Raw genomic sequence first — 144,179 nt, forward strand, 5'->3', positions numbered from 1 at the left:
TATCTCTGTATAGAGGGAGCTCCCCATACTGGTGACTGCAGACACAATCTTATTATGTATCTCTGTATACAGGGAGCTCCCTCTAGTGGTGGCTGCAGACAGAATCTTATCATGTGTCTGTATAGAGGGAGCTCCCTCTAGTGGTGACTGCAGACAGAATCTTATCATGTATCTCTGTATACAGGGAGCTCCCCCTAGTGGTGACTGCAGACAGAATATTATCATGTGTCTGTATAGAGGGAGCTCCCACTAGTGGTGGCTGTAGACAGGATCTTATCATGTATCTCTATATACAGGGAGCTCCCCCTAGTGGTGGCTGCAGACAGAATCTTATCATGTATCTCTGTATACAGGGAGCTCCCCCTAGTGGTAGCTGGAGACAGGATCTTATCATGTATCTCTGTATACAGGGAGCTCCCCCTAGTGGTGGCTGCAGACAGAATCTTATCATGTATGTCTGTATACAGGGAGCCCCCCTAGTGGTGACTGCAGACAGGATCTTATCATGTATCTCTGTATACAGGGAGCTCCCCCTATTGGTCACTGCAGACAGGATCTTATCATGTATCTCTGTATACAGGGAGCTCCCCCTAGTGGTGGCTGTAGACAGGATCTTATCATGTATCTCTGTATACAGGGAGCTCCCCCTAGTGGTAGCTACAGACAGAATCTTATCATGTATCTCTGTATACAGGGATCTCCCCCTAGTGGTGGCTGCAGACAGAATCTTATCATGTGTCTCTGTATACAGGGAGCTCCCCCTAGTGGTAGCTGCAGACAGAATCTTATCATGTGTCTCTGTATACAGGGAGCTCCCCCTAGTGGTGGCTGCAGACAGGATCTTATCATGTATCTCTGTATACAGGGAGCTCCCCCTACTGATGGCTGCAGACAGAATCTTATCATGTATCTCTGTATACAGGGAGCTCCCCCTAGTGGTGGCTGCAGACAGGATCTTATCATGTATCTCTGTATACAGGGAGCTCCCCCTTGTGATGGCTGCATACAGAATCTTATCATGTATCTCTGTATACAGGGATCTCCCCCTAGTGGTGGCTGCAGACAGGATCTTATCATGTATCTCTGTATACAGAGAGCTCCCCCTAGTGGTAGCTGTAGAAAGGATCTTATCATGTATCTCTGTATACAGGGAGCTCCCCCTAGTGGTAGCTGTAGACAGGATCTTATCATGTATCTCTGTATACAGGGAGCTCCCCCTAGTGATAGCTGTAGAAAGGATCTTATCATGTATCTCTGTATACAGGGAGCTCCCCCTAGTGGTAGCTGTAGACAGGATCTTATCATGTATCTCTGTATACAGGGAGCTCCCCCTTGTGGTGGCTGCAGACAGAATCTTATCATGTATCTCTGGATACAGGGAGCTCCCCCTAGTGGTGGCTGCAGACAGAATCTTATCCTGTATCTCTGTATACAGGGAGCTCCCCCTAGTGGTGACTGCAGACAGAATCTCATCATTTATCTCTGTACACAGGAAGCTCCCCCTAGTGATGGCTGCAGAAAGAATCTTATCATGTATCTCTGTATACAGGGAGCTCCCCCTAGTGGTGGCTGCAGACAGAATCTTATCATGTATCTCTGTATACAGGGAGCTCCCCCTAGTGGTGGCTGCAGACAGAATCTCATCATTTATCTCTGTATACAGGAAGCTCCCCCTAGTGATGGCTGCAGACAGAATCTTATCATATATCTCTGTATACAGGGAGCCCCCCTAGTGGTGGCTGTAGACAGGATCTTATCATGTATCTCTGTATACAGGGAGCCCCCCTAGTGGTGGCTGTAGACAGGATCTTATCATGTATCTCTATGTACAGGGAGCTCCCCCTAGTGGTAGCTGTAGACAGGATCTTATCATGTATCTCTGTATAGAGGGAGCCCCCCTAGTGGTGGCTGCAGACAGAATCTTATCATGTATCTCTGTATACAGGGAGCTCCCCCTAGTGGTAGCTGTAGACAGGATCTTATCACGTATCTCTGTATAGAGGGAGCTCCCTCTAGTGGTGACTGCAGACAGAATCTTATCATGTACCTCTGTATACAGGGAGCTCCTCCTAGTGGTGGCTGCAGACAGGATCTTATCATGTATCTCTGTATACAGGGAGCTCCCCCTAGTGGTGGCTGCAGACAGGATCTTATCATGTATCTCTGAATACAGGAAGCTCCCCCTAGTGGTGGCTGCAGACAGAATCTTATCATGTATCTCTGTATACAGGGAGCTCCCCCTAGTGGTGACTGCAGACAGAATCTTATCATGTGTTTCTGTATACAGGGAGCTCCCCCTAGTGATGGCTGCAGACAAAATCTTATCATGTATCTCTGTATACAGGGAGCTCCCCCTAGTGGTAGCTGTAGACAGGATCTTATCATGTATCTCTATATAGAGGGGGCTCCCACTAGTGGTGGCTGCAGACAGGATCTTATCATGTATCTCTGTATACAGGGAGCTCCCCCTAGTGGTGGCTGCAGACAGAATCTTATCATGTATCTCTGTATACAGGGAGCTCCCCCTAGTGGTGGCTGCAGACACAATCTTATTTATCTCTGTATACAGGGAGCTCCCCCTAGTGGTAGCTGTAGACAGGATCTTATCATGTATCTCTGTATAGAGGGAGTTTCCCCTACTGATGGCTGCAGACAGAATCGTATCATGTATCTCTGTATACAGGGAGCTCCCCCTAGTGGTGGCTGCAGACAGAATCTTATCATGTATCTCTGTATAGAGGGAGCTTCCCCTGGTGGTGGCTGTAGACAGAATCTTATGTATCTCTGTATAGAGGGAGCTCCCCCTAGTGATGGCTGCAGACAGAATTGTATCATGTATCTCTGTATACAGGGAGCTCCCCCTAGTGGTGGCTGCAGACAGAATCTTATCATGTATCTCTGTATAGAGGGAGCTCCTTCTAGTGGTGGATGTAGACCGAATCTTATCATGTATCTCTGTATAGAGGGAGCTCCCCCTAGTGATGGCTGCAGACAGAATCTTATCATGTATCTCTGTATACAGGGAGCTCCCCCTAGTGGTAGCTGTAGACAGGATCTTATCATGTATCTCTGTATACAGGGAGCTCCCCCTAGTGGTAGCTGTAGACAGGATCTTATCATGTATCTCTGTACAGAGGGAGCTCCCCCTAGTGGTGGCTGCAGACACAATCTTATCATTTATCACTGAATACAGGGAGCTCCCCCTAGTGGTAGCTGTAGACCGGATCTTATCATGTATCTCTGTATACAGGGAGCTCCCCCAAGTGGTAGCTGTAGACAGGATCTTATCATGCATCTCTGTATAGAGGGAGCTCCCCCTAGTGGTGGCTGCAAACAGAATCGTATCATGTATCTCTGTATACAGAGAGCTCCCCCTAGTGGTGACTGCAGACAGAATCTTATCATGTGCCTCTGTATACAGGGAGCTCCCCCTAGTGGAGGCTGCAGACAGAATCTTATCATGCATCTCTGTATAGAGGGAGCTCCCCCTAGTGGTGACTGCAGACAGAATCTTATCATGTGTCTCTGTATACAGGGAGCTCCCCCTAGTGGTAGCTGTAGACAGGATCTTATCATGTATCTCTGTATAGAGGGAGCTCCCTCTAGTGGTGACTGCAGACAGAATCTTATCATGTATCTCTGTATACAGGGAGCTCCCCCTAGTGGTGACTGCAGACAGAATCTTAACATGTGTCTTTGTATACAGGGAGCTCCCCCTAGTGGTAGCTGTAGACAGGATCTTATCATGTATCTCTGTATAGAGGGAGCTCCCTCTAGTGGTGACTGCAGACAGAATCTTATCATGTATCTGTGTATACAGGGAGCTTCCCCTAGTGGTTGTTGCAGACAGGATCTTATCATGTATCTCTGTATACAGGGAGCGCCCCCTAGTGGTGGCTGCAAACAGGATCTTATCATGTATCTCTGTATACAGGGAGCTCCCCCTAGTGGTGGCTGCAGACAGGATCTTATCATGTATCTCTGTATACAGGAAGCTCCCCCTAGTGGTGGCTGCAGACAGAATCTTATCATGTCTCTCTGTATACAGGGAGCTCCCCCTAGTGGTGGCTGCAGACACAAACTTATTTTTCTCTGTATACAGGGAGCTCCCACTAGTGGTATCTGTAGACAGGATCTTATCATGCATCTCTGTATAGAGGGAGCTCCCCCTAGTGGTGGCTGCAGACAGGATCTTATCATGTATCTCTGTATACAGGGAGCTCCCCCTAGTGATGGCTGCAGACAGAATCTTATCATGTATCTCTGTATACAGGGAGCTCCCCCTAGTGGTGGCTGCAGACACAAACTTATTTATCTCTGTATACAGGGAGCTCCCCCTAGAGGTAGCTGTAGACAGGATCTTATCATGTATCTCTGTATACAAGGAGTTCCCCCTAGTGGTGGCTGCAGACAGGATCTTATCAAGTATCTCTGTATACAGGGAGCTCCCTCTAGTGATGGCTGCTGACAGAATCTTATCATGTATCTCTGTATACAGGGAGCTCCCCCTAGTGGTGGCTGCAGACAGAATCTTATCATGTATCTCTGTATAGAGGGAGATCCTCCTAGTGGTGGATGTAGACAGAATCTTATCAAGTATCTCTGTATACAGGGTGCTCCCCCTAGTGATGGCTGCAGACAGAATCTTATCATGTATCTCTGTATACAGGGAGCCCCCCTAGTGGTGGCTGTAAACAGGATCTTATCATGTATCTCTGTATACAGGGAGCTCCCCCTAGTGGAAGCTGTAAAAAGGATCTTATCATGTATCTCTGTATACAGGGAGCTCCATCTAGTGGTAGCTGTAGACAGGATCTTATCATGTATCTCTGTATACAGGGAGCCGCCTAGTGGTGGCTGTAGACAGGATCTTATCATGTATCTCTGTATACAGGGAGTTCCCCCTAGTGGTGGCTGCAGACAGAATCTTATCATGTATCTTTGTATACAGGGAGCTCCCCCTAGTGGTGGCTGCAGACAGAATCTTATCATGTATCTCTGTATAGAGGGAGATCCTCCTAGTGGTGGATGTAGACAGAATCTTATCATGTATCTCTGTATACAGGGTGCTCCCCCTAGTGATGGCTGCAGACAGAATCTTATCATGTATCTCTGTATACAGGGAGCCCCCCTAGTGGTGGCTGTAGAAAGGATCTTATCATGTATCTCTGTATACAGGGAGCTCCCCCTAGTGGTAGCTGTAGACAGGATCTTATCATGTATCTCTGTATACAGGGAGCTCCCCCTTGTGGTGGCTGCAGACAGAATCTTATCATGTATCTCTGGATACAGGGAGCTCCCCCTAATGATGGCTGCAGACAGAATCTTATCATGTATCTCTGTATACAGGGAGCTCCCCTAGTGGTGGCTGTAGACAGGATCTTATCATGTATCTCAGTATACAGGGAGCCCCCCTAGTGGTGGCTGTAGACAGGATCTTATCATGTATCTCTATATACAGGGAGCTCCCCCTAGTGGTAGCTGTAGACAGGATCTTATCATGTATCTCTGTATACAGTGAGCTCCCCCTAGTGGTAGCTGTAGACAGGATCTTATCATGTATCTCTGTATAGAGGGAGCTCCCCCTAGTGGTGGCTGCAGACAGGATCTTATCATGTATCTCTGTATACAGGGAGCTCCCCCTAGTGGTGGCTGCAGACAGAATCTTATCATGTATCTCTGTATACAGGGAGCTCCCCCTAGTGGTCACTGCAGACAGGATCTTATCATGTATCTCTGTGTACAGGGAGCTCCCCCTAGTGGTGGCTGTAGACAGGATCTTATCATGTTTCTCTGTATACAGGTAGCTCCCCCTAGTGGTGGCTGCAGACAGAATCTTATCATGTATCTCTGTATACAGGGAGCTCCCCCTAGTGGTGGCTGCTGACAGAATCTTATCATGTATCTCTGTATAGAGGGAGATCCTCCTAGTGGTGGATGTAGACAGAATCTTATCATGTATCTCTGTATACAGGGTGCTCACCTTAGTGATGGCTGCAGACAGATTCTTATCATGTATCTCTGTATACAGGGAGCCCCCCTAGTGGTGGCTGTAGACAGGATCTTATCATGTATCTCTGTATACAGGGAGCTCCCCCTAGTGGTAGCTGTAGAAAGGATCTTATCATGTATCTCTGTATACAGGGAGCTCCCCCTAGTGGTAGCTGTAGACAGGATCTTATCATGTATCTCTGTATACAGGGAGCTCCCCCTTGTGGTGGCTGCAGACAGAATCTTATCATGTATCTCTGGATACAGGGAGCTCCCCCTAGTGATGGCTGCAGACAGAATCTTATCATGTATCTCTGTATACAGGGAGCCCCCCTAGTGGTGGCTGTAGACAGGATCTTATCATGTATCTCTGTATACAGGGAGTTCCCCCTAGTGGTGGCTGCAGACAGAATCTTATCATGTATCTTTGTATACAGGGAGCTCCCCCTAGTGGTGGCTGCAGACAGAATCTTATCATGTATCTCTGTATAGAGGGAGATCCTCCTAGTGGTGGATGTAGACAGAATCTTATCATGTATCTCTGTATACAGGGTGCTCCCCCTAGTGATGGCTGCAGACAGAATCTTATCATGTATCTCTGTATACAGGGAGCTCCCCCTAGTGGTGGCTGCAGACAGGATCTTATCATGTATCTCTGTATACAGGGAGCTCCCCCTAGTGGTGGCTGTAGACAGGCTCTTATCATGTATCTCTGTATACAGGGAGCTCCCCCGAGTGGTAGCTGTAGAAAGGATCTTATCATGTATCTCTGTATACAGGGAGCTCCCCCTAGTGGTAGCTGTAGACAGGATCTTATCATGTATCTCTGTATACAGGGAGCTCCCCCTTGTGGTGGCTGCAGACAGAATCTTATCATGTATCTCTGTATAGAGGGAGATCCTCCTAGTGGTGGATATAGACAGAATCTTATCATGTATCTCTGTATACAGGGTGCTCCCCCTAGTGTAGGCTGCAGACAGAATCTTATCATGTATCTCTGTATACAGGGAGCCCCCTAGTGGTGGCTGTAGACAGGATCTTATCATGTATCTCTGTATACAGGGAGCTCCCTCTAGTGGTAGCTGTAGAAAGGATCTTATCATGTATCTCTGTATACAGGGAGCTCCCCCTAGTGGTAGCTGAAGACAGGATCTTATCATGTATCTCTGTATACAGGGAGCTCCCCCCAGTGGTAGCTGTAGACAGGATCTTATCACGTATCTCTGTATAGAGGGAGCTCCCTCTAGTGGTGACTGCAGACAGAATCTTATCATGTATCTGTGTATACAGGGAGCTCCCCCTAGTGGTGGCTGCAGACAGGATCTTATCATGTATCTCTGTATACAGGGAGCTCCTCCTAGTGGTGGCTGCAGACAGGATCTTATCATGTATCTCTGTATACAGGGAGCTCCCCCTAGTGGTGGCTGCAGACAGGATCTTATCATGTATCTCTGAATACAGGGAGCTCCCCCTAGTGGTGGCTGCAGACATAATCTTATCATCTATCTCTGTATACAGGGAGCTCCCCCTAGTGGTGACTGCAGACAGAATTTTATCATGTGTTTCTGTATACAGGGAGCTCCCCCTAGTGATGGCTGCAGACAGAATCTTATCATGTATCTCTGTATACAGGGAGCTCCCCCTAGTGGTAGCTGTAGACAGGATCTTATCATGTATCTCTATATAGAGGGAGCTCCCACTAGTGGTGGCTGCAGACAGGATCTTATCATGTATCTCTGTATACAGGGAGCTCCCCCTAGTGGTGGCTGCAGACAGAATCTTATCATGTATCTCTGTATACAGGGAGCTCCCCCTAGTGGTGGCTGCAGACACAATCTTATTTATCTCTGTATACAGGGAGCTCCCCCTAGTGGTAGCTGTAGACAGGATCTTATCATGTATCTCTGTATAGAGGGAGTTTCCCCTAGTGATGGCTGCAGACAGAATTGTATCATGTATCTCTGTATACAGGGAGCTCGCCCTAGTGGTGGCTGCAGACAGAATCTTATCATGTATCTCTGTATAGAGGGAGCTTCCCCTAGTGGTGGCTGTAGACAGAATCTTATGTATCTCTGTATAGAGGGAGCTCCCCCTAGTGATGGCTGCAGACAGAATCGTATCATGTATCTCTGTATACAGGGAGCTCCCCCTAGTGGTGGCTGCAGACAGAATCTTATCATGTATCTCTGTATAGAGGGAGCTCCTTCTAGTGGAGGATGTAGACCGAATCTTATCATGTATCTCTGTATAGAGGGAGCTCCCCCTAGTGATGGCTGCAGACAGAATCTTATCATGTATCTCTGTATACAGGGAGCTCCCCCTAGTGGTAGCTGTAGACAGGATCTTATCATGTATCTCTGTATAGAGGGAGCTCCCTCTAGTGGTGACTGCAGAGAGAATCTTATCATGTATCTGTGTATACAGGGAGCTCCCCCTAGTGGTGGCTGCAGACAGGATCTTATCATGTATCTCTGTATACAGGTAGCTCCTCCTAGTGGTGGCTGCAGACAGGATCTTATCATGTATCTCTGTATACAGGGAGCTCCCCCTAGTGGTGGCTGCAGACAGGATCTTATCATGTATCTCTGAATACAGGGAGCTCCCCCTAGTGGTGGCTGCAGACAGAATCTTATTATGTATCTCTGTATACAGGGAGCTCCCCCTTGTGGTGACTGCAGACAGAATCTTATCATGTGTTTCTGTATACAGGGAGCTCCCCCTAGTGATGGCTGCAGACAGAATCTTATCATGTATCTCTTTATACAGGGAGCTCCCCCTAGTGGTAGCTGTAGACAGGATCTTATCATGTATCTCTATATAGAGGGAGCTCCCACTAGTGGTGGCTGCAGACAGGATCTTATCATGTATCTCTGTATACAGGGAGCTCCCCCTAGTGGTGGCTGCAGACACAATCTTATTTATCTCTGTATACAGGGAGCTCCCCCTAGTGGTAGCTGTAGACAGGATCTTATCATGTATCTCTGTATAGAGAGAGTTTCCCCTAGTGATGGCTGCAGACAGAATCGTATCGTGTATCTCTGTATACAGGGAGCTCCCCCTAGTGGTGGCTGCAGACAGAATCTTATCATGTATCTCTGTATACAGGGAGCTCCCCCTATTGGTCACTGCAGACAGGATCTTATCATGTATCTCTGTATACAGGGAGCTCCCCCTAGTGGTGGCTGTAGACAGGATCTTATCATGTATCTCTGTATAGAGGGAGCTCCCCATACTGGTGACTGCAGACACAATCTTATTATGTATCTCTGTATACAGGGAGCTCCCTCTAGTGGTGGCTGCAGACAGAATCTTATCATGTGTCTGTATAGAGGGAGCTCCCTCTAGTGGTGACTGCAGACAGAATCTTATCATGTATCTCTGTATACAGGGAGCTCCCCCTAGTGGTGACTGCAGACAGAATATTATCATGTGTCTGTATAGAGGGAGCTCCCACTAGTGGTGGCTGTAGACAGGATCTTATCATGTATCTCTATATACAGGGAGCTCCCACTAGTGGTGGCTGCAGACAGAATCTTATCATGTATCTCTGTATACAGGGAGCTCCCCCTAGTGGTAGCTGTAGACAGTATCTTATCATGTATCTCTGTATAAAGGGAGCTCCCCCTAGTGGTAGCTGTAGACAGGATCTTATCATGTATCTCTGTATAGAGGGAGCTCCCCCTAGTGGTGGCTGCAAACAGAATCGTATCATGTATCTCTGTATACAGGGAGCTCCCCCTAGTGGTAGCTACAGACAGAATCTTATCATGTATCTCTGTATACAGGGATCTCCCCCTAGTGGTGGCTGCAGACAGAATATTATCATGTGTCTGTATAGAGGGAGCTCCCACTAGTGGTGGCTGTAGACAGGATCTTATCATGTATCTCTATATACAGGGAGCTCCCCCTAGTGATGGCTACAGACAGAATCTTATCATGTATCTCTGTATACAGGGAGCTCCCCCTAGTGGTAGCTGTAGACAGGATCTTATCATGTATCTCTGTATACAGGGAGCTCCCCCTAGTGGTGGCTGCAGACAGAATCTTATCATGTATCTCTGTATACAGGGAGCCCCCCTAGTGGTGACTGCAGACAGGATCTTATCATGTATCTCTGTATACAAGGAGCTCCCCCTATTGGTCACTGCAGACAGGATCTTACCATGTATCTCTGTATACAGGGAGCTCCCCCTAGTGGTGGCTGTAGACAGGATCTTATCATGTATCTCTGTATAGAGGGAGCTCCCCATACTGGTGACTGCAGACACAATCTTATTATGTATCTCTGTATACAGGGAGCTCCCTCTAGTGGTGGCTGCAGACAGAATCTTATCATGTGTCTGTATAGAGGGAGCTCCCTCTAGTGGTGACTGCAGACAGAATCTTATCATGTATGTCTGTATACAGGGAGCCCCCCTAGTGGTGACTGCAGACAGGATCTTATCATGTATCTCTGTATACAGGGAGCTCCCCCTATTGGTCACTGCAGACAGGATCTTATCATGTATCTCTGTATACAGGGAGCTCCCCCTAGTGGTGGCTGTAGACAGGATCTTATCATGTATCTCTGTATACAGGGAGCTCCCCCTAGTGGTAGCTACAGACAGAATCTTATCATGTATCTCTGTATACAGGGATCTCCCCCTAGTGGTGGCTGCAGACAGAATCTTATCATGTGTCTCTGTATACAGGGAGCTCCCCCTAGTGGTAGCTGCAGACAGAATCTTATCATGTGTCTCTGTATACAGGGAGCTCCCCCTAGTGGTGGCTGCAGACAGGATCTTATCATGTATCTCTGTATACAGGGAGCTCCCCCTACTGATGGCTGCAGACAGAATCTTATCATGTATCTCTGTATACAGGGAGCTCCCCCTAGTGGTGGCTGCAGACAGGATCTTATCATGTATCTCTGTATACAGGGAGCTCCCCCTTGTGATGGCTGCATACAGAATCTTATCATGTATCTCTGTATACAGGGATCTCCCCCTAGTGGTGGCTGCAGACAGGATCTTATCATGTATCTCTGTATACAGAGAGCTCCCCCTAGTGGTAGCTGTAGAAAGGATCTTATCATGTATCTCTGTATACAGGGAGCTCCCCCTAGTGGTAGCTGTAGACAGGATCTTATCATGTATCTCTGTATACAGGGAGCTCCCCCTAGTGATAGCTGTAGAAAGGATCTTATCATGTATCTCTGTATACAGGGAGCTCCCCCTAGTGGTAGCTGTAGACAGGATCTTATCATGTATCTCTGTATACAGGGAGCTCCCCCTTGTGGTGGCTGCAGACAGAATCTTATCATGTATCTCTGGATACAGGGAGCTCCCCCTAGTGGTGGCTGCAGACAGAATCTTATCCTGTATCTCTGTATACAGGGAGCTCCCCCTAGTGGTGACTGCAGACAGAATCTCATCATTTATCTCTGTACACAGGAAGCTCCCCCTAGTGATGGCTGCAGAAAGAATCTTATCATGTATCTCTGTATACAGGGAGCTCCCCCTAGTGGTGGCTGCAGACAGAATCTTATCATGTATCTCTGTATACAGGGAGCTCCCCCTAGTGGTGGCTGCAGACAGAATCTCATCATTTATCTCTGTATACAGGAAGCTCCCCCTAGTGATGGCTGCAGACAGAATCTTATCATATATCTCTGTATACAGGGAGCCCCCCTAGTGGTGGCTGTAGACAGGATCTTATCATGTATCTCTGTATACAGGGAGCCCCCCTAGTGGTGGCTGTAGACAGGATCTTATCATGTATCTCTATGTACAGGGAGCTCCCCCTAGTGGTAGCTGTAGACAGGATCTTATCATGTATCTCTGTATAGAGGGAGCCCCCCTAGTGGTGGCTGCAGACAGAATCTTATCATGTATCTCTGTATACAGGGAGCTCCCCCTAGTGGTAGCTGTAGACAGGATCTTATCACGTATCTCTGTATAGAGGGAGCTCCCTCTAGTGGTGACTGCAGACAGAATCTTATCATGTACCTCTGTATACAGGGAGCTCCTCCTAGTGGTGGCTGCAGACAGGATCTTATCATGTATCTCTGTATACAGGGAGCTCCCCCTAGTGGTGGCTGCAGACAGGATCTTATCATGTATCTCTGAATACAGGAAGCTCCCCCTAGTGGTGGCTGCAGACAGAATCTTATCATGTATCTCTGTATACATGGAGCTCCCCCTAGTGGTGACTGCAGACAGAATCTTATCATGTGTTTCTGTATACAGGGAGCTCCCCCTAGTGATGGCTGCAGACAAAATCTTATCATGTATCTCTGTATACAGGGAGCTCCCCCTAGTGGTAGCTGTAGACAGGATCTTATCATGTATCTCTATATAGAGGGGGCTCCCACTAGTGGTGGCTGCAGACAGGATCTTATCATGTATCTCTGTATACAGGGAGCTCCCCCTAGTGGTGGCTGCAGACAGAATCTTATCATGTATCTCTGTATACAGGGAGCTCCCCCTAGTGGTGGCTGCAGACACAATCTTATTTATCTCTGTATACAGGGAGCTCCCCCTAGTGGTAGCTGTAGACAGGATCTTATCATGTATCTCTGTATAGAGGGAGTTTCCCCTACTGATGGCTGCAGACAGAATCGTATCATGTATCTCTGTATACAGGGAGCTCCCCCTAGTGGTGGCTGCAGACAGAATCTTATCATGTATCTCTGTATAGAGGGAGCTTCCCCTGGTGGTGGCTGTAGACAGAATCTTATGTATCTCTGTATAGAGGGAGCTCCCCCTAGTGATGGCTGCAGACAGAATTGTATCATGTATCTCTGTATACAGGGAGCTCCCCCTAGTGGTGGCTGCAGACAGAATCTTATCATGTATCTCTGTATAGAGGGAGCTCCTTCTAGTGGTGGATGTAGACCGAATCTTATCATGTATCTCTGTATAGAGGGAGCTCCCCCTAGTGATGGCTGCAGACAGAATCTTATCATGTATCTCTGTATACAGGGAGCTCCCCCTAGTGGTAGCTGTAGACAGGATCTTATCATGTATCTCTGTATACAGGGAGCTCCCCCTAGTGGTAGCTGTAGACAGGATCTTATCATGTATCTCTGTACAGAGGGAGCTCCCCCTAGTGGTGGCTGCAGACACAATCTTATCATTTATCACTGAATACAGGGAGCTCCCCCTAGTGGTAGCTGTAGACCGGATCTTATCATGTATCTCTGTATACAGGGAGCTCCCCCAAGTGGTAGCTGTAGACAGGATCTTATCATGCATCTCTGTATAGAGGGAGCTCCCCCTAGTGGTGGCTGCAAACAGAATCGTATCATGTATCTCTGTATACAGAGAGCTCCCCCTAGTGGTGACTGCAGACAGAATCTTATCATGTGCCTCTGTATACAGGGAGCTCCCCCTAGTGGAGGCTGCAGACAGAATCTTATCATGCATCTCTGTATAGAGGGAGCTCCCCCTAGTGGTGACTGCAGACAGAATCTTATCATGTGTCTCTGTATACAGGGAGCTCCCCCTAGTGGTAGCTGTAGACAGGATCTTATCATGTATCTCTGTATAGAGGGAGCTCCCTCTAGTGGTGACTGCAGACAGAATCTTATCATGTATCTCTGTATACAGGGAGCTCCCCCTAGTGGTGACTGCAGACAGAATCTTAACATGTGTCTTTGTATACAGGGAGCTCCCCCTAGTGGTAGCTGTAGACAGGATCTTATCATGTATCTCTGTATAGAGGGAGCTCCCTCTAGTGGTGACTGCAGACAGAATCTTATCATGTATCTGTGTATACAGGGAGCTTCCCCTAGTGGTTGTTGCAGACAGGATCTTATCATGTATCTCTGTATACAGGGAGCGCCCCCTAGTGGTGGCTGCAAACAGGATCTTATCATGTATCTCTGTATACAGGGAGCTCCCCCTAGTGGTGGCTGCAGACAGGATCTTATCATGTATCTCTGTATACAGGAAGCTCCCCCTAGTGGTGGCTGCAGACAGAATCTTATCATGTCTCTCTGTATACAGGGAGCTCCCCCTAGTGGTGGCTGCAGACACAAACTTATTTTTCTCTGTATACAGGGAGCTCCCACTAGTGGTATCTGTAGACAGGATCTTATCATGCATCTCTGTATAGAGGGAGCTCCCCCTAGTGGTGGCTGCAGACAGGATCTTATCATGTATCTCTGTATACAGGGAGCTCCCCCTAGTGATGGCTGCAGACAGAATCTTATCATGTATCTCTGTATACAGGGAGCTCCCCCTAGTGGTGGCTGCAGACACAAACTTATTTATCTCTGTATACAGGGAGCTCCCCCTAGAGGTAGCTGTAGACAGGATCTTATCATGTATCTCTGTATACAAGGAGTTCCCCCTAGTGGTGGCTGCAGACAGGATCTTATCAAGTATCTCTGTATACAGGGAGCTCCCTCTAGTGATGGCTGCTGACAGAATCTTATCATGTATCTCTGTATACAGGGAGCTCCCCCTAGTGGTGGCTGCAGACAGAATCTTATCATGTATCTCTGTATAGAGGGAGATCCTCCTAGTGGTGGATGTAGACAGAATCTTATCAAGTATCTCTGTATACAGGGTGCTCCCCCTAGTGATGGCTGCAGACAGAATCTTATCATGTATCTCTGTATACAGGGAGCCCCCCTAGTGGTGGCTGTAAACAGGATCTTATCATGTATCTCTGTATACAGGGAGCTCCCCCTAGTGGAAGCTGTAAAAAGGATCTTATCATGTATCTCTGTATACAGGGAGCTCCATCTAGTGGTAGCTGTAGACAGGATCTTATCATGTATCTCTGTATACAGGGAGCCGCCTAGTGGTGGCTGTAGACAGGATCTTATCATGTATCTCTGTATACAGGGAGTTCCCCCTAGTGGTGGCTGCAGACAGAATCTTATCATGTATCTTTGTATACAGGGAGCTCCCCCTAGTGGTGGCTGCAGACAGAATCTTATCATGTATCTCTGTATAGAGGGAGATCCTCCTAGTGGTGGATGTAGACAGAATCTTATCATGTATCTCTGTATACAGGGTGCTCCCCCTAGTGATGGCTGCAGACAGAATCTTATCATGTATCTCTGTATACAGGGAGCCCCCCTAGTGGTGGCTGTAGAAAGGATCTTATCATGTATCTCTGTATACAGGGAGCTCCCCCTAGTGGTAGCTGTAGACAGGATCTTATCATGTATCTCTGTATACAGGGAGCTCCCCCTTGTGGTGGCTGCAGACAGAATCTTATCATGTATCTCTGGATACAGGGAGCTCCCCCTAATGATGGCTGCAGACAGAATCTTATCATGTATCTCTGTATACAGGGAGCTCCCCTAGTGGTGGCTGTAGACAGGATCTTATCATGTATCTCAGTATACAGGGAGCCCCCCTAGTGGTGGCTGTAGACAGGATCTTATCATGTATCTCTATATACAGGGAGCTCCCCCTAGTGGTAGCTGTAGACAGGATCTTATCATGTATCTCTGTATACAGTGAGCTCCCCCTAGTGGTAGCTGTAGACAGGATCTTATCATGTATCTCTGTATAGAGGGAGCTCCCCCTAGTGGTGGCTGCAGACAGGATCTTATCATGTATCTCTGTATACAGGGAGCTCCCCCTAGTGGTGGCTGCAGACAGAATCTTATCATGTATCTCTGTATACAGGGAGCTCCCCCTAGTGGTCACTGCAGACAGGATCTTATCATGTATCTCTGTGTACAGGGAGCTCCCCCTAGTGGTGGCTGTAGACAGGATCTTATCATGTTTCTCTGTATACAGGTAGCTCCCCCTAGTGGTGGCTGCAGACAGAATCTTATCATGTATCTCTGTATACAGGGAGCTCCCCCTAGTGGTGGCTGCTGACAGAATCTTATCATGTATCTCTGTATAGAGGGAGATCCTCCTAGTGGTGGATGTAGACAGAATCTTATCATGTATCTCTGTATACAGGGTGCTCACCTTAGTGATGGCTGCAGACAGATTCTTATCATGTATCTCTGTATACAGGGAGCCCCCCTAGTGGTGGCTGTAGACAGGATCTTATCATGTATCTCTGTATACAGGGAGCTCCCCCTAGTGGTAGCTGTAGAAAGGATCTTATCATGTATCTCTGTATACAGGGAGCTCCCCCTAGTGGTAGCTGTAGACAGGATCTTATCATGTATCTCTGTATACAGGGAGCTCCCCCTTGTGGTGGCTGCAGACAGAATCTTATCATGTATCTCTGGATACAGGGAGCTCCCCCTAGTGATGGCTGCAGACAGAATCTTATCATGTATCTCTGTATACAGGGAGCCCCCCTAGTGGTGGCTGTAGACAGGATCTTATCATGTATCTCTGTATACAGGGAGTTCCCCCTAGTGGTGGCTGCAGACAGAATCTTATCATGTATCTTTGTATACAGGGAGCTCCCCCTAGTGGTGGCTGCAGACAGAATCTTATCATGTATCTCTGTATAGAGGGAGATCCTCCTAGTGGTGGATGTAGACAGAATCTTATCATGTATCTCTGTATACAGGGTGCTCCCCCTAGTGATGGCTGCAGACAGAATCTTATCATGTATCTCTGTATACAGGGAGCTCCCCCTAGTGGTGGCTGCAGACAGGATCTTATCATGTATCTCTGTATACAGGGAGCTCCCCCTAGTGGTGGCTGTAGACAGGCTCTTATCATGTATCTCTGTATACAGGGAGCTCCCCCGAGTGGTAGCTGTAGAAAGGATCTTATCATGTATCTCTGTATACAGGGAGCTCCCCCTAGTGGTAGCTGTAGACAGGATCTTATCATGTATCTCTGTATACAGGGAGCTCCCCCTTGTGGTGGCTGCAGACAGAATCTTATCATGTATCTCTGTATAGAGGGAGATCCTCCTAGTGGTGGATATAGACAGAATCTTATCATGTATCTCTGTATACAGGGTGCTCCCCCTAGTGTAGGCTGCAGACAGAATCTTATCATGTATCTCTGTATACAGGGAGCCCCCTAGTGGTGGCTGTAGACAGGATCTTATCATGTATCTCTGTATACAGGGAGCTCCCCCTAGTGGTAGCTGTAGAAAGGATCTTATCATGTATCTCTGTATACAGGGAGCTCCCCCTAGTGGTAGCTGAAGACAGGATCTTATCATGTATCTCTGTATACAGGGAGCTCCCCCCAGTGGTAGCTGTAGACGGGATCTTATCACGTATCTCTGTATAGAGGGAGCTCCCTCTAGTGGTGACTGCAGACAGAATCTTATCATGTATCTGTGTATACAGGGAGCTCCCCCTAGTGGTGGCTGCAGACAGGATCTTATCATGTATCTCTGTATACAGGGAGCTCCTCCTAGTGGTGGCTGCAGACAGGATCTTATCATGTATCTCTGTATACAGGGAGCTCCCCCTAGTGGTGGCTGCAGACAGGATCTTATCATGTATCTCTGAATACAGGGAGCTCCCCCTAGTGGTGGCTGCAGACATAATCTTATCATCTATCTCTGTATACAGGGAGCTCCCCCTAGTGGTGACTGCAGACAGAATTTTATCATGTGTTTCTGTATACAGGGAGCTCCCCCTAGTGATGGCTGCAGACAGAATCTTATCATGTATCTCTGTATACAGGGAGCTCCCCCTAGTGGTAGCTGTAGACAGGATCTTATCATGTATCTCTATATAGAGGGAGCTCCCACTAGTGGTGGCTGCAGACAGGATCTTATCATGTATCTCTGTATACAGGGAGCTCCCCCTAGTGGTGGCTGCAGACAGAATCTTATCATGTATCTCTGTATACAGGGAGCTCCCCCTAGTGGTGGCTGCAGACACAATCTTATTTATCTCTGTATACAGGGAGCTCCCCCTAGTGGTAGCTGTAGACAGGATCTTATCATGTATCTCTGTATAGAGGGAGTTTCCCCTAGTGATGGCTGCAGACAGAATTGTATCATGTATCTCTGTATACAGGGAGCTCGCCCTAGTGGTGGCTGCAGACAGAATCTTATCATGTATCTCTGTATAGAGGGAGCTTCCCCTAGTGGTGGCTGTAGACAGAATCTTATGTATCTCTGTATAGAGGGAGCTCCCCCTAGTGATGGCTGCAGACAGAATCGTATCATGTATCTCTGTATACAGGGAGCTCCCCCTAGTGGTGGCTGCAGACAGAATCTTATCATGTATCTCTGTATAGAGGGAGCTCCTTCTAGTGGAGGATGTAGACCGAATCTTATCATGTATCTCTGTATAGAGGGAGCTCCCCCTAGTGATGGCTGCAGACAGAATCTTATCATGTATCTCTGTATACAGGGAGCTCCCCCTAGTGGTAGCTGTAGACAGGATCTTATCATGTATCTCTGTATAGAGGGAGCTCCCTCTAGTGGTGACTGCAGAGAGAATCTTATCATGTATCTGTGTATACAGGGAGCTCCCCCTAGTGGTGGCTGCAGACAGGATCTTATCATGTATCTCTGTATACAGGTAGCTCCTCCTAGTGGTGGCTGCAGACAGGATCTTATCATGTATCTCTGTATACAGGGAGCTCCCCCTAGTGGTGGCTGCAGACAGGATCTTATCATGTATCTCTGAATACAGGGAGCTCCCCCTAGTGGTGGCTGCAGACAGAATCTTATTATGTATCTCTGTATACAGGGAGCTCCCCCTTGTGGTGACTGCAGACAGAATCTTATCATGTGTTTCTGTATACAGGGAGCTCCCCCTAGTGATGGCTGCAGACAGAATCTTATCATGTATCTCTTTATACAGGGAGCTCCCCCTAGTGGTAGCTGTAGACAGGATCTTATCATGTATCTCTATATAGAGGGAGCTCCCACTAGTGGTGGCTGCAGACAGGATCTTATCATGTATCTCTGTATACAGGGAGCTCCCCCTAGTGGTGGCTGCAGACACAATCTTATTTATCTCTGTATACAGGGAGCTCCCCCTAGTGGTAGCTGTAGACAGGATCTTATCATGTATCTCTGTATAGAGAGAGTTTCCCCTAGTGATGGCTGCAGACAGAATCGTATCGTGTATCTCTGTATACAGGGAGCTCCCCCTAGTGGTGGCTGCAGACAGAATCTTATCATGTATCTCTGTATAGAGGGAGCTTCCCCTAGTTGTGGCTGTAGACAGAATCTTATGTATCTCTGCATAGAGGGAGCTCCCCCTAGTGATGGCTGCAAACAGGATCTTATCATGCATCTCTGTATAGAGGGAGCTCCCCCTAGTGATGGCTGCAGACAGAATTGTATCATGTATCTCTGTATACAGGGAGCTCCCCCTAGTGGTGGCTGCAGACAGAATCTTATCATGTATCTCTGTATAGAGGGAGCTCCTTCTAGTGGTGGATGTAGACCGAATCTTATCATGTATCTCTGTATAGAGGGAGCTCCCCCTAGTGATGGCTGCAGACAGAATCTTATCATGTATCTCTGTATACAGGGAGCTCCCCCTAGTGGTAGCTGTAGACAGAATCTTATCATGTATCTCTGTATACAGGGAGCTCCCCCTAGTGGTAGCTGTAGACAGGATCTTATCATGTATCTCTGTATAGAGGGAGCTCCCCCTAGTGGTGGCTGCAGACACAATCTTATCATTTATCACTGAATACAGGGAGCTCCCCCTAGTGGTAGCTGTAGACCGGATCTTATCATGTATCTCTGTATACAGGGAGCTCCCCCTAGTGGTAGCTGTAGACAGGATCTTATCATGCATCTCTGTATAGAGGGAGCTCCCCCTAGTAGTGGCTGCAAACAGAATCGTATCATGTATCTCTGTATACAGGGAGCTCCCCCTAGTGGTGACTGCAGACAGAATCTTATCATGTGTCTCTGTATACAGGGAGCTCCCCCTAGTGGTGGCTGCAGACAGAATCTTATCATGCATCTCTGTATAGAGGGAGCTCCCCCTAGTGGTGACTGCAGACAGAATCTTATCATGTGTCTCTGTATACAGGGAGCTCCCCCTAGTGGTAGCTGTAGACAGGATCTTATCATGTATCTCTGTATAGAGGGAGCTCCCTCTAGTGGTGACTGCAGACAGAATCTTATCATGTATCTCTGTATACAGGGAGCTCCCCCTTAGTGATGAATGCATACAGAATCTTATCATGTGTCTCTGTATACAGGGTGCTCCCCCTAGTGGTAGCTGTAGACAGGATCTTATCATGTATCTCTGTATAGAGGGAGCTCCCTCTAGTGGTGACTGCAGACAGAATCTTACCATGTATCTGTGTATACAGGGAGCTCCCCCTAGTGGTGGTTGCAGACAGGATCTTATCATGTATCTCTGTATACAGGGAGCTCCCCCTAGTGGTGGCTGCAAACAGGATCTTATCATGTATCTCTGTATCCAGGGAGCTCCCCCTAGTGGTGGCTGCAGACAGGATCTTATCATGTATCTCTGTATACAGGAAGCTCCCCCTAGTGGTGGCTGCAGATAGAATCTTATCATGTCTCTCTGTATACAGGGAGCTACCCCTAGTGGTGGCTGCAGACACAAACTTATTTATCTCTGTATACAGGGAGCTCCCCCTAGTGGTAGCTGTAGACAGGATCTTATCATGCATCTCTGTATAGAGGGAGCTCCCCCTAGTGGTGGCTGCAGACAGGATCTTATCATGTATCTCTGTTTACAGGGAGCTCCCCCTAGTGATGGCTGCAGACAGAATCTAATCAAGTATCTCTGTATACAGGGAGCTCCCCCTAGTGGTGGCTGCAGACACAAACTTATTTATCTCTGTATACAGGGAGCTCCCCCTAGAGGTAGCTGTAGACAGGATCTTATCATGTATCTCTGTATACAAGGAGTTCCCCCTAGTGGTGGCTGCAGACAGGATCTTATCAAGTATCTCTGTATACAGGGAGCTCCCTCTAGTGATGGCTGCTGACAGAATCTTATCATGTATCTCTGTATACAGAGAGCTCCCCCTAGTGGTGGCTGCAGACACGATCTTATCATTTATCTCTGTATACAGGGAGCTCCCCCTAGTGGTAGCTGTAGAAAGGATCTTATCATGTATCTCTGTATACAGGGAGCTCCCTCTAGTGGTAGCTGTAGACAGGATCTTATCATGTATCTCTGTATACAGGGATCTCCCCCTAGTGGTAGTGTAGACAGGATCTTATCATGTATCTCTGTATAGAGGGAGCTCCCCCTAGTGGTGGCTGCAAACAGAATCGTATCATGTATCTCTGTATACAGGGAGATCCCCCTAGTGGTAGCTATAGACAGAATCTTATCATGTATCTCTGTATACAGGGATCTCCCCCTAGTGGTGGCTGCAAACAGAATCGTATCATGTATCTCTGTATACAGGGAGATCCCCCTAGTGGTAGCTGTTGACAGAATCTTATCATGTATCTCTGTATACAGGAAGCTTCCCCTAGTGGAGGCTGCAGACAGAATCTTATCATGTATCTCTGTATACAGGGATCTCCCCCTAGTGGTGGCTGCAGACAGAATCTTATCATGTATCTCTGTATACAGGGATCTCCCCCTAGTGGTAGCTGTAGACAGAATCTTATCATGTATCTCTGTATACAGGGATCTCCCCCTAGTGGTGGCTGCAGACAGAATCTTATCATGTATCTCTGTATACAGGGAGCTCCCTCTAGTGATGGCTGCAGTCAGAATCTTATCATGTATCTCTGTATACAGAGAGCTCCCCCTAGTAGTGGCTGCAGACACAATCTTATCATTTATCTCTGTATACAGGGAGCTCCCCCTAGTGGTAGCTGTAGACAGGATCTGATCATGTATCTCTGTGTACAGGGATCTCCCCCTAGTGGTAGCTGTAGACAGGATCTTATCATGTATCTCTGTATACAGGAACTTCCCCTAGTGGAGGCTGCAGACAGAATCTTATCATGTATCTCTGTATACAGGGATCTCCCCCTTGGGGTAGCTGTAGACAGGATCTTATCATGTATCTCTGTATACAGGTAGCTCCCCCTAGTGGTAGCTGTAGACAGGATCTTATCATGTATCTCTGTATACATGGATCTCCCCCTAGTGGTAGCTGTAGACAGGATCTTATCATGTATCTCTGTATAGAGGGAGCTCCCCCTAGTGGTGGCTGCAAACAGAATCATATCATGTATCTCTGTATAGAGGGAGCTCCCCCTAGTGGTGACTGCAGACAGGATCTTATCATGTCTCTCTGTATACAGGGAGCTCCCCCTAGTGGTAGCTGTAGACAGGATCTTATCATGTATCTCTGTATAGAGGGAGCTCCCCCTAGTGGTGACTGCAGACAGGATCTTATCATGTCTCTCTGTATACAGGGAGCTCCTCCTAGTGGTGGCTGCAGACAGAATATTATCATTTATCTCTGTATAGAGGGAGCTCCCCCTAGTGATGGCTGCAGACAGAATCTTATCATGTATCTCTGTATACAGGGAGCTCTCCCTAGTGGTAGCTGTAGACAGGATCTTAACATGTATCTCTGTATACCGGGAGCTCCCACTAGTGATGGCTGCAGACACAATCTTATCATTTATCTCTGTATACAGGGAGCTCCCCCTAGTGGTAGCTGTAGACAGGATCTTATCATGTATCTCTGTATACAGGGAGCTCCCCCTAGTGGTGGCTGCAGACACAATCTCATCATTTATCTCTGTATACAGGGATCTCCCCCTATTGGTAGCTGTAGACAGGATCTTATCATGTATCTCTGTATAGAGGAAGCTCCCCCTAGTGGTGGCTGCAGACAGAATCTTATCATGTATCTCTGTATACAGTGAGCTCCCCCTAGTGGTGGTTGTAGGCAGAATCTTATCATGAATCTCTGTATACAGGAAGCTCCCCCTAGTGGTGACTGCAGACAGGATCTTATCATGTATCTCTGTATACAGGGAGCTCCCCCTAGTGGTAGCTGTAGACAGAATCTTATCATGTATCTCTGTATACAGGGAGCTCTTCTTAGTGGTGACTGCAGACAGAATCTAATCATGTATCTCTGTATACAGGGAGCTCCTCCTAGTGGTGGCTGCAGACAGGATCTTATCATGTATCTCTGTATACAGGGAGCTCCCCCTAGTGGTGGCTGCAGACAGAATCTTATCATGTATCTCTGTATACAGGGAGCTCCCCCTAGTGGTGACTGCAGACAGAATCTTATCATTCATCTCTGTATACAGGGAGCTCCCCCTAGTGGTGGCTGCAGACAGGATCTTATCATGTATCTCTGTATACAGGGAGCTCCCCCTAGTGGTGGCTGCAGACAGAATCTTATCATGTATCTCTGTATACAGGGAGCTCCCTCTAGTGGTGGCTGCAGACAGGATCTTATCATGTATCTCTGTATACAGAGAGCTCCCCTAGTGTTGGCTGCAGACAGAATCTTATCATGTATCTCTGTATAGAGGGAGCTCCCTCTAGTGGTAGCTGTAGACAGGATCTTATCATGTATCTCTGTATACAGGGAGCTCCCCCTAGTGGTGGCTGTAGACAGAATCTTATCATGTATCTCTGTATATAGGGAGCTCCCCCTAGTGGTAGCTGTAGACAGTATCTTATCATGTATCTCTGTATAAAGGGAGCTCCCCCTAGTGGTAGCTGTAGACAGGATCTTATCATGTATCTCTGTATAGAGGGAGCTCCCCCTAGTGGTGGCTGCAAACAGAATCGTATCATGTATCTCTGTATACAGGGAGCTCCCCGTAGTGGTAGCTGTAGACAGGATCTTATCATGTGTCTCTGTATAGAGGGAGCTTCCCCTAGTGGCGGCTGCAGACACAATTTTATCATTTATCTCTGTATACAGGGAGCTTCCCCTAGTGGCAGCTGTAGACAGAATCTTATCATGTATCTCTGTATAGAGGGAGCTCCCCCTAGTGGTAGCTGTAGACAGGATCTTATCATGTATCTCTGTATACAGGGAGCTCCCCCTAGTGGTAGCTGTAGACAGGATCTTATCATGTATCTCTGTATACAGGGAGCTCCCCCTAGTGGTGGCTGCAGACACAATCTTATCATTTATCTCTGTATACAGGGATCTCCCCCTATTGGTAGCTGTAGACAGGATCTTATCATGTATCTCTGTATAGAGGAAGCTCCCCCTAGTGGTGGCTGCAGACAGAATCTTATCATGTATCTCTGTATACAGTGAGCTCCCCCTAGTGGTGGTTGTAGGCAGAATCTTATCATGAATCTCTGTATACAGGAAGCTCCCCCTAGTGGTGACTGCAGACAGGATCTTATCATGTATCTCTGTATACAGGGAGCTCCCCCTAGTGGTAGCTGTAGACAGAATCTTATCATGTATCTCTGTATACAGTGAGCTCTTCTTAGTGGTGACTGCAGACAGAATCTAATCATGTATCTCTGTATACAGGGAGCTCCTCCTAGTGGTGGCTGCAGACAGGATCTTATCATGTATCTCTGTATACAGGGAGCTCCCCCTAGTGGTGGCTGCAGACAGAATCTTATCATGTATCTCTGTATACAGGGAGCTCCCCCTAGTGGTGACTGCAGACAGAATCTTATCATTCATCTCTGTATACAGGGAGCTCCCCCTAGTGGTGGCTGCAGACAGGATCTTATCATGTATCTCTGTATACAGGGAGCTCCCCCTAGTGGTGGCTGCAGACAGAATCTTATCATGTATCTCTGTATACAGGGAGCTCCCTCTAGTGGTGGCTGCAGACAGGATCTTATCATGTATCTCTGTATACAGAGAGCTCCCCTAGTGTTGGCTGCAGACAGAATCTTATCATGTATCTCTGTATAGAGGGAGCTCCCTCTAGTGGTAGCTGTAGACAGGATCTTATCATGTATCTCTGTATACAGGGAGCTCCCCCTAGTGGTGGCTGTAGACAGAATCTTATCATGTATCTCTGTATATAGGGAGCTCCCCCTAGTGGTAGCTGTAGACAGTATCTTATCATGTATCTCTGTATAAAGGGAGCTCCCCCTAGTGGTAGCTGTAGACAGGATCTTATCATGTATCTCTGTATAGAGGGAGCTCCCCCTAGTGGTGGCTGCAAACAGAATCGTATCATGTATCTCTGTATACAGGGAGCTCCCCGTAGTGGTAGCTGTAGACAGGATCTTATCATGTGTCTCTGTATAGAGGGAGCTTCCCCTAGTGGCGGCTGCAGACACAATTTTATCATTTATCTCTGTATACAGGGAGCTTCCCCTAGTGGCAGCTGTAGACAGAATCTTATCATGTATCTCTGTATAGAGGGAGCTCCCCCTAGTGGTAGCTGTAGACAGGATCTTATCATGTATCTCTGTATACAGGGAGCTCCCCCTAGTGGTGGCTGCAGACAGAATCTTATCATGTATCTCTGTATACAGGGACCTCCCCCTAGTGGTGGCTGCAAACAGAATCGTATCACGTATCTCTATATACAGGGAGCTCCCCCTAGTGGTGGCTGCAGACAGAATATTATCATGTATCTCCGTATGCAGGGAGCTCGCCCTACTGGTGGCTGCAGACAGAATCTTATCATGTATCTTTGTATACAGGGAGCTCCCCCTAGTGGTGGCTGCAGACAGAATCTTATCATGTATCTCTGTATACAGGGAGCTCCCTCTAGTGATGGCTGCAGACAGCATCTTATCATGTATTTATGTATACAGGGAGCTCCCTCTAGTGGTGGCTGCAGACAGCATCTTGTCATGTGTCTCTGTATAAAGGGAACTCCTCCTAGTGGTGGCTGCAGACAGAATCTTATCATGTATCTCTATATACAGGGAGCTCCCCCTAGTGGTGGCTGCAGACTGCAGTGATGGGCAGAGCAATGAAGGGGAGAGCAATGATGGGCAGAGCAGTGATGGGCAGAGCAATGATGGGCAGAGCAGTGAAGGGGAGAGCAATGATGGGCAGAGCAGTGATGGGGAGAGCAATGATGGGCAGAGCAGTGATGGGTAGAGCAATAATGGGCAGAGCAGTGAAGGGGAGAGCAATGATGGGCAGAGCAGTGAAGGTGAGAGCAATGATGGGCAGAGCAGTGAATGGGCAGTGAATGGTTGAGAGCAATGATGGGCAGAGCAATATTGGGCAGAGCAGGGATGGGTAGAGCAATAATGGGCAGAGAAGTGAAGAGGAGAGCAATGATGGGCATAGCAGTGAAGGGGAGAGCAATGATGGGCAGAGCAATAATGGGCAGAGCAATAATGTGCAGAGCAGTGAAGGAGAGAGAAATAATGGGCAGAGCAGTGAAGGGGAGAGCAATGATGGGCAGAGCAGTGATAGGCAGAGCAATGATGGGCGGAGCAGTGATGGGGAGAGCAATAATGGGGAGAGCAGTGATAGGGAGAGCAATGATGGGCAGAGCAGTGATGGGGAGAGCAATAATGGGGAGAGCAGTGATGGGCAGAGCAGTGATTGGCAGAGCAGTGATTGGCAGAGCAATAATGGGGAGAGCAGTGATGGGCAGAGCAGTGATGGGCAGAGCAGTGATGGGCAGAGCAGTGATGGGCAGAGCAATGATGGGCGGAGCAGTAATGGGCAGAGCAATGATGGGTAGAGCAGTGATGGGCAGAGCAGTGATGGGCTGAGCAATGATGGGCAGAGCAATGATGGGCAGAGCAGTGATGGGGAGAGCAATGATGGGCAGAGCAGTGATGGGCAGAGCAGTGATGGGCAATGCAGTGATGTGGAGAGCAATGATGGGCAGAGCAGTGATGGGCACAGCAATGATGGGGAGAGCAGTGATGGGGAGAGCAATGATGGGCAGAGCATGATGGGCAGAGCAGTGATGGGCAGAGCAGTAATGGGCAGAGCAATGATGGACAGAGCAGTGATGGGCAGAGCAGTAATGGGCAGATCAATGATGGGCAGAGCAATGATGGGCAGAGCAGTGATGGGGAGAGCATTAATGGGCAGAGCAGTGATGGGCAGAGCAGTGATAGGGAGAGCAAAGATAGGGAGAGCAATGATGGGCAGAGCAGTGATGGGTAGAGCAATGATGGGGAGAGCAGTGATGGGGAGAGCAATGTTGGGCAGAGCAGTGATGGGGAGAGCAGTGATGAGGTGAGCAGTGATGGGGAGAGCAATGATGGGCAGAGCAGTGATGGGCAGAGCAGTGATGGGGAGAGCAGTGATGAGGTGAGCAGTGATGGGGAGAGCAATGATGGGCAGAGCAGTGATGGGCAGAGCAGTGATGGGGAGAGCAATGATGGGCAGAGCAATGATGGGCAGAGCAGTGATGGGGAGAGCATTAATGGGCAGAGCAGTGATGGGCAGAGCAGTGATAGGGAGAGCAAAGATAGGGAGAGCAATGATGGGCAGAGCAGTGATGGGTAGAGCAATGATGGGGAGAGCAGTGTTGGGGAGAGCAATGATGGGCAGAGCAGTGATGGGGAGAGCAGTGATGAGGTGAGCAGTGATGGGTAGAGCAATGATGGGCAGAGCAGTGATGGGCAGAGCAGTGATGGGGAGAGCAGTGATGAGGTGAGCAGTGATGGGGAGAGCAATGATGGGCAGAGCAGTGATGGGCAGAGCAGTGATGGGGAGAGCAATGATGGGCAGAGCAATGATGGGGAGAGCAATGATGAGCAGAGCAGTGATGGGCAGAGCAATGATGGGGAGAGCAATGATAGGCAGAGCAGTGATGGGCAGAGCAATGTTGGGCACAGCAATGATGAGCAGAACAGTGATGAGGAGAGCAGTGATGGGGAGAGCAATGATGGGGAGATCAATGATGGGGAGAGCAGTGATGGGCAGAGCAATGATGGGCAGAGCAATGATGGGGAGAGCAGTGATGGGCTGAGCAGTGATGGGCAGAGCAGTGATGGGTAGAGCATTGATGAGGAGAGCAATGTTGGGGAGAGCAGTGATAGGGAGAGCAGTGATGGGCAGAGCAATGATGGGGAGAGCATTGATCGATAGAGCAGTGATGGGGAAAGCAATGATGGGCAGAGAAATTATGGGGAGAGCAATGATGAGCAGAGCAGAGATGGGGAGAGCAGTGATGGGGAGAGCAGTGATGGGGAGAGCAACGATGGGGAGAGCAACGATGGGGAGAGCAACGATGGGGAGAGCAACGATGGGGAGAGAAATGATTGGCAGAACAATAATGGGCAGAGCAGTGAAGAGGAGAGCAATGATGGGCAGAGCAATAATGGGCAGAGCAATGATGGGCAGATCAGGGATGGGTAGAGCAATAATGGGCAGAGCAGTGAAGGAGAGAGCAATAATGGGCAGAGCAGTGAAGGGCAGAGCAATGATGGGCAGAGCAGTGATAGGCAGAGCAATGATGGGCAGAGCAGTGATGGGGAGAGCAATAATGGGGAGAGCAATGATGGGCAGAGCAGTGATGGGGAGAGCAATAATAGGGATAGCAGTGATGGGCAGAGCAGTTATGGGCAGAGCAATGATAGGGAGAGCAATGATGGGCAGAGCAGTGATGGGGAGAACAGTGAGGGGCAGATCAGTGATGGCGAGAGCAATGATGGGCAGAGCAGTGTTGGGCAGAGCAATGATGGGCAGAGCAGTGATGGGCAGAGCAGTAATGGGCTGAGCAGTAATGGGCAGAGCAATGATGGGCAGAGCAATGATGGACAGAGCAGTGATGGGCAGAGCAGTGATGGGCAGAGCAGTGATGGGCAATGCAATGATGGGCAGAGCAGTGATGGGCAGAGCAATGATGGGCAGAGCAGTGATGGGCACAGCAATGATGGGGAGAGCAGTGATGGGGCGAGCAATGATGGGCAGAGCAATGAAGGGCAGAGCAGTGATGGGGAGAGCAGTGATGGGGAAAGCAGTAATGGGCAGAGCAGTGATGGGCAGAGCAGTGATAGGGAGAGCAAAGATAGGGAGAGCAATGATGGGCAGAGCAGTGATGGGTAGAGCAATGATGGGGAGTGCAATGATGGGCAGAGTAGTGATGGGGAGAGCAGTGATGGGTAGAGCAGTGATGGGGAGAGCAATGATGGGCAGAGCAGTGATGGGCAGAGCAATGATGGGCAGAGCAATGATGGGCAGAACAGGGATGAGGAGAGCAGTGATGGGGAGAGCAATGATGGGGAGATCAATGATGGGGAGAGCAGTGATGGGCAGAGCAGTGATGGGCAGAGCAGTGATGGGGAGAGCAGTGATTGGCTGAGCAGTGATTGGCAGAGCAGTGATGGGGAGAGCATTGATGAGGAGAGCAATGATAGGGAGAGCAGTGATGGGGAGAGCAGTAATGGGCAGAGCAATGATGGGGAGAGCACAGATGGACAGAGCAATGATGGGCAGAGCATTGATGGACAGAGCAGTGATGGGGAAAGCAATGATGGGCAGAGCAATTATGGGGAGAGCAATGATGAGCAGAGCAGAGATGGGGAGAGCAGTGATGGGCTGAGCAGTGATGGGCAGAGCAGTGATGGGGAGAGCAGTGCTGCGCAGAGCAGTGATGGGGAGAGCAGTGATGGGCAGAGCAGTGATGGGCAGAGCAACGATGGGCAGAGCAACGGTGGGAGAGCAACGGTGGGGAGAGCAACGATGGGGAGAGCAACGATGGGGAGAGCAACGATGGGGAGAGAAATGATGGGCAGAGCAATGATTGCCAGAACAATGATGGGCAGAGCAGTGATGGGGAGAGCATTGATGGGGAGAGAATTGATGGGGAGAGCATTGATGGGGAGAGCAGTGATGGGGAGAGAAGTGATGGGCAGAACAGTGATGGGCTGAGCAGTGATGGGCAGAGCAAACATACGGAGAGCAATGATGGGGAAAGCAATGATGGGGAGGGCAATGATAGGCAGAGCATTGATGGGAAGAGCAGTGATAGGCAGGGGCAGAGCAGTGATGGGCAGAGCAGTGATGGGCAGAGCAATGATGGGCAGAGCAATGATGGGCAGAGCAGTGAAGGGGAGAGCAATGATAGGGAGAGCATTGATGGGCAGAGCAGTGATGGGGAGAGCAGTGATGGGCAGAGCAATGATGGGCAGAGCAATGATGGGGAGAGCAATGATGGGGAGAGCAATGATGAGCAGAGCAGTGATGGCCAGAGCAATGATGGGGAGAGCAATGATGGGGAGAGCAATGATGGGCAGAGCAGTGATGGGCAGAGCAATGATGGGCAGAGCAATGATGGGCAGAGCAGTGATGAGGAGAGCAGTGATGGGGAGAGCAATGATGGGAAGATCAATGATGGGGAGAGCAGTGATGGGCAGAGCAATGATGGGCAGAGCAATGATGGGGAGCGCAATGATGGGGAGAGCAGTGATGGGCTGAGCAGTGATGGGCTGAGCAGTGATGGGGAGAATATTGATGAGGAGAGCAGTGATGGGGAGAGCAGTGATGGGGAGAGCAGTAATGGGCAGAGCAGTGATTGGGGAGAGCAATGATGGGGAGAGCAATGATGGGGAGAGCAATGATGGTCAGAGCGGTGATGGGGAGAGCAGTGCTAGGCAGAGCAGTGATGGGGACAGCAGTGATGGTCAGAGCAGTGATGGGGAGAGCAGTGATGGGGAGAGCAGTGATGGGGAGAGTAGTGATAGGCAGAGCAATGATGGGGAGAGCAATGATGAGCAGAGCAGTGATGGGGAGAGCAGTGATGGGCAGAGCAATGATGGGCAGAGCAATGATGGGGAGCGCAATGATGGGGAGAGCAGTAATGGGCAGAGCAATGATGGGCAGAGCAGTAATGGGCAGAGCAATGATGGGCAGAGCAATGATGGGTAGAGCAGTGATGGGCAGAGCAGTGATGGGCAATACAATGATGGGCAGAGCAAAGATGGGGAGAGCAATGATGGGCAGAGCAGTGATGGGCACAGCAATGATGGGGAGAGCAGTGATGGGGAGAGCAATGATGGGCAGAGCAATGATGGGCAGAGCAGTGATGGGGAGAACAGTGAGGGGCAGATCAGTGATGGCGAGAGCAATGATGGGCTGAGCAGTAATGGGCAGAGCAGTGATGGGCAGAGCAGTAATGGGCAGAGCAATGATGGGCAGTGCAGTGATGGGCACAGCAATGATGGGGAGAGCAGTGATGGGGCGAGCAATGATGGGCAGAGCAATGAAGGGCAGAGCAGTGATGGGGAGAGCAGTAATGGGCAGAACAGTGATGGGCAGAGCAGTGATAAGGAGATCAAAGATAGGGAGAGCAATGATGAGCAGAGCAGTAATGGGTAGAGCAATGATGGGGAGAGCAATGATGGGCAGAGTAGTGATGGGGAGAGCAGTGATGGGGTGAGCAGTGATGGGGAGAGCAATGATGGGCAGAGCAGTGATGGGCAGAGCAATGATGGGCAGAGCAATGATGGGCAGAGCAGTGATGGGGAGAGCAGTGATGGGCAGAGCAATGATGGGCAGAGCAATGGTGGGGAGAGCAATGATGAACAGAGCAGTGATGGGCAGAGCAATGATGGGCAGAGCAATGATGGGCAGAACAGGGATGAGGAGAGCAGTGATGGGCAGAGCAATGATGAGCAGAGCAATGATGGGCAGAGCAATGATGGGGAGAGCAGTGATGGGCTGAGCAGTGATGGGCAGAGCAGTGATGGGGAGAGCATTGATGAGGAGAGCAATGATGGGGAGAGCACTGATGGGGAGAGCAGTGATGGGCAGAGCAAAGATGGGGAGAGCATAGATGGACAGAGCAATGATGGGCAGAGCAGTGATGGGGAAAGCAATGATGGGCAGAGCAATTATGGGGAGAGCAATGATGAGCAGAGCAGAGATGGGGAGAGCAGTGATGGGGAGAGCAGTGATGGGGAGAGCAGTAATGGGCAGAGCAGTGATGGTGAGAGCAGTGATGGTGAGAGCAGTGATGGTGAGAGCAATGATTGGCAGAGCAGTGATGGGGAGAGCAATGATGGGGAGAGCAACGATGGGCAGAGCAATGATTGGCAGAACAATGATGGGCAGAGCAGTGATGGGGAGAGCATTGATGGGTAGAGCATTGATGGGGAGAGCAGTGATGGGGAGAGCAGTGATGGGGAGAGCAATGATGGGGAGAGCAGTTATGGGCAGAACAGTAATGGGCAGAGCAGTGATGGGCAGAGCAGTGATGGGCAGAGCAATCATGCGGAGAGCAATGATGGGCAAAGCAATGATGGGGAGGGCAATTATGGGCAGAGCAGTGATGAGCAGTGATAGGCAGGGGCAGAGTAGTGATGGGCAGAGCAGTAATGGGGAGAGTATTGATGAGGAGAGCAGTGATGGGGAGAACAGTGATGGGGAGAGCAGTGATGGGGAGAGCAGTAATGGGCAGAGCAGTGATTGGGGAGAGCAATGATGGGGAGAGCAATGATGGGGAGAGCAATGATGGTCAGAGCGGTGATGGGGAGAGCAGTGCTGGGCAGAGCAGTGATGGGGACAGCAGTGATGGTCAGAGCAGTGATAGGCAGAGCAGTGATGGAGAGAGCAGTGATGGGGAGAGCAGTGATGGGGAAAGTAGTGATAGGCAGAGCAATGATGGGGAGAGCAATGATGAGCAGAGCAGTGATAAGGAGAGCAGTGATGGGGAGAGCAGTGATGGGGAGAGCAGTGATGGGCAGATCAATGATGGGCAGAGCAATGATGGGGAGCGCAATGATGGGCAGAGCAGTGATGGGGAGAGCATTGATGAGGAGAGCAGTGATGGGGAGAGCAGTGATGGGGAGAGCAGTGATGGGGAGAGCAGTAATGGGCAGAGCAGTGATGGTGAGAGCAGTGATGGTGAGAGCAGTGATGGTGAGAGCAATGATTGGCAGAGCAGTGATGGGGAGAGAAATGATGGTCAGAGCGGTGATGGGGAGAGCAGTGCTGGGCAGAGCAGTGCTGGGCAGAGTAGTGCTGGGCAGAGCAGTGATGAGCAGAGCAGTGATGAGCAGAGCAACGATAGGGAGAGCAACGATGGGGAGAGGAACAATGGGTAGAGTAACGATGGGTAGAGTAACGATGGGCAGAGCAACGATGGGCAGAGCAATGATGGGCAGAGCAATGATGGGGAGAGCAATGATGGGGAGAGCAATGATGGGGAGAGCAATGATGAGCAGAGCAGTGATAAGGAGAGCAGTGATGGGGAGAGCAGTGATGGGGAGAGCAGTGATGGGCAGATCAATGATGGGCAGAGCAATGATGGGGAGCGCAATGATGGGGAGAGCAGTGATGGGCAGAGCAGTGATGGGGAGAGCATTGATGAGGATAGCAGTGATGGGAAGAGCAGTGATGGGGAGAGCAGTGATGGGGAGAGCAGTAATGGGCAGAGCAGTGATGGTGAGAGCAGTGATGGTGAGAGCAGTGATGGTGAGAGCAATGATTGGCAGAGCAGTGATGGGGAGAGCAATGATGGGGAGAGCAACGATGGGCAGAGCAATGATTGGCAGAACAATGATGGGCAGAGCAGTGATGGGGAGAGCATTGATGGGTAGAGCATTGATGGGGAGAGCAGTGATGGGGAGAGCAGTGATGGGGAGAGCAATGATGGGGAGAGCAGTTATGGGCAGAACAGTAATGGGCAGAGCAGTGATGGGCAGAGCAGTGATGGGCAGAGCAATCATGCGGAGAGCAATGATGGGCAAAGCAATGATGGGGAGGGCAATTATGGGCAGAGCAGTGATGAGCAGTGATAGGCAGGGGCAGAGTAGTGATGGGCAGAGCAGTGATGGGGTGAGCAATGAAGGGCAGAGCAATGATGGGCAGAGCAGTGAAGGGGAGAGCAATGATAGGGAGAGCAATGATGGGCAGAGCAGTGATGGGGAGAGCAATGATGGGCAGAGCAGTGATGGGGAGAGCAATGATGGGGAGAGCAATGATGAGCAGAGCAGTGATGGCCAGAGCAATGATGGGGAGAGCAATGATGGGCAGAGCAGTGATGGGCAGAGCAATGATGGGCAGAGCAATGATGGGCAGAGCAGTGATGAGGAGAGCTGTGATGGGGAGAGCAATGATGGGAAGATCAATGATGGGAAGATCAATGATGGGGAGAGCAATGATGGGCAGAGCAATGATGGGGAGCGCAATGATGGGGAGAGCAGTGATGGGCTGAGCAGTAATGGGGAGAGTATTGATGAGGAGAGCAGTGATGGGGAGAACAGTGATGGGGAGAGCAGTGATGGGGAGAGCAGTAATGGGCAGAGCAGTGATTGGGGAGAGCAATGATGGGGAGAGCAATGATGGGGAGAGCAATGATGGTCAGAGCGGTGATGGGGAGAGCAGTGCTGGGCAGAGCAGTGATGGGGACAGCAGTGATGGTCAGAGCAGTGATAGGCAGAGCAGTGATGGAGAGAGCAGTGATGGGAGAGCAGTGATGGGGAAAGTAGTGATAGGCAGAGCAATGATGGGGAGAGCAATGATGAGCAGAGCAGTGATAAGGAGAGCAGTGATGGGGAGAGCAGTGATGGGCAGATCAATGATGGGCAGAGCAATGATGGGGAGCGCAATGATGGGGAGACAAGTGAAGGGCAAAGCAGTGATGGGGAGAGGATTGATGAGGAGAGCAGTGATGGGGAGAGCAATGATGGGCAGAGCAATGATGGGTAGAGCAGTGATGGGGAGAGCAGTAATGGGCAGAGCAGTGATGGTGAGAGCAGTGATGGTGAGAGCAGTGATGGTGAGAGCAATGATTGGCATAGCAATGATGGGGAGAGCAATGATGGTCAGAGCGGTGATGGGGAGAGCAGTGCTGGGCAGAGCAGTGATGGGGACAGCAGTGATGGTCAGAGCAGTGATAGGCAGAGCAGTGATGGAGAGAGCAGTGATGGGGAGAGCAGTGATGGGGAAAGTAGTGATAGGCAGAGCAATGATGGGGAGAGCAATGATGAGCAGAGCAGTGATAAGGAGAGCAGTGATGGGGAGAGCAGTGATGGGGAGAGCAGTGATGGGCAGATCAATGATGGGCAGAGCAATGATGGGGAGCGCAATGATGGGCAGAGCAGTGATGGGGAGAGCATTGATGAGGAGAGCAGTGATGGGGAGAGCAGTGATGGGGAGAGCAGTGATGGGGAGAGCAGTAATGGGCAGAGCAGTGATGGTGAGAGCAGTGATGGTGAGAGCAGTGATGGTGAGAGCAATGATTGGCAGAGCAGTGATGGGGAGAGAAATGATGGTCAGAGCGGTGATGGGGAGAGCAGTGCTGGGCAGAGCAGTGCTGGGCAGAGCAGTGCTGGGCAGAGCAGTGATGAGCAGAGCAGTGATGAGCAGAGCAACGATAGGGAGAGCAACGATGGGGAGAGGAACAATGGGTAGAGTAACGATGGGTAGAGTAACGATGGGCAGAGCAACGATGGGCAGAGCAATGATGGGCAGAGCAATGATGGGGAGAGCAATGATGGGGAGAGCAATGATGAGCAGAGCAGTGATAAGGAGAGCAGTGATGGGGAGAGCAGTGATGGGGAGAGCAGTGATGGGCAGATCAATGATGGGCAGAGCAATGATGGGGAGCGCAATGATGGGGAGAGCAGTGATGGGCAGAGCAGTGATGGGGAGAGCATTGATGAGGATAGCAGTGATGGGGAGAGCAGTGATGGGGAGAGCAGTGATGGGGAGAGCAGTAATGGGCAGAGCAGTGATGGTGAGAGCAGTGATGGTGAGAGCAGTGATGGTGAGAGCAATGATTGGCAGAGCAGTGATGGGGAGAGCAATGATGGTCAGAGCGGTGATGGGGAGAGCAGTGCTGGGCAGAGCAGTGCTGGGCAGAGCAGTGCTGGGCAGAACAGTGATGAGCAGAGCAGTGATGAGCAGAGCAACGATAGGGAGAGCAACGATGGGGAGAGGAACGATGGGTAGAGTAACGATGGGTAGAGTAACGATGGGCAGAGCAACGATGGGCAGAGCAATGATGGGCAGAGCAATGATGGGGAGAGCAGTGATGGGAGAGGAATGATGGGAGAGCAATGATGAGCAGAGCAGTGATGGGCAGAGCAGTGATGGGCAGAGCAATCATGGGGAGAGCAATGAAGGGCAAAGCAATGATGGGGAGAGCAATGATGGGCAGAGCAGTGATGGGAGAGAAATGATGGGCAGAGCAGTGTTGGGTTGAGCAGTGATGGGTAGAGCAATGATGAGCAGAGCAGTGATGGGTAGAGCAAGTAGTGATGATCTAGCATGCTCGTTGCTCGAGACTTACGAGCATGCTTAAGCAAACACATATTATCTTCAGCGTGCTCCGGCGTTAAGTTTTCGTCGCTCCGTGAACATGATTTGCGACTGTTTGACAGCTTTAATACATGTGAGGAATGCTGGAAAAACAGGCATTCCTCACATGTATTAAAGCTGTCAAACAGTCGCAAATCATGTTCATGGAGCGACGAAAAACTGAAGATAATAGGTACTCGCCCAAGCATGCTCGTAAATCTCGAGCAAGGAGCATGATCGATCATCACTACAGAGCAGTGATGGGGAGAGCAGTGATGGGCAGAGCAATGATGGGCAGAGCAATGATGGGGAGAGCAATGATGGGCCGAGCAATGATGGGGAGAGCAATGACAGGCAGAGCAGTGATGGGGAGATCAGTTCTGAGCAGAGCAGTGATAGGGAGAGCAATGATGGGAGAGCAATGATGGGCAGAGCAACAATGGAGAGAGCAACGATGGGCAGAGCAATGATGGGCAAAGCAATGATGGGCAGAGCAGTGATGGAGAGAGCAGTGATGGGAAGAGCAATGATGGGGAAAACAATGATGGGGAGAGCAATGATGGGCAGAGCAATGATGGCCAGAGCAATGATGGGCAGAGCAATGATGTGCAGAGCAATGATGGGGAGAGCCGTGATGGGGAGAGCCGTGATGGCGAGAGCAATGATGGGGATGGTGAGGATGGGGAGAGCAGTGATGAGGGTGGTGGGGATGAGGAGAGCAATGAGGGCCATAGCAATGATGGGGAGAACAATGATGGGGAGAACAATGATGGGCAGATCAGTGAAGAGGAGAGCAATGATGGGGAGAGCAGTGATGAGAAGAGCAGTGATGAGAAGAGCAGTGATGGGGAGAGCAATGATGGGCAGAGCAATGATGGGGACAGTGGGGATGGGGAAAGCAATGATGAGGATGGGGAGAGCAATGATGAGGATGGTGGGTATGGGGAAAGTCATGATGGGGATGGTGTGCATGGGGAGAGCAATGATGGGGCTGGGGAGAGCAATGATGGGGATGGTGGGGATGAGCAATAATGGGGCTGGGGAGATCAATGACGGGGGGTGCTGGGAGAGAGTAATGATGGGGGTGCTGAGAGAGAGCAATGATGGGGTGCTGGGAGAGAGCAATGATGGGGGTCTCACTTTGCTTGTACTGTAAAGCTTTGTATATTTTCGTGTGCGCATAGCCTTACAGTTAATTGTGGAGAGTCACAGAGACTGAATAATTTATACTATTGGCCAATGGAGATTATACCTAATGGAAGGCACAGTGCTGCTTATTACTTTATATTTTGATTATGAAGTGGCTAATAGTATATTAATGGGGGGGTACATATCTGTAGTCAGGGGTGTAGTGGGGGAAAACACATGTATACAGTGGGGGAAATAATTATTTGATCCCTTGCTGTTTTTGTAAGTTTGCCCACTGACAAAGACATGAACAGTCTATAATTTGAAGGGTAGGTTAATTTTAACATTGAGAGATAGAATATCCCCCCCAAAAAAATCAAGAAAATCACATTGTATAAATTAGATAAATTTATTTGCATTTTGCAGAGAGAAATAAGTATTTGATCCCCTACAAACCATTGAAGATGGGTTGTGGCTGAGTCTTCCAGCAAGACAATGACCCAAAACATACAGCTAAGGCAACAAAGGAGTGGCTCAAAAAGAAGCACCGTAAGGTCATGGAGTGGCCTAGCCAGTCTCCAGACCTTAATCCCATAGAAAACTTATGGAGGGAGTTGAAGCTCTGAGTTGCCAAGTGACAGCCTCAAAATCTTAATGATTTAGAGATGATCTGCAAAGAGGAGTGGACCAAAACTCCTCCTGACATGTGCGCAACCCTCATCATCAACTACTAACAACGTCTGACTGCTGTGCTTGCCAAGAAGGGTTTTGCCACCAAGTATTAAGTGTTGTTTGCCAGAGGGAACAAATACTTATTTCTCACTGCAAAATGCAAAAAAAATTATCTAATTTATACAATGTGATTTTCTTGATTCTTTTTTTGGATATTCTATCTCTCAATGTTAAAATTAACCTACCCTTAAAATTATAGACTGTTCATGTCTTTGTCAGTGCGCAAACTTACAAAAACAGCAAGGGATCAAATACTTATTTCCCCCACTGTATATATACAATATATGTGACCTTGTTATTTTCTAGGCTGGAGATCATTGTGATAAGACGAGTCATGGCTGGGAGATGTCGACATGAAGGTCTGACCAGACGGAGAAGAAGCAGCAGAAATCGACTCTTATCAGATGAGACGTCAGCGGTAAGTGCCTGGATGTAAATATTATTCTGTATCTGCACTGTGTGACTTGGAGTGATAATGTTATCTGTAAAATCCCTTAGGCCACATTCTCACATTTGTGTGAAATGTCCGTGTGCTGCCAAATCTTTTTATCGGATGGTCCACGGACTCATACAGTTTCATAGATCCATTCACACATCCATGAAAATCACGTATCTGAGAATGAGATCTGTGAGGGTCAGAGAATGTCCTGTTCTGATACGATTTTGAGGATTAGAATAGGACATGCTCAATGCGTCTGTAAAACAGGGCAGCACACCGACACTGCACACAGATGCAGGAATGTAGCCTTATTATGTATAGCACAGTCCCTTAGTATATAGTGTACTCACTTATTATGTATAGCACAGTCCCTCAGTATATAGTGTACTCACTTATTATGTATAGCACAGTTCCTCAGTATATAGTGTACTCACTTATTATGTATAGCACAGTTCCTCAGTATATAGTGTACACCCTTATTATGTATAGCACAGTCCCTCAGTATATAGTGTACACACTTATTATGTATAGCACAGTCCCTCAGTATATAGTGTACACACTTATTATGTATAGCACAGTCCCTCAGTATATAGTGTACACACTTATTATGTATAGCATAGTCCCTCAGTATATAGTGTACACACTTATTATGTATAGCATAGTCCCTCAGTATATAGTGTACACACTTATTATGTATAGCACAGTCCCTTAGTATATAGTGTACTCACTTATTATGTATAGCACAGTCCCTCAGTATATAGTGTACTCACTTATTATGTATAGCACAGTTCCTCAGTATATAGTGTACTCACTTATTATGTATAGCACAGTTCCTCAGTATATAGTGTACACCCTTATTATGTATAGCACAGTCCCTCAGTATATAGTGTACACACTTATTATGTATAGCACAGTCCCTCAGTATATAGTGTACACACTTATTATGTATAGCACAGTCCCTCAGTATATAGTGTACACACTTATTATGTATAGCATAGTCCCTCAGTATATAGTGTACACACTTATTATGTATAGCATAGTCCCTCAGTATATAGTGTACACACTTATTATGTATAGCACAGTCCCTCAGTATATAGTGTACACACTTATTATGTATAGCATAGTCCCTCAGTATATAGTGTACACACTTATTATGTATAGCACAGTCCCTTAGTATATAGTGTACACACTTATTATGTATAGCATAGTCCCTTAGTATATAGTGTACACACTTATTATGTATAGCACAGTCCCTTAGTATATAGTGTACACACTTATTATGTATAGCATAGTCCCTCAGTATATAGTGTACACACTTATTATGTATAGCACAGTCCCTCAGTATATAGTGTACACACTTATTATGTATAGCACAGTCCCTCAGTATATAGTGTACACACTTATTATGTATAGCATAGTCCCTCAGTATATAGTGTACACACTTATTATGTATAGCACAGTCCCTCAGTATATAGTGTACACACTTATTATGTATAGCACAGTCCCTCAGTATATAGTGTACACACTTATTATGTATAGCATAGTCCCTCAGTATATAGTGTACACACTTATTATGTATAGCATAGTCCCTCAGTATATAGTGTACACACTTATTATGTATAGCACAGTCCCTTAGTATAGAGTGTACACACTTATTATGTATAGCATAGTCCCTCAGTATATAGTGTACACACTTATTATGCATAGCATACTCCCTTAGTATATAGTGTACACACTTAGTATGTATAGCATAGTCCCTCAGTATATAGTGTACACACTTATTATGTATAGCATAGTCCCTCAGTATATAGTGTACACACTTATTATGTATAGCATAGTCCCTCAGTATATAGTGTACACACTTATTATGTATAGCACAGTCCCTCAGTATATAGTGTACACACTTATTATGTATAGCATAGTCCCTCAGTATATAGTGTACACACATATTATGTATAGCACAGTCCCTTAGTATATAGTGTACACACTTATGTATAGCATAGTCCCTCAGTATATAGTGTACACACTTATTATGTATAGCATAGTCCCTCAGTATATAGTGTACACACTTATTATGTATAGCATAGTCCCTCAGTATATAGTGTACACACTTATTATGTATAGCACAGTCCCTCAGTATATAGTGTACACACTTATTATGTATAGCACAGTCCCTTAGTATATAGTGTACACACTTATTATGTATAGCATAGTCCCTCAGTATATAGTGTACACACTTATTATGTATAGCACAGTCCCTCAGTATATAGTGTACACACTTATTATGTATAGCACAGTCCCTCAGTATATAGTGTACACACTTATTATGTATAGCATAGTCCCTCAGTATATAGTGTACACACTTATTATGTATGGCACAGTCCCTCAGTATATAGTGTACACACTTATTATGTATAGCATAGTCCCTCAGTATATAGTGTACACACTTATTATGTATAGCACAGTCCCTTAGTATATAGTGTACACACTTATTATGTATAGCATAGTCCCTCAGTATATAGTGTACACACTTATTATGTATAGCATAGTCCCTCAGTATATAGTGTACACACTTATTATGTATAGCACAGTCCCTCAGTATATAGTGTACACACTTATTATGTATAGCATAGTCCCTCAGTATATAGTGTACACACTTATCATGTATAGCACAGTCCCTCAGTATATAGTGTACACACTTATTATGTATAGCATAGTCCCTCAGTATATAGTGTACACACTTATTATGTATAGCATAGTCCCTTAGTATATAGTGTACACACTTATTATGTATAGCATAGTCCCTCGGTATATAGTGTACACACTTATTATGTATAGCATAGTCCCTTAGTATATAGTGTACACACTTATTATGTATAGCATAGTCCCTTAGTATATAGTGCACACACTTATTATGTATAGCATAGTCCCTCAGTATATAGTGTACACACTTATTATGTATAGCATAGTCCCTCAGTATATAGTGTACACACTTATTATGTATAGCACAGTCCCTTAGTATATAGTGTACACACTTATTATGTATAGCACAGTCCCTCAGTATATAGTGTACACACTTATTATGTATAGCATAGTCCCTCAGTATATAGTGTACACACTTATTATGTATAGCATAGTCCCTCAGTATATAGTGTACACACTTATTATGTATAGCACAGTCCCTCAGTATATAGTGTACACACTTATTATGTATAGCACAGTCCTTCAGTATATAGTGTACACACTTATTATGTATAGCACAGTCCCTCAGTATATAGTGTACACACTTATTATGTATAGCACAGTCCCTCAGTATATTGTGTACACACTTATTATGTATAGCATAGTCCCTCAGTATATAGTGTACACACTTATTATGTATAGCATAGTCCCTCAGTATATAGTGTACACACTTATTATGTATAGCACAGTCCCTTAGTATATAGTGTACACACTTATTATGTATAGCATAGTCCCTCAGTATATAGTGTACACACTTATTATGCATAGCATACTCCCTTAGTATATAGTGTACACACTTATGTATAGCATAGTCCCTCAGTATATAGTGTACACACGTACACACGTATTATGTATAGCATAGTCCCTCAGTATATAGTGTACACACTTATTATGTATAGCACAGTCCCTCAGTATATAGTGTACACACTTATTATGTATAGCATAGTCCCTCAGTATATAGTGTACACACTTATTATGTATAACATAGTCCCTCAGTATATAGTGTACACACTTATTATGTATAGCATAGTCCCTCAGTATATAGTGTACACACTTATTATGTATAGCATAGTCCCTCAGTATATAGTGTACACACTTATTATGCATAGCATACTCCCTTAGTATATAGTGTACACACTTATTATGTATAGCATAGTCCCTCAGTATATAGTGTACACACGTACACACTTATTATGTATAGCATAGTCCCTCAGTATATAGTGTACACACTTATTATGTATAGCACAGTCCCTCAGTATATAGTGTACACACTTATTATGTATAGCATAGTCCCTCAGTATATAGTGTACACACTTATTATGTATAGCATAGTCCCTTAGTATATAGTGTACACACTTATTATGTATAGCATAGTCCCTCAGTATATAGTGTACACACTTATTATGTATAGCATAGTCCCTCAGTATATAGTGTACACACTTATTATCTATAGCACAGTCCCTTAGTATATAGTGTACACACTTATTATGTATAGCACAGTCCCTCAGTATATAGTGTACACACTTATTATGTATAGCATAGTCCCTCAGTATATAGTGTACACACTTATTATGTATAGCATAGTCCCTCAGTATATAGTGTACACACTTATTATGTATAGCACAGTCCCTTAGTATATAGTGTACACACTTATTATGTATAGCATAGTCCCTCAGTATATAGTGTACACACTTATTATGTATAGCATAGTCCCTCAGTATATAGTGTACACACTTATTATGTATAGCATAGTCCCTCAGTATATAGTGTACACACTTATTATGTATAGCACAGTCCCTCAGTATATAGTGTACACACTTATTATGTATAGCACAGTCCCTCAGTATATAGTGTACACACTTATTATGTATAGCATAGTCCCTCAGTATATAGTGTACACACTTATTATGTATAGCACAGTCCCTCAGTATATAGTGTACACACTTATTATGTATAGCACAGTCCCTCAGTATATAGTGTACACACTTATTATGCATAGCATACTCCCTTAGTATATAGCGTACACACTTATTATGTATAGCATAGTCCCTCAGTATATAGTGTACACACTTATTATGTATAGCATAGTCCCTCAGTATATAGTGTACACACTTATTATGTATAGCACAGTCCCTCAGTATATAGTGTACACACTTATTATGTATAGCATAGTCCCTCAGTATATAGTGTACACACTTATTATGTATAGCATAGTCCCTCAGTATATAGTGTACACACTTATTATGTATAGCATAGTCCCTCAGTATATAGTGTACACACTTATTATGTATAGCATAGTCCCTCAGTATATAGTGTACACACTTATTATGTATAGCATAGTCCCTCAGTATATAGTTTACACACTTATTATGTATAGCACAGTCCCTCAGTATATAGTGTGCACACTTATTATGTATAGCACAGTCCCTTAGTATATAGTGTACACACTTATTATGTATAGCATAGTCCCTCAGTATATAGTGTACACACTTATTATGTATAGCACAGTCCCTCAGTATATAGTGTACACACTTATTATGTATAGCATAGTCCCTCAGTATATAGTGTACACACTTATTATGTATAGCACAGTCCCTCAGTATATAGTGTACACACTTATTATGTATAGCACAGTCCCTCAGTATATAGTGTACACACTTATTATGTATAGCATAGTCCCTCAGTATATAGTGTACACACTTATTATGTATAGCACAGTCCCTTAGTATATAGTGTACACACTTATTATGTATAGCATAGTCCCTCAGTATATAGTGTACACACTTATTATGTATAGCATAGTCCCTCAGTATATAGTGTACACACTTATTATGTATAGCATAGTCCCTCAGTATATAGTTTACACACTTATTATGTATAGCACAGTCCCTCAGTATATAGTGTGCACACTTATTATGTATAGCACAGTCCCTTAGTATATAGTGTACACACTTATTATGTATAGCATAGTCCCTCAGTATATAGTGTACACACTTATTATGTATAGCACAGTCCCTCAGTATATAGTGTACACACTTATTATGTATAGCATAGTCCCTCAGTATATAGTGTACACACTTATTATGTATAGCATAGTCCCTTAGTATATAGTGTACACACTTATTATGTATAGCATAGTCCCTCAGTATATAGTGTACACACTTGTTATGTATAGCATAGTCCCTCAGTATATAGTGTACACACTTATTATGTATAGCATAGTCCCTCAGTATATAGTGTACACACTTATTATGTATAGCACAGTCCCTCAGTATATAGTGTACTCACTTATTATGTATAGCACAGTCCCTTAGTATATAGTGTACACACTTATTATGTATAGCGCCGTCCTTAGTTATATAGTTTCCTCTTTTATTATGTATAACACCCTCCCTTATTACGTACCATCCTCTCTAGTTATATATGCTGCCGTCTCTTATTATATAGCTTCCTCTGCTGTTAAGTAGCTGTCCCTTACATAGTGTAGTCTTGTTATTTTTGTCAGTCCCAGCGCCCTCTTTTATTACATAGTCGCCTCTTGTTAGATATATAATGACGGCTGATGGAGCAGCCGGTGACCAGAAGACCAGTCCATCAACTTTCCCATGCTCCATCAGCCGTCATTGCATTATATATCTAACAAGAGAGGAGGGTATGTAATAAAGACAGGGGGCTATAAATAATCCAATATGTTAGGGACGGTTCTGTACATAACAAGAGAGGGCACTGTGTAATAAGGGACGGCCGTATACATAATAAAGGAGGCTATGTAAGAGGCATATATGTGTGTGTGGCTATATATACGTAGCTTTGTCGCCATAAAAGGTGGGTGGCCCAGACACATTTCTTGCACAGGGGCCCCAAGCAGTCAGTGTCCGCCCCTGCAGCTGTTCTATACTGGGCTAGTGCTGTCCTCCTGCCCTCATAGACAGTGCTTCTCTCTGGGTTGCAGTGCTAAGCTTTGTCCAGCAGAGGGAGCTGTGTCACTCAGAATGATCCATCACAAACAGAACTGCTGCTTCTGGTATAAGGGCATTGACCCAAAGATACAGGGAAGGGGCCCCAACATTTTCTCTACCCAGGGGCCCCTTATGCAGGACCTTCTCTTTGGTGTTTCTGGGGATCAAAAAGGGAATCATAAGACCGCTGTAATGGGGCTCCTATAACGCAGGGGCCCATTCCAAGCTGGCCCCTATAGATTGACTAGTGAGGACCTGGTCATGGTTGTGATCTGCAGAGGTGCTGCAATAGTAGCAAACCTGGAGAAAAGTGTAAGGAATGGTTCCAGGATGACTTTTGCATGTGATTTGGTGAGTGCTGGTGTCAGGCGGCTGCTGAAAGGGGCTTTATTTTTATCGTTGCTAATAATGTTTGCAGCCAATCTGAGCCCCTTCTTTGAGGAGCTATAACAGAGCTTTTATGAGAGCACTGTTTACTCCCAGCACACCCTCAGTGATAGGGAACAAATGACGGCATTGAAGTGGCTGCTCCGATGGGAGCTGTAGTAGTGATCGATGATGGCTCCGATAAGAACCATCTGGCAGAAGGGACTTGTATTATTCATGTGGTTGTTATTAGCGGTAATTACAGCTCAGCTCTTTCCCAGATTTAATTAAAGCAAATTATTACATTTCCTCGAAGACTTCATCATGTCGACCCTGAGATCGTAAAATGCGTGGCGATGACAGATTGTTCAATGTTGATCCCCCCCCTGTACACGGAGAGTACAATGCGTGTGGATACAAGGCCTGGGTCGTCACGTAGAATTAGCCTCTCACAGTCCATAAATATATTTCAGTCCTTCAGAAACAGACTAACTGACCTGCGGACCGAAACGTGTCACAGTCACTTGATGGTATGGATGGCTTTATCACCATGACTGTAGTATTGTAAAGTATTGGTGATTTTTTGTGGAGACATATACTTCTGTCACTGCAGCGTGTTTTGATAATTTTCAATAAGACTGAAAAAAGATTAATCTTGGATAGGAACGCGTCAGTGGCTTAGATAGATGTCCCCCCTTAAAATATCAGTATTGGATGGAAATGTCAAATTTTGGAGAATTTTACACCCATAATGTCACTAAAATGCATTTCAAACTTCAGATCTTTGTTTGTTGTTTTTGAAGACCCGAAATGCATCACAGTATATTATGGATATCCAGTCAATGAAACGCGTTTAAATCCAACTTGATTCTTCTATTGGACTGAAAAATATTGAAACCCATCACACTGAATGACGCATTTTTGGCCCAACATGGATCTATATTAAACGTTCTGTGTATTGGATGAAAATGTATGATAATCACTGTAATATACCGTACTTTTCCTGACACACTCAGCAATATATTCCATCACAGTGACGCGTTTTGAGCCTACAAGGATGTTTTTAGTCTGTTTTAAGTGAGTGATATGTGTAAAATTGATTTAAATCACAGTGATTTGAATGAATTGATAACTTTCTTCGAAACTATATCCTCAAGTCACTGACACATTTCAGCCTATTGACGCACTTTGGTCCAACACAGATTTTTTTTTTTAGTCTGTTTATAAAAAATGACATAAAATTCGTCACAGTGAGGGAAATATCTCTCTGTTCAGGCCGTTGAGAAACGTTTCAGTCTGTGTGTGGAATCAACAACCTCTTCATAATGACTGCAGTATATTTCTTCTCATGGAAGCATCAACACAATCCAGTCGATAAAACGCATTTTGGGTCTTTTTTGAAAAAGATTGAGAACATATTACAGTGACTGGAATATATTTTTCCGCATGGAGTCATCAATACACTTTAGTCATGGAAACGCGTTTCACTCCACCCCTTTTTTTTTATCATTCTTTTAAAAGATTGATATGTCACAATGACTACAAGATATGTTTTTTTAACAAAGTCAACTTCCCATCTTTTTTTTTTCTAAGCATTGAAAAACTTCACAGTGACTGAGTATCTTTCCTCACAAGGTCGTCAAAGGAATTAAATCACTGACGCATTTCAATCCAACACAGATTTTCTTTTTAAAACAATGGTATGAAATTCATCATGATCACTGAGAGGATATTTTTCCTCCCACAGTCTTCAGTCTTGATGACCTATTTTGATCCAACATGAATCTTATCTTTTTAGTTTATAAAAAAAAAAGTGAAACGCGTCACAGTGACTGAGTCTGTTTCTCATCAATCCACTGGGATATGCTTTAGTCCAACACGGATGGCGCTTTGTTAAAAAGACTTTGTGCTTAACTGAAACCCTCTGCAGTACCATAAATAATTATTTTCCAGAATTAACGCGTTTCAGTCCAAAAGTAAGTTATTTATTTTTAATTGTTTTGCAAAATACAGCCTGAAACTTGCACTTTTCAAGAGGGATCCTAGGCTCATTGGTTGTATAATTGTGAAAACAAACCTACGTTTAATGTTAGGTATAGACGCGTTTCGCTTACTGACGCTCATCAGCACGAGCAGCAATCCCCCCAGCTCTTCATTTAATCCTCATTATCAGTCCTGTTCTCCGCTGAGCTTCTCCATCTCATATAAATCTTCATCACAATTGGCTTTTTATGGATTTCTCCACGCTTCCGTTTTGTCTTTCTGTCTTCATTTCTCTTCTCACTTAACAACGTCTTCATTACTCTCATTATATCGTACCGATGCGTTTCTCTTACTCCCCCCTCCTCCATCGCCCCCCATTTTTTTTCGTCCTACAGTCGCATTTCATAAATTATACATTGTATAAACACAAAGGTTGGGATTTATTAACACTTTATACCTTTTATACGCTGGCTGATCTTAAAACGAAACGCGTTGGATCAAAATGCTCCCAATTAAATTTTTTAATTTTAATTTTTGCGCTTTTTTTCCCTCCCCTTCTTCCAGGAGCCATAACTTTTTTATTTCTACACCAATATTCCCGTATGAGGGCTTGTTTTTTGCAGGACAAGATGTGGCTTTAAATGACTCCATTCCCTTTTTTCTACATTGTACTGGAAATTGGGAGAATTTCCCTGTACAGGTTGCTGCTCTGTCACCAATCCATGCTTTACACTGCAGCTCTGCTTGTTCCTATTAGCAGATCTGTATAAACTCCTCTTGTATAAAGTCTTTTACAGAACGCTTTAATAATAGTCTTTCTTCTATAACCCCACCCACCCCTTTATCGTTTGCTGCTGCATCGCTCTCCCATGCTTTATTCTGCAGCTCTGCTTGTTCCTATTAGCAGATCTGTATAAACTCCTCTTGTATAAAGTCTTTTACAGATCACTTTAACAATAGTCTTTCTTCTATAACGCCACCCACCCCTTTATCGTTTGCTGCTGCATCACTGTCCCACGCTTTACACTACAGCTCTGTTTGTTCCTATTAGCAGATCTGTATAAACTCCTCTTGTATAAAGTCTTTTACAAATCACTTTAATAATAGTCTTTCTTCTATAACCCCCTCACCCCTTTATCGTTTGCTGCTGCATCACTCTTCCATGCTTTACACTGCAGCTCTGCTTGTTCCTATTAGCAGATCGGCATAAACTCCTCTTGTATAAAGGCTTTTACAGATCACTTTAATAATAGTCTTTCTTTTATAACCCCCTCACCCCTTTATCGTTTGAGGCTGCATCACTCTCCCATGCTTTACACTGCAGCTCTGCTTGTTCCTAGTAGCAGATCTGTAGAAACTCCTCTTGTATAAAGTCTTTTACAGATCGCTTTAATAGTAGTCTTTTCTTCTATAACCCTCTCACCCTTTTATCGTTTGCTGCTGCATCACTCTCCCATGCTTTACACTGCAGCTCTGCTTCTTTGCATTGGCTACTTTGTATAATAAGTCCAAAAACTTCAATTGTATAAAGTATTTCACAGATCCCATTTCATAGTAATCTTTACTTCTTAATCCTTCCCTTGTCTTCTGCTGCTCCGTCACGTCACTCCCCCATGCTTTACTCTGCAGCTCTGTTTGCTCCTGTTAGCAGCTTTGTTTAATCATAGGTCTATAGACTTTTAAAGTCTTTATATAAGAGAAGACCTATGATTAAACAAAGATGCTAACAGGAAGAAGCAGCGCTGCAGAGTAAAGCATGGGGGAGTGACGGAGCAGCAGAACATAAAGGGGGCTATGTAAGTATAGATTATCTTTAAAGGAAGATCCCTTTAAAGATAATCTTTACTTACATAGTCCCCCATATCTTCTGCTGCTTCCTCACTCCCTCATGCTTTACACTGCAGGTTCATCTCCACCGCTTGGTGTCAGTACTTCTAGCATTTCGTTCATGAATATGGGGAAATCAGAAAGGATCAGCTTCTCTTTCTAGTGAGTCTACTCAATGCCGAGTCGTTTAAGAAGAATTATCTGTAAAGAACTTTCCAGGAAAAAAATTATACGGAAAATCAAAGAGACAAGAAAACAATATTGAGCCCCCGGGCGAAGCGCGATCTATGAGGACGACTATTATTAGATGTATGGGGGATGGTAAATGTACATACTGCTGCGGTACAGCGAGAGCGGCGGTAATTAGTCGGGGGACGCACCGTCCAAAGTGACGATCTGCGCCTGACGCTCCTCATGAGAGATGAGCTGCGGCAATGGATTTAAAGGGACAGTCCAGTTAAAAACACTACTGTTACTTTTCCCTGCTCCTAAAAAAGCTGGATAACTCACAAATATGAAATTTGCCATTCAGGGGTCTAGGAAAGCTGGGTGATTCTTTATATGATGGCCATTTAGGTTCCCATAAGGGTTTTCATACAACTTTCCAAGACTTCTGAATGGCAAACCTGTCTTCTTATAGAGTATTATGAGCCCTGTTCCTGATACCAGTCAGATTTACCATTCAGGATGCTAGGAAAGTTGTAAAGTTGTATGATTCTTATTATGTTCACAGATAAATGTCCTATCCATTCAGCTTTCTCAAGCTCCTATATATACAGAGACCTGGGCCCAAGTCCTGTAATTTACCATTCTGGGAACTAGGAAAGCTGGGTGATTGTTAATATAGCACTATTGAATGTCCCATAGAGGTGATTACATTGCTTTTCCAGACTCCTGAATGGTAAACCGGTCTTGTTATACAGGATCACGGGCTTTACTTGACAGAATTACCATATGTGGCTCTAGGAAAGTTGAATTATTCTCACGATGGCCACTATTATAAGCTTTCCCTGACTCCTGAAAGGCGAGGCTGCCTTGTAAATGTCTCCCAGCTCCTGATACCAGGCCGATTTTCCATTCTGGGAGATAGGAAAGCTGAGTTGGGCTTTTATAATTTAGTAATTTCTCAACTTTCCCTGACCCCTGAATGGCAAAGCTGCCTTGTAATTCAGTAACATGAGCCCCTTTCTATTACTAGACATTACTGCCGTTCTGGGATCCAGGAAAGTTGAGTGATATAGGTTATCACGCAGTATCCACATATTCCTGCCTTGCTTTGTAGTGATATACAACCAGCGTTTGCTACTAGGCAGATTTACCATTCAGGGGGCTAAGAAAGCTGGGTGATCTTTAATGTCTCATAGCTTTCCAATACTACTGAATGTCAAAACGGCCTCGTTATACAGCAATATAAACCTAATTACTGGTAGTGGGTGGATTTACCATTCTGGGGGATTGGAAAGTCGGGTTATTCTTTCCTATAGTGGTCAATAATAATAATAACCTTTATTTTTATATAGTGGTCAATACTCAGCTTTCCAAGACCCCTGAATGACAAACCTGCTTTATGATATATCAAATTGCCCGAACTCTTGATATTAGGCAGATTTACCATTCTGGGGGCTTGGAAAGTTGGGTTATTCTTTCCTATAGTGGTCAATAAGTAGCATTCCCAGACCCCTGAATGGCAAACCTGCTTTATGATATATCCATTTGCCCCAACTCCTGATACTAGGCAGATTTACCATTCTGGGGACTTTGAAGGGTGGATTATTCTTAATATAACAACCAACTAATGTCTCATAGGGTTGTCACCCAGCTTTCCCTGAAAGAGCAGGATTCACAGAGGGTAACTTTACTATTACTGGCCCTTTAAACAATGGCAACTGTAGCAAAACGACTCCCAAACAATACCATACATCAAGATCTAATCTAGCCACATCCTCAGATGTTTGGGGTTACTGTCCCTTTAAGAGTGTCACTGTTCCTTTAAGAGCTTTGGTATATCAATAACACTCCCAGCAAGTAAAGCAGAAGTAGTGACACTTCCCTGACTATGATCCTCATCATCCTTGTCACCGGTTGCCCTAATAAACCCACCGACGATGATCAGAGGTGTCAGAACCTCCGGGAAAATATCAGATTGTGTGTGAAACGCGTGGGGTATGGCGGCAGGCGATGGTTTGATGTGATGTGATTGGACGTCTCCTGCGTCGCCTGCAATATGTTACTTTTTAGGATGTTTACATGGACGAGAGGTTGTCTAGAAGCGCAGAGACCTGGCACCCGTGTCCCACCGACGCGTGTCGCACTCTCATGCTTTACAGTCAAACTGAGGACGACTCCAAATGTCATGACCCATCACTCATGGAAGAAGAAGATTGTGAGAGATTAAAGGGAAACTCCAGCCAAAAAAAAGAGAACTTTTAAAAAATGGCGCACTATGGCGGCAATATTACATGGACACCAGGTGGCGCTATACTGCCCTCCCGTTAATCGCTGATCAGTTCTGCAGCTTTCTAATAGACTTTGTGTTTCGGTTTCTTGCTGTCAGTGAACCAGATTATTGCTGTGTAAAGTCAGAGGATGAATACTTCTCACAGCTGACGGTTTGTTACATTTGCATCCAGTCTGTACAATCCTCTCTGGAGTCCAGACTGATACATGTTACCTGCACTGACACATTGTAACAAACTACCAGCACAGCAGAGAGATTTGTGCTGCCCATGTGTTTTCTCTGGCAGAGGATTATGTAGACTGGATACAACTGTAACAAACCCTCAGCTGTGAGAAGCGTGGGGTCTGGACGTGTTCTCAGCCTCTGAATAGGATCAATATTGTTCCTGAGATATTAAATAAAAACTAAATATATAAGAAAGTGGCAAAACCGCCGCGAGGAGCTTCTGACTGTGTCGTTATTAAGATGGTTTCGCGTATTGGGCACAGTATGGCGCTATTATATATTCATGGGACTATAAGGCGATGTTATAAACTGGATGTACTTTATGACACCTGTATATTTACTGATGGCACTATAGGACATATAATTACTTCATGACACTACATGGCACCGCTATATGTTTACTTTATTAAACTATATGGCATTTTATATTTAGTTATGGCTCTAGTTGGTACTGTCATTTTATATCTATGGCACTGTTATTTTATATTTATTCATGGCAATATATGGCACTAATATTTTATATTTATTTATGTCTCTATTTGGTACTATATTTATGGCACTATATGGCATTGTTATTTTATACTTATGGCACTATTGTTTTATACTAATTTATGGCATTATATGGCACTATTTTATACTTATGGCATTATATGGCACTGTTTTATACTTATGGCACTATATGGCACTATTATTTTATATTTATTTATGGCAGTATATGGCACTATTATTTTATTATTTTTTTTTGCAGTATATGGCACTGTTATTTTATATTTATTTATGGCACTATATGGCATTGTTATTTTATACTTATGGCACTATTGTTTTATACTAATTTATGGCATTATATGGCACTATTTTATACTTATGGCATTATATGGCACTGTTTTATACTTATGGCAGTATATGGCACTATTATTTTATATTTATTTATGGCAGTATATGGCACTGTTATTTTATATTTATGGCACTATATAGCACTGTTATATATGACAGGCTGTGGCACTGAATTTTATATTTTTGGCATTATATGGCACTGTTTTATACTTATGGCACTATATGGCACTATTTTATACTTATGGCATTATATGGCACTGTTTTATACTTATGGCATTATATGGCACTATTATTTTATATTTATTTATGGCAGTATATGGCACTGTTATTTTATATTTATTTATGGCAGTATATGGCACTGTTATTTTATATTTATGGCACTATATAGCACTGTTATATATGACAGGCTGTGGCACTGAATTTTATATTTATGGTACTATATAGCACTGTTATATATGACCGTATATGGCACTGTTATTTTACATTCATGGCACTATATGCCACTGTAGTTTTATATTTATTTTAGCACTATATGGCACTGTTATTTACAGCACTATATGGCACATTTTTTTTACATATTTATGGCAGTATATGGCACTGATATTTTATATGTATTATGGCACTATATGGTCCTGTAGTGGCACTATATGGCACTGTTATTTTATATTTATTTATAGCACTATATGGCACTGTTGTTTATAGCACTATATGCCACTGTTGTTTTATATTTATTTATAGCACTATATGGCACTGTTATTTTATACTTATGGCACTATATAGTATCGTTATTTATGGCACTATATGGCATTGTTGTTTTACATGTATTTATGGCATTATATGGCACAGTAATTTTACGCAGTCATGGCCATAAGTGTTGGCACCCTTGAAATTTTTCCAGAAAATGAAGTATTTTTCCGTGAAAATTATCACAATTCCACATGTTTTGTTATTCACATGTTTATTCCCTTTGTGTGTTTTGGAACAATACAAAAAAAGAGAGAAAAAAAGGCAAATTGGACAAAATTTCACACAAAACCTCAAAAAATGGGCCGGACAAAATTGTGGGTAAACAGCTTTGTTTCAAGCATGTGATGCTCGTTCTAACTCACCTGTGGCAAGTAACAGGTGTGGGCAATATGAAAATCACACCTGAAACCAGATAAAAAGGGGAGAAGTTGACTCATTCTTTTCATTGTGTGTCTGTGTGTGCCACACTAAGCATGGAGAACAGAAAGAGGAGAAGAGAACTGTCTGAAGACTGGAGAACCAGAATTGTTGAACAATATCAAGAATCTCAAGGTTACAAGTCCATCTCCAGAGATCTTGATGTTCCTTTGTCCACGGTGCGCAACATAATCTAAAAGTTTACAACCCATGGCACTGTAGCTAATCTCCCTGGAAGTGGACGGCAGAGAAAAATTAATGAAAGGTTGTAACACAGGATAGTCCGGATGGTGGATAAGCAGCTCCAATCAAGGTCCAAAGAAATTCCAGCATCCTGCAGGCTCAGGGGGCATCAGTGTCAGCGTGAACTATCCGTCCACATTTGAATGAAATGTAACGCTATGGCAGGAGACCCAGGAGGACCCCACTGCTGACACAGAGACATAAAAAAGCTAGACTTGCCAAATCCTTCTGGGAGAGAGTCTTGTAAGCAGATAAGACCAAGATATATAGGGGTCAGAATTCAAGGAAGACACGTAAAGATGGAGCCCCTGTGTAATTTTACTTTGTGCATGTCAAGTTTGTAAGTTTAGGAGGACATTCTGTTCTGATATGAGCAGTAGTAATGACAGGTTTATAAATAACACCACCATATAGTGCACGATAGTAGCAGTGCCATAATATACCCATGTAATTGTCGAGATACCAGTGTCATACAAAAAAAGCTTAAATAATACCAGAAAGCAGTGTCTAAATAATGTCACTATAAAAAAATAGCAGTGAAAAATAATGCAGCCATACAGTGCACATTAATCCCACTGTATAATACTCATATTGCAGTTCCACATAATACCCATGTAATTAAGTCATATTTTGTGCATATACCGGCGTCATTCAGTGCTCAAATAATGCCACCACACACTGCACAATATTTCTACCATATATTGCTGAAATAGCATTGCTATATCGTACCCATATAATTAAGTCAACGTACAGTGTCATGTGATGTCCAAATCTTATCGAAACTAATCTGAATTATTCCACCATATAGTGCCCATATAACATACTTTAATACCACCATATAGTGTATAAATAAATATACCACATATTGCCCAGCTAGTGGTTACATATAATACCCAAAACCCCTAACATACTGTGTACTAGAATTTGATTTCTATTTACCACATAGAGAGAAGTAGGACAATACGTAGCAGTAGTGATCGGTGTAGATGTGAATCCAGCTCTGCGGTAACATGAGTCTTATTACAAAGCTCAGCGCGATCTTCCGTGTCTTCCTCTGCCTGTTTCTTCGCCCTGCTCCTCATTCCTCCTCCCTTCTCCCCATAGAGTATAATGGGCTGTGTAACCTGACACCACAGTGAGCTGGCAGTCTGTCTTGTCTGACTGGATGATAAGAGAAGAAGTGGCTCATAAGTGGAGAAAGAAGCAGAATCTTCTGATAAGTTTTATTACAACGTTTCTTCTATTAGCCTGTACTATTGATTTATGCAAAGTTTTTCTTTGAAAGTACAAGAAGCCACATGCTGTCAGCCCCGCTCCCTCCAGATTCAGACCATGTCATCTGTCTATAATACTGTTATTATACTCATCGAGGATTAATGCGTCAGTACAGTAAAGATCGTGTGACTGCAGACAACGAGCCGCTCACATAGAGAACGGCACTAATTACACTGTGTAACAAGCCATCAACTAATTACTGACACAAACAAACACATTGATTTGAATAGGAGGCAGAACTGCAGTACCCGGCCGCGGGGCATAAGCTTCCAGGAAATACCTTTATATTGGATCACGGTGAGTAGAGCAGGATAAAAAACATCTACATAGTCGCAGCTATCTGAGGTAAATCATTAAAAACGTCTTCAGACATGTTTCTGCAAACAAGTAGCCTTAGTCATTGAACACTAATTATATTCTTGTACATAGGGGGCAGTAATATAGTAGTTATATTTTTGTACATAGGAGCAGTATTATAGTAGTTATATTCTTGTACATAGGAGCAGTATTATAGTAGTTATATTCTTGTACATAGGGGCAGTATTATAGTAGTTATATTCTTGTACATAGGAGTAGTATTATAGTAGTTATATTCCTGTACATAGGAGCAGTATTATAGTAGTTATATTCTTGTACATAGGAGCAGTATTATAGTAGTTATATTCTTGCACATAGGGGCAGTATTATAGTAGTTATATTCTTGCACATAGGGGCAGTATTATAGTAGTTATATTCTTGTACATAGGGGCAGTATTATAGTAGTTATATTTTTGTACATAGGAGCAGTATTATAGTAGTTATATTCTTGCACATAGGGGCAGTATTATAGTAGTTATATTCTTGTACATAGCGACAGTATTATAGTAGTTATATTTTTGTACATAGGAGCAGTATTATAGTAGTTATATTCTTGCACATAGGGGCAGTATTATAGTAGTTATATTCTTGCACATAGGGGCAGTATTATAGTAGTCATATTCTTGTACATAGGGGCCAGTATTATAGTAGTTATATTCTTGGACATAGGGGCAGTATTATAGTAGTTATATTCTTGTACATAGGAGCAGTATTATAGTAGTTATATTCTTGTACATAGGAGCAGTATTATAGTAGTTATATTCTTGTACATAGGGGGCAGTATTAGAGTAGTTATATTCTTGTACATAGGGGGCAGTATTATAGTAGTTATATTCTTGTACATAGGGGCAGTATTATAGTAGTTATATTCTTGTACATAGGGGCAGCATTATAGTAGTTATACTCTTGTACATAGGGAGTGTAGCATCGGCGTCTCTGCCCCCTGCCAGGCAGAGACGCCGTCCCTCTCACCTCCCCGCTCCCCGCGCGGCGTCCTCCCGCGCTCCTCTTCCTGCTGCTGCCAGCGCGCGCAGCTTCCCGGGCACTGTGCTTAGGACACGCGCGAGCTCTCTCTCTCTTAAAGGGGCCACGCGCGCCGTCCTAAGGAGTCTCCGGCCAATAGCCGGAGGACCTCCCATATATAAGGCACCTCCTCCAAAATGGAGGTGCCCGAGCAATAGTTGTTGCACAAGTATTCTTACCTCTGCTTCAGCCCTCAGGTCCAGTTGCCAGCCTGACTACTCTCCAGCCCGACAGTCTGTCTTCCGTTCAACCCGCCAGTCTGTCTATGGGCAAGCCCGCCTGCTTACCAGGAAGCACCTGCCAGTTACCTGCCTGCTACCTGCTGTGCCTGCTAGCCCGCTCACCTGGGAGCACTCACCTGTTACCTGCTAGCCTATCTGGAGGCTCTGCCGTCACTTGCCGTGACCACCTGCCTGTTAACCAAGAGACTTCGGCCTGCTTGGCCGTCACTTGCCGTGACCACCTGATAGCTTACCTGGAGGCTCCTGCCGTCACTTGCCGTGACCACCAGTCTGCTAACCTAGAGACTTCAGCCTGCTTGCTGTGCCCACCCGCTATACCGGTCAGTCCCAGTCTTCTGATCCGTGGGAGCCACCTGCTCTCTTACAAGGTCGTCCCCAGAGTAGCACCTGGTCCCTCTGCTCGGTCCCTCCCTGGTCACGGAGTCGTTAGCCGCCGTACGACCAGGGTCGGTCTGAGTTGATACTTAGTTACGCCCCTCTGGGTCCCTCCTTGCACAACGGCACAGAGGTTCCACCACCCGGATCCGTAACAGTTTGCTCGGGCCATGGAACCCGGTGGCCCCCAGATCTCCGATCTGCACCAGGAAGTCTTACGTCAGAGAGCTCAACAGGAATCGGTCCTGTCCTATCTACGGTCTGTTAACTCTCGCCTAGCTGCATTGTCTGACTCGTCTGTGTCTATCTATGGTCCAGTGGTGTCTGTTCCTGTGGCACCGCAATCCAGTCCCATTATGGCACCCGGCTATGGACCTCGGCTCCTGGCACCTCCACATCTTGCTGGTGACCCCGCTTTAGCCCGGGGTTTCATAAACCAGTGCACCCTGCACTTTGAACTCTTGGCATACCAGTTCATCTCCGACCGGTCCAAGGTGGCCTTCATCATGTCCCATCTCACAGGGGAGGCACTGGCATGGCTAAATCCCCTGTGGGAGAGAGGGGATCCCCTGGTGTCCGACCTGTCGTCTTTCCTTGCTGCTTTCCGGAAAGTCTTCGATGAACCGGGACGGAAAACCTCTTCTGCCTCCTCTCTGCTACGTCTCCGCCAAGAGAGCCTCACCGTGGGCCAATATGCCATACGGTTCCGTACCCTCGCTTCTGAGCTTGCCTGGGAGAACGAGGCTCTGGTGTCTGTTTTCTGGGAGGGTCTTTCCGGTCGGATTAAGGACGAGTTAGCCGGTCGGGACATTCCTACCACCCTGGATGACCTGGTGTCACTAGCTACCCGGATTGACATCCGGTTCCAAGAACGTACCAAAGAGACTACTCGGGAGAGAAAGTTTTCCCGCCTTGCTCCTACTTTCCAGAGACCTGCCTCTCAACCAGTCACTCCCCGGGCGCACTCGCCTGAACCCATGCAGATCGACCAGACCAAGATGGTCAAATCTCGCCAAGAGTCACGCCGAGCCGAGGGAAGCTGTTTCTATTGTGGCAGTAAGGAGCACTTCATCCGTTTCTGCCCGGAGAAGCCGGGAAACGCCAGTGTCTAGAACCGCTCGGAGAGGTCGTCCTAGGCAAAAGTAAGCCCTCTCCAACCCTGACTTTGTCCGTCTCTATCTCCTGGGGTGAAAACCGTCACTTTGAAATTGCTCACCTGGATTCTGGAGCTGCTGGAAACCTCATTTCCCAGTCCCTGGTAGAGAGATACCGGATTCCCACCAAACCTCTGGCTGAACCATTGTCCGTCGCCTCCGTGGATGGAAGGCTCCTTCCGGTGACCATCCTGCTCGTCACTGAACCCATAACCCTGCAGGTGGGAATGCTGCACTCTGAGAAAATCTCCTTCCATGTGCTGTCCAGACTCTCTCACTCCCTATTGCTAGGTCTACCCTGGCTTCAGACACATGAACCCGTGCTGAACTGGCAATCCGGTGAAGTACTCCGGTGGGGTCAGGACTGCCACAGGACCTTCCTGGTTCCGGTTCGCCCGACTCATCCACCACCTACCCCAGCTAAATTACCTGGTCTTCCGGCTCCTTACTGATCCTACGCGGATGTCTTCGGTAAAAAGGAAGCAGAGACATTGCCACCTCAAAGGCCATATGATTGCCCGATCGACCTGGTACCTGGCGCCACTCCACCCCGTGGGCGTATTTACCCGCTGTCGGCGGCCGAAACCCGGGCCATGTCTGAGTACATTGAGGAGAATCTGGCTAGGGGATTCATCCGGAAGTCTACCTCCCCGGCTGGAGCCGGATTCTTCTTGGTCAAGAAGAAGGATGGCTCGCTACGCCCCTGTATTGATTATAGAGGACTCAATCTGATCACGGTAAAAAACAAATATCCCCTACCGCTCATCTCCGAGTTGTTTGATCGCCTTAAGGGTGCCAGGATCTTTTCCAAGCTGGATCTACGTGGAGCATATAACCTGGTCCGAATCCGTCAAGGAGACGAGTGGAAGATGGCATTCAATACCCGGGACGGTCACTATGAATACCGTGTGATGCCCTTCGGTTTCTGCAATGCTCCCGCCGTCTTCCAAGAATTGGTCAACGACATCTTCCGTGATCTTCTTTACTCGTGTGTGGTTGTATACCTGGACGATATCTTGGTCTTCTCTCCGGATCTTCCCACACACCGGAGGGATGTTCGTCAGGTCCTGCTTAGGCTCAGGCAGAACCACCTCTACGCTAAATACGAGAAGTGCCTCTTCGGGCAGACCTTTCTTCCATTCCTAGGCTACGTTATCTCCCAGACAGGCTTACGAATGGATCCTGAGAAGCTCTCTGCGGTCCTAAAGTGGCCCCGTCCGGACGGGTTGAAGGCGATTCAGCGATTCCTGGGCTTCGCCAACTACTATTGTCTCTTCATTCCGCACTTCTCTTCCCGGACTGCTCCCATATCTGCGCTCACCCGTAAGGGAGCAAATCCTAAGGTATGGTCGCCCGAAGCTGAGGAGGCCTTCCTCTCCTTAAAGCAAGCCTTCTCCTCTGCCCCGGTACTGCTCCGTCCGGACTGCAACAAACAATTCTACCTGGAGGTTGATGCTTCCTCATCCGGAGCCGGAGCTGTGCTCACCCAAAAGTCTTCATCCGGGAGAATGGTAACCTGCGGCTTCTTCTCCAAACTCTTCTCCACGTCTGAGCGCAACTACTCCATTGGAAACCGAGAATTGTTAGCCGTTAAATTGGCACTGGAGGAATGGTGTTACCGGCTGGAAGGGGCTCTATACCCGGTGATCATCTATACGGATCACAAAAATCTGGCATATCTCCAAAATTCCCAAAGACTCAATCCGCGTCAGGCCCGGTGGTCTTTGTTCTTCGCCCGCTTTGACTTCGTCCTGCATTTTCGCCCGGCGGACAAGAATGTCAAAGCCGACGCCTTGTCCCGATCCTTCCTGTCCTCCGATCAAGAGGAGGAGCCTATGCACATCATCGACCTCTCCAAGGTGATGAAGGTGGCTCTCTTGGATCTAACTCGTCTTCCACCCGGTAAGACGTTTGTAGCAGTACCAGATCGTGAGAAGGTTCTTCGCTGGGGTCATTCATCTAAACTAGCCGGCCATGCTGGCCAAAAGAAGACCTTCCTGCTTATCACCCGGCATTACTGGTGGCCTACCCTGCGCAAGGATGTGGTAGACTTCGTTTCCCGTCTCTGCTTCTGTGGACGACCCTGCCGCGGAGTCTCTGGTCAGCGAGTTTTCCACCATTTGGGAGAGTGCTAGGTCCGCACTTCTTCGGTCCTCCGAGCAAATGAAGAGACATGCTGACAAGAGATGTCTGGATCCCAATGTATTCCGTCTGGGAGACAAGGTTTGGCTCTCCTCCAAACACGTTCGGCTCAAAATACCTTCCTACAAGTTGGGCCCTCGGTTCAACGGTCCTTTTGAAATCCTTAAACAGATCAATCCAGTGGCCTACAAGTTAAAACTTCCAGCCACCTTACGGATTCCCAACTCCTTTCATGTATCTCTCCTCAAACCTGTTGTCTTTAATTCTTTTTCCAACAGTCCAGGTTCTTCCCCTGCTCCGGTTTCCGCTGAGGACATTTTTGAGGTAGAGAATATTCTGGCCACCAAAAGGGTAAGGGGGAAAACCTTTTTTCTGGTGGATTGGAAGGGGTTTGGCCCAGAGGAGAGAACTTGGGAACCCAGGGAGAACATCCATGCCCCGCTTCTCCTAGAAAATTTTTTGTCTGGCCTAAAAAAGAGGGGGCGTAAAGGGGGGGTACTGTAGCAGTATAACTATTATAGTAACTATTATAGTAGTTATATTCTTGTGCATAGTGGGCAGTATTATAGTAGTTATATTCTTGTACATGGGGGCAGAATTATAGTAGTTATATTCTTGTACATAGGGTCAGTATTATAGTAGTTATATTCTTGTACATAGGGGGCAGTATTATAGTAGTTATATTCTTGTACATAGGGGGCAGTATTATAGTAGTTATATTCTTGTACATAGGGGGCAGTATTATAGTAGTTATATTCTTGTACATAGGGGGCAGTATTATAGTAGTTATATTCTTGTACATAGAGGGCAGTATTATAGTAGTTATATTCTTGTACATAGGGGGTAGTATTATAGTAGTTATATTCCTGTACATAGGGGGCAGTATTATAGTAGTTATATTCTTTTACATAGGGAGCAGTATTATAGTAGTTATATTCTTGTACATGGGGGCAGAATTATAGTAGTTATATTCTTGTACATAGGGGGCAGTATTATAGTAGTTATATTCTTGTACATAGGGGGCAGTATTATAGTAGTTATATTCTTGTACATAGGGGGCAGTATTATAGTAGTTATATTCTTGTACATAGGGGGTAGTATTATAGTAGTTATATTCCTGTACATAGGGGGCAGTATTATAGTAGTTATATTCTTGTACATAGGAGCAGTATTATAGTAGTTATATTCTTGTACATGGGGGCAGAATTATAGTAGTTATATTCTTGTACATAGGGGGCAGTATTATAGTAGTTATATTCTTGTACATAGAGGGCAGTATTATAGTAGTTATATTCTTGTACATAGGGGGTAGTATTATAGTAGTTATATTCCTGTACATAGGGGGCAGTATTATAGTAGTTATATTCTTGTACATAGGGGCAGTATTATAGTAGTTATATTCTTGTACATGGGGGCAGAATTATAGTAGTTATATTCTTGTACATAGGGTCAGTATTATAGTAGTTATATTCTTGTACATAGGGGGCAGTATTATAGTAGTTATATTCTTGTACATAGGGGGCAGTATTATAGTAGTTATATTCTTGTACATAGGGAGCAGTATTATAGTAGTTATATTCTTGTACATAGGGGGTAGTATTATAGTAGTTATATTCTTGTACATAGGGGGCAGTATTATAGTAGTTATATTCTTGTACATAGGGGCAGTATTATAGTAGTTGTATTCTTGTACATAGGAGGCAGTATTATAGTAGTTATATTCTTGTACATAGGAGCAGTATTATAGTAGTTATATTCTTGTACATAGGGGGCAGTATTATAGTAGTTATATTCTTGTACATAGGGGCAGTATTATAGTAGTTATATTCTTGTACATAGGGGGCAGTATTATAGTAGTTATATTCTTGTACATAGGAGCAGTATTATAGTAGTTATATTCTTGTACATAGGGGGCAGTATTATAGCAGTTATATTCTTGTACATAGGAGCAGTATTATAGTAGTTATATTCTTGTACATAGGGGCAGTATTATAGTAGTTATATTCTTGTACATAGGGGGCAGTATTATAGTAGTTATATTCTTGTACATAGGAGCAGTATTATAGTAGTTATATTCTTGTACATAGGGGGCAGTATTATAGCAGTTATATTCTTGTACATAGGAGCAGTATTATAGTAGTTATATTCTTGTACATAGGGGCAGTATTATAGTAGTTATATTCTTGTACATAGGGGGCAGTATTATAGTAGTTATATTCTTGTACATAGATGTAGATGTGTATATCTGGGAGTCTCTCCTATTATGTTGCCCCTCTTGTGTACAGTTCATTATATCTCAGTCCCTTTGATTATTTTCATAGATGTAATGTGACCCGTACAAGACCATCTTGTCGCTATCCCTCGCGGTCTGTAGTTTGCCGTCTCCATGGTGAACTCAGTGACTATATTGGTGATAATGAAGAACAATAATGAGATTTGCGGAGAGGATCGGGGGATTTATTAATGTCAGTCCGGCACGTGGAGATGAGGATAAGAGCTTCAATTATCTTCCTTGTTTTGTTGTCTCCAAAGATAAAAATACAAGTTCAGAATGTCACGGAAATGTTAATAACGGAATCTAAAGTCTTTCCTTAATGAGATGTCATCTGAATTCTAATTAGGGGCGAAGAACTTGACAGTGAGAGTCAAACCCGTTCCCTATCTTTGTAATATCACTTGTGCTGCAGATCGTCCTTTCCTGTTCGCTGTATTAACCTACACAAGACCCCTTCCCCATTCACAATCACAGTCAAGCTGCCCCCCATAAACAGCCATTGGTTCATGGGATGTGAAGATCTTCCCGTTATGGGATGTTGGGGTGTGATGTCCTGCCCGGCTTTTCTTGTGCCCCCTCCCAGACTCTGGATTGAGCTGCAGCTCCGATCAGGATGTTCTTGTACTTTTTTCTTAATTCATGTATTTCCATGGCACAAGAGCTCTCCAAGAATCTCGTGCTCGCAATATCCTACAAGTGAAGGGTCTAATCACGTCTGAAGGCAGCGAGATGATTGGCACAGCCGGCAATTGTCTGACTGTTTAATCTAGAGGTCATTACACAATGACGTCCAGCTGCACTTGGAGCTGTATTCATCGACCCTTCTGACATCATGTCTGAGGTCGGACTCTCCATTCATTGCCAAACAGACAATACATCTACAGCCGTGATATAAGAGCTTTATTTAAAGGGGACCTGTCAGCAGGTCAAAAGTGGCCAGTTTTTGCCCCTATATTTTTCACTCTGTTCCCCTGAATATTCTGCTTTTTATTTTTTTTAAATCCGTCATACGGTTCCAGAGATATGAGCCTTTATATTTAGTGCTACATTTTATGATCTTCACCGCAGGGGTGTGGCTGACACAATTCTCTGGGGGCGTGTCTTGAGCCTGCTCTGCATAATTACCTTGTGAGCCAGGCCCCTACATAAAGATCATAAACATTATTGCCCATTTCTTTGGATCCGTATGGCGGATTTTAAAAAAGTAAAAAACAGAATACTCAGTGGAACTGCGGGAATAAAATAAGAGCAAAAACTGGACACTTTTGATCTAGTTACAGGTTCTCCTTAAAGGGCTACTGCATTTGGCATCTTGAATGAGTATTTAAGGGGATCACAAGAATGGAAATCCCCTATAGCGATACTGCAATCACTTCTATGGCATGGACCACAGGATCTGCCTTCGGTCACCACTAGGGGCAACTCACTGCACACTGTCAATACATTGGTCTTTAGTGAGCTCTTAAGCTCCCTCTAGTGGTGGCTGGAGGCAGCATGACTTTTGTCTTTGAAGTCTATGTCTGTGCGGGGCATTTGGAGCTTTGTGTCAGGAAAATGGACTTGTTAAAAGACAGTCCCTTCAAGGTTTAATTCATTTGATTGGCCATATCTCGATTAAGGAATGGATGTGCTGATATACTCTGTGCTGCTGTTAGACGCCTAATTCTTTTTTTCATGTATAAAATGGTTAGTAAATAGTGTGGATGGGAGATGAAAGGTTATGTTGTCTCTCCCAGCAGCACAGAGTATTTCAGCTTTGGACAGAATTGCAATGACATGGTAGAGAGATGCTGCGTTTCTGCCTGGGAACGCTGTCAGGACTGCTGCCTCATACATGGCTGAGCTCCATTGATCTGTACATCCCAGCAGCTGGGACCTGCGCCCCTCGCCCCCACTTCATCTTCATCACTTGTCTCGTGAAATGCGCCTTTCCACATGAGCACTTGAGCGCACTTCTGATATCTGACCTTTCTGCCGCGGCGTCACTGTCGCATCGTATAATCCCCGTTCCCCTCTTCCATCTACTCGGAGAATAGAAATGATGGAATTAAAGGTGAAGCTGCCGCATAATCCCTTTTATCACAAGCTGCATCTTAATTCTTAGAGGAGAGCGAGAGCTGATGTCATAAATTAGCAGAGGGACTTCCAGTGTGATGTCATCATTGTGCAATAAGTGTGATGTCACCTCGGGGTCTTCACCAATTCCCCCCTTGTCTCAGCATTGGTATTATTACTATACGTTACTTCAGCGCGGTTATGTGTTTCTTTTATGATAGTTTTGTATTCACTGTGGGGCACTGTTATGTGGGCACTCTATAGCACTGGTATATGTATATGGGCACTCTGCGGCACTGTTATGTGGGCACTCTATAGCACTGGTATATGTATATGGGCACTCTACGGCACTGGCATGTGGGCACTCTATAGCACTGGTATATGTATATGGGCACTCTACGGCACTGTTATGTGGGCACTCGGTAGCACTGGTACATGTATATGGGCACTCTGCGGCACTGTTATGTGGGCACTCTATAGCACTGGTATATGTATATGGGCACTCTACGGCACTGGCATGTGGGCACTCTGTAGCACTGGTATATGTATATGGGCACTCTACAGCACTGGCATGTGGGCACTCTGTAGCACTGGTATATGTATATGGGCACTCTACGGCACTGGCATGTGGGCACTCTGTAGCACTGGTATATGTATATGGGCACTCTACGGCACTGGCATGTGGGCACTCTGTAGCACTGGTATATGTATATGGGCACTCTACAGCACTGGCATGTGGGCACTCTATGGCACGGTTATGTGGGCACTCTACGGCACTAGCATGTGGGCACTCTATAGCACTGGTATATGTATATGGGCACTCTACGGCACTGGCATGTGGGCACTGTAGCACTGGTATATGTATATGGGCACTCTACAGCACTGGCATGTGGGCACTCTGTAGCACTGGTATATGTATATGGGCACTCTACAGCACTGGCATGTGGGCACTCTGTAGCACAGGTATATGTATATGGGCACTCTACAGCACTGGCATGTGGGCACTCTGTAGCACTGGTATATGTATATGGGCACTCTACAGCACTGGCATGTGGGCACTCTGTAGCATTGGTATATGTATATGGGCACTCTACAGCACTGGCATGTGGGCACATTTTCTGTTAGTACAATAAACCTCATTTCAAGGCAGAAACATTACTGTGTCCAACAGTTATTACATATATCAAACTGAAATAGCTGTTGCAAAAACACCAATTTTTATAAAACATTACGCTTAAGATTAATAGGGGTGCCCAACCTTTTTCATATAACTGTATGTATATGGGCACTCTACAGCATTGGCATGTGGGCACTCTATGGCACTGTTATGTGGGCACTCTATAGCACTGTTATATGTATATGGGCACTCTACGGCACTGGCATGTGGGCACTCTATAGCACTGGTATATATATATGGGCACTCTATGGCACTGGCATGTGGGCACTCTATGGCACTGTTATGTGGGCACTCTATAGCACTGGTATATGTATATGGGCACTCTACGGCACTGTTATGTGGGCACTATAGCACTGTTATGTGGGCACTCTATGGCACTGTTATGTGGGCACTCTATAGCACTGGTATATATATATATATATATGGGCACTCTACGGCACTGGCATGTGGGCACTCTATGGCACGGTTATGTGGGCACTCTATGGCACTGTTATGTGATCACTCTATGGCACTGTTATGTGGGCACTCTATGGCACTGGTATATGTATATGGGCACTCTACGGCACTGGCATGTGGGCACTCTATAGCACTCGTATATGTATATGGGCAGTCTATGGCACTGGCATGTGGGCACTCTATAGCACTGATATATGTATATGGGCACTCTACGGCACTGTTATGTGGGCACTCTATAGCACTGGTATTATATATATATGGGCACTCCACAGCACTGGCATGTGGGCACTCTATGGCACGGTTATGTGGGCACTCTATGGCACTGTTATGTGAGCACTCTATGGCACGGTTATGTGGGCACTCTATGGCACGGTTATGTGGGCACTCTATGGCACTGTTATGTGGGCACTTTATAGCACTGGTATATGTATATGGGCACTCTACGGCACTGTTATGTGGGCACTCTATATCACTGATATATGTATATGGGCACTCTATGGCACTGTTATGTGGGCACTCTATGGCACTGTTATGTGAGCAATCTATGGCACTGTTATGTGGGCACTCTATGGCACTGGTATATGTATATGGGCACTCTACGGCACTGTTATGTGGACACTCTATAGCACTGGTATATTTATATGGGCACTCTACGGCACAGGCATGTGGGCACTATAGCACTGGTATATGTATATGGGCACTCTACAGTACTGGCATGTGGGCACTCTATAGCACTGGTATATGTATATGGGCACTCTACGGCACTAGCATGTGGGCACTCTATAGCACTGGTATATATAGATGGGCACTCTACAGCACTGGCATGTGGGCACTCTGTAGCACTGGTATATGTATATGGGCACTCTACGGCACTGGCATGTGGGCACTCTATGCCACTGGTATATGTATATGGGCACTCTACAGCACTGGCATGTGGGCACTCTGTAGCACTGGTATATGTATATGGGCACTCTACGGCACTGGCATGTGGGCACTCTGTGGCACTGTTATGTGGGCACTCTATAGCACTGGTATATGTATATGGGCACTCTACGGCACTGTTATGTGGGCACTATAGCACTGTTATGTGGGCACTCTATGGCACTGTTATGTGGGCACTCTATAGCACTGGTATATATATATGGGCACTCTACGGCACTGTTATGTGGGCACTCTATAGCATTGGTATATATATATATGGGCACTCTACGGCACTGGCATGTGGGCACTCTATGGCACGGTTATGTGGGCACTCTATGGCACTGTTATGTGATCACTCTATGGCACTGTTATGTGGGCACTCTATGGCACTGGTATATGTATATGGGCACTCTACAGCACTGGCATGTGGGCACTCTATAGCTCTCGTATATGTATACGGGCAGTCTACGGCACTGGCATGTTGGCACTCTATAGCACTGATATATGTATATGGGCACTCTATGGCACTGTTATGTGGGCACTCTATAGCACTGGTATATATATATGGGCACTCCACAGCACTGGCATGTGGGCACTCTATGGCACGGTTATGTGGGCACTCTATGGCACTGTTATGTAAGCACTCTATGGCACGGTTATGTGGGCACTCTTTGGCACAGTTATGTGGGCACTCTATGGCACTGTTATGTGGGCACTCTATAGCACTGGTATATGTATATGGGCACTCTACGGCACTGTTATGTGGGCACTCTATATCACTGATATATCTATATGGGCACTCTATGGCACTGTTATGTGGGCACTCTATGGCACTGTTATGTGAGCAATCTATGGCACTGTTATGTGGGCACTCTATTGCACTGGTATATGTATATGGGCACTCTACAGCACTGTTATGTGGGCACTCTATAGCACTGGTATATGTATATGGGCACTCTACGGCACAGGCATGTGGGCACTATAGCACTGGTATATGTATATGGGCACTCTACAGTACTGGCATGTGGGCACTCTATAGCACTGGTATATGTATATGGACACTCTATGGCACTAGCATGTGGGCACTCTATAGCACTGGTATATGTATATGGGCACTCTACAGCACTGGCATGTGGGCACTCTGTAGCACTGGTATATGTATATGGGCACTCTATGGCACTGGCATGTGGGCACTCTGTAGCACTGGTATATGTATATGGCCACTCTACAGCACTGGCATGTGGGCACTCTGTAGCACTGGTATATGTATATGGGCACTCTACGGCACTGGCATGTGGGCACTATAGCACTGGTATATGTATATGGGCACTCTACAGTACTGGCATGTGGGCACTCTATAGCACTGGTATATGTATATGGGCACTCTACGGCACTAGCATGTGGGCACTCTATAGCACTGGTATATGTATATGGGCACTCTACAGCACTGGCATGTGGGCACTCTGTAGCACTGGTATATGTATATGGGCACTCTACGGCACTGGCATGTGGGCACTCTGTAGCACTGGTATATGTATATGGGCACTCTACAGCACTGGCATGTGGGCACTCTGTAGCACTGGTATATGTATATGGGCACTCTACGGCACTGGCATGTGGGCACTCTGTAGCACTGGTATATGTATATGGGCACTCTACAGCACTGGCATGTGGGCACTCTATAGCACTGGTATATGTATATGGGCACTCTACAGCACTGGCATGTGGGCACTCTGTAGCACTGGTATATGTATATGGGCACTCTACAGCACTGGCATGTGGGCACTCTGTAACACTGGTATATGTATATGGACACTCTACAGCACTGGCATGTGGGCACTCTGTAGCACTGGTATATGTATATGGGCACTCTAAGGCACTGGCATGTGGGCACTCTATAGCACTGGTATGTGATCACTCTATAGCACTGGTATATGTATATGGGCACTCTACAGCACTAGCATGTGGGCACTCTATAGCACTGGTATATGTATATGGGCACTCTACGGCACTGGCATGTGGGCACTCTATAACATTGGTATATGTATATGGCCACTCTATGGCACTGTTATGTGGGCACTCTATAGCACTGGTATATGTATATGGGCACTCTACGGCACAGGCATGTGGGCACTCTATAGCACTGGTATATGTATATGGGCACTCTACAGCACTGGCATGTGGGCACTCTATAGCACTGGTATATGTATGTGGGCACTCTACAGCACTAGCATGTGGGCACTCTATAGCACTGGTATATGTATATGGGCACTCTATGGCACTAGCATGTGGGGACTCTATAGCACTGGTATATGTATATGGGCACTCTACAGTATTGGCATGTGGGCACTCTGTAGCACTGGTATATGTATATGGGCACTCTACGGCACTGGCATGTGGGCACTCTATAGCACTGGTATGTGAACACTCTATGGCACTGTTATGTGGGCACTCTATAGCACTGGTATATGTATATGGGCACTCTACGGCACTGTTATGTGGGCACTCTATAGCACTGGTATATATATATGGGCACTCTATGGCACTGGCATGTGGGCACTCTCTGGCACTGTTATGTGGGCACTCTATAGCACTGGTATATGTATATGGGCACTCTACGGCACTGTTATGTGGGCACTCTATAGCACTGTTATGTGGGCACTCTATGGCACTGTTATGTGGGCACTCTATAGCACTGGTATATATATATGGGCACTCTACGGCACTGGCATGTGGGCACTCTATAGCACTGGTATATATATATATATATATATATATATATGGGCACTCTACGGCACTGGCATGTGGGCACTCTATGGCACGGTTATGTGGGCACTCTATGGCACTGTTATGTGATCACTCTATGGCACTGTTATGTGGGCACTCTATGGTACTGGTATATGTATATGGGCACTCTACGGCACTGGCATTTGGGCACTCTATAGCACTCGTATATGTGTATGGGCAGTCTACGGCACTGGCATGTGGGCACTCTATAGCACTGGTATATGTATATGGGCACTCTATGGCACTGTTATGTGGGTACTCTATAGCACTGGTATATATATATGGGCACTCCACAGCACTGGCATGTGGGCACTCTATGGCACGGTTATGTGAGCACTCTATGGCACTGTTATGTGAGCACTCTATGGCACGGTTATGTGGGCACTCTATGGCACTGTTATGTGGGCACTCTATAGCACTGGTATATGTATATGGGCACTCTACGGCACTGTTATGTGGGCACTGTATATCACTGGTATATGTATATGGGCACTCTATGGCACTGTTATGTGGGCACTCTATGGCACTGTTATGTGAGCAATCTATGGCACTGTTATGTGGGCACTCTATGGCACTGGTATATGTATATGGGCGCTCTACGGCACTGTTATGTGGGCACTCTATAGCACTGGTATATGTATATGGGCACTCTACGGCACAGGCATGTGGGCACTATAGCACTGGTCAATGTATATGGGCACTCTACTGCATTGGCATGTGGGCACTCTGTAGCACTGGTATATGTATATGGGCACTCTACGGCACTGGCATGTGGGCACTCTATAGCACTGGTATGTGATCACTCTATGGCACTGTTATGTGGGCACTCTATAGCACTGGTATATGTATATGGGCACTCTACGGCACTGTTATGTGGGCACTTTATAGCACTGGTATATATATATGGGCACTCTACGGCACTGGCATGTGGGCACTCTATGGCACTGTTATGTGGGCACTCTATAGCACTGGTATATGTATATGGGCACTCTATGGCACTGTTATGTGGGCACTCTATAGCACTGTTATGTGGGCACTCTATGGCACTGTTATGTGGGCACTCTATAGCACTGGTATATATATATGGGCACTCTACGGCACTGTTATGTGGGCACTCTATAGCACTGGTATATATATATGGGCACTCTACGGCACTTGCATGTGGGCACTCTATGGCACGGTTATGTGGGCACTCTATGGCACTGTTATGTGATCACTCTATGGCACTGTTATGTGATCACTCTATGGCACTGTTATGTGGGCACTCTATGGCACTGATATATGTATACGGGCACTCTACGGCACTGGCATGTGAGCACTCTATAGCACTGGTATATGTATATGGGCACTCTACGGCACTGGCATGTGGGAACTCTGTATCACTGGTATATGTATATGGGCACTCTACAGCACTGTTATGTGGGCACTCTATAGCACTGGTATATATATATATATGGGCACTCCACAGCACTGGCATGTGGGCACTCTATGGCACGGTTATTTGGGCACTCTATGGCACTGTTATGTGGGCACTCTATGGCACGGTTATGTGGGCACTCTATGGCACGGTTATGTGGGCACTCTATGGCACGGTTATGTGGGCACTCTATATCACTGGTATATGTATATGGGCACTTTATGGCACAGTTATGTGGGCACTCTATGGCACTGTTATGTGAGCAATCTATGGCACTGTTATGTGAGCACTCTATGGCACGGTTATGTGGGCACTGTGTGGCATGGTTATGTGGGCACTCTGTGGCACGGTTATGTGGGCACTCTACGGCACTCTTATGTTGGCACTCTATGGCACTGTTATGTGGGCACTCTATGGCACTGGTATGTGGGCACTCTATAGCACTGGTATGTGGGCACACTATGGCACTGGTATGTGAGCACTCTATGACACTGTTATGTGGGCACTCTATGATACCGGTATGTGAGCACTCTATGACACTAGTATGTGGGACCCCCTATCTTCTGCCCATCTATCTCATACTTGGTGGTTGCATACTTTTACTATGGATTGGAATTTGCCTATGTTTTAAAGTGTTGTTTTGTCTCATTCTGGCCCCGTGCACCATCATGGGTTGAGTTTTAGGGTCTTTTAGACTTTTTTACAATTTATCACTTTATAACAAGCTGCACTTTTTGGGGTCTTTTCTACTCCAGGGAGGGCGTAAATGAGGACTCTAGATTTCCTGGTAGTAAAAAGTAAAAGCGATTTTGATTTTCAGTCACTAAATATTTCTGCACTTTTTGATCAATTAGTAACAAATAACAGCACCGAAAAAAAAGTAAATTGAAGGGAAGTGTTGGGGCGACACTGGGAGACAATTACCATGAAATTCATTAATATTTACTCCAGAACACAACTCCTCTGGCCCTGCGCCCCCTCTGCTCCTCTGCCTCTGCGCCCTCTCTGCCCCTGCGCCCCCTCTGCTCCTGCGCCCCCTCTGCTCCTGCGCCCCCTCTGCTCCTGCGCCCCCTCTGCTCCTCTGCCTCTGCGCCCTCTCTGCCCCTCCGCCCCCTCTGCTCCTCTGCCCCTGCGCCCCCTCTGCCCCTCCGCCCCCTCTGCTCCTCTGCCCCTGCGCCCCCTCTGCTCCTCTGGCCCTGCGCCCCCTCTGCTCCTCTGCCTCTGCGCCCTCTCTGCCCCTGCGCCCCCTCTGCTCCTCTGCCCCTGCGCCCCCTCTGCTCCTCTGCCTCTGCGCCCTCTCTGCCCCTGCGCCCCCTCTGCTCCTCTGCCCCTGCGCTCCCTCTGCTCCTCTGCCCCTGCGCCCCCTCTGCCCCTGCGCCCCCTCTGCTCCTCTGCCCCTGCGCCCCCTCTACTCCTGCGCCCCCTCTGCCCCTCCGCCCCCTCTGCTCCTCTGCCCCTGCGCCCCCTCTGCCCCTCCGCCCCCTCTGCTCCTCTGCCCCTGCGCCCCCGCTGCTCCTCTGCCCCTGCGCCTCCTCTGCCTCTCCGCCCCCTCTGCTCCCCTGCCCCTCCGCCCCCTCTGCTCCTCTGCCCCTGCGCTCCCTCTGCCCCTCTGCCCCTGCGCCTCCTCTGCTCCTCTGCCCCTGCGCCCCCTCTGCTCCTCTGCCCCTCCGCCCCCTCTGCTCCCCTGCCCCTCCGCCCCCTCTGCTCCCCTGCCCCTCCACCCCCTCTGCTCCTCTGTCCCTCCGCCCCCTCTGCTCCTCTGTCCCTCCGCCCCCTCTGCTCCTCTGCCCTTCCGCCCCCTCTGCTCCTCTGCCCTTCCGCCCCCTCTGCTCCTCTGCCCCTGCGCCCCCTCTGCTCCTCTGCCCCTGCGCCCCCTCTGCTCCTCTGCCCCTGCGCCACCTCTGCTCCTCTGCCCCTCCGCCCCCTCTGCTCCCCTGCCCCTCTGCCCTCTCTGCTCCTCTGCCCCTGCGCCTCCTCTGCTCCTCTGCCCCTGCGCCCCCTCTGCTCCTCTGCTCCCCTGCCCCTGCGCCTCCTCTGCTCCTCTGCCCCTGCGCCCCCTCTGCCCCTGCGCCTCCTCTGCTCCCCTGCCCCTGCGCCCCCTCTGCTCCTCTGCCCCTGCGCCCCCTCTGCCCCTGCGCCCCCTCTGCTCCTCTGCCCCTGCGCCCCCTCTGCCCCTGCGCCTCCTCTGCTCCCCTGCCCCTGCGCCCCCTCTGCCCCTGCGCCCCCTCTGCTCCTCTGCCCCTGCGCCTCCTCTGCCCCTGCGCCCCCTCTGCTCCTCTGCCCCTGCGCCCCCTCTGCTCCTCTGCCCCTGCGCCCCCTCTGCCCCTGCGCCTCCTCTGCTCCTCTGCCCCTGCGCCCCCTCTGCCCCTGCGCCCCCTCTGCTCCTCTGCCCCTGCGCCCCCTCTGCCCCTGCGCCTCCTCTGCTCCTCTGCTCCTGCGCCCCCTCTGCCCCTGCGCCTCCTCTTCTCCTCTGCCCCTGCGCCCCCTCTGCCCCTGCGCCCCCTCTGCTCCTCTGCCCCTGCGCCCCCTCTGCCCCTGCGCCTCCTCTGCTCCTCTGCCCCTGCGCCCCCTCTGGCCCTGCGCCCCCTCTGGCCCTGCGCCCCCTCTGCTCCTCTGCCCCTGCGCCCCCTCTGCCCCTGCGCCTCCTCTGCTCCTCTGCCCCTGCGCCCCCTCTGCCCCTGCGCCCCCTCTGCTCCTCTGCCCCTGCGCCCCCTCTGCCCCTGCGCCCCCTCTGCTCCTCTGCCCCTGCGCCCCCTCTGCCCCTGCGCCCCCTCTGCTCCTCTGCCCCTCCACCCTGGCTGCTGGAATTTCTCCAGTGTCTGATTAAAAAAACATGAAAAACATCCGAAAACCAAATAAATCCCGCCGTGCATGGACGGCAACACTTCTTGGCACAACATAATAGGGAATTACTGATGCCAGCAGCTTTCCTGCCTCCTCCGCCGGGGTCTCAGCTGCGCCACATTTGCATTTTGTTTTGTTTTTTTCTCCCTCCCAAAAATGTATTTTCAGAATTGTAGAAATTTGCTTTCTAGCTCATGGCGCTGCCGCCGGCGGTTCACAGCTCATCATCTGAGATTACTGATATTTGGGGTTTGTGAGTGGTCTTCAGTCATTGTACAACTACAACACCCAGCATGCTCAGACAGCCAAAGATTGTCAGAGCATGCTGAGAGTTATAGTTTTGCAATAGGCTGGAGACCGATACATTAAAGATGTTGTGGAAGATAAGAAAAACATAGCTGCTTTCTTCTAGAAATAGCGCCACACCTGACCGCAGGTTGTATCTGGTATTGCAGGCTGTCAGAGCATGCGGAGACTTGTAGTTTTGCTATGGCTGGACTGTCGCAGATTGGAGACTGATGTCTTAAAGATGTTGCACAAAATTAGAAAAAACAGCGCCCCCCCCTTGTCCGCAGATTATGCCTGGTATTGCAGTTCTGCTTCATTCAGAATAATGGCACCGAGCTACAATCCTGCTGGGAGTTGTGTGACAACAACCAGGAAGCCACAGATTGAAGGCCAAACAGAACCACACTTGTCCAGACGTTGCATCTGGTATTGCAACCCTGCTCCATTGAAGTGAATGGAATTGAGTTGCAATACCAGACACAACCTGTAGATAAGTGTGGCTCTGTTTTGTCTTCAATCATAGCCAAACCAGTCATTGTGAAACATCAACTCCCATCAGGTTGTGTGTGGAGTTGCGGTTTAACAATGGAGCAGAACTGCAGTACCAGACACGACCTGCAGATACGCGTGGCGCTGTTTTGCACAAACCTTTTTAGAATCCTTTAATTTTAATGATTGACGCATCAGCATTTCCCCTTTAAATAGAAGAAATCCGCCTTGTGCTGCAGATGAGCTGATCAGGACTCTGGGAAAGTTGGGTGACAGCCCATCCGATCCCCTTCCTTTATTCCCGGTCTCCTGAGATCTGATTATTGCTGAGATCCAGCACGAACAGGATGACGGCGGGGGAGGGGGGTAATTACAGAAATAAATGCCGCGATCTCGGGGGACGCGGAGAAGTAAACGATTCCGCGCATTTCTTTGTTTTTTGTTGTTGGCGGATTTTAACTCTTTCAGGACCACTGCACAAAACTACCCCTCCCTCCTATTCCAGTATTTTAGTGGAGTTGCTCTTTAAGCAATACTTCTCCAGGTGTAAAAAGAACTTCCATTTTATTGTGTAATAATCAGATTATAAAGGAAAAGTTCCACAACTTTCTTCTAGGCTTTGTGCTTGGATTCTCCCCATCTTCATCATCCCTGCTCGCTGCTGTCAGTGAATGTGTCGCTCTTGTTGATCTCCATCCTGCACAGATTGCTCTTGGGTGGCACAGACGTCAGTGCCCCCTACATTACTACCCACCTTATTAACCCTTTATAGCAGCTGACAAGTTACATGGGACCCCAGACAATGAACCATTTACATCAGTGGTCCCCCCACTACAACTCCCAGCATGTCCTGAGGTTGGAGACCACCGATACACATGACTCCATATATGTCTATGCAGGTCACACGTATATAAATGATCTTTAGTTCTCAGCCATGCGAATGAAATCATCGGAGGATTAAATGTTAATGTCATCCCCCTGCCCCCATTATTACAGTATCAGCACGTACATATATACCGTATATCCTCTCATTATACTGCCTCCCCCTGGAAGTGTCTCCGGAGTCATCCCGACCTATGAACACCACAACCTCCAATTAATGCTAATTACTACTAATTGGCTCCGCTCTGCGACTACAAAAACGTGAGAGAGCGACAGATCATCTCCATGGGCTCGACCTCGTGTCAGAGAATGGAGAGAGGAACGCAAAACCGTCCCCTGGCCACTCATGGAAGGTCTTCATACAATGATGAGGGTAGTTGTTCACTCATCCCCTGTCCATGGTGCTATCAGTGACATCATCCTCTGTCCATGGTGCTATCAGTGACATCATCCTCTGTCCATGGTGCTATCAGTGACATCATCCTCTGTCCATGGTGCTATCGGTGACATCATCCTCTGTCCATGGTGCTATCGGTGACATCATCCTCTGTCCATGGTGCTATCGGTGACATCATCCTCTGTCCATGGTGCTATCAGTGACATCATCCTCTGTCCATGGTGCTATCAGTGAGATCATCCTCTGTCCATGGTGCTATCGGTGACATCATCCTCTGTCCATGATTCTATCAGTGACATCATCCCCTGTCCATGGTGCTATCAGTGACATCATCCTCTGTCCATGGTGCTATCAGTGAGATCATCCTCTGTCCATGGTGCTATCGGTGACATCATCCTCTGTCCATGGTGCTATCAGTGACATCATCCTCTGTCCATGGTGCTATCGGTGACATCATCCTCTGTCCATGGTGCTATCAGTGACATCATCCTCTGTCCATGGTGCTATCAGTGACATCATCCCCTGTCCATGGTGCTATCGGTGACATCATCCTCTGTCCATGGTGCTATCGGTGACATCATCCTCTGTCCATGGTGATGGCGGTGACATCATCCTCTGTCCATGATTCTATCAGTGACATCATCCCCTGTCCATGGTGCTATCAGTGACATCATCCTCTGTCCATGGTGCTATCAGTGAGATCATCCTCTGTCCATGGTGCTATCGGTGACATCATCCTCTGTCCATGGTACTATCAGTGACATCATCTCCTGTCCATGGTGCTATCAGTGACATCATCCTCTGTCCATGGAGCTATCGGTGACATCATCCTCTGTCCATGGTGCTATCGGTGACATCATCCTTGTCCATGGTGCTATCGGTGACATCATCCTCTGTCCATGGTTCTATCGGTGACATCATCCTCTGTCCATGGTGCTATCGGTGACATCATCCTCTGTCCATGGAGCTATCGGTGACATCATCCTCTGTCCATGGTGCTATCGGTGACATCATCCTCTGTCCATGGTGCTATCGGTGACATCATCCCCTGTCCATGGTGCTATCAGTGACATCATCCTCTGTCCATGGTGCTATCAGTGACATCATCCCCTGTCCATGGTGCTATCAGTGACATCATCCCCTGTCCATGGTGCTATCGGTGACATCATCCTCTGTCCATGGTTCTATCGGTGACATCATCCCCTGTCCATGGTTCTATCGGTGACATCATCCTCTGTCCATGGTGCTATCGGTGACATCATCCTCTGTCCATGGTGCTATCGGTGACATCATCCTCTGTCCATGGTGCTATCGGTGACATCATCCTCTGTCCATGGTTCTATCAGTGACATCATCCCCTGTCCATGGTGCTATCAGTGACATCATCCTCTGTCCATGGTGCTATCAGTGACATCATCCTCTGTCCATGGTGCTATCAGTGAGATCATCCTCTGTCCATGGTGCTATCGGTGACATCATCCTCTGTCCATGGTACTATCAGTGACATCATCCCCTGTCCATGGTGCTATCAGTGACATCATCCTCTGTCCATGGAGCTATCGGTGACATCATCCTCTGTCCATGGTGCTATCGGTGACATCATCCTCTGTCCATGGTGCTATCGGTGACATCATCCTCTGTCCATGGTTCTATCGGTGACATCATCCTCTGTCCATGGTGCTATCGGTGACATCATCCTCTGTCCATGGAGCTATCGGTGACATCATCCTCTGTCCATGGTGCTATCGGTGACATCATCCTCTGTCCATGGTGCTATCGGTGACATCATCCTCTGTCCATGGAGCTATCTGTGACATCATCCTCTGTCCATGGTGCTATCAGTGACATCATCCCCTGTCCATGGTGCTATCAGTGACATCATCCCCTGTCCATGGTGCTATCGGTGACATAATCCTCTGTCCATGGTTCTATCGGTGACATCATCCTCTGTCCATGGAGCTATCGGTGACATCATCCTCTGTCCATGGTTCTATCGGTGACATCATCCTCTGTCCATGGAGCTATCGGTGACATCATCCTCTGTCCATGGTGCTATCGGTGACATCATCCTCTGTCCATGGTGCTATCGGTGACATCATCCTCTGTCCATGGAGCTATCTGTGACATCATCCTCTGTCCATGGTGCTATCAGTGACATCATCCCCTGTCCATGGTGCTATCAGTGACATCATCCCCTGTCCATGGTGCTATCGGTGACATCATCCTCTGTCCATGGTTCTATCGGTGACATCATCCCCTGTCCATGGTTCTATCGGTGACATCATCCTCTGTCCATGGTGCTATCGGTGACATCATCCTCTGTCCATGGTGCTATCGGTGACATCATCCTCTGTCCATGGTGCTATCGGTGACATCATCCTCTGTCCATGGTGCTATCGGTGACATCATCCTCTGTCCATGGTTCAATCAGTGACATCATCCCCTGTCCATGGTTCTATCAGTGACATCATCCTCTGTCCATGGTTCAATCAGTGACATCATCCCCTGTCCATGGTTCTATCAGTGACATCATCCTCTGTCCATGGTGCTATCGGTGACATCATCCTCTGTCCATGGTGCTATCGGTGACATCATCCTCTGTCCATGGTGCTATCGGTGACATCATCCTCTGTCCATGGTGCTATCAGTGACATCATCCCCTGTCCATGGTGCTATCGGTGACATCATCCTTGTCCATGGTGCTATCGGTGACATCATCCTCTGTCCATGGTTCTATCGGTGACATCATCCTCTGTCCATGGTGCTATCGGTGACATCATCCTCTGTCCATGGAGCTATCGGTGACATCATCCTCTGTCCATGGTGCTATCGGTGACATCATCCTCTGTCCATGGTGCTATCGGTGACATCATCCCCTGTCCATGGTGCTATCAGTGACATCATCCTCTGTCCATGGTGCTATCAGTGACATCATCCCCTGTCCATGGTGCTATCAGTGACATCATCCCCTGTCCATGGTGCTATCGGTGACATCATCCTCTGTCCATGGTTCTATCGGTGACATCATCCCCTGTCCATGGTTCTATCGGTGACATCATCCTCTGTCCATGGTGCTATCGGTGACATCATCCTCTGTCCATGGTGCTATCGGTGACATCATCCTCTGTCCATGGTGCTATCGGTGACATCATCCTCTGTCCATGGTTCTATCAGTGACATCATCCCCTGTCCATGGTGCTATCAGTGACATCATCCTCTGTCCATGGTGCTATCAGTGACATCATCCTCTGTCCATGGTGCTATCAGTGAGATCATCCTCTGTCCATGGTGCTATCGGTGACATCATCCTCTGTCCATGGTACTATCAGTGACATCATCCCCTGTCCATGGTGCTATCAGTGACATCATCCTCTGTCCATGGAGCTATCGGTGACATCATCCTCTGTCCATGGTGCTATCGGTGACATCATCCTCTGTCCATGGTGCTATCGGTGACATCATCCTCTGTCCATGGTTCTATCGGTGACATCATCCTCTGTCCATGGTGCTATCGGTGACATCATCCTCTGTCCATGGAGCTATCGGTGACATCATCCTCTGTCCATGGTGCTATCGGTGACATCATCCTCTGTCCATGGTGCTATCGGTGACATCATCCTCTGTCCATGGAGCTATCTGTGACATCATCCTCTGTCCATGGTGCTATCAGTGACATCATCCCCTGTCCATGGTGCTATCAGTGACATCATCCCCTGTCCATGGTGCTATCGGTGACATAATCCTCTGTCCATGGTTCTATCGGTGACATCATCCTCTGTCCATGGAGCTATCGGTGACATCATCCTCTGTCCATGGTTCTATCGGTGACATCATCCTCTGTCCATGGAGCTATCGGTGACATCATCCTCTGTCCATGGTGCTATCGGTGACATCATCCTCTGTCCATGGTGCTATCGGTGACATCATCCTCTGTCCATGGAGCTATCTGTGACATCATCCTCTGTCCATGGTGCTATCAGTGACATCATCCCCTGTCCATGGTGCTATCGGTGACATCATCCTCTGTCCATGGTTCTATCGGTGACATCATCCCCTGTCCATGGTTCTATCGGTGACATCATCCTCTGTCCATGGTGCTATCGGTGACATCATCCTCTGTCCATGGTGCTATCGGTGACATCATCCTCTGTCCATGGTGCTATCGGTGACATCATCCTCTGTCCATGGTGCTATCGGTGACATCATTCTCTGTCCATGGTTCAATCAGTGACATCATCCCCTGTCCATGGTTCTATCAGTGACATCATCCTCTGTCCATGGTTCAATCAGTGACATCATCCCCTGTCCATGGTTCTATCAGTGACATCATCCTCTGTCCATGGTGCTATCGGTGACATCATCCTCTGTCCATGGTGCTATCGGTGACATCATCCTCTGTCCATGGTGCTATCGGTGACATCATCCTCTGTCCATGGTGCTATCAGTGACATCATCCTCTGTCCATGGTTCAATCAGTGACATCATCCTCTGTCCATGGTGCTATCAGTGACATCATCCTCTGTCCATGGTGCTATCAGTGACATCATCCCCTGTCCATGGTGCTATCAGTGACATCATCCCCTGTCCATGGTGCTATCGGTGACATCATCCTCTGTCCATGGTGCTATCGGTGACATCATCCTCTGCCCATGGTGCTATCGGTGACATCATCCTCTGCCCATGGTGCTATCGGTGACATCATCCTCTGCCCATGGTGCTATCGGTGACATCATCCTCTGTCCATGGTGCTATCGGTGACATCATCCTCTGCCCATGGTGCTATCGGTGACATCATCCTCTGTCCATGGTGCTATCGGTGACATCATCCTCTGTCCATGGTGCTGTCGGTGACATCATCCTCTATCCATGGTGCTGTCGGTGACATCATCATCTGTCCATGGTGCTATCGGTGACATCATCCCCTGTCCATGGTTCTATCAGTGACATCAGCCTCTGTCCATGGTGCTATCAGTGACATCATCCCCTGTCCATGGTGCTATCGGTGACATCATCATCTGTCCATGGTGCTATCAGTGACATCATCCTCTGTCCATGGTGCTATCGGTGACATCATCATCTGTCCATGGTGCTATCAGTGACATCATCCTCTGTCCATGGTGCTATCAGTGACATCATCCCCTGTCCATGGTGCTATCGGTGACATCATCCCCTGTCCATGGTGCTATCGGTGACATCATCCTCTGTCCATGGTGCTATCAGTGACATCATCCCCTGTCCATGGTGCTATCGGTGACATAATCATCTGTCCATGGTGCTATTGGTGACATCATCCTCTGTCCATGGTGCTATCAGTGACATCATCCTCTGTCCATGGTGCTATCGGTGACATCATCCCCTGTCCATGGTGCTATCGGTGACATCATCCTCTGTCCATGGTGCTATCGGTGACATCATCCTCTGTCCATGGTGCTGTCGGTGACATCATCCTCTGTCCATGGTGCTATCGGTGACATCATCCTCTGTCCATGGTGCTATCGGTGACATCATCCTCTGTCCATGGTGCTGTCGGTGACATCATCCTCTGTCCATGGTGCTATCGGTGACATCATCCTCTGTCCATGGTGCTATCGGTGACATCATCCTCTGTCCATGGTGCTGTCGGTGACATCATCCTCTGTCCATGGTGCTATCGGTGACATCATCCTCTGTCCATGGTGCTATCGGTGACATTATCCTCTGTCCATGGTGCTGTCGGTGACATCATCCTCTGTCCATGGTGCTATCGGTGACATCATCCTCTGTCCATGGTGCTATCGGTGACATCATCCTCTGTCCATGGTGCTATCGGTGACATCATCCTCTGTCCATGGTGCTGTCGGTGACATCATCCTCTGTCCATGGTGCTGTCGGTGACATCATCCTCTGTCCATGGTGCTATCGGTGACATCATCCTCTGTCCATGGTGCTGTTGGTGACATCATCCTCTGTCCATGGTGCTATCGGTGACATCATCCTCTGTCCATGGTGCTATCGGTGACATCATCCCCTGTCCATGGTGCTATCGGTGACATCATCCCCTGTCCATGGTGCTATCGGTGACATCATCCTCTGTCCATGGTGCTATCGGTGACATCATCCTCTGTCCATGGTGCTATCGGTGACATCATCCCCTGTCCATGGTGCTATCGGTGACATCATCCCCTGTCCATGGTGCTATCGGTGACATCATCCTCTGTCCATGGTGCTATCGGTGACATCATCCTCTGTCCATGGTGCTATCGGTGACATCATCCTCTGTCCATGGTGCTGTCGGTGACATCACCCTCTGTCCATGGTGCTATCAGTGACATCATCCTCTGTCCATGGTGCTGTCGGTGACATCATCCTCTGTCCATGGTGCTATCGGTGACATCATCCTCTGTCCATGGTGCTATCAGTGACATCATCCTCTGTCCATGGTGCTATCAGTGACATCATCCTCTGTCCATGGTGCTGTCGGTGACATCATCCTCTGTCCATGGTGCTGTCGGTGACATCATCCTCTGTCCATGGTTCTATCGGTGACATCATCCTCTGTCCATGGTGCTGTTGGTGACATCATCCTCTGTCCATGGTGCTGTCGGTGACATCATCCTCTGTCCATGGTGCTATCGGTGACATCATCCTCTGTCCATGGTGCTATCGGTGACATCATCCTCTGTCCATGGTGCTGAAATGGATGGATGAGTTTTGCTTTGTCACTTGGAGCGGCTCCAGTTTTCTCGCTCTCCAGCCTTGGATGATGCAGAATGTTCCTTCTCTTGGATCAGTTGCGTCTCTTGTTATGTCTCTCGTGGTAACACCTTCAGTCATTTAGATTTCAGCTCTGGGAGTCAGAGATTCTGCCGCTAATTACTAATGACACGGCTCTCGAGTTGTGATACTTCTCAGCAGCAAAACTAATTAAACCAAACTTCTGGCCAATAATAAAAAAGGTTCAGTGGAGATAAAACCTAGTAGCCGAGCAATAAGCACCACTCTCCTGACATCCTCTGTGCTGCTGAAGACGCATGTACTCTTTACATTTGCTCACGTGCAGCCTTGTCCTCACTAACGTCACATGAGTAAACAGGTCACTGCCTCTTACAAAATCAGTGCACACCTCTCCTGAAGTACTCTGTGCTGCTGTGATTATTAGGGAATATTGTATCACTCTTGAGGATTATTCAAAGATTATTTACAGGGGGGGGGGGCACTAAAATCACTTCAATAGTGAGTCATATATGTGTCATATCTGCAGGAGTTTACTTACCATAAAAACAAGGCATACAGGGGAGGCAGCTGTCATGGGGCTTGTGTTCAGAAGAGGCCGAGCATTGAACTCTTTACATACTAACCATGCCCTACCTACATCAGCAATAAGAGGGAGCTCCCATTGCACTGAGCTTCATGTGAGATGCTCCACCTAGTGGTGACTGTATAAATCTGTATGTAGTGACCTCCCCCTAGTGGTGGCTGTATAAATCTGTATGTAGTGAGCTCCCCCTAGTGTTGGCTGTATAAATCTGTATGTAGTGAGCTCCCTCTAGTGGTGGCTGTATAAATCTGTATGCAGTGAGCTCCACCTAGTGGTGACTGTATAAATCTGTATGTAGTAACCTCCCCCTAGTGGTGGCTGTATAAATCTGTATGTAATGAGCTCCCCCTAGTGGTGGCTGTATAAATCTGTATGTAGTGACCTCCCCCTAGTGGTGGCTGAATAAATCTGTATGTAATGAGCTCCCCCTAGTGATGACTGTATAAATCTGTATGTAGTGAGCTCCCTCTAGTGGTGGCTGTATAAATCTGTATGTAGTGCGCTCCCCCTAGTGGTGGCTGTATAAATCTGTATGTAGTGACCTCCCCCTAGTGGTGGCTGTATAAATCTGTATGTAGTGACCTCCCCCTAGTGGTGGCTGTATAAATCTGTATATAATGAGCTCCCCCTAGTGGTGACTGTATAAATCTGTATGTAGTGACCTCCCCCTAGTGGTGGCTGTATAAATCTGTATGTAGTGATCTCCCTCTAGTGATGACTGTATAAATCTGTATGTAGTGAGCTCCCCCTAGTGGTGGCTGTATAAATCTGTATGTAGTGACCTCCCCTAGTGGTGGCTGTATAAATCTGTATGTAGTGAGCTCCCCCTAGTGGTGGCTGTATAAATCTGTATACAGTGAGCTCCCACTAGTGGCGGCTGTATAAATCTGTATGCAGCGAGCTCCCCCTAGTGGTGGCTGTATAAATCTGTATGTAGTGAGCTCCCCCTAGTGGTGGCTGTATAAATCTGTATGTAGTGACCTCCCCTAGTGGTGGCTGTATAAATCTGTATGTAGTGAGCTCCCCCTAGTGGTGGCTGTATAAATCTGTATGTAGTGAGCTCCCCCTAGTGGTGGCTGTATAAATCTGTATACAGTGAGCTCCCACTAGTGGCGGCTGTATAAATCTGTATGCAGCGAGCTCCCCCTAGTGGTGGCTGTATAAATCTGTATGTAGTGAGCTGCCCCTAGTGGTGGCTGTATAAATCTGTATGTAGTGAGCTCCCCCTAGTGGTGGCTGTATAAATCTGTATGTAGTGAGCTCCCCCTAGTGGTGGCTGTATAAATCTGTATACAGTGAGCTCCCTCTAGTGGTGGCTGTATAAATCTGTATGTAGTGAGCTCCCCCTAGTGGTGGCTGTATAAATCTGTATACAGTGAGCTCCCTCTAGTGGTGGCTGTATAAATCTGTATGTAGTGAGCTCCCCCTAGTGGTGAGTGTATAAATCTGTATGTAGTGACCTCCCCCTAGTGGTGACTGTATAAATCTGTATGTAGTGACCTCCCCTAGTGGTGGCAGTATAAATCTGTATGTAGTGACCTCCCCCTAGTGGTGGCTGTATAAATCTGTATGTAGTGAGCTCCCCCTAGTGGTGGCTGTATAAATCTGTATGTAGTGAGCTCCCCCTAGTGGTGGCTGTATAAATCTGTATACAGTGAGCTCCCACTAGTGGCGGCTGTATAAATCTGTATGCAGCAAGCTCCCCCTAGTGGTGGCTGTATAAATCTGTATGTAGTGAGCTCCCCCTAGTGGTGGCTGTATAAATCTGTATACAGTGAGCTCCCACTAGTGGCGGCTGTATAAATCTGTATGCAGCAAGCTCCCCCTAGTGGTGTCTGTATAAATCTGTATGTAGTGAGCTCCCTCTAGTGATGGCTGTATAAATCTGTATGTAGTGAGCTCCCCCTAGTGGTGACTGTATAAATCTGTATGTAGTGACCTCCCCTAGTGGTGGCTGTATAAATCTGTATGTAGTGAGCTCCCCCTAGTGGTGACTGTATAAATCTGTATGTAGTGACCTCCCCCTAGTGGTGACTGTATAAATCTGTATGTAGTGACCTCCCCCTAGTGGTGACTGTATAAATCTGTATGTAGTGACCTCCCCTAGTGGTGGCTGTATAAATCTGTATGTAGTGAGCTCCCCCTAGTGATGGCTGTATAAATCTGTATGTAGTGACCTCCCCCTAGTGGTGGCTGTATAAATCTGTATGTAGTGAGCTCCCCCTAGTGGTGGCTGTATAAATCTGTATGTAGTGACCTCCCCCTAGTGGTGGCTGTATAAATCTGTATGTAATGAGCTCCCCCTAGTGATGACTGTATAAATCTGTATGTAGTGAGCTCCCCCTAGTGGTGACTGTATAAATCTGTATACAGTGAGCTCCCTCTAGTGGTGGCTGTATAAATCTGTATGCAGTGAGCTCCCCCTAGTGGTGGCTGTATAAATCTGTATACAGTGAGCTCCCTCTAGTGGTGGCTGTATAAATCTGTATGCAGTGACCTCCTCCTGGTGGTGGCTGTATAAATCTGTATGTAGTGAGCTCTTTGCTCCTCCTAGTGGTGACTGTATAAATCTGCAGGCAGTGAGCTCCCTCTAGTGGTGGTTTCATACAGCTGATACTGTACCACTTCTAACCTCACAGGAACATAGCTCTGCCCCTAGGAAATCAATACAACATTTTGGGAAGTGGGTTCATTCTGGTTTTGCCATATCTTTCTGTACGCCCCTACATAGTGGTATGCCCCATGTAACCCATGATTCTCTCATGTCTATTTATAAGGTGACATGTTAGTGATTGCTCCATCCCTGAGATCCGTCATCCTCGGGACGCGTCAGGTTCCATTCATGTTCTTGGATCCATTCTGGGGAATTTTGGTCAATTACCTCCAATCATGGTTGAGTCACCGCAGTAGGACGATGTTTGCGCCGCGCACGAATCGTATGAGTCACAATCATCTCCTGACTACTCCACCATCATCTCTTTAGAGTACAGTGTTAATAGTTTGTCTTCCGACTCTAGAAATATGTGAAATTGATACGTTTAAGACTGAACTGTGATATCTCAGCAATTCACAGGTGTCTAGTGGGGTCTGAGCCGCCTGTTCATCCATGTAAGTGACTGAGTCACCAGTGTGTAAGAAGTGACAGGAGTTTATGCTGAAATACGTGGCGTCAAAACTGAGCGCTGCGTCTTTAAGAGGAAGGTGTCATTGAGAAAATAGGGCTGTGCAGCGGGTGGTCTAGAAATGAGACCCCCTAATGGATTACCAAAATGATGAAACTTTGGCACCTTAGTATTCAGCAACTTTCAAGAGTCAAGTTGATGAGGTATAACAGACCCACTGAAGTAACTAGCCAATTCAATCATCGGGGGTCACTGATCGCACCCCTCTCAATTGTGAATAACCAAAGATTTTTAAAGGTGTACATACAACTTAAAAAATCTTACAGCAAAGCACATTTCCTGCAAAATTAGGGCATCTGGATAGCGGTGCCCCCAAACTCCATAACAACCATTGTGTAGAGCGTGGGCTTTATTGGAGATCATTATTTTCACCATATACCGCAATACTAAAGTAATAATAATAGTAGTAGATTTCTTCCTGTTTTTGGGACATCGTATGATCCAAGCCCTCATACAGCAATCTTGAGAGAAAAAATATTATAGCTCTTGGAAGAAGAAGAGCTAAAATGGAAACTGTTCCGGTCAGGAATAATCCAATGCAGGTTGCACCCATCATTCCATATTTCTCGTGTAGCAAAACTTCTAGGTGAATAGCTGTACGCCTGGTACTGCAGCCAGCCCCCCGCTGACGACCCCTCATGTTCTGGTAGATTGTTTCTTGGAATCATGTCTTGTCCATGGAACTTTCTGATGGGGGCAGTGGTCTGGGCTCAAAGCAAAAAGAGATGAGGAGGGACAGTTGTAAAAGTTGCAGATAAATTCTTGTACTGTGTGTAATATCTCTGTACTGTGACATCACTGTGTGTATTATCTCTGTACTGTGACATCACTGTGTGTATTATCTCTGTACTGTGACATCACTGTGTGTATTATTCCTGTACTGTGACATCACTGTGTGTATTATCCCTGTACTGTGACATCACTGTGTGTATTATCCCTGTACTGTGACATCACTGTGTGTATTATCCCTGTACTGTGACATCACTGTGTGTATTATCTCTGTACTGTGACATCACTGTGTGTATTATCTCTGTACTGTGACATCACTGTGTGTTTTATCCCTGTACTGTGACATCACTGTGTGTATTATCCCTGTACTGTGACATCACTGTGTGTTTTATCCCTGTACTGTGACATCACTGTGTGTATTATCCCTGTACAGTGACATCACTGTGTGTATTATCCCTGTACTGTGACATCACTGTGTGTATTATCCCTGTACTGTGACATCACTGTGTGTATTATCTTTGTACTGTGACATCACTGTATTATCCCTGTACTGTGACATCACTGTGTTTATTATCCCTGTACTGTGACATCATTTTGTGTATTATCCCTGTACTGTGACATCACTGTGTGTATTATCTCTGGACTGTGACATCACTGTGTGTATTATCCCTGTACTGTGACATCATTTTGTGTATTATCCCTGTACTATGACATCACTGTGTGTATTATCACTGTACTGTGACATCACTGTGTGTATTATCCCTGTACTGTGACATCAATGTGTGTATTATCCCTGTACTATGACATCACTGTGTGTATTATCTCTGTACTGTGACATTATTTTGTGTATTATCCCTGTACTGTGACATAATTTTGTGTATTATCCCTGTACTGTGACATAATTTTGTGTATTATCCCTGTACTGTGACATCACTGTGTGTATTATTCCTGTACTGTGACATCACTGTGTGTATTATCCCTGTACTGTGACATCACTGTGTGTATTATCTCTGTACTGTGACATCACTGTGTGTATTATCCCTGTACTGTGACATAATTTTGTGTATTATCCCTGTACTGTGACATCACTTTGTGTATTATCCCTGTACTGTGACATCACTGTGTGTATTATCTCTGGACTGTGACATCACTGTGTGTATTATCCCTGTACTGTGACATCATTTTGTGTATTATCCCTGTACTATGACATCACTGTGTGTATTATCACTGTACTGTGACATCACTGTGTGTATTATCCCTGTACTATGACATCACTGTGTGTATTATCTCTGTACTGTGACATTATTTTGTGTATTATCCCTGTACTGTGACATAATTTTGTGTATTATCCCTGTACTGTGACATAATTTTGTGTATTATCCCTGTACTGTGACATCACTGTGTGTATTATTCCTGTACTGTGACATCACTGTGTGTATTATCCCTGTACTGTGACATCACTGTGTGTATTATCTCTGTACTGTGACATCACTGTGTGTATTATCCCTGTACTGTGACATAATTTTGTGTATTATCCCTGTACTGTGACATCACTGTGTGTATTATCCCTGTACTGTGACATCACTGTGTGTATTATCTCTGTACTGTGACATCACTGTGTGTATTATCCCTGTACTGTGACATCACTGTGTGTATTATCCCTGTACTGTGACATCACTGTGTGTATTATCTCTGTACTGTGACATCACTGTGTGTATTATCCCTGTACTGTGACATCATTTTGTGTATTATCCCTGTCCTGTGACATCACTGTGTGTATTATCCCTGTACTGTGACATCACTGTGTGTATTATCTCTGTACTGTGACATCACTGTGTGTATTATCCCTGTACTGTGACATCACTGTGTGTATTATCTCTGGACTGTGACATCACTGGGTGTATTATCCCTGTACTGTGACATCATTTTGTGTATTATCCCTGTACTGTGACATCACTGTGTGTATTATCCCTGTACTGTGACATCACTGTGTGTATTATCCCTGTACTGTGACATCATTTTGTGTATTATCCCTGTACTGTGACATCACTGTGTGTATTATCCCTGTACTGTGACATTATTTTGTGTATTATCCCTTGTTATGGTTAATTTTTTATATCTAGATTCATTATTTATTTAGGAAAACAATCTATTCTATGAGGCCTCTGCTTAAGACTTGCATTATGGAATGTCTGACTAAGATACTGATTTCCTGTGAATTCCCTGACAAGAAGGTTTTACGTTGGGCCAAGGGAAGTGTGTTATCACTGATTGTCTATTTCGGTTTCCTGTTCAGTTGTATGTAAGAATTGTAGTTCCGTTTTTGTCTAGCTAATAAATGTGGTGAGTCTTAGTAGCCACACAGAAGACTCTACCTGCTGACAATGCATGTCGCATGTATTTTGTCTCTCTCCTTTCATCGATGAAGTATTTTAATTTGAATCTCACTGGCAATGTGAAGACCCTTTGCTGTCTATTTCAAAGTTCTCCCTAATAACAAAGAGGGTCTCCATAACACCCTGTACTGTGACATCACTGTGTGTATTATCCCTGTACTGTGACATCACTGTGTGTATTATCTCTGTACTGTGACATCACTGTGTATTATCCCTGTACTGTGACATCACTGTGTGTATTATCTCTATACTGTGACATCACTGTGTATTATCTCTGTACTGTGACATCACTGTGTGTATTATCCCTGTACTGTGACATCACTGTGTGTATTATCTCTGTACTGTGACATCACTGTGTGTATTATCTCTGTACTGTGACATCACTGTGTGTATTATCTCTGTACTGTGACATCACTGTGTGTATTATCCCTGTACTGTGACATCACTGTGTGTATTATCCCTGTACTGTGACATCACTGTGTGTATTATCTCTGTACTGTGACATCACTGTGTCTATTATACCTGTAATGTGACATCACTGCGGTTATCATTTATCACAGAGGCCACAACTGGATATTCGGGGGCTCCTCTCCTCCACCTGGCACAGATCCAGTCTTGTCTTGGATGTAATATATTCATTAAATCTTATTTAATCACAGAAGATCCAGCAGGATGGAAACAAAGTGCCCAGAAAGCAATGAAATCACCTACAAATGGCACCTTCCATGAGGATTTCACCAGACTTCAGAGCTGCGCTCAGACTGCTGCATTTAATGGGAAGATCTGCCCCATAGCACCATTTTAAAAGCTCCCAAACTCTTCAGCTCCACCTGGTGGTGGCTCATCATCAAGCACTTCATGGCACCTGTGGCACTATCCTGGCGCTTTAATGTGTTTACTGCAGCTTTATTATGTGCACTGTTTGGCACTATTATGTAGGCACAGTGTATGGGGTGAGTATGTGGTCACTATGAGGCCAGTGTAGCGGTATTATTTGTGCACGCTTAGTTTCCACTTCTTGTGAATCGGGAATCCTCGGGCCGAGGACATTGGCTTTTTACGCTGCATTAGTCTTCAATTAGTTAATTTGCTGCAGAATAGAAGTGTCTGAATAATGAACGCTCTTAATAAGCCGACGAGCCGTATGTCTCTTCTACTTGATGTGAGAGCTCTGACGGAGACCGGAGCCAAGAATCCTCCCGGGGTCTCATGTTTGGCACTTGGCGCTGCGCTGAGGTTCTACTGCCAGGCAGCTTACCCGCGATGACAGTGCCCCGTCAGCCGCAAAACTGCAATTCTCCCCGGCTGACAAGTGAACAAAGCCGCAGTCACTTACGTCTGGTAATGAGCGTTGCGATGTGGACGCCGTGTCACTCCTGCACTCGGGGGAGCAGCCAACATTCGAGGAGACGGAGACTCCACCACACCTGGGTGTGTAGAAAAAGATGCTCTTAGTGTCATGGTGTAACATTTTCTAGGGTCATCTCTATCGGCATTGTATCGCCCCTCCTGTCCACAGATTGGGTCTGGTATTACTGCTCCACTCCATTGAAATGAATGAGACTGAGCTGTAATACCACACACAACCTGTAGACAGATGTGGCGCTGTTTTTGGACAGAAGTAGCCATGTTTTTCTAATCCTGAACACCCTTCCTACCAGCTGCAAGGGTCCAAATGTCTTCTGGGATGTCTTAGAAGATAATGGAGTTCCCCTTTAATGTAGTTACTGTCTGTTCCCCAGATGTCCTGGTCCATCTGAAGATAAATCCATCCCCTTCCCCCAGCATCCTCCTACTGTTTAATCTCTAAATTTCGTCCTCTGCCCCCAGCATCTTCCTACAGTCTGCTCTCTCGATTCTGTCCTCTGCCCCAGCATCCTCCTACAGTCTGATCTTTCGATTTTGTCTTCTGCCCCTAGCATCTTCCTACTGACTGATCTCTTGATCCCGTCATCTGCCCCCAACATCCTCCTACCATCTGATCTCTTGATTCCGTCCTTTGCCCCATCATCTTATTACTGTCTGATCTCTTGATTCCATCCTCTGTCCCTAGCATGCTTCTACTGTCTAATCTCTCGAGTCCATCCTCTGCCCCCAGCATCTTCCTACTGTCTGATCTCTTGATTCCGTCCTCTGCCCCAATACCTCCTACTGTGTGATCTCTCAATTTCGTCCTCTGCCCCCAGAATCTTATTACTCTTTGATCTCTCAATTCCATCCTCTGCCCCAGCACACTCCTACAGTCTGAACTCTCGATTCCATCCTCTGCCACCTAGAATCCACCTACAATCTTATCTCTCGATTTTGTCTTTTGCCCCCAGCATCTTCCTACTGTCTGATCTCTTGATTCCGTCCTCTGCCCCAATACCTCCTACTGTGTGATCTCTCAATTTCATCCTCTGCCCCCAGAATCTTATTACTCTTTGATCTCTCAATTCCATCCTCTGCCCCAGCACACTCCTACTGTTATGTTCTGCTACCAAAGCTAAGGAAAGAGAGGAGATCTGTCCCTACTATAAGACTCAGCTGAATCCCTACGATGTAACAGGGAACCTGATCCTGCGATCAGACCTGCTAAAGTCCTAATCTAGTCTGTACGAAGACCTATAGATGTGGGGAGGGAATCCCTACAAGTACTAAGGACTGGGAGGAATATGGGACACCTCCTAACAGAAATAGTAGCAGACAGACGAACAAACGAAATAGATAGAACATAGAGGTCCGTAGACCAAGCAAACCAACAGAGTTAGATACAGAGCACCGGCTAGCTAGAAAGTAGATATACAATGAAGTCCAGCAAAGCCAGGAGGGCGGAGCAGGATTAAATAGGCCAACAAAGTCATGTGACCAGCAAAGGAAAAAAAAACCAACAGCAAGGTTCTAACAGTACCCCCCCTTCTAAGAGGATCCTCCGGATCCCCTAGGACCAGGCTTATCAGGAAATCTCCTGTGAAACGCTCTGATAAGTCTGGACGCGGAAACATCATCTGACCTCACCCAAGAGTTATCCTCGGGTCCGAAACCTTTCCAGGCCACAAGATACTGCAAACTACCTCTATACCGTCTAGAGTCAAGGATGCGAGAAATTTCATATTCCCCGTCCTCCACCACCGGAGGAACAGAGGCAGAGGCGTCACCATCCGACACAACAGCTTTTTTTAACAGAGAGACATGAAAGACCGGATTAATTCTCCAGGAGGTAGGAACCTCCAACCTAACAGCAGATTGGTTGACAACCTGAAGCACCTTAAAGGGCCCTACAAACTTGGGACCCAATTTCTTAGAAGGAATCCTCAACCGCAGATTCCTAGAGGACAACCAAACCATGTCACCAACAGCGAACAAAACCTCCTGTCGTTTCCTATCAAAGTAGTCTTTAGATTTTCTGTTGGCCTCCTGAAGATTACCACGCACATCCGTCCAAACTCTTTCCAAATCACCGGAAAAATTCTCCTCCTCAGGCACGGCAGATCCCAACTTGGAGAACGACCCAAACGACGGATGTCTCCCAGAACAACAAAAAAAAGGCGAACAACCAGCAGAAGAAGATGTATGATTGTTCAGAGCAAATTCGGCAAGTGGCAGAAACTCAGACCACCCCTCTTGATTGTCTGCCACAAAACAACGCAAGAACTGCTCAACATCCTGGTTTTTCCTTTCTGTCTGGCCATTAGATTCAGGATGATATCCGGACGAAAACGACAAATGAATTCCCAACCTGTCACAAAAGGCACGCCAAAAACGAGCAACGAACTGAGGACCCCTATCAGAAACAATGTCAGTAGGAACGCCATGAAGTCTGACAATTTCCTTGACAAAGGCCTTAGCGAGAGTTTTAGCGCAGGGCAGTTTGACGAAGGGAACCAAGTGACACATCTTGCTAAAACGGTCCACGACCACCCAGATGACAGTAAAACCCTCAGAGGGGGGAAGGTCAGTTATAAAGTCCATAGCCAAATGTGTCCAAGGAGCACTGGGGACCTCCAAAGGACAAAGCAACCCCGCAGCAGGAGTATGTGAGGACTTAGATCTAGCACATATAGTACATTGGCGCACCCACTTAATGACTTCCTTCTGCCATCCAGGCCACCAAAAACTGCGACCCACCAGTCTCTTGGTCTCAGAGATTCCGGGATGACCTGCCAACCGAGATTCGTGACACTCAACAAACAAATCTCTCCTAAAGGTCCCAGGCACAAACAACCTCCCATGAGGAGTGTTAGATGGGGCATTCTCCTGTGCTTTAAGAATCTCATCTTCCAAAACGGAGTCTAAAGTAGCTATCACAACACCTTCTTGTAAAATGTTTTCCTCTTTCTCAGCACCGACTATGGGAGAAAAACTGCGAGACAAGGCATCCGCCTTAACATTCTTAGTACCAGGGATGTAAGTAACGGAGAAATTAAACCGCGAGAAAAACAGTGCCCACCTAGCCTGACGGGCATTCAGGCGCTTGGCAGCATCAAGATATATCAGATTTTTATGATCCGTAAGAACCTGAACGGGAAATTCCGCACCTTCCAAGAAGTGGCGCCAGTGTTCAAATGCGAGTTTAATAGCCAATAATTCCCGATTACCAATATCGTAATTCAATTCAGTCTCCGAAAATTTTTTTGAAAAAAAGGCACAGGGATGTAATCCATCCCCGTTATCCTGAGACAATACTGCGCCAACCCCCACAGAGGAAGCATCAACCTCAACCAAAAACGGCTTAGTCACATCAGGCTGCATAAGGATGGGAGCAGAGGTGAACCTCTCCTTGAGATACACAAAAGCTTCAATGGCCTCAGAAGACCACTGAACCGCATCAGCACCTTTCCTGGTGAGATCGGTCAGAGGTTTGACAATACTAGAAAAATTTTTTATGAACTTTCTGTAGTAATTGGCGAAACCCAAAAACCTCTGTATCGATTTCAAACCAATAGGCCTAGGCCATTCCTGCACAGCCTGAACCTTAACCGGATCCATCTCAAAACCTTTGCTGGAGATAATGTAGCCCAAAAAACTAATTCTCTGTACAGCGAACTCACATTTCTCCAGCTTAGCAAAAAGCGAATTGTCCATTAATAACTGTAATACCTCACGCACGCTCCGCCAATGAGACTCCAGATCTGGCGAATAAATCAAAATGTCATCCAAATACACAACCACATTTTTACCGATCAAAGGTCTAAGGATGTCATTAATAAGATTCTGAAAAAATGCAGGAGCATTAGTAAGACCAAAAGGCATAACCAGGTTCTCAAAATGACCCACAGGAGTGTTAAAAGCAGTCTTCCATTCATCACCCTCCTTCATGCGCAACAGATTGTATGCCCCCTTAAGGTCAATTTTAGAGAACCACTTGGCCCCCAATAACTGGTTAAACAGATCAGGAATCAATGGCAGTGGGTAAGGATTGCGTACCGTAATTTTGTTAATCTCACGAAAATCCAGACAAGGACGTAAACCGCCGTCCTTTTTTTTTACAAAAAAAAATCCAACCGCCACAGGAGACTTAGAGGGCCTAATGTGACCGGCGGCCAAACTTGTCTGTATGTATTCCTCCAAAGCCTTCCTCTCAGGAATAGTAAGGTTAAATAAACGACTTTTAGGAAGAGTCGCTCCAGGGACAAATTCAATAGAACAATCATAGTCTCTATGGGGAGGCAAAACCTGCGATTCCTTCTCAGAAAAAACTCTCCAAAAATCCTGAATAGGAACAGGCAATTCTCCCCTATCCAAAGCTGCAATACGCCCGTTACAACACTTGTCATAACATTTATGGCTCCAGGATTTAATTTCACTGGTAGACCAATCCAGTATAGGATTGTGACATTTTAACCAGGGCAAACCCAATATTACTGGAGAAGGCAAGTTATTCAACACTACCAAATCCAATTTCTCATGGTGAACACCATTAATAGTGAGAGGAAATTCACTGACCTTGAGAGTAATATTCTTCAAAGGGGAGCCATCCACAGAAACCACAGCAATGGGGGATGATAAAGGTTCAGGTTTTAAATTGAGTTTTTCCACGAATCCCCCATCAATTACATTCAGTGTAGACCCACAATCAACAAACACCCGAAATTCCATTAATTTTTCCTGAGCAATCGTGGAAGCAGCTAAAAATACACCCTTGGAATTTAAACAGGCAATACGGGCGTGACTGACCATTTTTTTTTCTTTCTTCATCCGAAGCTCACAGCCTTTAATCAAATGACCAGATTTTCCGCAATAGAAACACAAGCCTTCAGAAAATCGACGGTCTTTTTCTTGAGAGCGAGGTGCCACCGATCCAATCTCCATCGGTTCACCACTGTTAGTACACACATTATCATAACCAGAAACTGACATAGCAGAGGATTTGCTCTCATTAACCCTAGCACGCAGTCTTCTATCCACCCGTATAGCTAATTGCATAGCCTGTTGCAAATCCTCAGGTGTAGGATAAGCAATTAGCAGGTCTTTAACCCTTTCACTGAGCCCAGCAAGAAATAGACTTTTCAGAGCAGAATCGTTCCACCCTGTTTGAGTGGACCAACGACGAAAATGTGTACAATATTTTTCCACATTACCCGATCCTTGTTTTAGACGTCTCAACTCAGTCTCAGCTGATGCGACACGGTCAGGATCATCATATAATAGTCCCAAAGCAGAAAAAAAAACTATCCACTGATCTGAAGCATGAATCACTAGGTTGCAAAGAAAAGGCCCACTCCTGAGGCTCTTTGCGCAAAAGTGACATTATGAACCCTACGCGCTGGGATTCATCCCCAGAGGACTTAGGTCTCAAACGAAAATACAATAAGCAAGCATTTTTAAATGAAAAAAATTCTCGGTGTTCACCAAAAAATAAATCCGGCAAACATACCTTAGGCTCCAAGAAATGTGCTCCAGGACAGTTACTCACGTGCTGACGGAGCTCGGCCACCTCCAGAGAGAGTCCCTGCAGGCGATGAGCCAAATCCTGAACCGACACCATGATGGAACAGAAAAATCTTTCCTTAGAGAATTTGCAGGCTGGACTTACTGTTATGTTCTGCTACCAAAGCTAAGGAAAGAGAGGAGATCTGTCCCTACTATAAGACTCAGCTGAATCCCTACGATGTAACAGGGAACCTGATCCTGCGATCAGACCTGCTAAAGTCCTAATCTAGTCTGTACGAAGACCTATAGATGTGGGGAGGGAATCCCTACAAGTACTAAGGACTGGGAGGAATATGGGACACCTCCTAACAGAAATAGTAGCAGACAGACGAACAAACGAAATAGATAGAACATAGAGGTCCGTAGACCAAGCAAACCAACAGAGTTAGATACAGAGCACCGGCTAGCTAGAAAGTAGATATACAATGAAGTCCAGCAAAGCCAGAAGGGCGGAGCAGGATTAAATAGGCCAACAAAGTCATGTGACCAGCAAAGGAAAAAAAACCCAACAGCAAGGTTCTAACACCTACAGTCTGAACTCTCGATTCCATCCTCTGCCACCTAGAATCCACCTACAATCTTATCTCTCGATTTTGTCTTTTGCCCCCAGCATCTTCCTACCATATGATCTCTTGATTCTGTCCACTGACCCAGCATCTTATTACTGTCTGACCTCTCGAGTCCGTCCTCTGCCCCCAGCATCTTCCTACTGTCTGATTTTTTGATTCCGTCCTCTGCCCCCAACATCCTCCTACTGTCTGATCTCTCGATTCCATCCTCTACCCCTAGCATTCTCCTATTGTCTGATTGTCTGACGTGAATGAGATTGAGCTGTAATACCACACACAACCTGTACACAGATGTGGCACTGTTTTTGGACAAAAGTAGCCATGTTTTCCTAATCCTGAACACCCTTCCTACCAGCTGCAAGGGCCCAGATATCTTCTGGGTTGTCTTAGAAGATAATGGATCTCCCCTTTAATATAGTTCCTGTTTGTTCCCCAGATGTCTGGTCCATCTGAAAACAATTCCATCACCTGCCCCCAGCATCCTCCTACTCTCTAGTGTCTCAATTTCGTCCTCTGCCCCCAGCATCTTCCTACTGTCTGATTTCTCGATTCCATCCTCTGCCCCCACCATTCTCCTACAGTCTGATCTCTTGATTTTGTCTTCTGCCCACAGCATCTTCCTACTGCAGGATTTCTCAATTCCATTCTCAGCCCCCTGAATTCTCCTACTGTCAGATTTCTTTTCTCAAATTTGTCCTCTGCCTTCAGCATCCTCTTACTGTCTGTTCTCTCAATTCCGTCCTCTGCCCCCAGCATCCTCCTACTCTCAAATTTCTCGATTTCGTCCTCTGCCCCAGCGTCTTCCTATAGTCTGATCTCTCAATTCCATCCTCTGCCCACAGCATCCTCCTACTGTCTGATTTCTCGATTCTGTCCTCTGCCCACAGTATTCTGTTACTGTCTGATTTTCCAATTCCGTCCTCTGCCCTCAGCATCCTATTACTGTCTGATTCCTCAATTTTGTCCTCTACCCCCAGCATCTTCCTACAGTCTGATATCTTAAATCTGTTCCCTGCCCCCAGAATCCTCTTATTATCTGATCTCTCAGTTCCATCCTCTGCCCCCAGCATCCTTTTACTGTCTGATCTTTCACTTCCATCCTCTGACCCTAGCATCCTCCTACTGTTTGATCTCTCAATTCTGTCCTCTGCCCCCAGCATCCTCCCACTTTTTGATCTCTCCATTCCATCCTCTTCCCCCAGCATCCTCCGACTGACTGATCTCTCAATTTCATCCTCTACCCCAAGCATCCTCCTACTGTCTGATCTCTCAATTCTGTCCTCTGACCCCAGCATCCTCCTATGGTCTGATCTCTCAATTCTGTATTTTACCCCCTGCATCCTTTTACTGTCTGATCTCTCAATTCCATCCTCTGCCCCAGCATCCTCTTACTGTCTGATCTCTTGATTCCGTCCTCTATCCCCATCAACCTCTTACTGTCTGGTCCCTCTATTCCATCTTTGGCCCACAGCATCCTCTTACTGTAGGATCTCTCAAATCTGTCCTCTGACCCCAGCATCCTCCTAATGTCTGATCTCTCGAATCCGTCCTCTGCCCTCAGCATCCTCCTACTGTCTGATCTCTGTGGTGTTCGCCTCCTCTCACATTTTCTTTGCATAGATAGATAATAGATCTTAGGTAGATGCCAGATATATAAATGATAGGTAGATATTAAATAGATAATATAAGACATCCCCCCTCTCTGACCCCGATTGCTACTGTCGCTAAATTACAAGAGTAATGAGCTGATTCCTCATGAAGGAAATATCTGTGTCATATCCAGAGCAGAAATCACAGCGACTGTGATCGGTTCCTGTAAATGAGATTATTTATAGAAAGTGTTCTTGGAAAATTTACAGTATGGAAACATTCATTATAACCCAACGTAAAACAGAGGATACAGCGGGCACAATGTGGAGAGAGGTATAGTGGGTACAGCTGGTACAGCCAAATTAAGAAATTAACAAAGATGGTAATGGCATTCGTTAATGGGTTAATGACATTGGTGCAAATGGGCCATGGGGACTGGGACCACATACTCCATGGGAAGGTTATAGGGTGTCCCTATAGGATGGAGGATCATGGAGAGCTCTGTCAAATTGGACTCTGAACGCATTCATCCTAGGAACCTCTATATCTACTGGGCCAATGATTAGAACCTTCCTCTACCAGGGTAATAGAGATATGAACAATTCCTCTATAAGACTGCTTCCTTCCCATAATACTGCCCATCGAAGGTTTAAACTGACAGTTCCATCCCCAAGAGCCTCCTCCCTCTCCTCTCATCTCAGCTGAAGACTTTGCCTCATTCTTCAAGCAGAAGATTGACACCATCAAACAAAGCTTTTGCCCACACTCAACCTTCCTCCTCGAAAACCAGCTTCTCCACCATTACAGAAGATCAAGTTTCCTCTTTACTCCAAATCACACCTCACCACCTGTGAACTTGACCCAATCCTGTCCCATCTCATCCTTAACCTTACCACAGTCTTCATCCCAACCCTAACCCATCTCTTCAACCCGTCACTAACAACTGGTGTCTTCTCCTTATGTTTCAAACATGCCTCAATCACACCCATCCTCAAAAAGCCCTCCCTTGACCCGTACTCTGTGTCCAGCTATCATCCCATATCACTTCTCCCCTATGTCTCAAAACTACTGGAACAACATGTCCATTTTGAACTGTCCTCCCGCCTCTCCTCTTGCTTTCTCTTTGACCACTTACAATATGGCTTCCGACCACATCACTCTACTGAAACTGCACTGACTAAAGTCACCAACGACCTACTAACCGCCAAATCCAAGTGATACTACTCTGTCCTCCTCTTCCTCCAGGACCTGTCCTCTGCCTTCGACACAGTGGACCATTCCCTCTTACTACAGACTCTCTCTTCTCTTGGCATCACGGACTTGGCCCTATTTTGGATCTCCTTGTACCTAACAGACCGGACATTCAGTGTCTCCCACTCACACACCACCTCCTCATCTCGCCCCCTATGTGTCGGTGTCCTCCAAGATTCAGTTCTAGGACCCCTGCTCTTCTCTACTTACACATTCGGCCTGGGACAGCTCATAGAATCTCACGGCTTTCAGTATCACCTCTATGCTGATGACACACAGATCTACCTCTCTGGACCTGATATCACCTCCTTACTAACCAGAATCCCACAATGTCTGTCCGCTTTCTCATCCTTCTTCTCTGCTAGATTTCTAAAACTTAACATGGACAAATCAGAAATCTTCATCTTTCCCCCATCTCACTCAACCCCCCCATCTGACCTATCCATCAAAGTCAATGGCTGCCCACTCTCCCCAGTCCCGCAAGCTCGCTTCCTCAGGGTAACCCTGGACTTTGATCTCTCCTTCAAACCACATATCCAAGCTCTTTCCACTTCCTTCTGACTCCTACTGAAAAATATCTCGCGGATCCGCACATTCCTCAACGAAGAATCTGCGAAAACATTAGTGCATGCCCTCATCATCTCCCGCCTCGACTACTGCAACCTCCTGCTCTGTGGCCTCCCCTCTAACACTCTCGCACCTCTCCAATCTAACCTAAACTCTGCTGCCCGACTAATCCACCTGTTCCCTCGCTATTCCCCGGCCTCTCCTCTCTGTCAATCTCTTCACTGGCTCCCCATTACCCAGAGACTCCAGTTCAAAACTCTAACCATGACATACAAAGCCACTCACAACCTGTCTCCTCCATACATCTCTGACCTAGTCTCCCGGTACTTACCTGCATGCAACCTCCGATCCCCACAAGATCTCCTGCTCTTCTCCCCTCTTATCTCCTCTTCCCACAATCACATGCAAGATTTCTCCCATGCTGCCCCCCTATTCTGGAACTCTCTACCCCAACATATCAGACTCTCGCAGACCATGGAAACCTTCAAAAGAAACCTGAAGACCCACCTCTTCCGACAAGCCTACAACCTGCAGTAACTCTCGCTTCACCACACCGCTGCACGACCAGCTCTACCCTCACCTACTGTATCCTCACCCATCCCTTGTAGACTGTGAGCCCTCACGGGCAGGGTCCTCGCTCCTCCTGTACCAGTCGCTGACTTGTATTGTTCAAGATTATTGTAATTGTTTTTGCTATGTATATCCCTATCACATGTAAAGCTCCATGGAATAAATGTCTCTATAATAAATAATAATACTAATATCTATATCGTAGACCTACAAGAACACAGTGAACGGCCATGACAGGTATCACCACCGGGGCCGGTCAGATGTCATCTATAGTGACGCCTTCCTCTGTCTTCCGGGCTAATAATATATCACCCACGCTCTCCGTCATTCCCCTCTGTTCAGCATTAAATGGGGATTTTTATTATCCTAAGTGTCTGATGTTAAAATGTTTGTCATAACCAATGTCAATGATGTCCCTCTGATAGACATTCCTGTCACTTTAATGTTGTCTTTTACAAGTACATGAATATTGGCTGTGACACGTAAAGGGGATCTGCTATGGGCTGGTCCTGACTTCAGGGACTGTGATGTCATGGTCCTACAATTCACAGAACAATATATATGCAATCCCTGCAAAATGGGGCTATACACTGCACCCCACGATTAGATTGTGTCCATTTCTAACATGAACTATTATTTTTATATTTGTGGGATTCTGCAGACCTAAGTCTGGCCCAGCTCAACAGGATATCTGAGTGTTGGGACTGTAAAATGAACACTAAACTGCGGCCATATTGAGGCCAACTTGTCTTCTGTTATTGTCTTCAGACTCCTCCATGACCTATTCTTATCTCTTTCTATCTAATTGCTGCTTTTCCTTTCTTTGAGATTCCTGTTTGTGGAGCTACAAGTTTAGAGCTCAGTGGGTGTTCCCTGTGAGATTGCCCTCCCACATTTCTTTCATCCCCTTGTCTAAATCTTTATTGTAGCGCCATGGACAGGAATGGTTCAACGTGTTCTACATTATTGTCCAATTTCTTTTTTAAGTTTTTATTTTCAAGATCTCATTAATTGGCATGTTTGCTTGTGGAGCTGCGAGTTCAGAGCTCAGTGGGTGTTTTCTGTGAGGCTGCTCTCACTGTGAGGTCCCATTGTCTCGTTGGCCTCATAGCAGCTTGATGGACAGCTGAGGTTATTTTTCAAATACTTTATTGGCTGATTTCTTTTTTAGTTCTTTTATTTTCAAGATCTGATTAATTGACATATCAGTGTATGAATCTGCAAGTTCAGAGCTCAGTGAGTGTTCACTGTGAGGTTGCCCTCACTCCTTTCTTTTCATACACTTGTCAAAATCTTCATTGTAGCTCCATAGACAGGAAAGGTTCAAGATGCTCTACATTGTTGGCCAATTTCTTTTTTAGCTTTTTCATTTTCAAGGTCTGATTAATTGACATATCTGCTAGTGAAGCTGTGAGATCAGAGCTCAGTGGGTGTTGTCTGTGGGGCTAGTTCCACTATGGGGTCCCACCTTCTCATTGGCCTCATAGGGTCTTGATGGATAGTTGAGGTTCTAGTTGTTCAACATAGTTGGGTGACTTCCTTTTTTTAATCCTTTTTTTTAATCCCTTTTATTTTCAATATGTTTTCTTTGATATGTTTGTTTGTAAATCTCTGACTTCATAGCAGCTCCATAGACAGGAAAGGTTCAAGATTTTCTACATTGTTGACCAATTTTTTTTTTAGTTCTTTTATTTTCAAGATCTGATTAATTGGCATGTCTGCGTTTGTATCTGTGAGTTCAGAGCTCAGTGGGTGTTCCCGGTGAGGTTGCCCTCACTCATTTCTCCTCATCCCCTTATCAAAATCTTCATAGTAGCTCCATAGACTGGAAAGGTTCAAGAAATTCTACATTGTTGGCCAATTTCTTTCTTAGTTCTTTTATTTTCAAGATTTAATTGACATGTCTTCTTGTGAAGCTGCAAGTTCAGTGCTCAGTGGGTGTTCTCTGTGAGCCTGCTCTCACTGTGAGGTCCTGCTTTCTCATTGGCTTTATAGTTGCTTGATGGACAATTGAGGTTCTAGTTGTTCAATATTGTTGTTTGATTTCCATTTCAACTCCTTTTATTTTCACTGTCTGTTTTCTTTGCTATGTCTGTTTGTTAATCTGTTAGTTCAGAGCTCAGTGGGTGTTCACTGTGAGATTACTTTCACTTGTGACACCCCAGGGGTCTGGTTGCCACAGTAACGTAATGTTATGTCTGAGAGCAGGTGGGAGGTCCTTTAGTCAGGGATCCTGTGCATGCCACACCTCCTGCCCAGTCTTGGGAGGGGAAGAACTTCCCCTATATAAACCTGGGGCTGAGGCAGGGTGAGTGAGTAGCAGAAGAGAAGAAGTAGAGACAGCATAGGAAGAAACAGCAGTTACAAGGAGTCAGGGGCTGGCAGCTGCAGAGTTCGCCCTGACTAAGAAGACTTTTTACCGGACCCGGAGTCCGAGGCTGTGGGGACTAATTCCTGCCCAGCAGCAGAATCCGTCAGGCAGGGGATTTCAGGTCCTCTGGCCCAGAAGCCCGAAGGCACGGTCACACGCGTGGGACCAGCACCGCCATCGTGGAGCGGAAGCCATTAGAAGGCCCCGAGTCACCGGCCATACGGGTGAGCACCACACGGTACACTCAGGGACGTGGGCTACTTACATCAGCTCCTAGCAAGGTAGCCAGAAGAGTACAGTCAGTTTGGGAGGCCTACAACTACGCCTGGCCAGGGGAGATCCCATCTGCTCAAGGACTGACCAGGCCCCATCCGCTAGCAAGTACTCCGGGAGGGTCTTTTGTTGTTACCAGTAAAGACCCTGAACTACACCGTACCGTCTCTGAGTGGTTCCTGCTACCCCCATCATCCACGTCGGCTGCCCTGAGGCCATACCCCTCCCGTTGGGGGTTATACTATCACGCTGCACAATCCCACCATCGGCCTCAGCGGTCTGCCCTGCAGCAGCAGCCCCCTGGCTGCACTCAACGGGTGGCGTAGTCATCAACCATTTACTACTAATGGACTGCCGTCTAGTTTGACTCCCTGGGCACGGACCGGGTCACCGCCACGAGACTACAACCCTCCACAGATCCGGCTCCGGGTAAGCTCCCGCATGCGCAGCGCAGCGCGACACAGGCCCAGGGGCGCGTCACACTCATTTCTCCTCATCCCCTTGTCAGAATCGTACTAGTAGCTCCATGGACAGGACACATTCAAGTTGTTCTACATTGTTGTCTGATTTCTTTTTTAGTTTTTATTTTCAAGACCTCATTAAATTACATGTCTGCTTGTGGAGCTGCGAGTTCAGAGCTCAGTGGATGTTCCTTGTGAAGCTGTGATGACTGTTCAGTGCTCAGGAGTAGGGAGTCAGAGTTTATGCATAGTCTGTTACCATGAGAAAACATAGGTCAGCATAGAAGCTGTATGCACAAAATTGTAAAAAAAAAAATTATTTGCAATGTAACTTATTTTTATATTTTGGGTATATTGTAGCAGATAATGACACAACTGTACACTAGTTATCAGAGGTTCACAGTGATCCTCGTAGCATATACAGAGACTGTTGTGTGTTGTTTGCTCATCTTCTGAAATTTACCTCCATCTGAGAGTTGATCTCTCGCTCTTTCCAGGCAGCTCAGTAGAAGATCATTGAGGACGAGCTGATTGCTAATTTCACATAACTCATCTCCAAGAAATCAATACCGGCTGGGGCTTGAGTTGTGCGGTCTGGGATCAAACTCAGACATTTTTGACAAGATGGCATTGTGTATATAATGTACGAGGAGTGGTACAGACTTTGAAGTCTTAGGTATATCCATATTACTGTAAAATAGTTCACAAATTACCAATATGTGATGAACGAGTGTCTGTCCTGCCACCTGATGGCCAGAAGTGGTATTGCAGCCTCAGATTGGAGACAAGAGCTTCTTCTTCAGGATAAAGGGTCGTTGACTGAATGGAAAGTCATGCCGCTGATTATATGTATCTACAAATGCAGTCCTATGCAAAACCACAGAAAATAAATTGTGATTTAAGTGCCATCAAACAAACTTGCAAAGATTGCACTGCATTTGATATTGTCGGCACTCCGCCATCTGACAAGTTCAGCTCTGCACCGTCTGACATCCTTTATGCTCCATCTGATTAATTATTATGTTGTACGGTATATCTAATAATCTCAGCTCTGCTACATCTAACTACTTCCCTTGAGAAAGCGAAGCACAGGCAACGCGAAACGTGCGTTGGGAAGACGGCAATCCACCCCAGCTACCGGTCTGAGGGTCTTTGGAACACTACAATTAGGGTAAGCGGTCTTAGGCTTTGTGGTACAATACTCTGGTACTTATATATGTGTTGATGGTGGTCCTGGGAGTTTGTATTCTAGCAGGCACACTGTGTGCTTATACTCCTATTACTTGCTTTATATACACTACCTGGATTACCCTGTTATGATTAGCCTTAAATATTCCGCTTTCCCGGCCCATACCTAGTATACAATCATAGATAACCTCTGACCAGTTTTTTGTCCTGGGGGGGGGTAGTTTTTTGTCCTTGGGGGGGGGGGGGGGTCCTGACACTGCTCTCACTGCTTTTACCCATATTGTCTTCTTGCTAATATGTATACTTGTGCATTTAATAAAGATTTTGTTATATTTTTATACAAGAAACTACTAGTTTCTCTGTTTTTTTTTTCATGTTTTTGGAATTACATGGGCACACTCTTACTTATGCATGCTGATGTGCCCTAGTCTAATATGATCTTGGGAAACCTTTATATATCTAATAGACTCAGTTCTATTGCATCTTATAAACTCAGCTCTGCTACATCTGAAAAAATGGGCTCTGCTGCATCTAATAAACTCAGCTCTGCTGCATCTAATAAACTCAGCTCTGCTACATCTAATAAACTCAGCTCTGCTACATCTAATAAACTCAGCTCTGCTACATCTAGTAGACTCAGCTCTGCTACATCTAGTAGACTCAGCTCTGCTGTATCTAATAAACTCTGCTCTGCTATATCTAATAAACTCAGCTCTGTTGCATCTTATAAACTCAGCTCTGTTGCATCTTATAAACTCAGCTCTGCTACATCTAATAAACTCAGCTCTGCTACATCTAGTAGACTCAGCTCTGCTACATCTAGTAGACTCAGCTCTGCTGTATCTAATAAACTCTGCTCTGCTGCATCTAATAAACTCAGCTCTGCTACATCTAATAAACTCAGCTCTGCTACATCTAATAAACTCAGCTCTGCTACATCTAGTAGACTCAGCTCTGCTACATCTAGTAGACTCAGCTCTGCTGTATCTAATAAACTCTGCTCTGCTACATCTAATAAACTCAGCTCTGCTGTATCTAATAAACTCTGCTCTGCTACATCTAATAAACTCAGCTCTGTTGCATCTTATAAACTCAGCTCTGCTGCATCTAATAAACTCAGCTCTGCTACATCTAATAAACTCAGCTCTGCTACATCTAGTAGACTCAGTTCTATTGCATCAAATAAACTCAGCTCTACTACATCTAAAAAAACTGGGCTCTGTTGCATCTTATAAACTCAGCTCTGCTGCATCTTATAAACTCAGCTCTGTTGCATCTTATAAACTCAGCTCTGCTACATCTAAAAAACTGGGCTCTGCTGCATCTAATAAACTCAGCTCTGCTACATCTAGCAGACTCAGCTCTGCTGCATCTTATAAACTCAGCTCTGCTACATCTAAAAAACTGGGCTCTGCTGCATCTTATAAACTCAGCTTTGTTGCATCTTATAAACTCAGCTCTGCTGCATCTTATAAACTCCACTCTGTTGCATCTTATAAACTCAGCTCTGCTGCATCTTATAAACTCCGCTCTGTTGCATCTTATAAACTCCGCTCTGTTGCATCTTATAAACTCAGCTCTGCTGCATCTTATAAACTCAGCTCTGCTGCATCTTATAAACTCCACTCTGTTGCATCTTATAAACTCAGCTCTGCTGCATCTTATAAACTCAGCTCTGCTGCATCTTATAAACTCCACTCTGTTGCATCTTATAAACTCAGCTCTGCTGCATCTTATAAACTCAGCTCTGCTGCATCTTATAAACTCCACTCTGTTGCATCTTATAAACTCAGCTCTGTTGCATCTTATAAACTCAGCTCTGCTGCATCTTATAAACTCAGCTCTGCTGCATCTTATAAACTCAGCTCTGCTGCATCTTATAAACTCCGCTCTGTTGCATCTTATAAACTCAGCTCTGCTGCATCTTATAAACTCAGGTCTGCTGCATCTTATAAACTCAGCTCTGCTGCATCTTATAAACTCAGCTCTGCTGCATCTTATAAACTCAGCTCTGTTGCATCTTATAAACTCAGCTCTGCTGCATCTTATAAACTCAGCTCTGTTGCATCTTATAAACTCAGCTCTGCTGCATCTTATGAACTCCGCTCTGTTGCATCTTACAAACTCAGCTCTGCTGCATCTTATAAACTCAGCTCTGCTGCATCTTATAAACTCAGCTCTGCTGCATCTTATAAACTCAGCTCTGCTGCATCTTGTTGTATCTTATAAACTCAGCTCTGCTGCATCTTATAAACTCAGCTCTGCTGCATCTTATAAACTCAGCTCTGATGCATCTAATAAACTCAGCTCTGCTGCATCTTATAAACTCAGCTCTGTTGCATCTTATAAACTCAGCTCTGCTGCATCTTATAAACTCAGCTCTGCTGCATCTTATAAACTCAGCTCTGCTGCATCTTATAAACTCAGTTCTGCTGCATCTTATAAACTCATCTCTGCTGCATCTTATAAACTCAGCTCTGTTGCATCTTATAAACTCAGCTCTGCTGCATCTAATGAACTCAGCTCTGCTACATCTAGTAGACTTTGCTCTGCTGCATCTAATAAACTCAGCTCTGCTGCATCTAATAAACTCAGCTCTGCTGCATCTAATGAACTCAGCTCTGCTGCATCTAATAAACTCAGCTCTGCTGCATCTAATAAATTCATCTCTGCTACATCTAAAAAACTTATAAACTCAGCTCTGCTGCATCTTATAAACTCAGCTCTGATGCATCTAATAAACTCAGCTCTGCTGCATCTTATAAACTCAGCTCTGTTGCATCTTATAAACTCAGCTCTGCTGCATCTTATAAACTCAGCTCTGCTGCATCTTATAAACTCAGCTCTGCTGCATCTAATAAACTCAGCTCTGCTGCATCTTATAAACTCAGTTCTGCTGCATCTTATAAACTCAGCTCTGCTGCATCTTATAAACTCATCTCTGCTGCATCTAATAAACTCAGCTCTGCTACATCTTATAAACTCAGCTCTGCTGCATCTAATAAACTCAGCTCTGCTGCATCTAGTAGACTCCGCTCTGCTGCATCTAATAAACTCAGCTCTGCTGCATCTAATAAATTCAGCTCTGCTACATCTAAAATACTGGGCTCTGCTGCATCTAATGAACTCAGCTCTGCTGCATCTAATAAACAGCTCTGCTACATCTAAAAAACTGGGCTCAGCTTCATCTATTAAACTCAGCTTTGCTACATCCAATGAACTCAGCTCTGCTGCATCTAATAAACTCAGCTCTGTTGCATCTGACAAACTCAGCTCTGCTGCATCTAATAAACTCAGTTCTGCTGCATCTAATAAACTCAGCTCTGCTGCATCTTATAAACTCAGCTCTGTTGCATCTTATAAACTCAGCTCTGCTGCATCTTATAAACTCAGCTCTGCTGCATCTAATAAACTCAGTTCTGCTGCATCTTATAAACTCAGCTCTGCTGCATCTTATAAACTCAGCTCTGGTGCATCTTATAAACTCAGTTCTGCTGCATCTTATAAACTCAGCTCTGCTGCATCTTATAAACTCAGTTCTGCTGCATCTTATAAACTCATCTCTGCTGCATCTTATAAACTCAGCTCTGTTGCATCTTATAAACTCAGCTCTGCTGCATCTAATGAACTCAGCTCTGCTACATCTAGTAGACTTCGCTCTGCTGCATCTAATAAACTCAGCTCTGCTGCATCTAATAAATTCAGCTCTGCTACATCTAAAAAACTGGGCTCAGCTTCATCTATTAAACTCAGCTCTGCTGCATCTAATAAACTCAGCTCTGCTACATCTAGTAGACTCAGCTCTGCTGCATCTAATAAACTAAGCTCTGCTGCATCTAATAAACTCAGCTCTGCTGCATCTAATAAACTAAGCTCTGCTGCATCTAATAAACTCAGCTCTGCTGCATCTAATAAACTAAGCTCTGCTGCATCTAATAAACTCAGCTCTGCTGCATCTAATAAACTAAGCTCTGCTGCATCTAATAAACTCAGCTCTGCTGCATCTAATAAACTCAGCTCTGCTACATCTAGCAGACTCAGCTCTGCTGCATCTAATAAACTAAGCTCTACTGCATCTAATAAACTCAGCTCTGCTGCATCTAATAAACTCAGCTCTGCTGCATCTAATAAACTCAGCTCTGCTGCATCTAATAAACTCAGCTCTGCTACATCTAATAAACTCAGCTCTGCTGCATCTAATAAACTCAGCTCTGCTGCATCTAATAAACTCAGCTCTGCTACATCTAGTAGACTCTGCTCTGCTGCATCTAATAAACTCAGCTCTGCTGCATCTAGTAGACTCTGCTCTGCTGCATCTAATAAACTCAGCTCTGCTGCATCTAAAATACTGGGCTCTGCTGCATCTTATAAACTCAGCTCTGCTACAACTGAAAAATTCAACTCTGCTGCATCTAATAATTTCAGCTCTGCTGCATCTAATAAACAGCTCTGCTACATCTAAAAAACTGGGCTCAGCTTCATCTATTAAACTCAGCTCTGCTACATCCAATGAACTCAGCTCTGTTTCATCTAATAAACTTAGCTCTGTTGCATCTGACAAACTCAGCTCTGCTGCATCTAATAAACTCAGCTCTGCTGCATCTTATAAACTCAGCTCTGTTGCATCTTATAAACTCAGCTCTGCTGCATCTTATAAACTCAGCTCTGCTGCATCTTATAAACTCAGCTCTGCTGCATCTTATAAACTCAGTTCTGCTGCATCTTATAAACTCATCTCTGCTGCATCTTATAAACTCAGCTCTGTTGCATCTTATAAACTCAGCTCTGCTGCATCAAATGAACTCAGCTCTGCTACATCTAGTAGACTTCGCTCTGCTGCATCTAATAAACTCAGCTCTGCTGCATCTAATAAACTCAGCTCTGCTGCATCTAATGAACTCAGCTCTGCTGCATCTAATAAACTCAGCTCTGCTGCATCTAATAAATTCATCTCTGCTACATCTAAAAAACTGGGCTCAGCTTCATCTATTAAACTCAGCTCTGCTGCATCTAATAAACTCAGCTCTGCTGCATCTAATAAACTAAGCTCTGCTGCATCTAATAAACTCAGCTCTGCTGCATCTAATAAACTAAGCTCTGCTGCATCTAATAAACTCAGCTCTGTTGCATCTTATAAACTCAGCTCTGCTGCATCTAATAAACTCAGCTCTGCTGCATCTAATAAACTAAGCTCTGCTGCATCTAATAAACTCAGCTCTGCTGCATCTAATAAACTCAGCTCTGCTACATCTAGTAGACTCAGCTCTGCTGCATCTAATAAACTAAGCTCTGTTGCATCTTATAAACTCAGCTCTGCTGCATCTAATAAACTCAGCTCTGTTGCATCTTATAAACTCAGCTCTGCTGCATCTAATAAACTCAGCTCTGCTGCATCTAATAAACTAAGCTCTGCTGCATCTAATAAACTCAGCTCTGCTGCATCTAATAAACTCAGCTCTGCTACATTTAGTAGACTCAGCTCTGCTGCATCTAATAAACTCAGCTCTGCTGCATCTAATAAACTAAGCTCTGCTGCATCTAATAAACTCAGCTCTGCTGCATCTAATAAACTCAGCTCTGCTACATCTAGTAAACTCAGCTCTGCTGCATCTAATAAACTCAGCTCTGCTGCATCTAATAAACTAAGCTCTGCTGCATCTAATAAACTCAGCTCTGCTGCATCTAATAAACTCAGCTCTGCTGCATCTAATAAACTCAGCTCTGCTGCATCTTATAAACTCAGCTCTGCTACATCTAATAAACTCAGCTCTGCTGCATCTAATAAACTCAGCTCTGCTGCATCTAATAAACTCAGCTTTGCTGCATCTAATAAACTCAGCTCTGCTGCATCTAGTAGACTCTGCTCTGCTGCATCTAATAAACTCAGCTCTGCTGCATCTAAAATACTGGGCTCTGCTGCATCTTATAAACTCAGCTCTGCTGCATCTAGTAGACTCTGCTCTGCTGCATCTAATAAACTCAGCTCTGCTGCATCTAGTAGACTCTGCTCTGCTGCCTCGAATAAACTCAGCTCTGCTGCATCTAAAATACTGGGCTCTGCTGCATCTTATAAACTCAGCTCTGCTACAACTGAAAAACTCAACTCTGCTGCATCTAATAATTTCAGCTCTGCTGCATCTAATAAATTCAGCTCTGCTGCATCTAATAGACTCAGCTCTGCTGCATCTAATAAACTCAGCTCTGCTGCATCTAATAAATTAAGCTCTGCTGCATCTAATAAACTCAGCTCTGCTGCATCTAATAAACTCAGCTCTGCTGCATCTAATAAACTCAGCTCTGCTGCATCTAATAAATTAAGCTCTGCTGCATCTAATAAACTCAGCTCTGCTGCATCTAATAAACTCAGCTCTGCTGCATCTAATAAACTCAGCTCTGCTGCATCTGACAAATTCAGCTCAGCTACATCTAAAATACTGGGCTCTGCTGCATCTAATAAACTCAGCTTTGCTGCATCTAAAATACTGGGCTCTGCTGCATCTAATAAACTCCGCTCAGCTACATCTAAAATACTGGGCTCTGCTGCATATTATAAACTCAGTTCTAATTCATCTTATAAACTCAGCTCTGCTGCATCTAATAAATTCAGCTCTGCTGCATCTAATAAACTCAGCTCTGCTGCATCTAATAAACTCAGCTCTGCTACATCTAGTAGACTCAGCTCTGCTGCATCTAATAAACTCAGCTCTGCTGCATCTAATAAACTAAGCTCTGCTGCATCTAATAAACTCAGCTCTGCTGCATCTAATAAACTCAGCTCTGCTGCATCTAATAAACTCAGCTCTGCTGCATCTTATAAACTCAGCTCTGCTACATCTAATAAACTCAGCTCTGCTGCATCTAATAAACTCAGCTCTGCTGCATCTAATAAACTCAGCTTTGCTGCATCTAATAAACTCAGCTCTGCTGCATCTAGTAGACTCTGCTCTGCTGCATCTAATAAACTCAGCTCTGCTGCATCTAAAATACTGGGCTCTGCTGCATCTTATAAACTCAGCTCTCCTGCATCTAGTAGACTCTGCTCTGCTGCATCTAATAAACTCAGCTCTGCTGCATCTAGTAGACTCTGCTCTGCTGCCTCGAATAAACTCAGCTCTGCTGCATCTAAAATACTGGGCTCTGCTGCATCTTATAAACTCAGCTCTGCTACAACTGAAAAACTCAACTCTGCTGCATCTAATAATTTCAGCTCTGCTGCATCTAATAAATTCAGCTCTGCTGCATCTAATAGACTCAGCTCTGCTGCATCTAATAAACTCAGCTCTGCTGCATCTAATAAATTAAGCTCTGCTGCATCTAATAAACTCAGCTCTGCTGCATCTAATAAACTCAGCTCTGCTGCATCTAATAAACTCAGCTCTGCTGCATCTAATAAATTAAGCTCTGCTGCATCTAATAAACTCAGCTCTGCTGCATCTAATAAACTCAGCTCTGCTGCATCTAATAAACTCAGCTCTGCTGCATCTGACAAATTCAGCTCAGCTACATCTAAAATACTGGGCTCTGCTGCATCTAATAAACTCAGCTTTGCTGCATCTAAAATACTGGGCTCTGCTGCATCTAATAAACTCCGCTCAGCTACATCTAAAATACTGGGCTCTGCTGCATATTATAAACTCAGTTCTAATTCATCTTATAAACTCAGCTCTGCTGCATCTAATAAATTCAGCTCTGCTGCATCTTATAAACTCAGCTCTGCTGCATCTAATATACTCAGCTCTGCTGCATCTAATAAACTCAGCTCTGCTGCATCTAATAAACTCAGCTCTGCTGCATCTTATAAACTGAGCTCTGTTGCATCTAATAGACTCAGCTCTGCTGCATCTAATAAACTCAGCTCTGCTGCATCTAATAAACTCAGCTCTGCTGCATCTTATAAACTCAGCTCTGCTGCATCTAATAAACTCAGCTCTGCTGCATCTTATAAACTGAGCTCTGTTGCATCTAATAGACTCAGCTCTGCTGCATCTAATATACTCAGCTCTGCTGCATCTAATAAACTCAGCTCTGCTGCATCTAATAAACTCAGTTCTGCTGCATCTAATAAACTCAGCTCTGCTGTATCTTATAAACTCAGCTCTGATGCATCTTATAAACTCAGCTCTGATGCATCTAATAAACTCAGCTCTGCTACATCTAATAAACTCAGCTCTGCTGCATCTTATAAACTCAGCTCTGATGCATCTTATAAACTCAGCTCTGATGCATCTAATAAACTCAGCTCTGCTGCATCTAATAAACTCAGTTCTGCTGCATCTAATAAACTCAGCTCTGCTGCATCTAATAAACTTAGTTCTGCTGCATCTTATAAACTCAGCTCTGATGCATCTAATAAACTCAGCTCTGATGCATCTTATAAACTCAGCTCTGCTGCATCTAATAAACTCAGCTCTGCTGCATCTTATAAACTCAGCTCTGCTGCATCTAATAAACTCAGCTCTGCTGCATCTTATAAACTCAGCTCTGTTGCATCTTATAAACTCAGCTCTGCTGCATCTAATAAACTCAGTTCTGCTGCATCTAATAAACTCAGCTCTGCTGCATCTAATAAATTCAGCTCTGCTGCATCTAATAGACTCAGCTGTGCTGCATCTAATATACTCAGCTCTGCTGCATCTTATAAACTCAGCTCTGCTGCATCTAATAAACTCAGCTCTGCTGCATCTTATAAACTCAGCTCTGCTGCATCTAATAAACTCAGCTCTGCTGCATCTAATATACTCAGCTCTGCTGCATCTAATAAACTCAGCTCTGCTGCATCTAATAAACTCAGCTCTGCTGCATCTAATATACTCAGCTCTGCTGCATCTAATAAACTCAGCTCTGCTGCATCTAATATACTCAGCTCTGCTGCATCTAATAAACTCAGCTCTGCTGCATCTAATAAACTCAGCTCTGCTGCATATAATAAACTCAGCTCTGTTGCATCTTATAAACTCAGCTCTGCTGCATCTAATAAACTCAGCTCTGCTGCATCTAATATACTCAGCTCTGCTGCATCTAATAAACTCAGCTCTGCTGCATCTAATAAACTCAGCTCTGTTGCATCTTATAAACTCAGCTCTGCTGCATCTAATAAACTCAGCTCTGCTGCATCTAATAAACTCTGCTCTGCTGCATCTAATAAACTCAGCTCTGCTGCATCTAATAAACTCAGCTCTGTTGCATCTTATAAACTCAGCTCTGCTGCATCTAATAAACTCAGCTCTGCTGCATCTAATAAACTCAGCTCTGCTGCATATAATAAACTCAGCTCTGTTGCATCTTATAAACTCAGCTCTGCTGCATCTAATAAACTCTGCTCTGCTGCATCTAATAAACTCAGCTCTGCTGCATATAATAAACTCAGCTCTGTTGCATCTTATAAACTCAGCTCTGTTGCATCTAATAAACTCATCTCTGCTACTGTACATCTAATAAATTGAGCTCTGCTGCATTTAATAAACTCAGCTTTGCTGCATCTGACAAACTCAGCTCTGCTGCGTAGACATTCTCTGCAATCCGCACATACATTAGTGATAGTTGATGACCTCACGTAATAATCCTGTTTTCTTCCATTTTTCGTCTTGACTCGGATACAATGTGACAATGGTGAAGAATTTCCATTCATTAATTGCAGATTTCATTTATTGACGTCCCAGTGGAAATCTGAGGTTATTACATTCTAGCGGCGCAGCCGCCATCTATAGTCAGAGGACGATTAAATCCGCATTATACATAGAGCGAGCAGGAGGCGGAGAGGGAGAAAACAGCAAACCCAGGAACCGTCCACAGGGCAGGGTATTATAGATCAGAATATTACAGAGCCGGATATTATAGATCAGGTTATTATAGAACTGGATATTATAGATCATGTTATTATAGAGCCGGATATTATAGATCGGGTTATTACAGAGCCGGATATTATAGATCGGGTTATTATAGAACTGGATATTATTGATCAGGTTATTAGAGAACTGGATATTATAGATCAAGTTATTATAGAACTAGATATTATAGATCAGGTTATTGCAGAGCCGGATATTATAGATCAGGTTATTATAGAACTAGATATTATAGATAATGGTATTGCAAAGCCGGATATTATAGATCAGGTTATTATAGAACTAGATATTACAAATCAGGTATTACAGAGTTGAATATTACAGATCAGATTATTACAGAGCCAGATATTATAGATCAGGTTATTACAGAGCCGGATATTATAGATCAGGTTATTATAGAACTGGATATTATAGATTAGGTTATTATAGAACTGGATATTATTAATCAGGTTACTATAGAACTAGATATTATAGATCAGGTTATTACAGAGCCGAATATTATAGATCAGGTTATTACAGAGCCAGATATTATAGATCAGGTTATTACAGAGCCGGATATTATAGATCAGGTTATTATAGAACTGGATATTATAGATTAGGTTATTATAGAACTGGATATTATTAATCAGGTTATTATAGAACTAGATATTATAGATCAGAATATTACAAAGCCGAATATTATACATCAGGTTATTATAGATCAGTTTATTATAGAACTGGATATTATAGATCATGTTATTATAGAGCTGGATATTATAGATCAGATTATTACAGAGCCGGATATTATAGATCAGGTTATTACAGCACAGAATATTACAGATTGGGTTATTACAGAGCCGGATATTATAGATCAGGTTATTATAGAACTAGATATTATAGATCAGGGTATTACAAAGCCGGATATTATAGATCAGGTTATTATAGAACTAGATATTACAAATCAGGTATTACAGAGTCGAATATTACAGATCAGGTTATTACAGAGCCAAATATTATAGATCAGGTTATTACAGAGCCAGATATTATAGATCAGGTTATTATAGAACTGGATATTATAGATCAGGTTATTATAGAACTGGATATTATTAATCAGGTTATTAGAGAACTAGATATTATAGATCAGGGTATTACAGAGCCGAATATTATAGATCAGGTTATTATAGAACTGGATATTATAGATCATGTTATTATAGAGCCGGATATTATAGATCAGGTTATTACAGAGCCGGATATTATAGATCAGGTTATTATAGAACTGGATATTATTGAGAACTGGATATTATAGATCAAGTTGTTATAGAACTAGATATTATAGATCAGGTTATTACAGAGCCGGATATTATAGATCAGGTTATTATAGAACTAGATATTATAGATCAGGGTATTACAAAGCCGGATATTATAGATCAGGTTATTATAGAACTGAATATTATAGATAAGGTTATTACAGAGCCAGATATTATACATCAGGTTATAATAAAACTAGATATTATAGATCAGGTTATTACAGAGCTGATTATTATAGATCAGGTTATAATAGAACTGAACATTATAGATAAGGTTATTACAGAGCCGGATATTATAGATCAGGTTATTATAAAACTAGATATTATAGATCAGGTTATTATAGAACTGTATATTATAGATCATGTTATTATAGAGCCAGATATCATACATCAGGTTATTATAAAACTAGATATTATAGATCAGGTTATTACAGAGCCGGTTATCATACCTCAGGTTATTATATAACCGTATATTATAGATCAGGTTATTATAGAGCTGGATATTATAGATTAGGTTATTATAGAACTAGATATTACAGATCACGTTATTACAGAGCTGGATATTACAAATCAAGTTATTACAGAGCCGGATATTATAGATCAGGTTATTATAGAACTAGATATTATAGATCAGATTATTGCAGAGCCGAATATTACAGATCAGGTTATTATAGAACTGGATATTATAAATCAGGTTATTATAGAACTGGATATTATAGATCATGTTATTATAGAGCCGGATATTATAGATCAGGGTATTACAGAGCCAGATATTATAGATCAGGTTATTATAGAACTGGATATTATAGATCAGGTTTTTATAGAACTGGATATTATAGATCAGGTTATTACAGAGCCGGATATTATACATCAGGTTATTATAGAAACTGGGTAAAATCATAGAGGGCGATGAGGGTAAAGCAAACCTACTCAATAGCTTCTTCTCCACTGTTTTCACAAAAGAAAACAATTTATCGGAGGAAATGCAGAGTGATAAAGTAAACCCTCCGCTAAATATCACCCACCTAACCCAGGAGGAAGTTCAGAAACGCCTAAATAATATCAAAATAGACAAGTCACCAGGCCCAGATGGCATACACCCCCGGGTACTAAAAGAATTAAGTAATGTGATAGACAGACCGCTGTATCTTATATTCAAGCACTCTTTATGGACAGGGACTGTCCCACTAGACTGGCGCCAAGCAAATGTGGTACCAATATTCAAAAAGGGGTCTAAAAGTGACCCGGGGAACTATAGACCAGTCAGCTTAACGTCTGTTGTGGGTAAATTGTTTGAAGGATTTCTTAGAGATGCTATTGTAGAATATCTTAATGATAATAACTGTCTAACTCCATATCAACATGGATTCATGAGGGATCGCTCCTGATGGCCTTCTACGAGGAGGTGAGCTCACAGCTGGACCGGGGAGAGTCAGTGGATGTTGTAGACCTTGACTTCTCCAAAGCGTTTGATACCGTGCCACACAAAAGGTTGGTATATAAAATGAGAATGCTTGGTCTGGGGGATAATGTGTGCAAGTGGGTAAATAGCTGGCTGAGTGATAGAAAGCAGAGGGTGGTTATCAATGGAGTAAGCTCAGGGGGTGTCAGGGTTACTAGCGGGGGGCCTCAAGGGTCTGTCTTGGGCCCTATATTATTTAATATACTTATTAATGATCTAGTGGAAGGGTTGCATAGTAAAATAGCAATATTTGCAGATGATACTAAACTTTGTAAAGTAGTTAATACAGATGAGGATAGGGCACAGCTACAGGAGGATTTAGATAAATTGGGGAGTTGGGCCAAAAAATGGCAAATGGGGTTCAATGCCGATAAATGTAAGGTCATGCACATGGGAAAGAAAAACAGCAGTCACCCATACATATTAAATGGGAAAACGTTGGGGAAATCTGACATGGAGAAGGACCTGGGCGTCTTGGTTAACAGCAAATTAAATTGGAGTGCCCAGTGTCAGGCAGCAGCTGCGAAGGCAAATAGAGTCATGGCATGCATCAGAAGAGGAATAGGGGCATATGATGAGAACATTGTTCTTCCTCTGTATAAAGCGCTGGTAAGGCCGCACTTAGAATATTGTGCACAGTTCTGGGCTCCGGTGCTCAGGAAAGACATATTGGAGCTAGAGAGGGTACAAAGGAGGGCGACTAAGGTAATAAAGGGAATGGAGGGACTAGAATACCCAGAGAGGTTGTCAAAATTAGGCCTATTTACATTGGAAAAGAGAAGGCTTAGGGGAGACCTCATAAACATGTATAAATACATCAGGGGGCAGTACAGAGATCTCTCCCATGACCTGTTTATACCAAGGATGGTGACAAAGACGAGGGGGCACACTATGCGTCTGGAGGAAAGGAGGTTCCTGCACCAGCATAGAAGGGGATTCTTTACGGTCAGAGCCGTGAGACTCTGGAACTCTCTGGGAGAGGAAGTGGTGATGTGCAACTCACTTAATGAGTTCAAGAGAGGCCTGGACGCCTTTCTGGAGAACAATAAAATTACATCTTATGCTTAGTGATAGTTAATTAATCCAGGGATTTAATCTGACTGCCAGATTGGTGTCGGGAAGTGAATTTTTCCTCAATGATGTAAATTGGCCTATACCGCATGGGGTTTTTTGCCTTCCCCTGGATCAACGCTGCAGAATAGCTGCAGTGCACAAGAAATAGGCTGAACTGGATGGACGCTTGTCTTTTTTCGGCCTTACAAACTATGTAACTATGTAACTAGATATTATAGATCAGGTTATTACAGAGCCGGATATTATAGATGAGGTTATTATAGAACTGAATATTATAGATAAGGTTATTACAGATCCGGATATTATACATCAGGTTATTATAAAACTAGATATTATAGATCAGGTTATTGTAGAGCTGGATATTATAAATCAGGCTTTTAAAGAACTAGATATTATAGATCAGGTTACTATAGAACGAGATATTATAGATCAGGGTATTACAGAGCCGGATATTACACATCAGGCTATTATAGAACTGTATATTATAGATCAGGTTATTACAGAGCCGGATATTAGAGATCAGGTTATTAATGAGCTGGATATTACAGATCAGGTTATTACAGAGCCGGATATTACAGATCAGGTTATTACAGAGCCGGATATTATAGATCAGGTTATTACAGAGCCGGATATTATAGATCAGGTTATTACAGAGCCAGATGCAGGGAAGCTGAACCGCTGCTGCCAGTTCCCTGATTACCTCGGATCGCTGGAGGTCCTAGGACTTATGGGGGACCCTATTCACAAACTGGAATTATCCAGAGTGGAGATCCCCTTGAATTCCTGCGACCTTCTGAGATATTTTGTACAATTTTAAGATCTAATTTCTGTGCGTGAGACAGAACAAGAATCTTATAGACATCCAGAGGCTAAAAACATAAAAAGACCTATTACTTCTCACAGCTGAGGATTTGGTACAATTGTATCCAGTCTGGACTCAAGTCCTGTACTTTGTTCCTGCACTGATACATTGTTACAACCCATCAGAGACACTGCAGCTGAGATGTGTTCAGCTCACAGAGGTTTATACAGGAGATTACACAGTGCAGCAAACCCTCAGCTCTATAAGGACTGAAGAATATCTCCAGTCACTGACAGAAAACAGAAATCCTGAAAGTGCAAAGAAACTGAAAAGTAACGGAGAAACTTTCAGAACTTTTCATTAGACGCTGATAGAATATCACAGATATGATGGATAACTGCGGCCCCCGGAGGGTTAGGACCCCATCACCGTATCACAGCACACAAGACAATGCTCATATTATAGCAGCTGTGATATTGACTACGTGCACAGAAAAAACAGACTCTCCCCATTCACAGCATCAACAGCTAATGACATCTCCACTGTATACACTTGTCTGGTTACAGCGTACAAGACCCCCGGGAAATCATCTGCACAGACCACCATCTGCGCATCCGAAAAGAGCAACACAACAGGATGACAGTTCCGACATCATCCACCATCATCATCATCATCACTACTCACACTAATAGGGAGAAGATATCAAGTCAGAAGAGGACGACTGTACCGAAGTGCTGGTGCCCATAGAGGGCAGTATTACAGTAGTTATATTCTTGTACATAGGGTGCAGTATTATAGTAGTTATATTCTTGTACATAGGGACAGTATTATAGTAGTTATATTCTTGTACATAGGGGCAGTATTATAGTAGTTATATTCTTGTACATAGGGGCAGTATTATAGTAGTTATATTCTTGTACATAGGAGCAGTATTATAGTAGTTATATTCTTGTACATAGGGGGCAGTATTATAGTAGTTATATTCCTGTACATAGGAGCAGTATTATAGTAGTTATATTCTTGTACATAGGGGCAGTATTATAGTAGTTATATTCTTGTACATAGGGGCAGTATTATAGTAGTTATATTCTTGTACATAGGGGCAGTATTATAGTAGTTATATTCTTGTACATAGGGAGCAGTATTATAGTAGTTATATTCTTGTACATAGGGACAGTATTATAGTAGTTATATTCTTGTACATAGGGGCAGTATTATAGTAGTTATATTCTTGTACATAGGGGCAGTATTATAGTAGTTATATTCTTGTACATAGGAGCAGTATTATAGTAGTTATATTCTTGTACATAGGGGGCAGTATTATAGTAGTTATATTCTTGTACATAGGGAGCAGTATTATAGTAGTTATATTCTTGTACATAGGGGCAGTATTATAGTAGTTATATTCTTGTACATAGGAGCAGTATTATAGTAGTTATATTCTTGTACATAGGGGCAGTATTATAGTAGTTATATTCTTGTACATAGGGACAGTATTATAGTAGTTATATTCTTGTACATAGGGGCAGTATTATAGTAGTTATATTCTTGTACATAGGAGCAGTATTATAGTAGTTATATTCTTGTACATAGGGGGCAGTATTATAGTAGTTATATTCTTGTACATAGGGACAGTATTATAGTAGTTATATTCTTGTACATAGGGGGCAGTATTATAGTAGTTATATTCTTGTACATAGGAGCAGTATTATAGTAGTTATATTCTTGTACATATGGGGCAGTATTATAGTAGTTATATTCTTGTATATAGGAGCAGTATTATAGTAGTTATATTCTTGTACATAGAAGCAGTATTATAGCAGTTATATTCTTGTATATAAGGCCAGTATTATAGTAGTTATATTCTTGTACATAGGTGCAGTATTATAGTAGTTGTATTATTGTACATAAGGAGCAGTATTATAGTAGTTATGTTTTTGTACATAGCGGCAGTATTATAGTAGTTATATTCTTGTACATAGAGGTCAGTATTATAGTAGTTATATTCTTGTACATAGGGGGCAGTATTATAGTAGTTATGTTCTTGTACATAGGGGGCAGTATTATAGTAGTTATATTCTTGTACATAGGGGCAGTATTATAGTAGTTATATTCTTGTACATAGGGGGCAGTATTATAGTAGTTATATTCTTGTACATAGGGGGCAGTATTATAGTAGTTATATTCTTGTACATAGGAGCAGTATTATAGTAGCTATATTCTTGTACATAGGGGGCAGTATTATAGTAGTTATATTCTTGTACATACGGGCAATATTATAGTAGTTATATTCTTGTACATAAGTCCAGTATTATAGTAGTTATATTCTTGTACATAGGGGGCAGTATTATAGTAGTTATATTCTTGTACATAGGAGCAGTATTATAGTAGTTATATTCTTGTACATAGGGGCAGTATTATAGTAGTTATATTCTTGTACATAGGGGCAGTATTATAGTAGTTATATTCCTGTACATAGGAGCAGTATTATAGTAGTTATATTCTTGTACATAGGAGCAGTATTATAGTAGTTATATTCTTGCACATAGGGGGCAGTATTATAGTAGTTATATTCTTGTACATAGGAGCAGTATTATAGTAGCTATATTCTTGTACATAGGGGGCAGTATTATAGTAGTTATATTCTTGTACATACGGGCAATATTATAGTAGTTATATTCTTGTACATAAGTCCAGTATTATAGTAGTTATATTCTTGTACATAGGGGGCAGTATTATAGTAGTTATATTCTTGTACATAGGAGCAGTATTATAGTAGTTATATTCTTGTACATAGGGGCAGTATTATAGTAGTTATATTCTTGTACATAGGGGCAGTATTATAGTAGTTATGTTCTTGTACATAGGGGGCTGTATTATAGTAATTATATTCTTGTACATAGGGGGCTGTATTATAGTAATTATATTCTTGTGCATTGATATTGTTGTCAGGGAACAGCAATGAGGAGTGATAATTTTGGGATGGGGCAGGATCCTTACGATCAATACGTCTCCTATAGCGGTTGCCGGTAGCCATGATTACACCTCTCCGTCTTTCTTTAATAACTCAGGGTTTCTTTCTTATTTTCTTACCTTCATTCAGAGAAGCGATAACCACCTTATCTTAGTGTTCGCCGTCACCCGGAGGAGTTGTATCCGCAGATGCAGGAAGATATTAATAAGAAGGAAAATGGATTTTGTTTATTTCAGTAAAATTACTCCTCGATGAAGAATGAAGAAAAGCGAAGAACCGTTGATGATATTTCATTGACTTCATATTGTATTATGGATCCTCACAATCCCAGGTGTAGATTGTAGAAATCTGCGCCGGCCCCTTAAGGAAATAAAATAATGATGAAGTGTTTATAAGATTTCCAAGAGATTAACAATTCTTAAGGAAGGTCATCAAAGTATTTTAGATGGGGTCTGTCCTCAGAGACCCCAGAATCACCATTGTTAAAGCAATGTTCAGTAAACCTGATACTTGGGATACAGGATAATGACACTAACACTCTGGGTACAGGAGAATGACACTGATACTCGGGGTACAGGATAATAACACTGACACTCGGGGTACATCATAATGGCACTGATACTTGGGGTACAGGATAATGACATTCGGGTTACAGGATAATTACACTGACACTCGGGGTACAGGATAATGACACTGACACTCGGGGTACAAGATAAAGACACTGACACTCGGGGGAAAACAGGATAATTACACTGACACTCGGGGTACAGGATAATGACACTGACACTCGGGGTACAGGATAGTGACACTGATACTTTGGGTACAGGATAATAACACTGATACTTGGGGTAATGGAGAATGGCCCTGACACTCGGGTTACAGAATAATAACACTGACACTTGGGGTACAGGATAATGACACTGACACTCGGGGTACAGGATAATGACACTGACACTTGGGGTACAGGATAATGACACTGATATTGGGGTACAGGATAATGACACTGATACTTGGGGTTCAGGAGAATGACACTGACACTCGGGGTACATGATAATGACACTGACACTTGGGGTACAGGATAGTGACACTGATACTTTGGGTACAGGATAATAACACTGATACTTGGGGTAATGGAGAATGGCCCTGACACTCGGGGTACAGGATAATGACACTGACACTTGGGGTACAGGATAATGACACTGATATTGGGGTACAGGATAATGACACTGATACTTGGGGTTCAGGAGAATGACACTGACACTCGGGGTACATGATAATGACACTGACACTTGGGGTACAGGACAATGACACTGACACTCGGGGTACAGGATAATGACACTGACACTCGGGGTACAGGATAATGACACTGACACTCGGAGGAAAACAGGATAATAACACTGATACCCAGGGAACAGGGTAATGACATGGGCTTTGCAGGTATCATCAGGTGTGAGCTGTGCAAGTATCATCAGGTATGAGCTGTGCAGGTATCATCAGGTGTGAGCTGTGCAGGTATCATCAGGTGTGAGCTGTGCAGGTATCATCAGGTATGAGCTGTGCAGGTATCATCAGGTATGAGCTGTGCAGGTATCATCAGGTGTGAGCTGTGCAGGTATCATCAGGTGTGAGCTGTGCAGCTATCACCAGGTGTGAGCTGTGCAGGTATCACCAGGTGTGAGCTGTGCAGGTATCATCAGGTGTGAGCTGTGCAGTTATCATCAGGTATGAGCTGTGCAGGTGTCATCAGGTGTGAGCTTTGCAGGTATCATCAGGTGTGGGCTGTGCAGGTATCACCAGGTGTGAGCTGTGCAGGTATAATCAGGTGTGAGCTGTGCAGGTATCATCATGTGTGAGCTGTGCAGGTATCATCAGATATGAGCTGTGCAGGTATCATCAGGTGTGAGCTGTGCAGATATCATCAGGTATGGGCTGTGCAGTTATCATCAGGTGTGAGCTGTGCAGGTATCATCAGGTGTGAGCTGTGCAGGTATAATCAGGTGTGATCTGTGCAGGTATCTTCAGGTATGATCTGTGCAGGTATCACCAGGTATGAGCTGTGCAGGTATAATCAGGTGTGAGATGTGCAGGTATCACTAGGTATGAGCTGTGCAGGTATAATCAGGTGTGAGCTGTGCAGGTATCATCAGGTATGAGCTGTGCAGGTATCACCAGGTGTGTGATCTTCAGGTATCACCAGGTGTGAGCTGTGCAGATATCATCAGGTACGGGCTGTGTAGGTATTATCAGGTGTGAGCAGTGCAGGTATCACCAGGTGTGAGCTGTACAGGTATAATCAGGTGTGATCTGTGCAGGTATCATCAGGTATGATCTGTGCAGGTATCATCAATTGTCAGGTGTGCAGGTATCATCAGATGTGAGTTGTGCAGGTATCATCAGGTGTGAGCTGTACAGGTATAATCAGGTGTGAGCTGTGCAGGTATCATCAGGTGTGAGTTGTGCAGGTATCATCAGGTGTGAGCTGTGCAGGTATCATCAGGTATGATCTGTGCAGGTATCATCAGGTGTGAGCTGTGCAGGTATCTTCAGGTGTGAGCTGTGCAGGTATCATCAGGTGTAAGCTGTGCAGGTATCATTAGGTATCAGCTGTGCAGGTATCACAAGGTATGAACTGTGCAGGTATCATCATGTGTGAGCTGTGCAGGTATCACCAGGTGTGAGCTGTGCAGGTATGATCAGGTGTGGGCTGTGCAGGTATCATCAGGTGCGAGCTGTGCAGGTATAATCAGGTGTGAGCTGTGCAGGTATCATCAGGAGCGAGCTGTGCAGGTATGATCATGTATTGGCTGTGCAGGTATCATCAGGTGCGAGCTGTGCAGGTATCATCAGGTGTGAGCTGTGCAGGTATCATCATGTGCGAGCTGTGCAGGTATAATCAGGTGTAAGCTGTGCAGGAATCAGCAGGTGTGAGCTGTGCAGGTGTCATCCTGTGTGAGCTGTGCAGGTATCATCAGGTGTGAGCTGTGCGGGTATCACCAGGTGTGAGCTGTGCAGGTATCATCAGGTGTGAGCTGTGCAGGTATCACCAGGTATGAGCTGAGCAGGTATCATCAAATATAAGCTGTGCAGGTATCATCAGTATGTGTTGTGCAGGTATAATCACATATCATTAGGTATGATCTGTGCAGGTATAATCAGATGTGAGCTGTGCAGGTATCACGAGGTATGAACTGTGCAGGTATCATCAGGTATAAGCTGTGCAGGTATCATTAGGTATTTGCTGTGCAGGTATCATCAGGTGTGAGCTATTCAGGTATCATCAGGTGTGAGCTGTGCAGGTATCATCAGGTATGAGCTGTGCAGGTATCATCAGGTATGAGCTGCACATGTATAATCAGGTGTGAGCTGTGCAGGTATCATCAGGTGTGAGCTGTGCAGGTATCATCAGGTGTGAGCCGTGCACCTGTCATTAGGTGTTAGCTGTACAGGTATCATCAGGTATGAGCTGTGCAGGTATCATCAGGTGTGAGCTGTGCAGGTATCATCAGGTGTGAGCTGTGCAGGTATCATCAGGTGTGAGCCGTGCACCTGTCATTAGGTGTTAGCTGTGCAGGTATCATCAGGTATGAGCTGTGCAGGTATCATCAGGTGTGAGCTGTGCAGGTATCATCAGGTGTGAGCCGTGTACCTGTCATTAGGTGTGAGCTGTGCAGGTATCATCAGGTGTGAGCAGTGCAAGTATCATCAGGTGTGAGCTGTGCAGGTATGATCAGGTATGGGCTGTGCAGGTATCATCAGGTGCGAGCTGTGCAGGTATAATCAGGTGTAAGCTGTGCAGGTATCAGCAGGTGTGAGCTGTGCAGGTATCACCAGGTGTGAGCTGTGCAGGTACCATCAGGTATGAGCTGTGCAGGTATCATCAGGTGTGAGCTGTGCAGGTATCATCAGGTGTGAGCTGTGCAGGTATCATCAGGTTTGAGCTGTGCAGGTATCATCAGGTGTGAGCTATGCAGGTATCATCAGGTGTGAGCTGTGCAGGCATCACCAGGTATGAGCTGTGCAGGTATCATCAGGTGTGAGCTGTGCAGGTATCATCAGGTGTGAGCCGTGCACCTGTCATTAGATGTTAGCTGTGCAGGTATCATCAGGTATGAGCTGTGCAGGTATCATCAGGTGTGAGCTGTGCAGGTATAATCAGGTGTGAGCCGTCCACCTGTCATGAGGTGTGAGCTGTGCAGGTATCACCAGGTGTGAGCTGTGCAGGTTTCCCCAGGTGTGAGCTGTGCAGGTATCATCAGGTGTGAGCTGTGCAGTTATCATCAGGTGTGAGCTGTGCACGTATCATCAGGTGTGAGCTGTGCAGGTATCACCAGGTATGAGCTGAGCAGGTATCATCAAATATAAGCTGTGCAGGTATCATCAGTATGTTTTGTGCAGGTATCATCACATATCATTAGGTATGATCTGTGCAGGTATAATTAGATGTGAGCTGTGCAGGTATAATGAGGTATGAACTGTGTAGGTATTATCAGGTGTGAGTAGTGCAGGTATCACCAGGTGTGAGCTGTACAGGTATAATCAGGTGTGATCTGTTCAGGTATCATCAGGTATGAGCTGTGCAGGTATCATCAGGTGTGAGCTGTGCAGGTATCATCAGGTGTGAGCTGTGCAGATATCACCAGGTATGAGCTGTGCAGGTATCATTAGGTATGAGCTGTGCAGGTATCATCAGGTGTGAGCTATTCAGGTATCATCAGGTGTGAGCTGTGCAGGTATCATCAGGTATGAGCTGTGCAGGTATCATCAGGTATGAGCTGTACATGTATAACCAGGTGTGAGCTGTGCAGGTATCATCAGGTTTGAGCCGTGCACCTGTCATTAGGTGTTAGCTGTGCAGGTATCATCAGGCATGAGCTGTGCAGGTATCATCAGGTGTGAGCTGTGCAGGTATCATCAGGTGTGAGCCGTGCACCTGTCATTAGGTGTTAGCTGTGCAGGTATCATCAGGTATGAGCTGTGCAGGTGTCATCAGGTGTGAGCCGTGCACCTGTCATTAGGTGTGAGCTGTGCAGGTATCATCAGGTGTTAGCAGTGCAAGTATCATCAGGTGTGAGCTGTGCAGGTATCACCAGGTGTGAGCTGTGCAGGTATCATCAGGTGTGAGCTATGCAGTTATCATCAGGTATGAGCTGTGCAGTTATCATCAGGTGTGAGCTGTGCAGGTATCACCAGGTGTGAGCTGTGCAGGTATCATCAGGTGTGAGCCGTGCACCTGTCATTAGGTGTAAGCTGTGCAGGTATCATCAGGTGTGAGCCATGCACCTGTCATGAGGTGTGAGCTGTGCAGGTATCATCAGGTGTGAGCTGTGCAGGTATCACCAGGTGTGAGCTGTGCAGGTATCATCAGGTGTGAGCTGTGCAGTTATCATCAGGTATGAGCTGTGCAGGTGTCATCAGGTGTGAGCTTTGCAGGTATCATCAGGTGTGGGCTGTGCAGGTATCACCAGGTGTGAGCTGTGCAGGTATAATCAGGTGTGAGCTGTGCAGGTATCATCAGGTGTGAGCTGTGCAGGTATCATCAGGTATGAGCTGTGCAGGTATCATCAGGTGTGAGCTGTGCAGATATCATCAGGTATGGGCTGTGCAGTTATCATCAGGTGTGAGCTGTGCAGGTATCATCAGGTATGAGCTGTGCAGGTATAATCAGGTGTGATCTGTGCAGGTATCATCAGGTATGATCTGTGCAGGTATCATTTGTGAGCTGTGCAGGTATCACCAGGTATGAGCTGTGCAGGTATAATCAGGTGTGAGCTGTGCAGGTATCACTAGGTATGAGCTGTGCAGGTATAATCAGGTGTGAGCTGTGCAGGTATCATCAGGTATGAGCTGTGCAGGTATCACCAGGTGTGTGATCTTCAGGTATCACCAGGTGTGAGCTGTGCAGATATCATCAGGTACGGGCTGTGTAGGTATTATCAGGTGTGAGCAGTGCAGGTATCACCAGGTGTGAGCTGTACAGGTATAATCAGGTGTGATCTGTGCAGGTATCATCAGGTATGATCTGTGCAGGTATCATCAATTGTCAGGTGTGCAGGTATCATCAGGTGTGAGTTGTGCAGGTATCATCAGGTGTGAGCTGTACAGGTATAATCAGGTGTGAGCTGTGCAGGTATCATCAGGTGTGAGTTGTGCAGGTATCATCAGGTGTGAGCTGTACAGGTATAATCAGGTGTGAGCTGTGCAGGTATCATCAGGTGTGAGCTGTGCAGGTATCATCAGGTATGATCTGTGCAGGTATCATCAGGTGTGAGCTGTGCAGGTATCATCAGGTGTGAGCCGTGCAGGTATCATCAGGTGTGAGCTGTGCTGGTATCTTCAGGTGTGAGCTGTGCAGGTATCATCAGGTGTGAGTTGTGCAGTTATCATCAGGTGTGAGTTGTGCAGGTATCATCAGGTGTGAGCTGTGCAGGTATCATCAGGTGTGAGTTGTGCAGGTATCATCAGGTGTGAGCTGTGCAGGTATCATCACATGTGAGTTGTGCAGGTATCATCAGGTGTGAGCTGTGCAGGTATCATTAGGTATCAGCTGTGCAGGTATCATCAGGTGTGAGCTGTGCAGGTATCATTAGGTATCAGCTGTGCAGGTATCATCAGGTATGATCTGTGCAGGTATCATCAGGTGTGAGCTGTGCAGGTATCATCAGGTGTGAGCCGTGCAGGTATCATCAGGTGTGAGCTGTGCAGGTATCATCAGGTGTGAGCCGTGCAGGTATCATCAGGTGTGAGCTCTGCAGGTATTATCAGGTGTGAGCTGTGCAGGTATCATCAGGTGTGAGCCGTGCACCTGTCATCAGGTGCGAACTGTGCAGGTATCATCAGGTGTGAGCTCTGCAGGTATCAGCAGGTGCGAGCTGTGCAGTTATCATCAGGTGTGAGCTGTGCAGGTATCAACAGGTATGAGCTGTGCAGGTATCATCAGGTATGAGCTGTGCAGGTATCATCAGGTGTGAGCTGTGCAGTTATCATCAGGTATGAGCTGTGCAGGTATCATCAGGTGTGAGCTTTGCAGGTATCATCAGGTGTGGGCTGTGCAGGTATCACCAGGTGTGAGCTGTGCAGGTATAATCAGGTGTGAGCTGTGCAGGTATCATCAGGTGTGAGCTGTGCAGGTATCATCAGGTGTGAGCTGTGCAGGTATCATCAGGTGTGAGCCGTGCAGATATCATCAGGTATGGGCTGTGCAGTTATCATCAGGTGTGAGCTGTGCAGGTATAATCAGATATGATCTGTGCAGGTATCATCAGGTATGATCTGTGCAGGTATCATCATTTGTGAGCTGTGCAGGTATCACCAGGTATGAGCTGTGCAGGTATAATCAGGTGTGAGCTGTGCAGGTATCATCAGGTGTGAGCTGTGCAGGTATCATCAGGTGTGATCTGTGCAGGTATCATCAATTGTGAGCTGTGCAGGTATCATCAGGTATGGGCTGTGCAGTTATCATCAGGTATGATCTGTGCAGGTATGATCAGGTGTGAGCTGTGCAGGTATCATCAGGTATGATCTGTGCAGGTATCATCAATTGTGAGCTATGCAGGTATCATCAGGTATGATCTGTGCAGGTATCATCATTTGTGAGCTGTGCAGGTATCACCAGGTATGAGCTGTGCAGGTATAATCAGGTGTGAGCTGTGCAGGTATAATCAGGTGTGAATTGTGCAGGTATCATCAGTTGTGAGCTGTGCAGATATCATCAGTTGTGAGCTGTGCAGGTATCATCAGGTGTGAGCTGTGCAGGTATGATCAGGTGTGAGCTGTGCAGGTATAATCAGGTGTGATCTGTGCAGGTATCATCAGGTGTGAGCTGTGCAGGCATCATCAGTTGTGAGCTGTGCAGGTATCATCAGGTGTGAGCCGTGCACCTGTCATTAGGTGTGAGCTGTGCAGGTATCATCAGGTGTGAGCTGTGCAGGTATCATCAGGTATGAGCTGTGCCGGTATCATCAGGTGTGATCTGTGCAGGTATCATCAGGTATGAGCTGTGCAGGTATCATCAGGTGTGAGCTGTGCAGTTATCATCAGGTGTGAGCTGTGCAGGTATCATCAGGTGTGAGCTGTGCAGGTATCATCTGGTGTGAGCTGTGCAGGTATCATCACATGTGAGCTGTGCAGGTATCATCAGGTGTGAGTTGTGCAGGTATCATCACATGTGAGCTGTGCAGGTATCATCAGGTGTGAGCTGTGCAGGTATCATCAGGTGTGAGCTGTGCAGGTATCATCAGGTGTGAGCTGTGCAGATATCATCAGGTGTGAGCTGTGCAGATATCATCAGGTGTGAGCTGTGCAGGTATCATCTGGTGTGAGCTGTGCAGGTATCATCACATGTGAGCTGTGCAGGTATCATCAGGTGTGAGTTGTGCAGGTATCATCACATGTGAGCTGTGCAGGTATCATCAGGTGTGAGCTGTGCAGGTATCATCAGGTGTGAGCTGTGCAGGTATCATCAGGTGTGAGCTGTGCAGATATCATCAGGTGTGAGCTGTGCAGATATCATCAGGTGTGAGCTGTGCAGGTATCATCAGGTGTGATCTGTGCCGATATCATCACATGTGAGCTGTGCAGGTATTATCAGGTGTGAGCTGTGCAGGTATCATCAGGTGTGAGCTGTGCAGGTATCATCAGGTATGAGCTGTGCAGGTATTATCAGGTGTGAGCTGTGCAGGTATCATCAGGTGTGAGGTGTGCAGGTATCATCAGGTGTGAGCTGTGCAGGTATCATCAGGTGTGAGCTGTGCAGGTATTATCAGGTGTGAGCTGTGCAGGTATCATCAGGTGTGAGCTGTGCAGGTATTATCAGGTGTGAGCTGTGCAGGTATTATCAGGTGTGAGCTGTGCAGGTATCATCAGGTGTGAGCTGTGCAGGTATTATCAGATGTGAGCTGTGCAGGTATCATCAGGTGTGAGGTGTGCAGGTATCATCAGGTGTGAGCTGTGCAGGTATCATCAGGTGTGAGCCGTGCACCTGTCATGAGGTGTGAGCTGTGCAGGTATCATCAGGTGTGAGCTGTGCAGGTATCATCAGGTGTAAGCTGTGCAGGTATCATCAGGTGTGAGCTGTGCAGGTATCATCAGGTGTGAGCTGTGCAGGTATAATCAGGTGTAAGCTGTGCAGGTATCATCAGGTGTGAGCTGTGCAGGTATCATCAGGTGTGAGCTGTGCAGGTATCATCAGGTGTAAGCTGTGCAGGTATCATCAGGTGTGAGCTGTGCAGGTATCATCAGGTGTGAGCTGTGCAGGTATCATCAGGTGTAAGCTGTGCAGGTATCATCAGGTGTGAGCTGTGCAGGTATCATCACATGTGAGCTGTGCAGGTATCATCAGGTGTAGGTTGTACACTTGTCTGCAGGTATATTTATGGATTGTGCCCTTCATCCATCGTTCATCATCATGTTGCAGCCTATGACTGTATTCTATTATTTCGCCCTCTTCCATTATTGCGGGTGTGTTAGTGTTGTCAGCAGATCCTCGCAGCCGTCATATAACGATATGAAATATTTGTCATGGCTGTACTGATGGCGGCTTAATGAGAAGATGCTCAGATATTACCCCGTCCATTATCTCCATTATTCCTCATTGTATAATGACCTGTAATGATCGGGTAATGGGGGGATTGTTCTGCGTCACGGGGGCCACAGCTCCCATCACTAATGTGTTATAAGAGTACAAACTGTTCTATAATGTACAGACCGTACCATAATAACACCCAGCAAGGCGTCATTCTGGCCGGTGCGGGCTGGAGCGCCCCTCATACATAGGATAGCTCTCTGGATATTATAGAAGTTGTTACACTGTATCTCTTGAGATTATTACATTGTTGCTGTTGTCGGAGGCATATGCAGTCGCCATACGGTGCAGAGGCAAAGCTACATCACCGCCTATGTTACATACATAGAGTAATAGATTATCAGGAAGTTCTAAATTCCGAGAAGTTTCTTCCTAGGTTGTCCGAGGCTCCGACTAGTGACATCATCACACGTGGCATAATGATGTCACTGGTTGTGCATGCGCCCTGGTGCCCCATTTTATGCATATGGAAAGGAGTTGACCACCTTTGGTAATAATTTTTATTTCTTTACTGAAATGTACAAATTTCATTAAAAATTTTGCTCCACTTGGCCCTTGGAGGCTCCTTGTTTCCTGGCACATTCAACTTTGTGGTTATAAATCACTAAAGAGACGCCCAGAAAAAGACAAAATATTTACAACCTCCCATCAGATCGTCATAGCGAGCTCACTGACAGAATCTCAGTTAACTCCTTCTGTAGCCAGCAGTAGATAGTGCACCACAGAGGCTCTACAAGGCAAACGGCACAAAATATTTAATAAAAACCAATTGCAAAAAATAATTTTTTTTAGTCCAAAAATTATCCCCAAAAGATGAACAGCCCAAATGGAGAGGCAAGACCATTCAATTCCTCCTGGCAGGCGTGTGTGGCCAGCATGTGGGAACCATTTAGTGATCTAACAATTAGCACTGCTTCAATGTTAGATTCAGGGGGTCTCCATTGTCATGGTCCATTATCGGATCCCGGAGATCTGTCTGACTACCCACTCTCTTTTACTGCCCGTATACTTTTTTCAATTCCACCATAAATGAAAGGGTTAACAGTGATCGCTCTTGTGCTGGTGTATTTATAAATCTGTCCATCACCAGCGCTGGATGAACGTAACGCCGTACCTTTTATTAGTACACGAGCCTGTGACATGCGGTGAACGCTCACTGCGCTCCACGTCTTTACCGTCAAGGTCCCATTTATGCTGTTACAAAGCTTCAGAGGCTTCTCCATTGTGAGAATGTACATCTACGTGCGGCTGACGCGGCAGCTGCCTGACATTGATTGTTCTCCGAGTACAGGAAGCAATCGGCCCACGTACGATGGATACATATCACAGAGTAGAAGAATTTTCCTATTATTCTATTTTAAGTGCCCCTGACACTAAACCCTCAAGGTTTCGCCTACGTTGTCTCCATCACGTGCATCAATTTCTGGCCATAGTATTCACCCTAGACTTCAATGGAAAGGTGACAAATCCTGAGGATAGACCCTTTAGAGTTATTCCAGAAGACCCCATAGTTTGCACCATAGTCGTAGTATTGTTTACCGTTCATCCTGAGCCTCCTGGTTCATATTAGTTAGAACTAATATGACATATACACAAAGCGGAAGATGATGGCTGAGGTGGGGGATCCATAAGTCCATTGAAATCTCTGGGATAAAAGAAATACAAAATCCGCTTCAGGTTGCCAAAGCAACCTGAAGCTTCTCAGAAAACAGCACTTCTAGAAAGTTTCTCGTGCTCGGCATTAAGATGCTGGGACGGAGCCCTGATATCCAACTGCATGAACAGCCACAAGTATTGCTGGGCACCACGTCCCAGAATGTCTATGGACAGTGAAGGGTTGACAGCCAAGCTCCTATTACTTAAAGGGATTGTCTATGTTTATAAAAATCTCTGCTTTACTCCAGAAACAGTACCCCCATAACTACATATCTGGTAATGCAAGTACAAGTGCAATACCATCCATGGCCTATAGATCAGTGAGGGCGCATCGTTTCTAGAGATAGAACAGATTCATATTGAACCTCTCAATTTAATGGAAATGAAGCGTCTTTTGACATAATCATTTGTTAAGTGCTGGTAACTAGGACACAGGTGTAATAATCCCGTCCATTATATCCCGTCAATTACCGCACAAGTGAACGGACTGAAGCACTTTATAAATATCACCTAATAAACCCTCCGCCGTCACTAAGTGTCTCCGAGCGGAAGAGAAGTCAGAACATGGCAGCTATGAACAAAGGAGCCACGATTACACAAGCGCAAAACATTAAAGAGAAAACGACAACGTCTACAGAAAAGACCGAAATAATGTACAAGAGTCAGAGGAAGCCAAACACAAAGGAGGAGCACGAGGGGTTAAGTGTCATTAACACAAAAATTATATCCAGCAAAAAGCCGAGAACAAGAAGAACCCGAGAAAGAGAAAGAACCCGATCAACTCCAGATAGACTAGCATACTATTGTAGATAGGGGGCAGTATTATAGTAGTTATATTCTTGTACATAGGAGCAGTATTATAGTAGTTATATTCTTGTACATAGGAGCAGTAATATAGTAGTTATATTCTTGTACATAGGGGGCAGTATTATAGTAGTTATATTCTTGTATATAGGGGCAGTATTATAGTAGTTATATTCTTGTACATAGGGGGCAGTATTATAGTAGTTATATTCTTGTACATAGGAGCAGTATTATAGTAGTTATATTCTTGTACATAGGAGCAGTATTATAGTAGTTATATTCTTGTACATGGGGGCAGTATTATAGTAGTTATATTCTTGTACATAGGGAGCAGTATTATAGTAGTTATATTCTAGTACATAGGGGGCAGTATTATAGTAGTTATATTCTAGTACATAGGGGGCAGTATTATAGTAGTTATATTCTTGTACATAGGAGCAGTAATATAGTAGTTATATTCTTGTACATAGGGGGCAGTATTATAGTAGTTATATTCTTGTATATAGGGGCAGTATTATAGTAGTTATATTCTTGTACATAGGGGGCAGTATTATAGTAGTTATATTCTTGTACATAGGAGCAGTATTATAGTAGTTATATTCTTGTACATAGGAGCAGTATTATAGTAGTTATATTCTTGTACATGGGGGCAGTATTATAGTAGTTATATTCTTGTACATAGGGAGCAGTATTATAGTAGTTATATTCTAGTACATAGGGGGCAGTATTATAGTAGTTATATTCTAGTACATAGGGGGCAGTATTATAGTAGTTATATTCTTGTACATAGGGAGCAGTATTATAGTAGTTATATTCTTGTACATAGGGGGCAGTATTATAGTAGTTATATTCTTATACATAGGAGCAGTATTATAGTAGTTATATTCTTGTACATAGGGAGCAGTATTATAGTAGTTATATTCTTGTACATAGGGGGCAGTATTATAGTAGTTATATTCTTGTACATAGGGGACAGTATTATAGTAGTTATATTCTTGTACATAGGGGGCAGTATTATAGTAGTTATATTCTTGTACATAGGAGCAGTATTATAGTAGTTATATTCCTGTACATAGGGGGCAGTATTATAGTAGTTATATTCTTGTACATAGGAGCAGTATTATAGCAGTTATATTCTTGTACATAGGGAGCAGTATTATAGTAGTTATATTCTTGTACATAGAGGGCAGTATTATAGTAGTTATATTCTTGTACATAGGGAGCAGTATTATAGTAGTTATATTCTAGTACATAGGGGGCAGTATTATAGTAGTTATATTCTTGTACATAGGGGGCAGTATTATAGTAGTTATATTCTTGTACATAGGAGCAGTATTATAGTAGCTATATTCTTGTACATAGGGGGCAGTATTATAGTAGCTATATTCTTGTACATAGGGAGCAGTATTATAGTAGTTATATTCTAGTACATAGGGAGCAGTATTATAGTAGTTATATTCTAGTACATAGGGGGCAGTATTATAGTAGTTATATTCTTGTACATAGGGGGCAGTATTATAGTAGTTATATTCTTGTACATAGGAGCAGTATTATAGTAGTTATATTCTTGTACATAGGAGCAGTATTATAGTAGTTATATTCTTGTACATAGGGGGCAGTATTATAGTAGTTATATTCTTGTATATAGGGGCAGTATTATAGTAGTTATATTCTTGTACATAGGGGGCAGTATTATAGTAGTTATATTCTTGTACATAGGAGCAGTATTATAGTAGTTATATTCTTGTACATAGGAGCAGTATTATAGTAGTTATATTCTTGTACATGGGGGCAGTATTATAGTAGTTATATTCTTGTACATAGGGAGCAGTATTATAGTAGTTATATTCTAGTACATAGGGGGCAGTATTATAGTAGTTATATTCTAGTACATAGGGGGCAGTATTATAGTAGTTATATTCTTGTACATAGGGAGCAGTATTATAGTAGTTATATTCTTGTACATAGGGGGCAGTATTATAGTAGTTATATTCTTATACATAGGAGCAGTATTATAGTAGTTATATTCTTGTACATAGGGAGCAGTATTATAGTAGTTATATTCTTGTACATAGGGGGCAGTATTATAGTAGTTATATTCTTGTACATAGGGGACAGTATTATAGTAGTTATATTCTTGTACATAGGGGGCAGTATTATAGTAGTTATATTCTTGTACATAGGAGCAGTATTATAGTAGTTATATTCCTGTACATAGGGGGCAGTATTATAGTAGTTATATTCTTGTACATAGGAGCAGTATTATAGCAGTTATATTCTTGTACATAGGGAGCAGTATTATAGTAGTTATATTCTTGTACATAGAGGGCAGTATTATAGTAGTTATATTCTTGTACATAGGGAGCAGTATTATAGTAGTTATATTCTAGTACATAGGGGGCAGTATTATAGTAGTTATATTCTTGTACATAGGGGGCAGTATTATAGTAGTTATATTCTTGTACATAGGAGCAGTATTATAGTAGCTATATTCTTGTACATAGGGGGCAGTATTATAGTAGCTATATTCTTGTACATAGGGGGCAGTATTGTAGTAGTTATATTCTTGTACATAGGGGGCAGTATTATAGTAGTTATATTCTTGCACATAGGGGCAGTATTATAGTAGTTATATTCTTGCACATAGGGGCAGTATTATAGTAGTTATATTCTTGTACATAGGGGCAGTATTATAGTAGTTATATTCTTGTACATAGGGAGCAGTATTATAGTAGTTATATTCTTGTACATAGGGGGCAGTATTATAGTAGTTATATTCTTATACATAGGAGCAGTATTATAGTAGTTATATTCTTGTACATAGGGGGCAGTATTATAGTAGTTATATTCTTGTATATAGGAGCAGTATTATAGTAGTTATATTCTTGTACATAGGGGGCAGTATTATAGTAGTTATATTCTTGTATATAGGAGCAGTATTATAGTAGTTATATTCTTGTATATAGGAGCAGTATTATAGTAGTTATATTCTTGTACATAGGGGGCAGTATTATAGTAGTTATATTCTTGTACATAGGGGGCAGTATTATAGTAGTTATATTCTTATACATAGGAGCAGTATTATAGTAGTTATATTCTTGTACATAGGGGACAGTATTATAGTAGTTATATTCTTGTATATAGGAGCAGCATTATAGTAGTTATATTCTTGTACATAGGGGGCAGTATTATAGTAGTTATATTCTTGTATATAGGAGCAGTATTATAGTAGTTATATTCTTGTACATAGGAGCAGTATTATAGTAGTTATATTCTTGTACATAGGGGGCAGTATTATAGTAGTTATATTCTTGTACATAGGGGGCAGTATTATAGTAGTTATATTCTTGTACATAGGAGCAGTATTATAGTAGTTATATTCCTGTACATAGGAGCGGTATTATAGCAGTTATATTCTTGTACATGGGGGCAGTATTATAATAGTTATATTCTTGTACATAGGGGGCAGTATTATAGTAGTTATATTCTTGTACATAGGAGCAGTATTATAGTAGTTACATTCTTGTACATAGGGGGCAGTATTACAGTAGTTATATTCTTGTATACAGGGAGCAGTATTATAGTAGTTATATTCTTGTATATAGGGGACATCATTATAGTAGTTATATTCTTGTATATAGGGGCAGTATTATATGTAGCATTGGCGTCTCTGCCCCCTGCTAGGCAGAGACGCCGTCCCTCTCACCTTCCCGCTCCTGGCGAGGCGTCCTCCAGCGCTCCTCTCCCCGCTGCTGCCGGCACGCGCTCCTTCCCCGGCACTGTGCTTAGGGTGCGCGCGCGCGCGCTCCCCCTCTCTTAAAGGGACCCCGCGCGCCGTCCTAAGGAGACCCCGGCCAATTGCCGGAGGACCTCCCATATATAAGGCACCTCCTCCAAAATGGAGGTGCCAAAGCAAAGTTGTTGCACAGTTACTTATCTCTGCTTCAGCCCTCAGGTTCCGCTGCTAGCCTGACTCCTCGTCCTGCCTGCCAGCCTGTTATCTGCCCGTTACCTGCCGAGCCTGCCAGCCTGCTCACCTGGAGCGCTCTCCTGTCACCTGCCTGTTACCTGCCTTGTCTGACAGACCGCTCACCTGGGAGCACGCGCCTGTTTCCTGCTGTGCCCGTCAGTCCGCTCACCTGGGAGCGCTCACCTGTTACCGGTCTGTTACCTGCCTGGCTTGTCAGCCCGCTCACCTGGGAGCATCTGCCTGTTACCTGCTGTGTCCATCAGCCCGCTCACCTGGGAGCACCCGTCTGTTACCTGTTTGCCTACCTGGAGGCTCCGCCGTCACTTGCTGTGACCACCTGCCTGGTAAACCTAGAGACTACTACTTGCTCTGCTGTCACGTACCGTGATCACCTGCCAGCCAACCAGAGACTTCTGCCTGCTTGCTGTGTCCATCCGCCATACCGGTCAGTCCCTGCCATCTGACCCGTGGGAGCCACCTGCTCTCTTACAAGGTCGTCCCCAGAGTAGCACCTGGTCCCTCTGCCCGGATCCTCCCTGGTCACGGAGTCGTTTGCTGCCGTACGACCAGGGTCGGTTCGGGTGGATACTTAGTCACGCACCTCTGGGTCCCTCCTTGCACCACGGCACAGAGGTTCCACCACCCGGACCCGTAACAGTTTGCTCGGGCCATTTAACCCGGTGGCACCCAAGCCCCCTCGCTCTCTGACCTATACCACGAAGTCTCCCGTCAGAGATCCCAACAGGAATCCATCCTGAACCACCTGCGGAATGTCAACTCCCGCCTGGACACACTGACTGCTTCACCAGGACCCGCTTCTAGTTGCACGACTTGCACCCCGGCAGCTCAGCTGCCCACCAATCCCATGGTATCTGGCCCCGGTCCCCGGCTTTCTGCACCGCCTCGTTTTGGCGGAGACCCCGCCTTGGCTCGAGGTTTCATAAACCAGTGCACCCTGCACTTTGAACTCTTGGCACATCACTTTATCTCCGACCGGGCCAAAGTGGCATTCATCATGTCCCATCTCACTGGGGATGCACTGGCATGGATAAATCCCCTGTGGGAGAGAGGGGAACCCCTGGTGTCCGACCTGTCGTCTTTCCTCACTGCTTTCCGGAAAGTCTTCGATGAACCGGGACGTAAGACCTCATCAGCCTCCTCTCTGCTACGTCTCCGCCAAGGGAGTCTCACCGTGGGCCAATATGCCATACGGTTCCGCACCCTCGCTTCTGAGCTTACCTGGGATAACGAGGCCCTGGTGTCCGTCTTCTGGGAGGGCCTTTCCGGTCGGATTAAAGACGAGCTCGCCGGTCGGGACATTCCTACCACCCTGGATGAACTGGTCTCGCTGGCTACCCGGATTGACATCCGGTTTCAAGAGCGCACCAAGGAGACCACCCGTGAGAGAAGGTTTCCCCGCCTTGCTCCTACTTTCCAGAGACCTGTCTCCTCATCTGTCATTCCCCGGGCGCACTCACCCGAGCCCATGCAGATCGACCAGACCAAGATGGTCAAATCTCGCCAAGAGTCTCGCCGAGCCGAGGGGAGCTGTTTCTATTGTGGCAGTAAGGAGCACCTGATCCGTTCCTGCCCGGAGAGGCCGGGAATCTCTCAGTGTCTAGGACCGCTCGGAGAGGTCGCCCTAGACAGAAGTAAGCCCTCTCCATCCCTGACTTTGTCTGTCTCTATCTCCTGGGGAGAGAACCGTCATTTTGAACTCGCCCACCTGGATTCTGGAGCTGCTGGAAACCTCATTTCCCAGTCCCTGGTTGAGAAATACCGGATTCCCAACAAGTGTCTGGCTGAACCATTGTCAGTCGCCTCCGTGGATGGAAGACTCCTTCCGATGACCATCCTGCTCGTCACGGAACCCATAACCCTGCAGATGGGAATGCTGCACTCTGAGAAAATCTTCTTCCATGTGCTACCCGGACTCTCTCACTCCCTATTGCTTGGCCTACCTTGGCTCCAGACACATGAACCAGTGATGAACTGGAAATCCGGTGAAGTACTCCAGTGCGGGCCGGACTGCCACAAGACCTGCCTGGTTCCGGTTCGTCCTGTCCGTCCACCACCTACCCCAGCTAATTTACCCGGTCTTCCGGCTCCATATTGGCCCTATGCTGACATCTTCGGTAAAAAGGAAGCAGAGACATTGCCACCTCATAGGCCATATGATTGCCCGATCGACCTGGTACCTGTCGCCACTCCACCCCGTGGCCGTATTTACCTGTTGTCTGCGGTCGAAACCCGGGCCATGTCTGAGTACATTGAAGAGAATCTGGCTAGGGGATTCATCCGGAAGTCTACCTCCCCGGCTGGAGCCGGATTCTTCTTTGGCAAAAAAAAGGATGGCTCGCTACGCCCCTGTATTGACTATAGAGGACTTAATCAGATCACGGTAAAGAATAAATACCCCCTGCCACTCATCTCTGAATTGTTTGACCGCCTTAAAGGCGCCAGGATCTTTTCCAAGCTGGATCTTCGTGGAGCATATAACCTGGTTCATATCCGGCAAGGAGACGAGTGGAAAACGGCATTCAATACCCAGGACGGTCACTATGAGTACCGTGTGATGCCCTTCGGTCTCTGCAATGCTCCCGCCGTCTTCCAAGAACTGGTCAACGACATCTTCCAGGATCTTCTTTACTCCTGCGTGGTGGTATACCTGGACAATATCTTGGTTTTCTCTCCGGATCTCCCCACACACCAGAGGGATGTTCGTCAGGTCCTGCTTAGGCTCAGGCAGAACCACCTCTATGCTAAATACGAGAAGTGCCTTTTCGAGCAGACCTCTCTTCCATTCCTTGGCTATGTTATCTCCCAGACTGGCTTGCGAATGGATCCCGAGAAGCTCTCTGCTGTCCTTAAGTGGCCCCGTCCGGAGGGGTTGAAGGCGATACAGCGATTCCTGGGCTTCGCCAATTACTATCGTCTCTTCATTCCACACTTCTCGTCCGGGACTGCTCCCATATCTGCGCTCACCTGCAAGGGGGCAAATCCCAAGGTATGGTCGCTCGAAGCCGAGGAGGCCTTCCTTTCCTTAAAGCAAGCCTTCTCCTCTGCCCCAGTTCTGTACCGTCCAGACTGCAATAGACAATTCTACCTGGAGGTTGATGCCTCCTCTTCCGGAGCCGGAGCAGTACTTACCCAAAAATCTTCTTCCGGCAGAATGGTAACCTGCGGCTTCTTCTCCAAAATCTTCTCCTCTTCTGAGCGCAACTACTCCATAGGAGACTGAGAATTGCTATGTAGCACCCTGAGGACTCGGCTGCTACAGGGGTATTGCACCTCGACCCAGAGGTGTGGTATTCCACTCCCGGGTAAGGATGGAGTGTGGGACTGAGCTTAGTAGGCTGCATGCACTACATACATCCCATTTCCGGGGGACAGAACTACGGTACTCCCACCAAGTATATGTGCAGGTACGACAGCGTCTGTCCCTGGCTGGAGTGGGAGGGGGGTGGAACATCCCAGTAGTGTAGGGGCAGATAGGGGGAGTAGTCTGGGTAAAGCTAGGAGCCCATTGGGTGCTGGTCACCTGGGTTCACACATAGAGGGAGTATATAAGGTGGGCACCATCTTAGAATAGGGTCTTTGGTCAGAGAGCCTGAGGAGAAGCAGAGCAGAGGAGCTCAGCCAGGAGGGCTGACAGGGAGCTGTGGCTCCGGCTGGGCCCAGCTCCAGGGCCAAGCCTGCAGTGAAGAGAGAGGAGTAAGAAGGACCCAGAGAGAAAGACAGAGGGAACCCCAAGAACCCAGAAACAGACCAGAAAGGATGAAGGGTTGGCAGAAGAGGGCACCGGATCTCAAGCTGGCGGAGGCAAAAGTAACCCTTAACCAGGAACCGGAGGTCGTGGGCAAGTTTTGCCACGACCCTCACCACATCCACCAGGAAGGTACACCGAGAATAGGGTCAGGAAAGCCAGAGAAGGTTTTGCCATCAGAAGGCCCAAGGGAACCGGACAAAGGTGGATCCCTGGTGGGGACGGCCAGGAGAAAGAGAGTGAGAGGGAAGCTCAGGACCACGCTCCGGAACTGCCTGGGGGTTAGCCGAGTCCCGCACCTGGTGGACGCAGCACGGCTCGGGTGGTCACTCAAGGCCAGAGTGACTAAAGCAACATCAGTGAGTAAAAACCCTGAAACTGCATCTCCTGACTCTGCCTCTCCTTCCTGCATCATCACAACCCCCATCATCCACACCTGCTGCCCTGAGGCCATACCCCTCCCGTTGGGGGTTATACCATCACTGCTGCACATATACCACCGGCCTCAGCGGACTGCTCTGCAGCGGCGGCTTCAAAGCCGCACTCAACGGGTGGCGTAGTCGATCAAATTAACATCTACTGCCATAGACTGCCACTTAGTTTGACACCCTGGGCACGGACCGGGTCACCGCCACAAGGACTACTACCCCCATACAGATCCGGCTCCGGGTATCCCTTGAACATGGCCCAGGGGGCGCGTCAACTTTTGGCGTAGTCGGCAGGATAACGTGCCCGCAACCACCGGGTACTGCGTGCCTGAAGAAAAGTTCATATTTACCGTAAAAAGAAGTCTCCCGCCAATTCCGGAGGGTCCCCGCCATCGGACGCCATCTCGGATCGTTTCCCGCCGTTTGCCCGCCATCTGCAGTCTTTTCCCGCCATCCACAGAGTTTCCCGCCATTGGGAAGCGGTTTCCGCCATCTGTGGTCAGGAGCCTGTTGCAGGCCGCCACTCCAGAAGGCCTGCTGGAGATCCTGGCGCAGCTCCCTGGAGATCGGGAGCGTGCACAGACCGCGCTGGAGGGCCT

The sequence above is a fragment of the Phyllobates terribilis genome, unplaced genomic scaffold (genome assembly GCF_046119375.1).
Source record: "Phyllobates terribilis strain yellow unplaced genomic scaffold, ASM4611937v1 Scaffold_9__5_contigs__length_417890890, whole genome shotgun sequence".
Classification (NCBI taxonomy): Eukaryota; Metazoa; Chordata; class Amphibia; order Anura; family Dendrobatidae; genus Phyllobates; species Phyllobates terribilis.